Source organism: Solanum verrucosum, unplaced genomic scaffold (genome assembly GCF_900185275.1).
Source record: "Solanum verrucosum unplaced genomic scaffold, falcon-dt-bn FXZP01000008.1, whole genome shotgun sequence".
In the NCBI taxonomy this organism is placed as follows: domain Eukaryota; kingdom Viridiplantae; phylum Streptophyta; class Magnoliopsida; order Solanales; family Solanaceae; genus Solanum; species Solanum verrucosum.
The window spans coordinates 1,774,230-1,913,597 of NW_026020195.1; the positions used below are offsets into that span (position 1 = coordinate 1,774,230).

Consider the following 139,368-nt stretch of genomic DNA (forward strand, 5'->3'; position numbering starts at 1 on the left):
AGTAAAGCAACATTATTAATCTGCCATTTCATTATATTCTATTCGATGCTCGTTTAAGTATAATTAGAGTTTTGCATTTGAAATTTTGAATATATTCCCCCTCCCTTTTTTGAACACTCTTCTCCCTTCCACACGAAAATCAGTGGTGAAACTAGATTTTTAATTTTTATCGAGGGAACTTTAAAGAAATATGAAATATTTTTCATATATATAATATATATTTCTCAATGCAGGGAATTTAATTAAACCCCTTTCAATAAATTTGATTAGTTGATTTTCTAACCATGGATACTGAGGTACATGTACACTTGGCTGTTTTTCTTTTCTTAAAAAAGATAAAAAAAAAAAAAAAAAAAAAGATAAAGGGAATGTGTACGGACAAAAGAATGTACCTAGAGCTCTATATATAATATAATATATAAAATAATAGAGTAAATAAGATCACTTCTAGGGTTATAATTAATTAATTAGATCTTTGTTATAATTAATGACACACCACTTTGTCTAATCAAAGACACAAAGCACTATAAAATCATGCAAATCTATTCCATAATCCAAGTTAAAGGAACTACATATTAATAAAGACAAAGAATCTAGGCCCAACCTTGATTTATTTATGCATAAAATAAAAATGACCAAGAATTAAAGCATGATATACATAATCAAAGAAGAGAGACAATTAAACAAAATATCAAAGGGAAAGGCAATTTATGTTTTTGTGATTATTCTAAAGGTCAAAAGGGGTCCAAAAAACTAATGACTAATTAAAGAAGAATGGACAAATTTAAAGGTAAAGGACTAGGTTTTGATAATTATTAGCAATAATAATCTTGGACAAATTTTATAATATACAACTCACAAATGTGTTATGTGTAGATAGGAGTGCAAAATCAATTCATAAAATCATGATTCGCTCAGTTTGATTAGGTTTGAGCGGGTTAATAACCTGATTTTTAGCCTATTTAAGTCCAACTCGTTAACTTTTGAATATACTAAGATTCACTTATTTATTATCTCAATTTAACAAAAGCTATAATTAGATTGTAACAAAATAAAAAATATAAAGAAAATGAACTATAAAAAGCAAGCAGGATAATTAGAAAGATGAGATCATGGAAAATTTGGACCAATATATATACACGAATCTTATTTATTATCTCAATTTAACAAAAGCTATAATTAGATTGTAATAAAATAAAAATATAAAGAAAATGAACTTAAAGCAAGCAGGATCATTAGAAAGATGAGATCATGGAAAATTTGGACCAATATATATACACCAAAGTAATAATTCAAATAAGCATTTGTTGTCCCAAAAAAATGCCACCAAGTAATAAATGAGTCAAGACTTGTATCAATTTTTTTTATTTACTTTAAAAATTATAATGAAGAATCTGATTGTACATTATTATACTATATTTTATTATATAATTTAACTTTATTTTGAAAGAATAATATAAATTATTTTTTCATTCCATTGACAGAAGATAGCTTATGAGGTAAAGATTACGCAAAAGTATACAAAACAAAAAAAAAAACAAATTTTTACATCTTAATTGGCGTGGGACTCAACGCACCTACATGGTACCCTCATTTATTAATATTGTCCAAAAATATTTTTTTTAAAAAGGGGTCAAATAATTCACATTCTTATCGACGTGAGAGTCAACATGCTTCTCACTCTGTTAAGAATAAGGTTCGATGTTTATGTAAATAAATTTTACACTATTGAGTACGCTAAATTATTCATCATGAACAAGTTCATTGCACATGTAAATTATATTTTATCGCCCCCCTCCCCAATTCGCTCCTCATTCTCTTTGAAATAAATAAAGCTCGCTATGAGCCGTGTCTTTCCACGTTATATTATGTTCCCTCCACGAGAAAGACACACAAAAGAGGTATCCACCATCCCCTACCCCAACCCAAAAAAAACAGAAGATGAAATTGGAAATGGGCCAAAACAAAAATGGACTTATTTACTAAGCCCAGTGGATCAATGCAAGCCCAAATGAAAGAGTTTCCCAAAATGTGTGTCCAATTTCTATCCGGTAAGCCCAACAAGAAGCCCAAAAATGTGTAAGTGTATTAATTTTTTTAAAAAATGACTTATTTACTAAATACAAGAAAAGAATAATATTTGTGATAAATAATTCGTCATAAATTCGAGTTATAAATTGTCCTGAATTTAGCACAAATATCAATAACACTAAATTAATTTGTGATGTATATTACTACAAGAAAGTTCATTCACGATGAAGAATTTGTTGTTAAATCGCCCTGAATTCATAAAAAATGATGAATTCTATCATAATATTGTCACAAACTCGTCATACTTTTATAAATTAATGTGTTTGTCATAAATATTCCATCAAAAGATTATTATTTTCTTGTAAGAAGTCTAACAATAGAACCTACCACCAAAACAACTTCTATTTCCATTTTTTTCTTCCTCCCTCTGGGTTCAAATCTTTCTAGAAATGGAATCGCCTTTATTAGGGAGCATTTTACCTTCAATATAGGAGTTTGTGGCATGAATCTGAATTTAGTCATGTTCTAATATGAGTATCGAACTAACCAAAAAAAAATCAATCATTTTGGTACAGGTGGATGGACAATCATTTTTATACAATATAGGGAAAATGCATAAGTACCCCCCCAGCCTATATCCGAAATCCCAGAGACACACCTAACCTTTATTAAGGTCCTATTACCCCCCCGAACTTATTTTATCTATAATATTCTACCCCTTTTTGGCCTACGTGGCACTATCAGGTGGGCCCAGCGCATGTTGACATTTTTTTCAAGGATAGTGCCACGTAGGCCCAAAAGGGGTAGAATATTATAGATAAATTAAGTTCGGGGGGGGGGGGGGTAATAGGACCTTAGTAAAGATTAGGTGTGTCTCTGGGATTTCGGGCATAGGGTGAGGGGGTACTTATGCATTTTCCCTACAATATATAAAGAATGAATATTCTTCAACAACTTCCTTTTTTATGCTAAAAGAAGAAAAATCATAAATTTTCCTAAACCAAACCCAAGAATATGTGTCCAATTTATTTATTTATTCTCTAGAAATGTCATCAACAGTCTTTCTTCTTCAAGTAATTAACTTGAATTCCTAACAACAGATGAAACTAGAACTACTACCCTATTCATAGAAAGTGAAATATTGTAACATAGAAAAAGAAAATTAGTGCATATACAAGTCCATTTGACCTACCCACTTTGATGTATAATTAGGGTCCTACTAAATACCATTAAGAATTATGATGTGACCCGAGAAAATCGAATTCAGAATTTAAAATTTATAAATTTTTAATATATATGTAGAATTTGGGTATAATCTACTGCTTTCTGTGAGTTGAGAAAATGATTTTTTTTATGTCCACGTAAAAATTGAATAGATGAAAATTACTTTTTTGAATATTTTATTAGTAAAAATGAATCTCGTATGTGTAAAAATAAAAATATTTTGTTAAAGGAACATAAAATAACAAATTTGTAAATGTGGGTTCTCTTCTAGATTCGTCATTAGAAATATATAGAATCTCTCTATCTCTAACCTGAGATTTCTAGTTCTAGGAATGGATCTAAAAGAGAATCTATGGATTCACAAGAACCTAATTGGCATGTATCCAGATTCTATTTGTATAATACGCAGTTCATTAAAAATCTAAAATATTTATTCGTGAATTCAATTATTATTTTGTATATCAACTTGTTGTTGATATAAGAACCTACAAATAATTAAATTTTGAATTCACATCTATTAGATTCGAGCTCTGAATAACATTAGAATAATTTATAAAAATAATCTTGAATTTAGATGATCTTGAAAGACTATGATTTCTCTATGACGAAGCAGGCTGTCAAAAGTTCAAAATTACTATTTTCAAGACTATTGTGTGTAATTTTTCCTAGAATATTTCTTCTTTGATGAACCTTATTTAGTTGGATTTTAACGAAAAAAGTGAGAAATCAAAAGAAAAGGTCTTTATCAAATATAATATTAATAGGACCAAAGTATGAGAGTGCCACATAATTGAGGGGTTGAGTGTCAAAGACAACAGTAGTGATCAGTTATCATAAAATTTCAACACTCTAGTGATTAGACACACCTAACTACCTACATTTAGTAATAAATTATTTTTATCCCCTTTTTTGTTCTTGATAATTAAATCTTCAAAATCACCTAAAATGGAAACAAATGCTTTTGGATTTGATTTTAAAATATTAAAGAAATGTTCTCTCACACATGCTCAGAAGCACCCATAAAAAGTTGTAAAACACCTTGAAGTTTCTTTTTTCTTTCCTTCTCTTTTACAAAAATAAAATAAAATAAAATAAAATAAAATGATACTTAATTTTGACCTCAGTCTGTAAATAAGCACTTTAACTTTGAGAATAAACATATAATTACTTTAATTTGATTTCAACTAATAACCATATATTCTATCTCATTTCCATTATATTGTATAAACATTTGATGCTGATTTAACACATAAATCTCGTAGGTGTCTTAATATCATTTTGTAAGTTGAACGGTTCAAATGACACGATAGAAATGAATTGAGGTATCTAGACGCGTATAATCAAAAGTAGAATTGGAAGGCTCGCTCGCTCGCTCACCGGTTTGAGATCAAATTTGAGTGTTTGTTTATATATTATTAATAATTTTATTTAAAAAATCAATTTGTTGGAAGTGGAAATTGTGTTGACTTAAATGTATTTGGTTTACCAGTGCTTCTCTTCTCTCCAAGAATAAAAGTGGCAAAGCACCATTGCACCTGTTCCAAGTTCTTTCTAACTTTTTAGACTCTTCTTCTTGGTAAGTTTGATATAAAGTTTCAATCTTTTTCATCAAATATGATTAATTTTTCTACTTTTTGTATTTCCCTTGTGATTTTCTCAATTGGGTATTTTCTTGTTTCTTGTTTGATACAGTAAGATTAAAGTTATGATTTTTTTTGTGCTTGTTTCTTGATTTGTAAAGCCTGATAGTTGTCACCTGGGGGATCTTGATTTTGTCTTCAGTATACTTTTTACTAATTTTAGTTTAATGTTTTGGTTCTATATAATAGCACTGTTCCCTTTTCTTTGGGGAAATTTGTTTTGCTTGTGTTGTAGAGTTAATGGTCAAAAATACACCTAAAGTATCGCGATTTTTTGAGTTTTGATACATGAATTAGATAAATAGTTGGTGATAGTTCAAGTATGAAACTCGAAAAATCAGGATACTTGTGTGTTTTTGACCCTTCACTGTGTATGTTAGGTCTGATTTAATCTGAATTCCAAGATTGGAACTTTAATTCATACTGATGTATGTCTGTCAATTTATATTTTGCATATTCAGAATTTCAGTTGGATTTGGCTAGTGGTGAAGAATTCATTATAAATTTGCACTTGTTATAGTTTTGAGAAACTTTTGTTTCTGGATGGAACCTTTGAGCTGTGCTTTGGAAGGGAGAGGCCTTATTTTTCCTGATAATGTTGAATTGTCGGTCGACACGGTTTCGAGAAGTAGAAGTATTGTAAAGGAATGGAATTTGAACCCTTTTTGTGATGTTGATAAAAGCATTTGTGGTTTTAGTCAAGAAGTAACTGAAAGCACAGAGTTCCTGGGATCAGGTATTGCTGATATTTTGAAGAAATCAGCAGCCAGTAACCCGTGTCCCGGGGTTTTAAGTGGTGAAATGAGTGATGGTTGTGGTAAAATGCTATCGTCAACTTCTATGTTTAATACATTTGAACCGATTCCTGGAGAAGTTGGACTTGGTGCCATGTTTAACCAGAGGGCTACTAAATCTAACAATCCGATGTCATCATTGATTGATTTGAAATTGGAGGAGTTGACTGATCATGGAGAATTAAGGACTAGTCAATCTTCGAAAGAAAGTTCGATACTTTCTTCTCCAGAATCTTCATTGGCAGCTGGAAAAGCCCAAACAAAGAGATTGCATTCTCAGTTTTCTATCTCTCAGGTTCGTGGCCAGAAGGAGGTGGAGTCGACGACTGTTTATAGGGAAATTAAGAGTAATCAGTCTTTAAAGAGAAACTCGGCTTTGTCTTCAGTCAATTCGTCACTGCAGGGAAAAAGACTACGTACTACGAATTTTCATTCCGAGATTCCTGTCTGCCAGGTTCATGGTTGTAACAAGGACCTGAGCTCCTCAAAAGACTATCACAAGAGACACAAAGTATGCAATGAACACTCAAAAACTGCTATAGTCATAGTTAATGGGATTGAGCAAAGGTTTTGTCAGCAGTGTAGCAGGTATGGTTCTAGCTCATCGCTGCTCCTTTTGTCATGTAATAAAATTCTTAGATTGCACTGAATATGTGTGTGTGTGTATTAAACAAATGTAGAAATATTGTTGACGTGTTGCATTTGATCTAGGAAAACCAGCTGTTGTATTGAATTCATTTGCTTGACTAGGCTAACAAAACTAAACCAAATGACAAATCATGTGGATGTAATGTCGAAAAGAAGATAAAGTTTTAGCATACACTCTTAAAGAACTTATTTTGACATGAATGTGGAAGCTACTATTAGCTCCTCCTAGTTTCTACTTAATATATTTAACGTATGCCTTACTGTTTCTGTTAACTTCAGTTTGGACGATCTATCAAAACTTTTAGAAAGTTAAGTAGATATAGAACTTACAATCTTTCCTCTGTAGAGTAACTTAATCATGACCTGCTAATTGGCCATCCTCCAGAATTCATTCTTATGTAATCATGTTTAAAGTAGAGAGCTGTTCGCGGTGTTAACAAAAAGAGACCAGCATAGCACTCAGTTATTGTGCAGGTGTGAGGTAGCGGGTAAATAGTGGAATAGTTGAGGTGCATGCAAGTTGGCCTAGACATCACAGATATTGTTAGAAAAAAAAAAAAAAGTGACCAGATGTTTACTGATTTTTATGCATTTGGTCTGAATGTCAGAATTTAGTAGTAACAATTTCGCATGAATTTCTTGGCTGCTAGTCCTGCATAGAATTGCAGTAACCTTTTAAAATGCAGGTTTCACTTGCTAGCAGAATTTGATGAAGGTAAACGCAGCTGTCGCAAACGTCTTGCAGGCCATAATGAGCGGCGGAGAAAGCCTCAATTCGATACTCACTGGGGTAAACCTTTTCTCCCTCCGCTAATTATCCTGCATTTGCTGATAATGTTAAAGAGAGTTCTATGCTTGATTTGTCTTCTAGTTCTCATTAAATCAAGGTATAATCAACTTTGTATGACCTAAGAGTTTCATCCTCCGTACTTCAAGTCTCTTCCTTTTTCCTCTCAATTAGAAAACGTACCGCTGTTATTTTCCCATCTCTATTTTCATGTGAGGGCTTGAAAGAACTTTCTACTGTTAATCCAATTTGCTTATATTGAGCGAGTTTTGAAGTTCGTTAGTGCTAATTATCCTACTCCCTCCATTTTAATTTGTTTGTCTTATTTTCCTTTTTAGTCTGTTTAAAAAAGAATGCTTCTTTACTTTTTTGGTAACTCTTTAATTTTAACTTTTCACATGACATGTTTAAGACCACAAGCTTCAAAAGCTTGTTTATTTTCTTAAACTTCGTGCTAACTGCCAAGTCAAAACCAGGCAAATAAATTGAAACGGAGGGAGTATTTACTTAATCATATCTAGTTAAATATAGTTTCTGTATCAAGTTTTTCAGTTTTTCATTTGGTAAGCATATCTGTAACTGATTATAATCATTCTGTTAGCTAGTGGCACTCTCATGCTTGTTCTGCTTTGTGGATAAATTGTTAGCAGTTTTACCGACTACGAATTTATGCAAAATGCAGGTTCAAGATTTTTGGATATGACTTCCCAAAGGAGAGTACCATTTCTTTTCCCCGAAATCTTTCCCGGTAGCTTCTTTTATCAAGAAAATTATGAAGATAATAACAACAGCAAGCACCTTAAATTAGAACATAAGCCATTCGGCATCTCTCAATTGGCTATGTCAGTAAAAAATGAGCAATTCCCAGCGAAAAGCATCCAGCATCATTACGGAGTGAGAAAACAAGATCCGTCCAAAGTTCTCACTGGTGGGGCAACATTGTCTGTTCAAGAATTTTCCGAAGGGCAAAACTCCTCTTGTGCTCTCTCTCTTCTGTCAGCCCACTCACAAAACCTTCTACACAATTCAACGGATGTTTCACCAACTCTACGTTTGACGGTTGAACCAAACCATCATGTCTACATTAAAGGAGATCATCATAATCTTGAGAAATCTCCCAGAGTTAGTGTTGCAAATAGATTGACACCAGTTGAGTTATATTCATTTGACGTAGCCGAGCAAGATGTGGTCGTTCAAGTTCCTGATAGTGATGCTGTTTCATTTGGAATTCAGAGAGATCACGGCCATGATCAAAGATCAAACTCTATAAATTCCAGGAACTGCCTTTCTCCGGAATTTGGGCCTACCATGGATTTAGTGCAGTTGTCTTCGCACCTACAAAGGGTCGAGCAGCAGAAAAATTCCGTCCAAGTGAAGCAGGAAAATGATATCTTTTGTTCCTTTACTTCCACTTGAGGCTTATAAGAGCTACAAGGTCTGTAAACATGTTCATTTGATATATAATGCTTCTTTTCGTTTCTATCAGGAACTCAAAATGTCAATACATGTAAATCCACTCTTGTAGTTCATGTCGTATGTTAAATCAAGAACTAATTTCTCTGAGTTCAATAGACAAAATACATTCCCTCATGAATATACACTTGATATCTTACTAGACAAAGTTAACACATTTGAATAATGTGCCATTTCACTTATACATGTTTGGGCAACAAATTGAGATAATCTTATTTACTACTACTTGCAGGTTTTCATTTCTAGTAACTAGTGAAGATTAAGGATCATTATGAGCCTTGGTGAGTGTGTCTATTTTGCGCCATGATTTCTTTTTTCGAACCATGTAAATTACAGTGTGCTGAACCTCTATAGTGATGTACAAGCCTACTAATGTGACATTGCAGTATTCATATCTTTCATCCCCTCCCCCTCCCCCCCCCCCCCCCCCCCCTTCTTGAAAAGAGAGAAAGCCCAAAAGCAAAAAAGCAAAAGCTTTTAGGAATAGGAACTCCTTGTCTGCAATATATATATATATATCATATAAGTTGTTGTTGTTATTATTCGTGTGTGACCTTTTCTTGATTTTTTCATCCTCATTGCAGTCTGAAGGGTCAACATCCGAAATGAAGAATCGGAAGATTATATGAGGAGATTAAACTAATTCACAAGTGGCCTTTCCAACAAGTCAAAAGGCAAAGGCAGATTAATAAATGATTGATATCAGTACATCTTTTGTAAGTGTCAGCCATAGCTTTTCTATTGCTTTCTTTACATCAATTGTTTTGTTTCAATATATCCATTTCGTCGAAACAGTGCTCTTATTATTTTAATAGTTAGTGTTGTCTTTTAAGGAATCTTGCATCATATACTGATGTTTAAGAAGAAAATAGTATCAGAAATATAACATTTCTTGTGTGTAATCTTATGTATATCATCTCTTTTGTGTTAGATGGGACTGTAACAACCCCTTAAGTTTATGAAAACAATGGTAATTTCCTTTGTCGTGACTCATGACATCTATAAATCTTCACTTTTCCGTTAGCAATTGTTGTTATACATCTATAACTGGTAAAGTTGTTGTCACGAGCTGTGGAAAAGCCTCTTGCAGAAATGTAGGGTAAGACTGCATATAATAGACAGTCCTTGTGGTCCGGACCTTTGCATATCGGTGATGCAAATTCCATCTCCTCATTGTGAAAAGCATAGAATCTTACTATTTGTAGCAAAAATATCATATATATATTTTTGATGGCTTTAGTCTACTTTCCAATTCAACACTTTTGCTGCCATACATTTGTGACTTCTACTGCAGAAAAGTTATGCTCCATGCATGTGTTTACACGTGTACATACACGCGAAAAAGAAAAAAAAAATGAATCTTTCGATTGAGAAGCTATAGTGGCATGTCTTTTCGAGTTGTAGGCGTGCAGAATTGTATATGGAATCTATCATGAAATACATTTTTTTGTGATTTTTTTAGGTGAATTTGACTTGGTTGGTTAGTTTTTCAATTCATTATAGTGTTATTTTATGCATTAGATTAGTGTTTTTTTGTTGTTGTGGTCCTTGATAGAGAAGGAAGTAAAGAAGAAGAAGAAGAAGTGGTCCCTTATTTATTGGAATTGCAACATTCTATTTGGTTGGAAAAATTAGACATGTTGTTCCCATCATGTAGTATCATTCTAGTAAGTTGTGAAAAAATTGTTCAATATATGCAAGTGGGGTTGGGGGGTGGTGGTGGTGGGGGGGGGGGGGGTGTGATTAATTGAATTCTTTTGAATAAACTATGATGAAAATTGGAGCATTGAGCTTTTGTGTGTGGTAATTCCCTTTTCACGCGCATCATGTCATGTCAGCAAAAAGTGTTAAATTCATATGTTTTTTTGGGGCAGTGTAAGTGTTAGATCGAAACAAGTTCAAGTTACAATATCAAAGTAAAAGAAGCGAAGAAATTTAGAGGGTTGTTGATGTATTTAGCGTTTTAATACTTACTATATGTTGTTTCATTTGCTTTGTATGTCTTGTTATTTTGTTGTCGTTATTTTCCTTCCCACGTTGCTTTGATTATGTTTTTTTTTTTTGAGTTGAGACCTAAAAGAAATAACTTCTCTACCCCACAAAGATACGAGTAAAGGTAAGTGTACATCCGATCTTTTTCAAATTCAAATTCCACTCGTGGAATTATATCGGATATATATGTTGTTTATGATGATGATGATGTATTTAGCTTCTTCTTTTTTGTTTGTTTATTACCCATATATAAGGGTAAAAGAGGGATTGAGCACTGGGCATATAAGTTGTAATATTTTACTTAATAAACTTAAATTTTAAATTTGAGGAAGATGTTAAATTAGCACTAAATATAATAATATAGCATAGGATAAACTTTTTTTTTTAAAACTAAAGTTTAAAAATAGCAAATTAGATAAAGCCCAAACACAAACTATAGGACAAGTCCAACAAACTTAACCATCCTACATGTTTTCTCACAAGTAATTGGATAACATCATTAATATTACACATAATATAGTCCCAATATTTGCTTCAATTCAACATCTAAACCTACAAAATAAAAAAATAAAAAATCATTAGATGTATATATATGTACATTACAAGAAAAATAAAACTTATTAATTTTGTTATGAAAATGAAAAAATAATAATCTTACATTGTTGGTGTTTCCAGACAAGGATCCATTTGGTGGATTAGGAATGTACCTAGCCCACTATAATAACAAAACAAAATTTGTTACAAATAAAAATCAAACTAAAAAAAGACAAGTTTATTATATACATCGATATTAATTAGCTTTTACGCTATCATCAATTTTAACATGTTATAGTAGATTACTTATCTTAGTATCGATCTTTTAGATACTTAATTTCGCATATCATGGACAGTTATATATCATCACCAAATAATTTCATCATTATTTATTCCTCGTGTTATAATTCCAATATATTTTGTTCACAAATCAAACGACCTCTAAAATAAATTACTATTTTTTTTCTTCAAGATTAAGATTAGTGAAATTAATTGAACTCACATTTTTAGCAGCTGCACTGAAAGCTTCTCTATGTGGTATCTCTGGATTTTCAGCTTTGATACGTTGTATCTCCTCCCTTTTTATCAAAATAAAAAACATATAATAAGAAATAAACAAATAATATATAGTACTTCGTTTGTTTAATTTATGTAATATAGTATGAGTGACACATAGTAAAAAAACAAATGAGTTATCTTTAATTTTATAATTTTAAACATGTCACAACATTTTAAAAATTTCTCATATAATGAACTGTTTAATTCAAAATTAAATAATTTTCAAATATAGAAATACATGCATGGCTATTTTTTAAACGAATTAATAAAAGATTAGTATCACATAAATTGAAATGAAGAGAATATTTACTTCATGAATCGATTGTAGGCAGATGGAAGCCTGTGTTTCTTCTCAGGAGCTTCAACAAAGTTATAAAAAAATAATTAAATACTATTAACTTAATTAAAAAAATTAATTTTTTTTTTTATATAAAAAATAAATCATACATACGTTTTACAACAAAAGGTGCCTTTGGAGATAAAGGTTCACTAGAAGTTGATGAGGCAGATGATGATGCTTGCCCCTTATTTATGAATTCACTACAATAACCCTGTTGATTAAAACAAAAAATATATAAATTAAATACCCAAAAAATGTATAAAATTAATGAAACTTCTCAAACTTAAAGAAAAAAAATGAGTCGTGGAAACAATCATTAATATTTGTAGTATAGAGATGTAAGTTATCTACATCACACGCCTCTTAGGGGTGGAACTAGCTAGATCTTCTCCGAACCTTATTGATGTGAACTATATGTTTTGTGTATTGAACTGTCTTTTTTCGTTATAATAAAATTATTACCTGAAGATTGGGTTGATGATCAAAGCATTGGCCTTGAATTGGAGGTCTAGTACTTAAAAATGAAAGATTGCTACAATGGCCACATTTAACTGTTACAGTATCCATTAGCCTCTTGTATGGAATTCCAACCTAAAAAAATAAAAAATAAAAAAAATTGTAAAAAGTTGTAGTGATAAAAGTGATTCATAAATCAGAATTTGTCTCAAAATCATATTAATTATAATCAGGATAAATAATTCCATTTTCTATATATAACAACATATTCAATATAATCTCATAAATAAAGTGTAAAAAAGGTCGTATGCGAATCCTACCCCTATCTTTATAGAGTAGAGAAGATATTTTCAATAAACTTTCATCTCTATAACAAAATCGAAGCATGATTGCAAAAATATATAATATGACAATAAAATAGCAACAAATTAGCAAATATAATGAAGCGCGCATACTAGTGAATAATTCTATAATTTTGGAATAAAACTTATTTTGATTTTAGCTAATATACCAATCAACCTAGCATATGATAAATTTAATTAATCTGAAATTTTATATTGAAATAACTCACTTAATCCTTCCGACATTAAAACGATCCCTCTAATTATTTAAAAAGTGTACGTGTTGTAGCATGTGATTTGACAAAATAAAAGAATTTAATTTCTTTATACTTGCTAAGTAGTCATTTAAATAAAAGGAAACAATCATAGTATATAGCTTTATTTTGACCTTCCTATTTTTAACTCCATCAAGAAATTAAACTATATTATAAAATCACACATCACATAAATGATTGATGTAAACTTGTAAATCAAGAAAGATATAGATTGATAGAGACAGAAAAAAAAACATGTATATAGCAAAATCAATTATATTAATTTAAGCTTTAATTTGCATGAAAAAGTAAGAAATTAAAATAAAGGAAATTCAATTAAATTACCGCTAAAACAGTGTTGCAAAAATTGCAACGAACGTAGCAAAGATGTTCAGAAGTTTGAACATAATCCATGGAGTTTTTTTTTCAGATGGAGAAAAGAAAAAATGTTTTTGTTTTGTTTAAAGGACAAAATATATTTATGGTTGGGGGGGGAGGGGGGGTATTGCTAAGGAAAGGAACAATGAGAAAAAAAGTTGCAAAGAAATTTGATTGTGGTAACTCTTTGTGACCTATATGTGTTTATACAGTATTGTATATGTTATATTTATACTTGAATATTTTGGATGATGAATTATTCATAACATATTTTCAACTTCTACTTGTTAGTATCACCCTCTTCGGAACCACTCGTGGAATTACATTGAATATATTATTATAGGCATATTCAGAATTTTTAAATTATGGATTTTGAGCCATAATATTTTTTTATTACTAGGTGTAAGAGTAAATTAGAGTCTCACATTTGTTGACGAATGGACTGGTGATCTATTTATATGGATTTGAGTCATTATCTCGTCGTGAGCTAACTTTTGAAGTTATAAACTCATATATTATATCTTTACATTGGATTCTGAATAAATAAACCAACGCGTGGGTATTGTATTGATGATTCACACGATTATCTATCATATGTATATTTTTTTTACTTAACTTAAAGAGTTATGAGAAGAAGAAGAATTATTATTTTCATTATAGAATATATTTTTTAAAATCATCCAAATTTTCTTATGTTGTGCATTAGGGTTTTGAGGTTTTTTACCAAAGGTTCTTGGTAATATATGTTGTGTAATGCTACTGTCCAATTTCATTTCAGTGTCCTTCAAATATGAATAAAAATAGTATACATTAATAGTGATGACATAAATCAATGTTTAAATTCTTTTGACTTTTTTGACTGTCAAGTAAAAAACACAATTTTCTTCCTCGAAAGTCTATTGAAGATCGTCTTCTTATTCTATATATAGTGGTAAGGTTTGTGTATACTCACTTGTAGAAATTTAAATATATCGAATATGTTATTGTTGATGACGATGAATCTAATTATAAGGTGATTAATATGATAGGCAAATTACATTTTCTTGATATTATTAATACAATACATAAGAAAAATATAGTAAGGTTGAAATAAAATATAAACATAAGAAGACAATAGTCTAGATATGCAATAATTTCTTGAAGTACAACGTTTGATTCTCTTGAACAGATCCTCGTCCTTTACCTTTACTACTATTATCAAATCAAAGCTTATCTAATCATATTATATTATGTTTTTGTTTCTTTCAATATATTAGGTATATATATAAAATATAATTGAATGTGCAATCACAAGAAATTGGATATATAGGATCATGGTGACGTTAATACAACAATCTTTCATCATGAGTAATTCTAAGATACTAACATAATTTCCTCAAACTAGAGGTTACACAAGTTTTTAATCTTAATGCAAACAAGATAACTCTAATCTATCTAGATCGTCGAATTAGTTTTTTTCCCAGATCGTATGTTATGAGAACCGACTAAAAATTTGAACTGCTTGATTGATTTCTTCATAGTCAATTCACTAAGGTGTGGAATGGCTGGAACCAATCAGAAGTGCATTTTATGGGTGAAATTGAATTTTCTTAGTAAATTTTTTGGCTCTATAATCATCAACTACATGTCTTTCGCTAAATAGAAATTACGCAACAACTCATTATATGCATGAGAAGAAGTGTAATTTTTTCGTATAAGACTCAATTAAACTATTGTAAATATACACTATATCACTAATCTACCAAACAAAACTTGGGCAACGAAGATACATATTTTTTTTTAGATAGATCATCCATACCCTAAAAGGTTAAGGCTTTGAGCAAATTAAAGGCGGAGCTAAGAGGCGTAAGAGGTTTATCTGAATCCTCTTCATCAAAAATCATATATATATATACAAAGTCAAAAAAAAAAACAGCTTACGTATGTTAAATTATCTTAACTTTTTCGTATGTTTACTTCTTTATATTTATATTTTCTTAGTACAAATTAAGGTCTCGTTACACCAATGTATACAAGTTAGTATATCTTTTTTTGGTTTTTCACGTATTGGGGCCAACTAAATTTGAGTTCAGTCTAAAAAGTTTTACATTTGAGGGCGTAAACTATTCCTTAACAAATATGACTTTGTATTCAATATTATGACTCAAATTTGAAACTCTCGATTAAGAATATAAAAGTACTTACTAGTCAATTACCGACGTTGTTGATAGGGTTGAAATGAAAAAAAAAAAAAGTATAGAGGAGACATAAATAAGAGGCGTGCATGAATAATGTTGAATCAAATGAGACAAATTTATTAGCTAGGGTTATGGTGATGGCTTCCCATATAGCTAACTCTTTTTTTTCTTTTTTCTTTTTTGAGTGCAAAGTAATATAATTGAAGAAATTAAAGCTGAAAATGACCAGTGCTACAATCACAAGTCACCATCATAAAATGAGTTTATGTCTTTATGTGTTGATGGGACTATTCTTTCATTTCATTGTTTGCTAAACAAGGAAACTAACTATTTCTAAACTTTGATTTCTACTACTTTCTATGTTAGTATAAATGACTTCTCAAGGTTGGTCATCATATATTATACACACAATGAAACAAAGATCAATGATCTTTTTCTTTTTGGCATTTCATGCATGTAAAGGCATATTCAATGTGCTTATGTTATCGTGAATTGTGATGGAATAGTTGAGATCCCTTCATCTTTAGTTGGAGGTTTCGTATTCAAATTTTGAGTATAATTTTTTTTTTGTTAGAATCATCTTCCTAAAAAATAGGTCCATGCATAAAATTGAAATTAATCAAACTCCATTACGAATATCGATCGGGCTTAAACAAAAAAGATGCTCCAATTTCTTCCTCGAACATTGCCAAATGCCAAGCCAACCAATACCTTAACTTGTCTATGTTGTTATAAGTGTTAAAGAGCTGTTACCAAAATAGTTGACACGTTTCTTGAAAGTCGATTTAACTAATTATTATTGGAGACAAAATATTTTATAATTAGAATTTAGATATTTGAAATTTAAAAAATATTATAAGTTGCAATTTATAATCTTCATATCAATATGGTTAAAAATAAATCCTAAAATATTAGTTAAAGTTCATATAGTTTGACTCTAAAAAAACAAAACATGACAAGTATTTTCATTTTCAGATCGATAAAGGAAGTACTATTAGATCACCTAAAAGATACTTATTACAAGTAATTATTCATAAAAGGGTGGAACTATTTCGCGACTCAAGTTATAACATATTGTTTGTTTTGCGCTAACATACCTCACAAAATTTGTTCTTTGAGCTATAGTATAATCGAGTTCAAAACTACCTACTATGTGAACTCGTAACATGCATGGTCTTATTTCAATGTGGGATTCATGTAAGTTGTCATAACATGCATTAGAACTTGTCAATCCAGAAGTCTTCTAGTTCGTCTTTAACCACAATCCTACATGAGAGTCACAAATTAGTAACAATTCAATCTATCAAAAAGTTAAGAACTTTTTTTTGTTCTTCTCCATTTGTCCCTTTCGTAAATGTTTTACTTTTTTTTTTTATCATACATACATTGTACATAACCATTTGATCTAAGATCACCCTCTTTTCTTCCCATTTCAAGAAGTTTTGATTGGACACATCTCTTAACTTTAACTTTATCGATGGGTTTGATACGTAAATAAAAAATATTATCTTAAATAAAAATTTAAGTTGACGGAAAATTTGGAACTTTTCTTTTCCGAATAATTTGAACATGTGAGCAAAGTCTCTTGGAAGTTTTTCTTTAAAAACTTTTTATTTGGTATTTGATATTCATAAAGTTTGATTAAATTTGTACACAGAAGCCATTTCTGAAAACGATAACTTTTTTCATTCTTGTGAACTCAAATCCGATCTCTCTAATTAAAAATGAGGGGGTCATCGTCATCGATCCTACCACAACTTATATTGCCATGGTTCGTCGTAAAATACTTATAAGAATGGAAAAAATAGGGTGTAATGTCGAAACAAGGGTCAAGTTTAGGGACTAAACTATCACTTAAATACATACAAAGGGACTGAAAGGTAAAATAACAAAAAAAAGAGGAAAATGAAATTTAGGAGGGAGAGAAGAAAATCGTAAATTCAATTCCCGCCATTTCAACTCTCCTATTCCCTCTCGATTTTCTCTATCTAAAAAATTCTAGAGAAAGAATTTCAATGGCGAAATTCATCGACGAGAAATCGGACGGACTGGAAATATTATCAATCGGAAAACTTTACACTGGTTCATGGGATAAGAAGTACTGGAGCTCCTCTAGGGTAACAATTTCATTTCCGTTATTTCTGTAAAATGTTTTCGATCAATTGATGAACTGCTGAGTTTAGTCGTGTAGCTAATATATTAGTTTTTGGAGCTTTCGAAGCGTTATTAATTGTGGATATGAGTATTTTTCCTAATTTTTGTTCGATTAGAGTAGGTTGAATGGAAGTTATGGTTATAGATTAATTGATGAACTACTGAGTTTAGTGATGTAGCTAATAATTAATATATTAGTTTTTTGAGCCTTCAAAGCGTTATTGGTTGTGGATATGAATATTTTGCGCAATTTTGGTTCTACTATGTATCTGTATGATTGCATAAATTTTTAGGTTAGCGTAGTTTGAATGAAAGTTATCGTTATTGATCAACTGATGAACTACTGAGCTTAATCATGTAGCTTATATAGTTTTTTGGAGCTTTCGAAGCGTTATTGGTTGTGGATATGAGTATTTTGCCCAATTTTTGTTCTACTATGTAGGTGTATGATTGCACAAATTTTTAGGTTAGCTTAGTTTGAATAGAAGTTATTGTTATAGATCAATTGATGAACTCTTTATCTGAGCAATGTAGCTTATGTATCTATTCAGATTTTTAGCCTAACTGAAAAATGATGAGCTAATATTTTGCGCTAATACCAATGTGAAACTAGATTTGTTTATTTTCTTCTGAGACTGACAGTTATGTAAGAAGTCCTGTGTTTTGATCAATTATGGATGAGTAGCTGCAGCCAAATGTTCTTCGTGATCTTAAGTTTATATTACCTGAATTGTGACGAATGTTGTACATTGACAAGATACTGAGTATTCTATACTAGCAAAATGTGATGGAGGATTTGCAGTGAATTCTAAATTTCTGGTAGTCGTCAGAACTAGTGTGAGGATTTACGCTTTCCAGTCATGTAATCCTGTGGAATCATTTTTGAAGAAAATCGTGGATCACTTATAGGCAAAAGGAAATCGAGATACATTGCGCTTGTTATTCAAGTCTCAGTATGGGCATCTCTAATGTTGATTTGGGTGCTGTTTGATGTGATGAAAAATGTTCCCTGAGAAAAACATATTACCTTCAAATTTCAAATATAATTGTTAAGTCATTTCTGATGTTTGATTGGGTGTAGCTACAGTTAGGGGAATGTAACAATGGTGGGGGAGTGATTTGTATTGGTATCACTGTGGAAATAATGTTTAAATGTTAGTAGGACCAAGTATAAAATAGGAGTGGAATGGAAAATGACTTGCGTCCATAATAGATGTAAGATGATTACACTCATTTGGTGTACAGGTATACGTTTTCAACAGAATTTTTCTGACCATTCTGCAAACATGTTGGCCTATGTCGGTCCATTTCATTATATATATATATTGCACCACAGGAATATATCTTTGCTTAGGAGCTCAATGGTGGAGTTTGGTTGTCTTATTTTCTTTTTTTTTTTTTTGATTTTGCACCGGGTGTCCGAGTCTCTTTGAGCCCCGACTAATCCCGGGGGTGCACAGGCCCTCGGCAAGGAGTTTCCCGCAAGTGCACCACGGTTAATTCAGGTTTTACCCAGTCCGATGGCCCTCAGAAATTGTTTGCACCTAGTGGGTTTCGAACTTGAGACCTTGAAAGGGAGCAAACCCCAAGGCTCAAGTCAATTGCCAGCAGGCCAACCCCTGAGGGTTGGTTGTCTTATTTTCTTTTGAGTACAACGATTCTTGAAACTTCTGTTCTTAATATCAGCAAAAAGCATGTCTGGCAGACTTACAATGTACTGTGTAAGAGATTCCTGTATCACTTAATTTGTCTTTTTGACTTGCAGGGAAAAGACCGCTATCCTTATCCTATTGGATACAATGCTCTAAGGACTCAAAATGGAGTCTCTTACAAAATGGAAATTCATGAAGGTCTCAATGGGCCATTATTTACGGTGTGTAGCAAAGATTATGCTGCTTTTTACAACATGTTAAATAGATTGTTACTGTATCTCTAGCTTTGGATTTATAATAAATTCCTGTCTCTGCCTCACAACAGATTAGTTCTACAGATGGGCAGTCATGTAGTGGGCAAACTCCAGATATTGCATGGGAGAGTTTCCAGAAAAAAGGATGTCAAATAAAATTGTTGCATGGAAAGAGACACTCCAGTAAGATTGATGGTGTGGAGGTGTGTCTTGTGCCTATTTATGAGCCCAGCTAACATACTGCAATACTAAATGTTCTACGCTTTTGCCATTTGAATTGGTATTTCTGAGTGACATTGATATGTTTGAAAGTATTGGTACTGTTGCAACAAGAATTGGTCTAGTCTGAGGTCAAAATGTGCATGCAGTTTTTGTTCTATTAAGGACTATATTGTTTGACCTGAGGGAATGACAGGGTTCATTTTGGACTGTAATTGAGCCTTATCCCAAAAGATGAGGTGCTCAAAAGATATCCATTTTCTATATTCGTTTTGGAATCTCAAATAAGAAATCCAATTGATACATCTTCCGAGAAGTCTCAACTTTCCTTAGAAGAGAATAAAGACACTAATGGAGCAGGTCACATCAAGAAGTTTGTGTTTTGTAACTGATGGAACGGGTCAAATCAACCAATTATTTTTCTCAAAATCATCTTAAGATTGGTATGTCTAAGTTGGTAATTTCTTGTAATGGAAATTACACAGGAAGCCACATTTCAGAGCTAGAGCAGTAAAAGCAATTCTCTGATGAAGCCCCAATTCCCACATCATGTTATCATGTCATTTTAGTTTATTCACCTAAGCTAGTCAAAAGAATTTTCCAAGGCTTGTTGTGAGAAACTCAGGCATTGTGCTTAGGAACTATTTTCTATATAAGCAGAGATATTGTGAGAGAGTTACATTTGCTTATACAATTTATCATCTGTTTATGGACCTTATACTAGTGAAATTTCCTTTGGATCAATTTTTTGAATGCTAGCTTGCAGAGTGCATAAGTTGCTAAGTTTCTCTTAACTTTGAATGGGAATACTAAAAGGTTGAAGCTAAACTAAATGAGCCTAATGTTCTTATTTCTTTTCTCCTTACAGTTTTTCGGGTTCAAGAACACATTTGTTCAGAGGTTTCTCAGGGAATTGGTGGCAAATACCAGTGGAACGCCAGAGCAGAATTTCTTGTCGTCTATCTCTCTTAGGAATGAGACATCCGAGGCAGTAAACCAAACTGAACTCACGGTATCAAAAACAGATCCTAATCTGCTAACACACACGGAAAAACCACAGAGTGCTGGGAAGAGAAATATGAAAGGTAGAACCAATAATATCAAGTCAGCTGCCAAAACAAGTCTCAAAAAACCGCGACGTCAGAATAAAAGCAGCGATATCAAAGCTTTGAATCCCGGCCAACAAGAATATGGTGAATATCCGCCTCCCTTCTCCTCAAGTAAAAGGTCTTGCAATAGTTCAGAAGCATTGCAAGAGTCAGAGACCTTGCAAACAATAAATGAGAGAGAAAAAGTTCTGGTTCCGGTTGTAGAATCTTTTGACAAAGATGATCATCTGAAAGTAGATAGTCTTAGTTCTCAAGGAGGGAGGAATCATTTGAACCCCAAGACCGAAGTACCTATGGAAGAATTGGTGGCAAATACCAGTGGAACGCCAGAGCAGAATTTCTTGTCATCTATCTCTCTTAGGAATGAGACATCTGAGGCAGTAAATCAAAATGAACACATGGTATCAGAAACAGATCCTAATCTGCTAACACACATGGAAAACCCACAAAGTGCTGGGAAGAGAAATAGGAAAGGTAGAGCCAATAATATCAAGTCAGCTGCCAATACCAGTCTCAAAAAACCTCGCCGTCAGAATAAAAGCAGCGATATCAAAGCTTTGAATCTTGGCCAACAAGAATATGGTGAACATCCGCCTCCCTTCTCCTCAAGTAAAAGGTCTTGCAATAGTTCAGAAGCATTGCAAGAGCCAGAGACCTTGCAAACAATTAATGAGAGAGAACAAGTTCTGGTTCCAGTTGTAGAATCTTCTTATAAAAATGATCATCTGATAGTGGATAGTCTTAGTTCTCAAGGAGGGAGGAAGCATTTGAATCCTGAGACGGAAATACCATTAGAAGAATTGTTGGCAAATATCAGTGGAATGCCAGAGCAGAATCTCTTATCGTCTAACTCTCTTGGAAAGGAGACATCTGAGGCAGTAAACCAAACTGAACACAGGGGATCAAAAACAGATCCTAATCTGCCAACACACATGGAAAAACCACGAAGAGCTGGGAAGAGAAATAGTAAAGGGAGAACCAATAATATCAAGTCAGCTGCCAATATCAGTCTCAAAAAACCTCAACGTCAGAATAAAAGTAGCAATATCAAAGCTTTGCATTCCGGCCAGCAGGAATATGGCGAACATCTGCCTCCCTTTTCCTCAAGTAAAGGGTCTTGCAATAGTTCAGAAGCATTGCAAGAGTCAGAGAACTTGCAAACAATAATTGAGAGAGAAAAAGTTCTGATTCCAGTTGTAGAATCTTTTGACAAAGATGATCATCTGATAGTTGATAGTCTTAGTTCTCAAGGAGGGAGGAAGCATTTAAATCGTGAGACTGAAAAACCAGTAGAAGAATATACTGAATTACAAAAAGATGGAAAGCTGGTTAGTGTCTTTACTGCCTTTTCCCCTTTCAATCACATTAAATGCTCTGATACACTGTTCTCATTTATTTTGCATAACCTTTTTCCTGTTTTTTTTACTAGTCCTTTTGTACTACTTTTTTCAAAATTATTTTACAAGATCCCACGTAAACAACAAAAACAAAGGGGATAGCAATCATATTATCAATTTCCTTTTTTTGTAAGTTGTTTGGTTACTGAAATTGCTAGCTAGGTACATTTTCTTAACTTCTTGCAGTTTGATAGGTCAAAAGTTCTGGATGAGCAGGTAATTGAGAACCAAATGACTGCAGAGAAGGATGGAGAATCACCGGTCGAGAATGGAACACAGAGAATTAATGATGCCAATCTTTGGGCACCTGATACTTTGGATCACCCACCAGGTACTATGAGCTATTACTTACCTGTGCCGTTCCTTAGTGCTGCATCTTGCAATACCTCTTACCTGACTTCCACTTCCCTGATTAATTCATTAAATGGTTGTCTTTTCACTTTTGTAGATGAATCTTATAGTCTCACTGCAGAGATTGTGAAGGATGTTGTAGCTGCTGCTAGTACCATTGTTCCTGACTCTCTAATAATTGATTCACAGCCAGAAAGTGAAATGGGTACATCTAGTTTGGAAGTGAACTCACAGAAAAGTGAGTCAGATTCTGCTGGACATGAAATAGCCAACTCAATGATGACATTTCTGCTTCCTCGAGCACTTCCTCTGATTAGGACATACACTAGAAAGAAAAAGAATGATACAAAATCACCAGAAATATCCATCCACAATTCTCAGGACGAAAATAAGAAGATTGGCCTCTATCTTGACACCACATCTGGTAAACTGTAACTTTCTAATTTCAGCTGATTATTGCTGCTCTCATTTAGTAATATTAGTTGCAATCTCAATCATTGATAAGACTATCATGAAGTCTTTTAATTAAAGCTTATTTCAGTTTCCTCTTTCTTTCAGTTGCAGTCAGTGAGCTTGACCAGAATTCACTGCACAGACAGAAGAAGGTTAATACCAGTTTTCCAGTTCAAGGTTGTGTTCCAGCGTCTACAGCTTGTTCCCTTGCAGAAGCTATTGTCCCTGATAGTTTTGATAATTCTGAAAGTGGATATACTCCAAGTCAGGGGTTAGCTCAGATTCTACAAGTAGCTGAAGTTGCTAAAGAAGATCAAAGTGTTCAAGGCTTACATACCTGCAGACCTGAAATTGTGGGGCCATCAAAGAATGATAGTTTAGAAGCAGCAGCTTGCAATGGTGAAACAGGTGACTTTATCTCCTTGTGATCTTTGGTTTCTTTAATTGAAGGGTCAGAGTATAATGTTCTCTTTCCGTGTGCTTTTTCTAGAACCATTTTTATTAACTAAAGGTGAATAGACTGATTGATATTGCTCTGTAATATTTCATATTTCATCTTTTGTTGAAATTATTCTTTATGTAGCTAGTCTGAACTTCAAAATTTTCTATACAGTGATGAGATATGAGCCCTCAGTCTTTTAAGCTGAACTACAGTCTGTACACCAATTGATTGAAAGTAATAAATTGTTGAACAGGAACAGAAAGAGAAAATGACTTCTTACCAAGCACACATAAATTTGTTCAAGCATCAAGAAAGGAAGTTAGTGGAACCCAAAGCACTGGAGCAATTGTCAGTGGGAGCTTAACTAACATTCCACTTTCTGGTGAATCAATGGTGCGACATGTTTCTTTATCTGAAAGTATTATCTGCAGAGATTTCAGAGATGATTCTGTTCCAGAGTCAAATGCGGACATAAATGCAATGCACACCTCACATTTCTTTCAAGGGAGCTCTTCTAAGCAGTGCCAAATTGAACAATCTATATCTACTGATGAGCCCCATATTGAAGGACGGCCCCTTAACTTCAATACAAAAGAAAGATCCACTAGTACCAATGGTACACCTTTTAACTTGGCCTCCAGATCACAAGATGAAGAAATGGATCAGATGTTAGACCATATTCAAACTTCAAAGTTTCTTGATTCAACTGCAACTAATTCTGAAGGCAACTTGACTGAAATGTTGTCCAGAGACCAACAATGTGTCAGGTTTACTGGTCCTCTGTTAGATAAGCAAAAACAGAAGGTAAATTTTTCTGCTGACACCACCGAGAAAAAGGAGAATAATGAGAATGTAAACATGGAAGCCCAGAAAGATTTAAAGGCTGAGAGTGAAAGAAGTGGTGTTCTCAAGGTTATTGCAGGCTATGCCCATCCCATGCCAATTTCATCAGTGCTATTAAGTACACAAGAAAATGATCTTTATATTTGTGTTTTATGTGGTCAACCATTGCATGAGGATAGAACTATTTTCATGTACAAGGCCCCAATGGAAGGAGAAGAAAGGGGGTGCCCTTCTTTTATTGGTCAGGTTTCTATACGTTTCCAATTTTCAGATGGTGCCTTTCGTGGAGATGTGAGATGTTTTCTCTTCTTCAATGGCATTGCTGTGGGCCTATGGCTTGGTCTATATTATCTCATAATCTATATTTGTTTTATGCAGATTGAACTGGACAGTGCTGCTGTGCAGTTGACACCAATTGGGCAATCACTTGTGTTGTTCAACAGTGTAATAGCCCCAAGCTGCAGGTTGCATTTACACTTGAGACAGAAGTGTTTGGTCTTTAGTTTGTTTTTTAGCTGTAGCATAGATGAATGCTGATGCGCTGATCTTCCATGTTTGTTCTCAGGGAGGGTGATATGAAGTGCCGGTGCTCATTATGTGCTTTGAATAATTTCGAGGAAAATGCAGTAAAGATCGCGCAAATTAGAAATGGTTATCTCTCTCTCATTACTAAACTGAAAACGACGTTAAGGGTCTGTTGTATATTGGTGTGTCCACCTGATCACCTTGTTGCTGTGGAAGAAAGTGGAAAGCTGTACGTATGGGTCATGAATTCAAAATGGAGGTGACTCTTCTTATGCATTGTGGTTTTCAAGTTTATTCATGTTTATCACAATATTGATCTTGCAGTGATAATAACTTTGAAATTGAGTTACTTCTTAATTTATCTTTCTTGTATTTGAATTAAATCCAATCCTTTTATTTGTTCATATGGCCAACATTTGCAATACTAGCCCACTTAATGGTAATTACGTGCTTTATCAGTCAATTATTGTACTCTACCACTTATATAAACATTTCATCACTCTAATGATCTGGTGTCCGACTTCAAATTTGTGATACTTCTTGATGTGATCTATGTTTTGTTTCTTTTGTTAAGTAGTTTGATTTGCTCCAAAATTCTGAATTTGCAGTGCGGAGACAGAAAAACGCTGTTTGCTGCCACCTGATTGCCCACCCTTTTCTACAATGAAATTGAAAAGAATACCAAATTCTGCTAGTTTGGTTCTTGGGTACAACGGTTTCGGGGAATTTAGCCTATGGTAATATATCCCTTGTAATCTTAAATGATGCTGTACTTGTAATGTGCACATTGTGTTTTACTGTTTATCAATTTCCTTATTTTGTTTCTCTTCATAGTTTACTTCTCTCTTCACCAAGTCATGCTCAATCTGTCAAAAAATAACAGATTAATGATTTTACCTCCAGCTTCTACTTAATTGTACGTGCAAATAGTTTCAAGAGTCTATAAATGATATGTATTTTAATGTATGAATGTCATATTGTTAGTCACTTTCATACACACTCAGAAAATCAAGTGCCCACACAGAGTGAATATATGTTGAAGACATCTATCATCATCCTTGGTGGGAGCTGAAAAAGAGAATCAATTAGAAGCAGTATGTCAGAAATCGGAGCTGGCTGCAGTGTTATTGTTTTAGTGAATATGCATACCACCACACATAATTTTGCTTCTTACTAGCACATTGCTTCATAGAAGCTAATTTACTGCAACTTTTACAATACCCTATTAGTTTGGATATATTAGGGTCTAAAAGTTTTCTTACGTTTGTTTTCACTATTTTTCTTTGTCGCAAAGGATGAGATATCCATACGCCTTGATGCTTTTATTCCATTCTAGAAGATGAACAAATATTAAAAGCAAATGCTGAGAGATGAGATTAACTTCTGCTGAGCTTGGTGCATACGTTTGGTGCTTAAGATTCCTAGAGTTTTTTGTTTACTGTCCCTTCTCACAGTATTTTGGTTATATTCAGGGATATAAAGAAGTGCATGCTTGTGTCAAAGTTTTCTGCTGCCAGTACTTCTGTTTTTCAATGTCTTCCGGTCAGTCTTTTTAGATGGCAAAGAAAGTTCACTGTTCCAGCGGGGGTCACTGAAGAGATTATTAACGAAATAACAGATGTCACAAAGATGTCTTTCTTGGAAATAAGTGATAATCGACCCTTCTGCTCATTAGAGGATAAAGATGTGGCAATCTGGGTTCTTATTTCAGCTGCTCCTGATTCAAATTCGTCTGCTTATCAGTCTAGTGAGCAGCATTCTGATCCAGATCATTGGTGGAGGCTCGCTCTATTGGTTAATAACACAATGATCATGGGAAATTCTCTAGATCCAAGGTACTGCCAACATGTTGTACTATAAAATTCTGGAAAACATATCTGAGAATCTTAATTCATGTTTTTATTTATTTTTTGATTTTGTTGATTATCACAAAAGGGAGAAATGACCTTATAGTTCCAAGAGCCATTCCATATTTCATCCTACAGTTTAAAAGACTAAAGGAGAATCATGGTTGTTGAAGATTGGGTAAGGATACATGTCTGATATGAAGTTTTGGGGTTTGGCAAAGAGGCTTGTCCTCTCTTTAAGGTCAATTCCAAAATCATGTAGTTCTTTGTGTGATTCGTGCATCAAATGATAAATGATAACAGGTTGACTGTCATTATAGACTGTATCTGTCTGCAAGGTTGCACCGTTGCGTGCATTATAGACTACTCTTTTGATCTAGATTCCTGAAATTTATGGTATTTACTGGTCTAATCTTTTCTAAAGATTGATAGCAGTTTGACTTCTCGCATCAAGTGGTAAAATGCTAAAAAGGAAATAAGCGCTGAAATGTTATTTTAATGTTCTTACGATAAATGATGACCATTCAGCCTATCTGCCTCTCAGGGCTACTGCGATTGGTTTTTCAGCTGGTCATGGGATTATTGGGAGAAGTGATGGACTGGTCTACATGTGGGAGCTAACTACAGGGAAAAGGCTCCAAACTCTGCATCACTTCAAAGGTACTCTTTTTGTTGCAAGATTCATTGCTCAAATCTTAGTAGTTATTGTGTGATGTTTGGTTTATGGAAATCTCATCAGCTATTGGATGGTGCGTTGTTTAATCAGTTTAAAAACTTAAATATTTTGATTGTCCTTTGGCCGTAAGAGTGCAAAGTACATGATCTCTTCTTGAACACATTTCATCTTCAAAATGTTGATTTACTTCCTCTAGAATAGTGACATGGTGGTCGTCTTTTAAATAAGATGTTCATGTTTTGTCAACCGTTCCCAAGATCTAGTCGTCTTTTATCCCTTCTCCTTACAGTTCAGTTTGGTTGTGTCAAAGCCATCATTAGCTCTGCTAGCACTGAGTCACATGCTCAGAATATGGACTAGATGTTCCCTTTTCTATCAGTTTTCCTCCATCTCTAGGAAGCTATGGATTTACTGAGATTGCTCTTTTTTCCTCAACACAAGTAATCTGTTTATCTTATGGCGAAGTTAGAATTTTACTAATATTCCTGTTTTCCTCTTTCAGATGCAGCTGTGTCATCCATTGTCTCTGATAATTCTAGTCATCGTGCAGTGGCCGTAGCCAGCGATGGAGGTCAGTTGCTGGTATATTTGCCATCTTGACTGGCTTTGTTTATATTGAATGAGTAACTTTTAGATGGATGCCAAAGAAATGCAGTTTTGGTAGGCCAAACCTCTTTGTAGATCTGTAAAGTAGTATATTTTTGTGATTCTTAATAGATCCAATCCAAGTACAATCATAGATTGTAAATAACAGATTAAATTTGGATTTTAGATAATGAAAATTCCATTATATTTCCCTTCAGTGTTATTCTTGAACTCCAATTCATTTTTGATTGGATGAATATTCTGTATTAGTTATACTCAATTTAAGTTCCGGTAATATTTTTAGTCAGCATGATAACACCAAAACATCAGCAGACATCAAAATGTCAATGTTCAACTTACTTCAAACAAAACTAGACAAGAAAAAAATGGGAGATTTAAAAGCATAAAACACTAAGCCATATTTTATTGATATTAGAAGATCTCAAAGTTTGGAACTAAGCCTTATATAAATAAAAATAAAATACTCCTATGATGTCTCAGAGAAGGCAATCAAAAGCTGCTCCACATAACCACAGCAGCAGCAGCAATATGAAACCTAAATCCTCAACCAAAATTAAAACAAGTAAATTGATAAACAAGTAAAATCCAGTTCTAGTTAACTCATAGTCTATTAGCCGTCGAAGAAAATGAGCAAAAGCTATAAATAGCATCTACTTTTTAGTCTTTGCTGGACCATCGGCGATAGACAGCTTAGCCAAGTTGTCCCCAGTAGGGTTGAGCTCATCCCAAGCTTCGATCCATGTGACCATGGCATCTCCTAGCTTGGTGAAATAGGGATCGATCTTGGAAAGTTTTTCCTTGACCTGCTTTGAGAGCTCGAGGTAGCATTGCTGAACGGTTGTGCACTCTTTAGAAAGAGTTGCAGCCTGGAAGAAGGGTATGATCTCCTCTTGCCAGAAGATACCGTTGTACTCCTTTTTGAGGTTAACGAATGGGTTGCTGGCTTTGCTGTGCCATATGTAGGGCAGACCAGTCTTGATTCCTAGTCCCAAATGGTCACAAATGACCTACAAATTTGATGATATTTCACGTCAGATTCTCAATGCTTCATAAAACATCAAAATGTCGATTCAAGGAAATATAGGAAGTATGCATGCATACCTTGGTACACCAGCCGGCCCACATATCGTCGTAACGACCAATTGGCTGACCGTCACCCATGAGACCAAAGTACATTGCAGGTCCAATGAGATCACGGTCAAATGCCAAGTTCATTCCACACATGGGGAACAAAGTGCCTTTTGGAATCGTCATGACAGCATCAACATATCTGGAACAAGATATTAATGGTAATTGGATAAGTATAGTTTCAAAGGTAATAGCAAACTAGATAAGCTCAATCCTACGAGTAATCAGATAAGATCTACAATTTGGCTCATGAAAAGTGTACATACCTAGTGTTCCTCTCATGAGGCTTAACAAGCTGTGTGGGAGCATCGTAGTCAGGGATGTTGAGCCACAGTCCATGAGAAACAGCTGTTGGAGCACCCTCACGCATGCTGAAAGGGTAGCCACGGACGAAATCTGCACCATCTCTGTATGGATCATACAGAGTGTTGAAGAAGTGTGGGGTGGATGGGCACAGGAGGTTCTTGATATGCTGCTCAAGTGCATTGATATCCTTGCCAGACGGGTCTTTGGCCACCTTCACATCAGCAGATAAAATTTCAGCTTGTGGGCAAGACAACCGAAATACTCTTTAGCGCTAGAGCTTTTTAAATCAAGGCATTGAAACAAAATACTCGAATAAAACATTCAAATAATGCCTCAACCAGTAGAGAACAAATATAACATTAATCTCGATCCTTACAACATTTAACTATACAGGAATGCAGAAACAAAACAATGCCAAAGCATAAACTTTCGTTACAAATCTAACAACCTCTTTTATGTGTAAACATACGCCAAAGACCTAGTCTTAATGGTACAAAAGAGTAAGATCTGTCACCACACTTGATTTCACATAAAAACTATACAGATCCATCAAAACTTTCACACAGAGAATATGAATACACAAAAAAAAACTATAAAACCCCTCAAAATTCACCAAGATCCAATTTTTAACCTTCCCCACAACAAACTAAAACAAAATAAAGGCATAACCAAACACAATTCAGCATAAGAGATCCATAACAATAACCAAATCACATTACTAAATTTCCCAAATTTGGTCATCATAAACCCTAGAAAAACCCCAAATCCAATACTTTACAACCCCTCAAAATTCACCAAGATCCAATTTTTAACCTTCCAACACTTTACAACCCCTCAAAATTCACCAAGATCCAATTTTTAACCTTCCAACACTTCAAACCTCCACAAAATCCACCAAGATCCAATTTTTAACATTCCAACACTCAAAAAACACCTCAAAATTTACCAAGATCCAACATTTATCCACCCCCACCACAAATCAAACTTAAACAATCACAAAAAACATAACCATAAACATAAATCAATGCAAAAAAAAATCTTTAAGAAAAAAAAGAAAGAAGAAATACTCACAAAGCAATCATCATCAATGGTGTAGATATACTTCTTCTTAGACACCATATACCCAAAACACCTACAAGCAGAATCCTTAAAAGAGATACAAGAAGCTTTAGGACCCAAAATCCTGTTAATGTCATTTCGATTATAAAGCTCATAATCAAATCCTTCAGGGACCTTAATGATCTTTGAAGGATCACCATCTTGAACAATAATCAGATGGTATGGCTGAAAAAAGGGTCTCCACATCTCCAAAAAATCAAGATTTCTTATTGTGGGAATCACAATATCAAGCTCATCTTTCAACAGGGGTGTTGCTGCTGCCATAGCTAATTTCTCTATGAATTTTGTAGATTTTGATTTTTTTGAGTAAAGAGAAGTGAAGGGTTGTATCCTATTTATACTACTTACTGTAGAAGAAGAAAGAGTAGTTTTTTCCTTTTTTTTTTTAAAAGTTATTTGTGTTGACTAAAATATTACTTGAATCCCACTTGGTATGTACATGTATGTGTTTCAAAACATGGAAAGGTAGTATTAAAATGCATTAAATGTTTTTTATTTTATTTTTTCACGGTATTTAGTATTCGTATTGAAGTTTAACTATTCAAATTCGAGAACTCTTATTAAAAAAAAGAGCAATCGTACCACGTCCATTAATGGTAAAGATATGCATTAAATGCTTTTTTTTTTTCATCTATAGTTCAATATCTGTATTGGAGTTTGACCGCTTGAATGTGAGACATTTGGTTAAAAATGGAATAGTCTCATTCAGTACCAAGTCTGTTATGGTAACTGCATTAAATGTTAATCTTTAATTAATCTAAATAAAGACAAATTTTGTTAGTAACTTAGTATTAGTTATTAGAAAAATAATAAATAAATTTGGTGAGAATAAATTCTATTGACTTTTTGATTCATGCTTTCAGATTAGGTCTGCTGCATCTTTCCTTTTCTTTTTTCGCGATACTTATTTTAAATTTTTAATTAATATATGTAATTAAATTTTATTTTGGAAGTAAGAGCTATTTGTCAAAAATAACTTTATTTTAAATTTTAATACTATATTTTAAATTAAGAATAGAAAGTTACTTACTATCTGTGTACAGTAAAATGCATTAAATGAATCCTATGAATCTAAATAAAGACATAATTTGTTAGTACTAATTAAAAAAATAATTCAAGATATTGTAAAATTACAATCTTGAAACTAAACTAGTTTATAACATAGATAACTTAATTGACCTTCTCTATATTGAATGCGTTATACTATGGTCTATAGCTTTGGTATAAAAATAATACTAATTTTAACTGATATCTCCAATTAAATATGAAATAAACTCAATCCTAACTTTAAACCGAAATAACCTCCTTAATCCCTTCAACCAAACAAGAAAAACTTGTTAATGAGATCTTGACATAGTGAATAAGTTATGTTGGACATTTAGATCTCTTATATTTAAATTATTTATCCACCATAATCTATTGTAATTATATGTAGGGAAGTCAAAATTTATTTTTATTTTTTTGGTTAAGATATATATTTTGAGATAGTATGCAACAGTCTATTTGTACTAATCTTTAATGTTTTACAAAATTGTTAATGTACGTAAAGTAATAAGTTGCATTAGTTAATTAGGATTAAATGTAACTTTTATTGCTTTTAAATAAAGACATAATTAAATATTGTTTGAACATGCTTTACACAAACTTTCACATGTAATTGTCTATACATAAAATCACATGAGAAGTATTGATATGGGATTAGGTAGTAAAACTAAAATCACATGATATGAAATTCTTTAAAAAAAAATCATTAAAAATTCACGAGAATTTACCTAAAATAGTTTAACTTAAAGGATTCCGCATAAAGCAAAAGTTTTTTACAAAAATATAGGATAAAGCTATGTATAATAAACTTTTATAGTCTGATCCTTCTCCAGACTCGGCACATAACGAGAATTTAGTGCACCGTACTGTCACATTTTTAATAAATATGTTATTTAGTTGTAGTCTTCTAGTGAAATTAGATATTTAATTACATTTTTATATAAGGGTAATAACTAAATTAATAAGTGCCAGAAATTTATAGATCCCCTAGTTTTAAGAGAACTGTAATTTACCTTCAAAATTGTATTTAAATGAAACAAATAGTATATATATATTGAAATAGTTATAAAGGATTTATAGATCTAATCCAACTAGATTGGGATCTAAGTTTATTTGATTGATTCAAATCAAATTCTCATATATTAATTTGAACTAGAAAGAGAAAGAATGAGAGAAAAATACATGCATATATATAACGTTGATTTAATAAGTAGGCAATAACTTAGAAGTGCTAATTTCAATAATATTTTTTCTGAGCCAAAAATCTATCGAAAACATATTTTCTATATGTATATATTTTACTCTTCTCAAATCTTACTTTTGAGATATAAATTTTATTCATAATCCGTTCGAAGTTCCAATTAAGTCAAAATTAAAAAGAAAGTAAATGAAGGAGAGTTTGAACGTTAAGAAATACATAATTAAGGACAAATTCACTGTATTTTTCTACATAGATGAACCCCATTTGGACAAAAAAAAAGAAAAGGATTTATGATATTTATTTCAAAAACAAAAATTGATTTAACTTGATCTTTTTAGCACTTTTCTAAAAGGGACTTTTTTTAATAACGGAAATAGAATAAAACTTTTGAAATATATGCGATTGTTCCAATAAAACTTCATTTATACAAACAAATTATTCAAAATATAATCAAATATTTTTTTGGAAAAATGTCCTATACAAAAGGATTCTTAAAAAATAATACTAGAGTGTCACACAACGTGTGATAAATTTAAGTCGAGACTATTTTATACTTGTCATATCATAAAATAATATAACCAAAATTAGTTATCCTCGAATAAAACAATAAAAGTGTCGAAAATATTCCTAAACTCTCTCAATTTTTTTAAATTTTTTTTACAACATAAGATGAAAGATATTTTGGTAAATAAATATGTTTTTCTTAAAATATAGTAAATACATAGCATTTTTTATACAACAAAATAAACAATCAATTAAAAAATAATATTATAAAATAACTAATTGTATCATAGCTAATTTTATCATAACTTATCTTCAAAACAGCCGAACATATTTAATTATTTTTCCATATGTTACGAGAATTCAAATTATTGTTACCCAATCAATATAATATTTTTTTTTAATTAAAAAATCTATTAATTTTTTTCATATATTTGAAGTCAAACTGTTCAGTTTTCACATAAGTTAGAAAGTGAAAAGGTTTGGCATATCTAAATGTCTCTGTTAGGCAAGCATGTATCTATTTAAGTACTTTTCCCTCTAATTTGTTTGATTTTTTTAGTTAATATTTCTGAAAATTTGGTATATTTTTATATTTAAAATTTAAATATTTATTTAATCCTTAGTAAAAAAATAAATTAAGTAAATGTCATGATATATTTAAGATCAAAAGTTTTATAAGTTTTCATTTTTAATTATATTTTGTGTTGAGTCCCCTTTTTTTACCAAATAAATTTGAACGAATAGAGTATCTAAGTCAAGTCAAGAATAAAGATAAATAAGAAAGAAAATAAAAGATATAACGTATATACCAATTTTTATTTATTTATTATTCAACGCGCTCCTTTTCCTGTGCAGACCTAGCTAATTTTTTGATGGTCCAAACAAGTGAAATTTCTTTTGATAATAGGTGATGGTGATCTTCAAATCAAATTCGCATTTGTCTGTTCTGATAATATATTGAAGTATGCGACTATCACATATAAAAGTATAATCTATTAAGAAAATACACTTTTATTTATTTAATTAGTGAGAGATTCCAATCCTAGAATATAGCTTAATTATCATTTTTAGCAGTAATCACAGTACTGCTAATAAACACTAGAAATGACTTTTTAAGTAACTGAGAAGATTCCAACCCTATAATTAATTATTAGCTTAATCTAATTAGCACTAGTATTTTCATGCATTTCTTAGGCAATAACTAATTAATCAGACAGCTAATAAACACTAAAAATGACTTTTTATATAAGAAAAATGATTTAATAGTTCGTGTTGCATAACCTATACAACGAAAATCATCTTAAAAGTGTTTAGATTTAATCAAACTCTAATATAAATATAAGATATCGATTAAAAAACAAACAAAAAAATGAGATAAGATAATTCCATAATTTATTCTAAAATTGTAGTCCCAAAATTTATGTTGGAATCACAATTCAAACATTTTACTATATAAAAATAAATACATTAGCTGTTGTGGTCATGATAATCAAACTTCCACTTGTTTATTATTTTTTTTTGAATCCGTCTCATAATTTTACATAAACTATAATGTAAAATAATGTTTCCTTTTCATTACTCTCTTCGACTCTCTGTCTCAATTTATATAACACATTTTTTTTAATTAGTCAACCTAAAAGACAGTGATATATTTATTTATTTGTCAAATATATAATAATATTATCAACATTATATCAAAATTGAGAAAAAATAATCTTAAACATTAATTGTAATAATCTTTTTATATTTTTTAAAAATTTATAACTATATCACATCAATTAGGCCTTACAGAGTAATAGGAAAGTGTGTGAGAGGTGGGGGTTTCATACATGAACATTTGACAATTCAAAAATAACGTGGCATGACAGCAAATGGCCACTTAGAAAACAACACATTAGTTATTTATTTTTCACCTAAACTTACTATAAAGTATTATTTAATTAATAAATTCACATGTTGACTGTTTCACATCTAATTATTTGCACGTCTTCTACACTTCTTTTAACATGTCTTCACATGTTCATGAAGTGTTTTTGCATGCAACCTTTTTTTGAAAAAGAATAAATAATAATAATTAGGGAAAGCCAGAAAAAGAGGGAAAAAAATAAAGAAAAAGGCAAATAAAAATAAGAAAGGTACGTTATAAAAAGAAAGATTTTTGTTCATGAATTGCTCGTAATTCGTAACTATGCACGATAAAAATGATTAATTCTTTATTTATAATGAGAAATCTGTTAGTTAGATAAATAAAACACGTTTGTTGGAAACATAATAGTAATAAAATAAGATTTAAAAACTCTCTTAATCTTTGTTAAAAAAATTGTTTTGAGATTTATAGAAAATCAATAAATTTTAAATCATATATTCGTCTCTAGGTACAAGTGAATCTTATAGCCCATCATAAAATGGTGTAAGCTTCTTTGAAGTTCAAATAGTGAAAATAGAACTCTAAAAAATCTTTTTTTTTATATTATATATATTTGGAACTCTAACTAAATTTTATAAAGTATATTTTTTAGATGTATTAGCCAAAATTCTTGTTCAAAATTTGTTTTCTCATTAATGGGCTAAATTTTAAATAGTTTTGAAACACTTACTGAAATCTATGGAATTTGCTATGGACTTTCACATTGGGCCAAAGAAGAAATGGACTGTACCTAGCATTGATCCATTAATATGAGGGATCAAAGTGTGTGGATTTTAACATATGGTCAAATTTATTTTTATTAAGATTTAGATGTCTGAATCATTATGACGATTAATAGTTGTGATAGATGATAACTAATGACAATGTTGAATAAGAACGATAATAACAATAAATAGTAATGATTAATTGCGGTGATTGTCTATATTGATCGATTGTTGTTGTTAATGCTAGTTGATAGCATGATTGTAAATGATAGCTAGTGATGGTGATGACTGATTATAGTGATAGACAACAACGACAATTATGGTTGAGACTAGAGGATGATGGTGGTTTATAATGGCGTCAACGATAACATTAATAGTTGATAATGATAGGTGTTGACATAACAATAAATAAATGGTATTGGTGAAATGTCATCATTTTGGATTTTTCAAAGGTATTTTTCACATGCTTATTATAATTTAGCTGACTGAATCATACAATGTAGTTGAGTTGATGTATGTTATATAGCTGGTAGGGTTGTTATCGGGTTATTGAATTAACAATTTGGATATAATTGAAAATTTATTAAATAAACGGGTTATATGTTCAGAAATGTATTGCTTAATTTTTATATATAATAAATGGATAACATGTTTTATTCGTATTTCCCTCAATATAATGATGGTTTCGATTTTATATCAGTTAAATCGGTTAACCAATAATGATTGTTAAATCAAACTAAATCAATCAATATCTTATTAATTCAATAACGATGTAGCATACATAAAAATCGATAAGCCAAACTAGGATTCCGTTAGTTCCACCCCATCCGACCCGACCCAAAGGTAAGGATTTAGTTAGTTCAACCCGACCCGACCCGAAAGTAACCCACGAAATTAAGGATTTGATTAGGGTTTTAAACTCTCCTTTTCAAACTTGAAGATAATTGACTCCTGGCACAGATTTTTGAGAGAAATTTTGCAAGTAAAGATGCCAACTTTAACGAAGTTAGTCACAATGGAAGAAGCCGCTGAGCACAACACTAAGGATGATTGTTGGGTTGTCATTGACGGCAAGGTGCTTTTTGGGTTTTTTTTTCTTTCTTTTTACTGTTTATGGGTTTAATTTGCTTTTTTGGGTGTTTTCTTTTCTGGGTTTAATCTGCTTTTGAGCTTTTTGATGCCCTTTTCTTGCTTTTGTTGATGGTGTTTTGGAATGTATTCTTATTGTAAATGTGATTGATTGAATATTCTCCTAGGTGCTTTCTGATGGATTCAAAGTGGTTATGATTGTCTTTTTATAAAAGCATAATACATAAACGTGATCTTTAACTATGCCCTCTAACTTTGGGTGTGCGCAAATAGGTAGTTATAAATATGTAGAGAATTTATCAGGTAGACGTACTTGTTCAACTTTATACAAGTATAAGTGCGTATTTGTTTACACTCAAGTTGGAGGGCATAAATGCTAGTTGAGGTCAAGTTAAAGGATCTATTTATGTATTCAGTATTATGCCTTATATAAACTAGTTTTAGTTATTCTTCAGAATGACATATTAATTACTAGGATTTATGATTCTTTTTTAGTTGCCAAATGCTACTTTCAAGTTTTTTTTGTTTGTTTTTAATGTTAATTATCTGACTTGTTTGCCATGTTGAAGTTCGTTTAGGCGTCTGAATGTTATGTTATCATATGTATCTGGTTAGTGTTAGGTTAGACTGGCCTTTGTTCATTGAGACTGTAGTGTATAGGATTGAGAATGGGACGGGCTCAAATGTCCTCTAATGACTATGTAATAATGGACTTAGTAGAAAATAATGTAGTCTTGATCATTGTTGACTATCTTTGCTATGGGTATATCTAGTTTTTCGCACTAAGAACCCACGTGCATATTGCACACCTTCAACATGAGTGCATGAAGGCAAAGAAAGGATTTTTATAACATAGCAACCTTGCTACTTTTGTACTAAGCATAATGACGGGAAAGTGTCAGCTGTTTGAGGGTAGTGACGGTATCTCAAATGTCCTCTAATGACTATGTAATAATGGACTTAGTAGAAAATAATGTAGTCTTGATCATTGTTGACTATCTTTGCTATGGGTATATCTAGTTTTTCGCACTAAGAACCCACGTGCATATTGCACACCTTCAACATGAGTGCATGAAGGCAAAGAAAGGATTTTTATAACATAGCCACCTTGCTACTTTTGTACTAAGCATAATGACGGGAAAGTGTCAGCTGTTTGAGGGTAGTGACGGTATTTGGTTTCTTATTGGAATTGGGGCGAGTTAGTTAGAAAAAATAGGGTAGAGATTTTGTCTTGCTAATTTGGAAGATAATCACCGGTCTTTTCTAGTTGTTATCAGGTAGATTAATGATGTAATGAGGATTGAGTACTGACATGACACCAGGGCTAGACAAATGAAGATTATGAAAAACATATAGAATCATACATCAGACTAAGAAGACTGCTGATAATCATCACACATCCTGATTTGAATGCTCCCTAATGTAATGAGTAATGCAACAGGAGCCTATAAGTTTATTCATAGAGCGAGTTAATCACTACGAGCTGTAAATGACATGGTTCAGGGCAAATAAAAGTTCATCCACTACCTTTCTCCTTTGTGATCTGTGGAAAGGTGGTTGCATCGGGGCAGGCTTTAAAGGTTTCCATTGATTAATATCTACAATTTGAGAATTTGCTTCTTCCTTAAAACTAACTCAATGACTTTCTTGGGGGTAAGGTGATGATGGCTCCCTTTAGTTTTCACTTGTGCTCACACATAAATCTCTAATGCTATGAAAAATTTATGCAACGTTACATTGCACGGTATTTAGAGGAGTTGTAATAATGGTTATTCAATCTATGCTTTTCTCATAGTTTTTATCTGCTTGTTTCCATATTTAGCTGACTAATTTCATACATGTTGTGTCTTATGATTTGGACATTTTTCTCTTTAGTATAGTTCAAGGCCTCAGACTAATAGCAATCGTGCTTTTTGAATAAGTACTTTTGAATAATATCAAGTTTTGTCTGACTAATTAATTTGAGTATGCTTGACAAATGTTCCTAAGGGGAAAAATACTTCTTTTGGCTTCTTAAGAAACAACTTCTGCTATTATTCAAAAACACTATTTCCTCCCCCCCAAGTGTTGGCCAAACACCTCGATTTTCTAAATAAGCACTTTTTGAAAAGAAGAAGAAGCACTTTTGGCTTTCCAAATGCTGGCTAAATAGGCTATTATCGTCTTCATATATTTTGACATTAAAACCTGAAACACTGTTACAATTAAATTCCATAGCTGCTCTTAATGAAGCCTGAACTTCCTGATAATTACCTCTTGCAGTTAGTTGAGCTAGTTTAACTTCATCCAAGTTCCAAATTATTGTGCTTGCACATAGGCTATTTATATTCTTTCTTTAGTACTACCACGTTCTTGTGTCAGCCTCAATTTTAATAAGACGTTAATATGGCTTAACATACTCTATGCCCTTGGCCGCGATTTGCCAGAAATAAGATAGTTCTGAAATTGCAACACCACCACCAAGTGAGACTGATGATCTCTCTGGTACTCTTAACAAAAATCTATTTGCAACACGATAACTTTTTGTTTGCTCAAGGGCCATGCTCAGAAATCACATTCTAAGATATCTTTACTACCATGACTGAGAGATGGCATGGAAATTATGTTTATGTTTGCTCTGTTGATAGTCGTGTTGTTGCATCAGAACAATGCCGTGTAGCATTTGAGCTGATATAGATGAAGTTTTATTAGTTTACCTGATTCTCCATTTTGCTGATTCAAATTCTTAATTTGTTTGCATGGTGCATGCAGGTATATGATGTTTCATCTTATTTAGACGAACATCCAGGAGGAGATGATGTTCTACTTGGTGTTACAGGTACCAATTCAATCGCGTTCTTTGCTTTAAAATTACTGCACGCTCAAAATAGTGAAATAAACAGGACTCACTTTTTATGATGCATTTTCTTGTAGGACAAGATGCCACTGATGAATTTGAAGATGCTGGACACAGCAAAAGTGCGAGAGAACTTATGGAGAAATTCTTCATTGGGGAGCTTGATACAACATCCTCTTCCATCCCCGAACTTGAGATTGTCAAGAAGGCGGGCAAAGATATTCCTCAGAAGTTTATGGAAGTTACTAAGCAATATTGGTTTGTTCCAGTAGCAGTTGTTGGCATGTCTGTGGTGGTTGGCTTCTTGTATACACGCAAGAAGTAAAATCAGTTCGATATTCCATCTTAGATGTTAGTAATATTGTGCAACATAGACTGAATTTTTTTTTCGTCGTATCTTTGGAGGTCCAGGAATTTGGGACATGATATTGCTGAATGCCCATTTTTGTTACTGTTTGAGATGACAGGAAATTTTCAACCACAAATTATCACAAATAGGCATTTCAATATACAGTTGCTATCATTTTGTAGTTGATAAAGAGTTTTCATTTATTACCTTTTTGAGGATATATAATAAAGCACTCAGAAAGGACATCTACTTTCTTCCCTTTTAATATCTTTTAGTACTGTCCTGGTCAGCTTGCATTTTCGAGTTTTATGATACCAATTGAAGGCAAAACCTTAGGGGTCGTTTGGTTGGGAACAAGTTATCTTGGGGGTTAGCTATCCTGAGATAACTTATCCCATCACTATAATATAAATGGTGGGATAAGTTATTCCAAACATGATAACCAAACAAGATAAGAAATTTTTTTCCAGCACTATTATTTTTTATCCCTCACACCAAATGATCCCTAAAAGACAGATAACATAGATTGGAAATATCTGTTCAGAGATGAAGATTTCTTAAGCAAATGATTCAAGAAACTGCTCAACTTTTCGAGTAAAATGGTAACTCATAAAACTTTGCTCTTTCTGGTTGTATCATTTCAGCTTTGAGTTCTTCTGCAAAGACACAAATCTTTGCACGAAATATGTTTTACAATGAGAAAGGAATGAGCCCAGAAAACAAAACGTAGCTTGCATTAACTGTTTTATCTCAGTTTTCTTTCCAATAATGCATCACACAGACGAAGGGCGTCTGCATTGTATTGAACATTATGTACTCTTACAACATTGGCACCATTCAGAACCCCTGTGGTCACAGCAGCAACAGTTGCTGGATCTCGTTTATCTGCAGCAGGACGAGCACAGACATCCCCTAGGAACCTCTTTCTTGATGGTCCAATCAATAAAGGGGCATGAGAAAAAGCCAAGCTCCTCCTAGCAATCTCAGCTCGAATGGTTGTCAAACCAGTTAGAATATCCAAATTATGTTCAGTGTTCTTGGAGAATCCGATTCCAGGGTCAATTATCAACCTCCAAGCAGGAATACCGGCTAACTCTGCTTCCTTGAGCCTCTCGTAAAGTTCAAATGCTACATCCTTACAAACATCGTTGTATTGCAAGTTCTCGGGGTTTTGCATTGAAGATGGATCACCTCTCATATGCATTGCTATGTAGGGAACTCGAAGTGCTGCAACAGCACTATACATGCTGGAATCCAAACGTCCACCAGATACATCATTTACAAGATGAACACCCTTTTTCACTGCTTCTGAAGCAACTTCTGAATAGAAGGTATCCACAGATAAAAGCTTCCCTTCAGCCTCGGGTATCTTTGTGACAGCCTCAATGACAGGAATTAGCCTATCTAGTTCTTCTTCAACGGATATCTTTGAAGCATTAGGGCGTGTGGATTGTGCACCAAAATCAATCATATCTGCACCTTCTGAAAGCATCAAACGAACCTGAGAAACTGCTGCTTCTACGGATATATACTTCCCTCCATCGCTAAAGCTATCGGGGGTCAAGTTAAGAATACCCATAAGGGAGGTTTTCAATGACCAGTCCTGTAGGTGGTTTCCTACTGGCAATACTCTTTTCATCCCATTTCTCCCCACGAGAGATTCACCTCCTAGTTTTTCCCACAACTCGAAAAAATCACTTGAATGTTTCGAAAATGAATGCCAACTTGCAACTGTATCGTTATCTATGTCTGAACCGAGTAGATCAATCAAAGGTGCTACCACAAATGGTCTCTCCCAGATTCTTTCATGTGGAACATCAAGTATCTCAGAATGAATCTTGAACTTCCCATAAAACAGAATATCCAAGTCAATAGGTCTAGGACCATATCTAATCCCATTTGTACGACCCATGTCCTTCTCAATCTTCTTGAGTGCTCTCAACAGCTCGTGAGGCCCTAGTTTCGTGACACCTCTAACAGCAGAATTTAGAAACTGAGGTTGATCAGTTACATAAGCAGGTGCTGTCTCATATAAGCAAGCATGCCTGGTAATCTGTATACCTGATTGCTTCATTAGGTGCAATGCTTCATCAAAATTATTAAGTCTGTTTCCAACATTACTTCCCAAAGCAATTATCACTTCCTGCTCTGGGGAATGAACTTCCACCACACAATCCGGGGATGAATGGATAGAGCAAATGCCCGGTGCTGCAAAACAAGATTGAAAAAGAATATCAATCAATCAATCACTACGTGTCTACGCCTTAATCCTAAAACTAGTTGAGTGTCAGCTCTATGAATCCTCTGTGTCACAGTCAAACCTCTCTATAACATCACCATTTGTCTAAATATTGTTTGGCTGCTATGTGAAATGCTACATAATGTTATTACAGAGGATGAATGACTGTATTAAGGTCCATTTTATCTCAATTTTTAATATTCAAAATGAATATTTTAGAGAAACGGCTTCTACATCCATCAAGATTCAACAAAACTCCTCAATCAAATGTTGAAATGGAAGCTTAAACCCATTAGAACAGCTCAACATCTCAAAGATAAACTTCAGACATTATCCAAAGTAAAATCAGAAACACGACTTCGTAATTTCTTTAGAAAAAGCAATAATTTTGTACAAAATGTAGCCACCTTACCCTTTCCCCCCGCAGAGGTAGAGAGACTGTTTCCGAAGGACAGCTCAACTCAAGTAACTCATAACAAAGCAACTTTAAAAAATAGCACAGATACACAAAGCAGACATGGTAAATAATAACAATATCATTACATAGCATTCAGAAAAAGAAACAGTAACAACAAATATTCCATTAATACCACTAATTGCAAATACCAATTACATCAGAACCTTATAAAGATTGAAACTTTATCACTGATAGAGCACAAAAAAGATTGGGAAAACGCAAAAAGAGGGGTAAAAGGGGCTTGAAGTTACCATAACACGATTTTTTGGATGTTTTGAACCCAAATTTTGTGGGCAGTAAACGCCTGAAGACATTCATTTTTTGGATGTTAATGGCTCTGTAGTATTCCAAGATTCACAAAAATGGAAGAAATCTTCAGAATTATCATATTATGAACATCAAAAAATACAGTAAAATGGGATCTTGGAAACAGATTAAGATACCCTTTTTGTTGAACAGAATATAATACAAATGCAAAGCCTAAAACATACCTAGTGGCAATTTGTTAAATTCTAATACACACTAGGGACATTCTAGTCATAAAAAAATGTCTTTAGGTATATAAATAATAATTATTCAGAAATAGTGAAATAATTATTCTATTAAATTTAAAAAGAAAAAAAAATAATTTTTTTGTTCCCTCAAAAACCCAAATCCCAAAACCCCTCTCCTCATCCAGTTTTTCTTTACTACTTCACAGTGACCTTGAAGGTGTAAAACCCCACTACCCATTTTTGGGTCTTCAGGGTTGTAAAGATTGAATCTTTAAGTTCTTTTTACTATGGCCGCTCTCTCTTTCAGCTTTTTTTCTACACTCTCCAGGTTCTTTTTACTCAATTCTTTAAGTTTTTTTGTCTTTCTCATATGTTCTTGCATTTATTGTTTAGTGTCATCTGGTTTACCTGTGAAAAGAATGATACAATAAACAGATAATTAGTATAAAACTTCTAAAGGTGTCACCTTTGTAACTATCCTGTGTGTGGATAACATTCTTTTGTGGTGAAATTTGGAAGTGAAGTTGAATTTTTGTGTCCATGCTTTCATATACTGTTAGTTTTGACAGCAAGTTGAATTTCATCCTTTTTTTAATTTGATTTTAGTTAATGCATAGAGTTGCTCTTTTGGTGAATATTTGCTGAAATGCAAAGGGATAGAGGACAGTAAATAAAGGATTCAAAAAATATAATAATAATCTTATGGCAAGAAAATTCAACAATTTTTATATATGTTTAAGTCTAAAAGAAATTCATTTTTCTCTAATTACATAGTATGATTTTCAATGAATTTATCTTTGTCTCGGTTATCGTATTTTTTTAATTTTTTGATGACAAGGGAAACCCGCTGCCGCTACCCTTTGGGTGCGCACAGGGTAAAACCCCCGCTCCTATGCAATAACTCGCAAACCACATAGGAGAGGTAACGGTTATCGTATTATCTTCTTTGTTGCTACTGCTCTCTTCTACATTATTTTCATCATGTCTTGCTTCACTACTGTATTTCCTTTCCGTACTTGTTTTGATATGCTTTTACTTGAACTGAGGGTGTATCGGAAACAACCTCTCTATCTTCACAAGGCAGGGGTAAGGCTGCGTACACACCGCCCTCCCTAGACCTCACTTGTGGGATACACAGGTTATCTTGTTGATGTAATATTTAACCCCCTTGCACTCCTCTGCCTCTAACCCCTGCCTGCACTCAGGGGCGGAGCCAGCATGTCTTTAGGGGGGTCATCCGACCCCCCTTCGGCAGAAAATATTACTATATATACATGGTTAAAATTATTTTTTAGATATATATAATAGATATCGAACCCCCTTAGACTAGTTCGTATGTTTACTCCTTCAAATTTTGAACCCCCTTATTGAAAATCCTGGCTCCGCCACTGCCTGCACTAGCCGAGTGCATGGGGTAATCCCTTTTCATTAGTGGATAGTTGGATTTGGAGCAAAGCCATTTCGTTCACCGGAAACCAGAACAAACTCATTGACTTTAAAGTTGCTAACTTTTAAATGAGAAGTCAATATGTATGCAAAGAGGATGTTTGTCTTGATTGTAATATGAGTGTCAAATGGAGGTTCAATTTCTTTGCTTTTCTGTATGCATCTTAGATTTTCTGACCTCAAACGTGGAGGAAATTTGAAGGATAATTACTGCTGAAACTAAAATATGTTTCAAACAGGAAGAGGATAATACTAAGATTCTATCTTTCTCTAATATGCAGGCAGCATCTGCATTGGAACTTTTACCCAACTATGAAAGTAATGCAACTTCAAGATCTTAAACTTAAAAATAAATGGGTTCTTATGGCAGTCTCGAAAGAAGGAACTCCAGAGGGTATAACTGAGGAATTATCGGAGACAGAGGTGGTTGGTGCTGGGAAAAAGACTGGCAGGACATCAAAACGAGCTCCAGTTTCATCTAGGCGAAAGAAAGTAGTTGAGCCTTCGGATGATGATCCTGTTAATGATGAGGAAGCGGAAAATACTTCAGGGTCAGTTGAAGAACCCAAAAAAATCCGGAGACGAACCCGAAAGAAAAAAGAAACAGTGGAGAGTTCATATGGTGATTCCATATCCGATGTGGAGGGTAATGTCACTGATGAAGAAGCTGTAACAGAACCAGAATCAAGTGGGAAACCAAAGAAAACCCGACGAACCCGGAAGAAAAAAGAGACAGTGGAGAGCTCATTTGAGGATTTCATGTTAGGTGTGGAAGGCAATGTGACAGATGAGGAAGGCTTACCAACTTCAGGGTCAAGTGAAGAGCCCATAGAAAAACGAAAACGAACTTCAAAGAAAGGTAAAACCTATTTGTCTTCCTCATCATTGAGCACTTGTGCTCTCTTTATATTTGGCAAGTTTCAGAAGTTTGAATCGCAAATCTCTCTCTGCATAATTTTGCAGCTGCTTCTAGCTCTAGAAGCCTGGAGAAAGAACCAATGCAGAAGGCCACAAGGGGGAGGAGGAAGAAGGTTAATAATTTAGAGGATGAAGGTAGCCAGACAGAACTTAGTGATATTGAAGAAGAGCTACATGTTGCAAATGTTGATGCCGATAATGAGGAAGAACTGGACTTCGATATAGATGTTGGAGAGGATATTAGCTTCACATATGGATGGCCACCCCTTGTATGTTGCTTTGGTGCAGCACAGCATGCATTTGTTCCTTCAGGGAGGCCATCCAATAGACTTGTAGACCATGAATGGCATGAAAGAATGAAAGATGTAATGTGGGATCCTGAAAAGTTTATCAGGGCTCCAGGGGGATGTTCAAGTAATGTTGCTGTGGCTCTTGCGAGCTTGGGAGGTAAAGTTGCCTTCATGGGGAAACTTGGTGATGACGATTTTGGTCAGTCCTTGGTATATTTTATGAACATCAACAAAGTTCAAACACGATCAGTTCGCCTTGACAGTAAAAGAGCAACTGCCATTACACATATGAAGATAGGTAAGAGAGGGGGCTTGAGGATGACTACCACCAAACCATGTGCTGAGGATTCTTTATTGAAGTCTGAGATCAATATAGATGTCCTTAAGGAGGTGAGAATCTGAAAGAACCTAGTTTTATTTGGAAATGTGAAAAGATTAATATTATAGTTTTCCTTTTGGGTGTGAAAGTTCCCCGACAGGTTTTTTTGTGGAGTTTACAAGTATGGAAGTCATTATTGACATAATTTTTAATATTGCATAATCTTAGTGGGATCATAAAATAAGTTACATGTTACTTTTTCTTTTTATTTTTGAATTCATTTTGTATGTTCTGTTAGTACTAAGTTGTTTCCATTTGTTCTAATATGTCACACAGGCAAAAATGTTTTACTTCAATACATTCTCATTGCTTGACCCAAATATGAGATTAACCACATTACGGGCAACAAAGATTTCGAAGAAGCTCGGAGGGGTTGTCTTTTATGATCTCAACCTTCCATCTCCACTATGGGAATCAGGTGAAAAAGCCAAAACATTCATACAAAAAGCATGGAATCTTGCAGATATCATAGAGGTGACGAAACAAGAATTGGAGTTTCTATGTGGAATAGAACCCTCCGAGAAGTTTGACACCAAGGATAATGACAGGTCTAAGTTCACTCACTATCCACCAGAAGTAATTGCTCCACTTTGGCATGAAAATTTAAAGATTTTGTTCGTGACTAATGGGACTTCTAAGATTCATTACTACACCAAGGAGCATAATGGTTCTGTTCTAGGGTTGGAAGATGTGCCTCTGAGCCCTTATACTTCTGATATGTCTGCATCTGGAGATGGCATTATTGCAGGTAAAAGAATGACCACCTTCTGTATATTCATAATTTGTTCCTTTAAAAGCTTCCTCATTAGAGACGATGGAGTCTGCTATGTGATGCATTTATGGCTTTTGACTAATACCTGCAATATTTATACCAATTGGTAACTAGGCATCTTTGCCATTTGTTTTGAGATATATTACGTAACTTTGGATCAATAGATAGCGGTAAGGTAATGACTTAACATTGAATGAAGTCATGTCACATCTGAACAGGTGATGTTTTCCTTCCAAGTTTTGGCAGGCCAACGGATATCTTTAGTAGTTCATTTAGATTCTCATTATTACTACTCAAATGTTGCTTACTTATCATGCTAGACATTTGCTGTATCTCTACCTATTAGATTGGATTGTTTCCTCAGAAGAATAAATAATTTTCGTTGGTGTTATAGGGTCTTCTCGACTTAAATTCTGTTAAAACTTTTGTTCAGGTATCATTAGAATGCTGACAGTTCAGCCTCATCTTATGACTGATAAAGGTTACTTGGAACGAACTTTGAAGTATGCTATTAGCTGTGGTGTAGTAGATCAATGGCTACAGGCGAGGAGATTAGGGTATCCTCCTAAAGAAGGTATGGAAGATGACGTGGTCCCAGACGACCATGGCATAAGGTCAGTAACAGAGAGGGAATACAGAACACTGGTGCCTGTAAGTTGATGGTTTATATGCTAGTAGCCCATTATGCTTGTGTTGCCATGAAATGCTAGATGCTGTCTCCCTTTGAAAGTTGAAAGTCTTGGTTGTTGGAAATGATTCTTTCTGGCATCACTGTGATTGTAGCTGTAACTGCTTGTACACGATTTTTTTCCGAGTTTTGGTACATCGTGGTATCGGAGAAATCATACAGAGGGAAATAACGTCAGTAATTCCATTTTCCCTAGGCTTTCTTGATGTAACATTTGTACTATTTTTTTGACATATTGGAGAAATTTAGATCATTTACCAGCATAAAAATGCATTGCATTTGTTGTGTATCACAGACCAATATCATATCATCTCCTTTTTGTTATTCCTGAATGCACTTGTTAGAGCTTGAGCCCTTTTTTTGACCCTCTGGTCTCTGGAGCCCGTTGGACCGACTACTCTGAATTCACGCCCGAGGAGGTCCACTATGGGGAGTGGGGTGGGGTGGGGCGGAGGGTTCTAGCGCTCCCTGTCAAGGATGACTCCATTTTCAAAGTTCTAATCTGAGTTCTCTGATTAGAAGTGAATGAGCTTCTATCATCCCACCACAATCAAAGTTTGAAGAATTCTCTTAATATCAGTTTCTCTGAAGGCACAGTACATAAATAAACACTCCAACTTTGAGAGTGTACACTATAACACCTTCGATGCTGGCGTGACACATAAATCTTGCAGCAATAAACATGTTAAATTCAACATTCCTCTTGTTGTACACAATGTAAATTGCTAGAGTTGACAAAGAAACTAGCAAGTTTAAAAATGAGATTCTAGTAAAGGATCCAATTTTATTGCCATCTTCCCCAATGAACACACTTCTCAAACCCCACCTCAGAAGAGAGGACTGCAGGTGGAAGATAACCTATCCAACAGAACAAAAAGTTCCATATTTTCTTCTCAAACAAGAAAAGGGTGTCAAAAATTTGAAAAAAAAGAGGGGAAGATCAAAAGAAAAAGACTTGATGAAAGATGAGAATGAACTAAGTTGCATATGCCTTTGCTACATACACCATCATACATTTTTGAAAGCCTGGCCCTACTCGGAAAATTTTGCGCTGTCAAGTTTTGAGGTAGCTGCCTTGTCCAGAAACCAAACCAAATTCCCTTTAGTTGGCTGGACCATTTTTGCAGGCAACGTCGGGCAGTCAGGTCCAACATCATCAATTGCCGAATGAACGGCCTCTGCTTTGCTGGTTCCAGTCACAACTATAGCCACATTGGACGCGGAGTTGATAACTGGCAAAGTGAAAGTAATCCTCTCTGGAGGGGGCTTTGGTGAGTCGGTGAGAAACGTTACCCACTCTTCTTTCTCATCAAGTATGGAGTGATTAGGGAAAAGAGATGCAACATGTCCATCTGGTCCCATTCCCAGAAGGATGAGGTCAAACTTGGGGCAGTCACTGATGTCTGAAACGCTGATTACACGAGTCCTCACAAGCTGTCGAATAACAAACTCATAGTCTTCAGCAGCTTTCTCTGCTGAGACCGTGTCGTTAATGGAATGTACATGGCTTGGAACGATAGGCACCTGAAACGTAAAAACACAATAGATATGAGAAATGCAAGAGAAGACAACTTTGGAAATTAAGATCAGAACCAAAAGATCACATTAGAATATCAAGATTTCGTTTTGTTTAATAAGTTGGTTATTAAGCTTTATAATTGCACTTATATTATGAAGCATCTGTATTACAGGTAATATGATCTCGAAAAACTTAAACAATTATCGTGTAAGGTTTTGATAAATATAGAAAAAACACGATAAAACAATAATAAGGTTTCAAGTAAAATAATTTTCCAGTCAGCAAACCTATAGGCCATGACAGCATGACAGATCTACAAAACATCAGTAAGCTTGAAGCAAATGAAACTGAAGAGAAGTGTTGCTTGTACTGCCGAGAAGTTGTAAATCAATCACTTCAGGTCAGCAGCCAGGTAGATGGTCTTAGTATGACCTCGAGTTAGTATTTCAACTACTTCGGGATCCTGAGAACCCATAGTGCGCGACTACAACTGAACATTGTAAGGAACTGAAGCCAGCATAAAATTATCTTGCATGACTGACAGTTTACTATGTTCACTGTGAATTCAGCTTTATATGCATCCTCAGTTAGTCGATGAGCTTAGTTAAAAGGAAATAGCTACAGATCCCCAAACATAAGCATTTACACCGTACATCCATTGATGTCAAAGCATCAACATATTACACATACCATAATATTTTGAACCTCCATATTATCTTGCCTCCGAAGAACCAAAAACGAAAAGAAGTCCATAGACTCTTGAGAATTTAACTGAACACAGCTATCTACCACATCTTAGAGAGTCCTGCTTTGTTTTCTTTTTGCCCGATCCCTGTCCATACGAACTCTGACCCCCCACCCCCACCTATTCCTCCAGTCACCCCTTCAAAGAAAATTACCACTGCTAAGTCACAAATTACATGTGGATGGATGAACACAAGCAACAATGCAACATACATAAAAGATAATATCAACAAGTACATTTGACTGGTCTTTAGCATAAGGATTAAGCCAAAATTAGTTTTACAACAGCCTGGATGCCTCCCTTCATATTTGAGATGTCACCATATACAGAGAGGAAACTATCTAATTCTTCCACCTCGACGTTGTACAATTCTGTATTATACAGCTGAAAGATAGTATCTTTATGATAAACTGAATCAACCGAAAAGAGGAAAACCTCATTAGAGGTTTATTTTAGAGAACACTTGACAAAAGTGCATGTTGTCATCAAGGATCATAACGCGAAATAGGGAGAGTCATCGTTACAACTAAGATTTGTATCAATAATCCCATTAATAGTGCATTAACATAAATATGACATGTAAATTAACAGTATGCAAGAAAATCATGTAAAAATTATCTACCTTGGACAAAAGTCCATCCTTAGCAAGCTTGTAATTACTGTCAGCATGATTTTTCGCCACCACACGTTCGTCCACCCAAAATATATACCACTTAGCCCAATCAACAGTTTTGCTATAAGGAGCTTCACATAGTTTTCTGCTTTCCATGGATTTTCAAACCAATTGACTACCTCATAGAGAAGGGAAACAAAAACATTTGAACAGGAAAATACAACACACTTACATACCCCATCAAACTGATGAGGGAGCCACCAGATAAAGCAATAGCAAATACCCCCCTCTCCTTCACAGAAGCCTCCGATAATTCTGCGATATAATCTGCCAAATCGGTGTTGAGTTCGTCCAAATACTCGTAAATCCTCACCTCTCTTCCATCTTTATTAGCCCCAGAAAGAGCCATCCTTATTTAGAGGATGTTAGATAACACTTCTCTACTGCACAAATCATAACATAGCAAAGTAACAAGTCAACTACAACTGAGAAAAGAAAGAAGTCTTAACAATTCCACAATGCTCATTTAGCATGAAATAAAACACAAATTCTACAATTGCACAATCTGAAGAAAAGTTAAGGGGAAAAATTATGGCTTCCTTTTGGTTAAACAACAACAACAAAACAGTGAAATCTCACAGGTAAGGCCTGGGAAAGGTAGAATGTACGCAGTAGGTAGAGAGGTTGTTTAGACCCTCGACTCAAGGAAAAGCATATCAAAGCAGATCGAAAATCATGACAAAATACTATAGAAAGCATTATGAGAAAAAAATAAAATAAAGGAACAGTAACTACATCAAAAATGAGAATTCAACAGCAACTGCACTACATGTACTCCTTGAACATCACATAGTAAAAAAAAAAACTGATCTTTGACATTTGCAAAAACCCCTTCCCCCCAGCCCCCCACACCAAAAAGAAAGAACAAGCAAAACCAGTAGTCAAATTCTGAAATTAGAAACTCAATAATCAAGAACAAATGAGACTAACCAATTCAAACTCATAATTCAAGGTTCAGAAATCAAACAGACTAGTGCATGATCACTTCTTCTTTATAATTGGGGTAAGGGAAGAGGATTACAGAGTAGAGAATCGAATCCTCGCCAACAAGGTAAAAGTTCAGACAGTCAACCAACTATCCTACTAAGAAGATCACTTACACAAACATCAAAAGGGGGAAAAGGGGACAAAAAAAAAAGAACTAAACTTGATCAACAACAAGATCAAAACTCCATATCATTAAATCAAGAACATGCACATGAATAAAATACTCAAACAAACAACACTAAACACAAAACCCCAAATCACAAAAATCATCATCCTCTTCCATTAACAATCTAGAATTTCAAAAAATCCACCAAGTAATCACCAAGAATGTCAAAACTAGAACCCAAAAGGAAAAAAACACAATCTTGGATTATTAATAACATACAATATAATATAGAGAAACATAAAAAAGAGGGGCTCTTACAAAGAAGAAAGAAAATAATGTGTTAGGCCAATAAAAGGGGAAAAATTGAAGAGGTGAGAAGAAGAGAAGATGGGTATCAGCAATTTCTAAAACATATATAAAGACAACACATACACACACATACAATAAAAATAAAAAACTAATCTTGAAACATTTTTTTTTTTACTGAATACAACATGAATTTTGCTACCATGAATCCATCAGAAGTCTCGATTTTGAGCTCGTTATACGAATTTAAATTAATCAAACTTTAATATATATATAAAAAAAAAAGGAAACTTTACCTGGTGGGATACCACTGATGGTGACAAAAATGTACACAAATTCTAATTTGTTTTGTTTCAATGGATAAAAATGAGAGAGAAAAAGATGAATCATGTTCCTTACCTACTTTTAAAAAAAAAACAGAGATACAAGAAAAAATAAACCATCTAATGTAAAACTTGTGTCAGGAAAAAAAATAAAATTCTAAGTAAAACAAAAACTTTTCCTAGATCTTCTGCTGTGTTTTTTTCTTGCAGTTAAATAAATTCTTAGGTAATTAATTAAGTAATTAATCTTAAGCTAATCGAAACATTATTAACATCCTTGCTCTCTTGACATTTTTCACTCGAGGTTTGATAATTACCTTTTTGTTGCTTAATTAATTCGAATTCAAATGCTCCATGTTAAAGGTGATTTCGTATCAATGCTCGAGTAGAAAACTTCTACTCATTCCATCGTAACTTTTGATGATATGTATATAAATCTATGAACACACATATTTAGCTGAATATACTAATTCGTAACTAATATGGTGGAATAATTTAAAATTTCTCCATTTTTAATTAAAAAAGTTAACATTTAAATTTTAACTTTCTAAGAAACAAGAAATTTCTTATAAAGAATACTTTTTTTAATGAATCTTATACCAGATATCGTGAATATCAAATATAAGATGATTATAGCAAAATAAAAAAATATTGCTTAACTATTTACTTTTTAAGGAAAACAGAAATTTTTTGTGATTATCCTTTTGTGGGAGAGAAAAAATAATTCTTGATAGGAAACACTTGTTCAATTTGTAATTTGGCAAGTGTATGATTTAAATTTTAGCTTTTTTTTAATCTTAGTTGGTGGGATTCTTTATATATTATTTTAATTTTATTTCTCATCTTAATTAACCTTATCTTTCCTTTTTAATTATCTCTAATCTCTCCATCTTTAACTTTATCTTTTTCTTAAATAAAAATAAAAATAAAATTAAAAAAAAATAAATTCAATCCAATTGGCTGTCTCCCTAAAACCAGCTATTTGTCTCTTTTTACTATATTAAGCCATCTGTATATATTGTACTTTCTCTCCATTAAATATTTGTGGTCCCAATCAGTTCATAAAATTAAATAAATCTCACATGTAATGCTTGATTACTTAAGAAGTTAGATGATAATACAGATTATCATATTGTTAATCCAAATAAATAATAGGCTAATTGAGTAACACCGCGTACCATTGAAGTATATTGTGAGATGAATCAGATCTTTCTTTATTTAGAACGATGAGTTTAAATGTTGATTAGATAATTGACTTTTAAATTTAATCATATATATATTTGATGGGGCTTTCAAACACAAATAATCGGTTTGAGCATAAAATATTAATTGCAAGTAGAATCGTTGTTGAATTTCTACATTCGTAACTACCTTCGTGGAGCATGAGAATATAGATTAATCAAATTAGTTAACTTTGAATATATATATATATATATATATAAAAGCATATTGGTTATCAAAAAGATTAGCTCATGGTGGGTAATACATATTCTCTAGTTTAGTCAAAGATAAATGTAAATACAACTAAATGAATCATTAAATAATGTATATTAAACCAATCATGCACCTTTTTAGATAGTTAGCATGCTTTTCTATAATGGGGTTTTGAATTTATCTCTTAGTCTCAATTTATCTGGCATTGTTTTGATTTAACACAAATTTTAAAAATAAAAGAAGACTTTTAAAACTTAGAGTCTAAATAAATTTTTAATATTTATATGAACAAATCATAAATCATTCCACTAAGAATAAAAAGAAAAAATTAAGATTAAATTCTGACATTTTTTTGAGACGTATTAACAAGAAAAGTGTGTCACAAAAGTTATGACAGAGAAAATAATATAAAAATGTATATATGTCTACATCAAATTAATACACTTTATCTTGATTAAGCTATAAAATAAGATGAGAATGCACATTTATTAACTATAGTTAGCCTATACTCCTTCAACGTCAAAATAATGAAAAGAGGAAAAAATAAAATGAAACATATACATAATGCCATTATTAATTTGATGTAACCATTTTACGATACAAGTAAATATTTATTATGTAAGAATCCACTTTGTTTTTTTTCTCTTGAATTATTCAATTTTCCTTAGAACCAAACTTCATGTCAACTTTTTTTTTTATGCTCTAATATTAAAGAAATTATTTCAGCCATCATTTTCTTCTCTAACCTCCACCATCATTAAAAAGAAAAAAAATAAGAGTGAGAAATAATGAACACATTATCAAAAAAGTTTTTGGAATCTACAAGCAATCATATTTTTTCAAACAACAATGGAAAGATAGTATAAAGTTTTTTCTCAACTAATTAGAAACCCCACAATATTACAAATCAACACTTCCTACTCCATTTCAAGAATCCTTTTTTTTTCTTTTTACTTTGATCATCGAAAAATAATCTATGGTCTATTAAAAACAATTTTTTAATTTCATAAATATAGAAGTATGATCTGCAATTCTGAGTACATCTAATCCTCTTCAAATTTTAATTGTGAGATTATACTATGTTATTATTATTGTTGATCATTCATATATAATTTTTTTCTAAATTTAATGTGATCCACGAATATCTAAGGTAGAAAATGAAAAAGAAAGGATGAAATTAAAATTTTACACCTAAGTAATATAAAATGATGTTGAAACGACAGTTTAAAGTAAATCTTGATATAGGATGACCTCAACTCCACTTTGGGGCGGAGCTAGAAGTTAATATATGAGTTCGATCGAACTTAGTACGCAATAGTTTAATTTTTGTATATATTTATATTAAGAACTCTGTGCATTGTCGGGTCTATTTCTGGAAGTGGCTCTTCAACGTGATTTTATTTTATTCCTAAAACTCAAATTCAAGCTTTTTAATTAAGAATAGGAGAATCTCAACCATCACACCACAATTCATATCGGTTAAATTCTCAATTTTAAGAATCTAACATTATCAATCCTATAGATTTTTTATTTTTATTTTTGGTTGGATGGGGCCTTTGGATTGTTTACTTCATTTGGAAAACAAAACATGAGACATGACCAAAATCTTTAGGCTTGTGATATGTTTCCTATTTGATTCTAAACATTGACAAGAAAATAATTGAACTTATACCATACACCTCATTATCATTATCTATTAATTTCATATCTCTATTGCATAATTCCATCAACAAATAATTATGAAACCCTTAAATTATAGGAATATTTTTTAAATATTTTTTCCCTTTAGTTGCCCCATTTACAAGTTTTCTACTATGACATCATTGTGAAGAAATTTTGTGTTCTTTAATGTCAACCTTTTGCTCAATTGATTTTGAACCATCAATTACTAGCAGTGAGAATAACCTAATTAATATTATTTTGGAAATTTTCTAGTGGTCCATATTTAAATTACTAGAACTTTAGGTATCACTTTCCATTTATTTATTAGTTAATGAAAAGGAAAAAAAAATACATTAGTTGATGGTTGACATATATTTGGCATTAAAAATGATTGAAATATATTTATTTGAAAATTTTAAATATGATAAATCAGTTAGAAATATATATTTTCTTTGTCTTTTTTTTTTTTAAAAAAACAAATTCTTTTTGAACCAATAATATTTCAAGAAGATGATATGTTGAATCCAAAATATAATTTGACTACTGATAAGGATGATGAAATCTCAAGTAAGACAATAAGAATAGTTTGAAAAAATAGAACCATTGATAGTGGTAGTTTGAACCAAGTTGCAAAAAATAAATATAATCAAGATAAGGCAAATTTTCTGATGAAAAAATCATTAACTTTTTGATATATATATATATATATATATAATTAATTTGGCATTTAAAATTTGTACTCAACAAATTTTAAGCATATGAAAAATAAATTAATCACACAAATAAATTATGAAAAAACATAAATATTTTATTGATAATAGTGCGGGTACAATTCTGTTCTCCCCTTTGATTCTTCTCTCATATGATGTATCCATGATTCAAGGGTCATTAGTCGCGTATTTCTCGAACTAGAATGATTTAGATTTGACCTCTATATAAATATTATATGATTTTGCGAAATATTTGAGATGTCTTTTCAAGGGAATATAATACCCTTTATATAGGCATAAGCTAGAGATTAGGGTTATAGTAACCTCCAAGAATTCTAACGGGAATCAATACATCTTGTAGAATCCCAACTAGAATTGAATACGTCTTTAAGAGTCCCACAAATTTTCAATGTCTACAAATATCCCCTGCTTCAAGGTTTGTCAGAGTGTAGACTTGATATCGAAACTCAAAGACGAGGCTTGAAGTACTAATTATTCTTCCACATTTGCAGCTTCAGATTTGTAAATTTGATTTATGAGAGAAGACATGAAGGGCAAATTTGGTTTCACTGGCGTGCCAATTTGTTTGCAACAAATTTTAAACATACGGAAAATAAATCAACCACACAAATAAAATCTGAAGAAACATGAATATTTTATTGATATTAGTGCGGGTACGATTCTGTTCCTCCCTTGATTCTTCCCTCATATGATTTATCCATGATTCAAGGGCCGTTAGTGGCGTATTTCTCGAACTAGGATGATTTTGATTTGACTTCTATATAAATATTACATGAATTTGCTAAATATTTGAGATGCCTTTTCAAGGAAATATAGTATCCTTTATATAGACATAGGCTAGGGTTTAGGGTTAGAGTAACCTCCAAGAATTCTAACGAGAATCAAATACATCTTGTAGAATCTCAACTAGAATTGAACACGTCTTTAAGAGTCCCACAAATCTTCAATGTCTACACTTATAGAAATTAAAATCCTTACCGATATTAACATTACTTATCCTTTGTTGCAACAAAGAATAAGTCATTACTACTATTTAGAGACGAATACATGATTTAAAATTTATAGATTATAGATCTATAATCATTTCTGCTTATAAAATTAGATAAAATGTTATTGGATAATTTTATAATGGATCACCCCTACATATAGTGATTTTTGAACTCGAATTTGGGAACTCAATCAATTGTAGGGGTCCATAAAAGGCCCCTTTTAATAGTTTTTTTTTCCTTATAAATTAGGCAAATATGCTTGTCTTCTTTTCGATCTTATCCAATCTAATCCATAATTGTCCTTTTCATTTCATTTATGAAACTATTGAGAATCCAAAGCTTATTAGTCGGACTAATTCAGATTTGTTTTCATAAATTCTTTATTTTTATAAATTGAGTTTGATATTGAGGTCACTTATTAAATTTCAAGAGATCCTAACTATTGTATTGTTTAGTCTCTAGTCAAAAACCTCCTAATCTTGTATCAAAGAGTGACATTTTTTTTATTTTTTGTTGGCATTAATATTCAGAAATATAAATCGGATCAGTATTTTAAAAAACTATATTGGGACTCGCCTCGGGGCTCGCCCTAGGGCAGGGCTCTAGCAAAACGCTCTGAGACTCAAGTGTGGGGCTTAGTTCTGTAAGACTTACGCCCTAAGCGCCCGACTGTACTCCTTAAGTACGCCCAACGCCCAACGCTCGAGGCTCGCCTAACAGATCTTACACAATTTATGTGTTAAAATCTTTAGTTAACATTGTTAACCCTCATAATTCTTGAATAATTGAATGATACTTAATAATTTTTAATCTATAGAGCTAAGAAGATTGCAAATAACTCAAATAACAAGTTTTAGTATCGCATCTTTCCTATATGGTAACACTGTGAAAGTAATTATATATTACGTAACATTTCTTTTAAAAATATGTCGTGAAATTTTACTTTTTTCACTTATCATTGGTCTTCATGGTTTTGTCATGTCTCAAAATTATTATATTTTATTTAGCTATTTGAAAGTAATTTTATTTTTATTCATGATGGAGTGATGTTTTTATTATAATACTAGTAAGGTTATTAATTAGTTTCTTTTAGGGGGTAAATCGTATAGTATGATAAAAAAAATATTTTTGAAAAATAATGATTCTTTTATTATTAGAAAGTTAAGATATTAGATTATTTATACTTATATAATCATGTTAGAACTTTTATTTTCTATTAGTTTATTTAATCATATTTGTAATTATTTCAAATTATTGATTTATTTTTATAATTTTGTGTTATTATATTATTATACTATATTATAAATTAAAAATTTAAATATCCATAGGGCTTACACCCTACATCTCGAGGCTTACGCCTCTCCCTATACTAAGTAAAACGCCTCGCCTCACGCCCCCGCCTTTTAAAACACTGAATCGAACTAATTCAGATTTATTACCTATGAAGTTTATAGCTAGAAAATGCTCCTTATCAAGAATTTTTTCATTTCAAAAACTCGAACTTGAAACTTCTTAATTTAAATTAAAAGTAAGAGTAGTGGAAACATAATCATTCCATGACACCCTTAATTCAATATATGTTTGATTTATTTTTCTATTTTATCATCAACATGCTGCTAGCATAGTCGATGAAATTTCATGTTTTAATGTATTTATCTCAGTTAGGATAACCACAACCTTTTTATCCATTTTGTTTTTCTTTTTACACAATATTCACGTTTAATTATTGTGATTTTTTAAATTTTTTTATTTGATGTTCGATATTTGTACTGGAAGCTTAACTGAATTTTCTTGATGCATTATAAGGTTCATTTCTAAGAGCAATACTCATAGTATAATTATTTTTCGATGTTTAATATGAGATATTTAATTAATCATTTCATAACAACTTATATTGGTAAAAATAATAAATGAAGAAATAATTGAATTAGAATGGTGGACAAGTCCAAGAAATAGGTACTGGTGGTTGAGCATTTTTGAGTTATTTTGGATCAAATACGGCTCAACAATCAAAATTATGTGGTCCATCTAATAAGTTTTATTTGTCTACCTTGTATATAATAATAATAATAATAATAATAATATTGTGAGGTTATACGTACCGCACTCCCAACTAATTAAGGAAGGTTTTCGTAATTTTATTTTATTTTAAAAAAAAAATCGATCGAAAGCCATATTATTAAAATATTCATGGGATATCACAAACGAAAAACTAAGAAAACCGCTTAAGTCTTGTAAAATGGTGGAGCTTCACATATTGCTCTCCTAACTCCCTACAGAGGGTTCCGTAAAAGTTTTGTAAAAAATCGTCTAAAAGCCATATCAACAAAATATTCACGGGCAAACACATTGGTTTCACGCCAAAATATTCATGGGTTAACACACACGAAAAATTAAGAAAATCGCCTAATTCCTGTAAATTGAACCCTAAATGCCCAAGATTGACTCTAAAAATGGTGAGACTGTACAAATTGTTCCCCCAACTTCCTACGGAGGGTTCCGTAATGGTTTTGCAAAGAATTTGTCCGAAAGTCATATCACCAAAATATTCATGGGTTCACACATGAAGAACTTAGAAAATCACCTAATTCCTGTAAATTGACCTCTAAATGCCCAAAATGGATTCTAAAAATGGTGAGACTGTATGTACTTTCTCCCCAACTTCCTACAAACGGTCCCGTAATGATTTCTCAATAAAATCGTTCGAAAGTCATATCACCAAATTAATCATGGGTTAACACACAAAAAATTGAGAAAATCACCTAATTCCTGTAAATTGGTCCCTAAATGCCCAAAATGAACTCTAAAAATGGGGAGACTGTACGTAATGTTCCTCCAACTCCCTACGGAGGGTTACATAATGGTTTCGCAAATAAATCATCCGAAAGTCATTTTACAAAAATATTCATAGACTAACACACATGAAAAATTGAGCAAATATTGCATAACTCCTGTAAATTAGCCCTAAATACCCAAAATAAACTCTAAAAATAGTGGGATAGTACGTACTGCTTCCCTAACTCCCTACGGAGGTTTCATAATGATTTCTCAAAGAATTCGACCGAAAGTCATCTCACCAAAATATTCATGGCTAACACACACGAAAAGAGTGAGAAGATTGCCTAATTCCTGTAAATAGGCCCCTAAATGTCCAAAATGAACTCTGAAAATGGTGGGACTATGCTTACTGCTCCCCTAACTACCTACAGAGGTTCCATAATGGTTTCACAAAGAATTTGTTCGGAAGCCACCAAAATATTCATTGACTAACATACACGAAAAATTGCGAAAATCGTCTAATTCCTGTAAATTGGCCTTTAAATGCCCAAAATGGATTCTAAAAATGGTGTTAGCCCATGAATATTTTGGTGGTATGACTTCTAATTGATATTTTTGCAAACTTTTACGGAACCCTCCATAGGTAGTTGAGGAGCAGTGCGTACAATCTCTCTATATTTTACGACATATTTTGGCATTTAGGGGCTGATTTACAAGAATATGTAATTTTCTCAGTTTTTCGTATTTGTTAGCACAAAAATATTTTGGTGATATAACTTCATCCTTAATCATCGGATTCGAGTACTGAATATTGAAAAATTGAATAATTACGACTAAAACACTTTAGTCAGCCAGATTATAAAACATATATACAACATAAGATACATAGACTATACATACTTATACATAACATATACACTTATTCAGTCATATTAGTAAACTAGTTGATCAAACACTATGTATCTGTAACTTTTCCTCGAAAATAATGATAGTAGAATGAATTCAGATTAGTCGATACCCCCAACTAAAAAATAAAAAAGAATGTCCTAAGAAGAATTGAGATAACTTTATTTTTTTGTTTTTTCTCTTTAAATTTGAGTGATAGGGTTGGGTAGCTAATAAATGACTAAAGGAGTGGTCAATTAATGAAGGAAAAGGAGGTCTATTTTTATTTGAAAATATTGAGAATAAATAACTTGTTGTACGCAGACCTTACCTCGATTCTTATGTAGGTAGAGTGATTGTTTCTAATAGAAACTGAGAGATGTTTGGTCTCAACATATCATCCATGGGCACAAATTTATCATTGGACCCAATACAACATTCTAATTGGGCAAATATTGTAGATGGTGCATTATGGAAGATTTTGCACTTAAGGATAATTCAATCAATGCCATTGTTTATATTTTGACCTCATCAAAAAAAAGTTTTGTAAAAATAGCCTCCTCACAAGAAAATTGTAAGCACTCATGGTGGTTTCCAAGACGACTGACGGTGATTCGTCATAATTTTTAAGCAAAAATTCCGATGATCGACATGATTTCTTACTTGATATTGACCAAGACTTACCTTAAAATCAAGTTATAAAGCAATGGAACAAGAAAAGATGAAAAGAAGATGGAGGAGAAATTCTAGTGGAAGACCTTTTCCAAAGAAGAGATACAAATATATAATAAGATTCATATAGCTAAGTGGTCAAAGTAAGGCCGTGTACAATAGACTTTTGTGGTAACCCTTTACCACATCCCACATATAACGAGAGTTTAGTGCAACAGAGTGCCATTCTTATATAGCTAACCTCAAAAACTTATTTGAGATTTGACGCATAGTTAAAAAATTATGACAAATAATTCTTTAGAAGCTTCAATATCATCAAAATTTTATGTCAAAATCTTTAAGTGTGTATAAAGTAACAACAGAGGTCTATACATCAGTACCTTGAGTCCTACAACAATGAGACGGAATTCAGTAATTGAGGTACAAGGTTACCTTCTTAACCATTGCATAAGGCAGTTTTAACCTCCAATCTTTCTGTTTACGGCTTAGCGGCCTTCCTTTGGATGTTGGATCTCTATTCTCCTTCACATCCGCCAACTTCCAGATACAGCTTCCTGATTCTGCATCGATTGATTCCATGAAGAATATTCCATTCTTTTCAACCTTTCTAGAGTTCATTTCTTCTATATAGCTAACTCTCATAGGCCTATCCTTGAAGCGGGATAAGTCGTCCGGTACTTTTATTAGCCGCTCAGCACCAGGAGACGATACCTTAACATCACATGAAATAGAGAGCGTTTGCTTCAAAAAGTTAGAAATCATTTCTGTTTATAACAACAGAGAGAATACAACATTGTTTCTACAGTTACCTCAAGGGCCAGATCCTCAGGAATTTTCCCTAGTGCACCAGCTTCGTCTAACCTTTTCTTGTATTGGCGGCTAAATTCTTCCATCTCATCCATACTTGGACAGCCAAAACTAATGTAACGAATATGTCACACTACCTCACAGTAAACAGGATATCAAAAGAATGCGCTTACTAGAACCAAGTGAAAATTGCTACAAGATATGAACTCCAATTTCAGTTCATTAGAGATTGTTTAACTTGACCAGAAATCATGGTTAAAAGAGGAAAGAAGGACAGAGGAAAAGTCTTGGTAGGCAAATGTTTACATATATATAGCTGTCTATATACATGACCTATAAATACCCCTAGTTAAGAGGTCTAGTCCAGTTATTCATCCATCACAAGTTATATAATACACATTCAATTTTGGAACATCCAAAATGTTGACTAGCCTTCACAAATAATGCTACTATTTTACACTACTCTCACTTATCGGCATCTTTGTTCTTCCATTGGAATTAGAATTTTAAAGACCGGTTACAACAAGAGATTTCAGGTACAACATACTCTAGATCATTTATGAAAGAGAGAGATGTAGAAGTTGTTTTTCATGTAGACAGGAAGCCAGTGTTGCAATCAACAACTTACTTATTTGGAAGTTTGTCTAATCTGACATAGATGTACCCATGAGGACTAGTTTTAAATGAATAGAGCTCCATGTCATCACCAAATGGTAGCAGCACATCACGAGCAATTGATAATGCCTGCTCACCCCAAGAGCAACTTTGGAAAACTATTCCTCCTCCATCACCTCCATCGCCAATCTGAATGTTTGAACTGCTAAAATCAAATGGAACATATATATATCCAAATAAAAAATAAAAATAAAATGTTACTAACACTCCAAAAGTTCATGTACCTCAGGCTCAACTTCCTCTTCTTCTTCCCATAAATCTATTGGTTCTACGTCCTCAATCGTTTCATCTTCAAACATAAACACATAGTGTGACTCTTTGACAGAATATAAATTGATGAATTTGATTAAAAAAATCACTAAATTTAATTCAATGAGAATGTGAAACATGTAAAGAGAGAACGCTCTTATAATTCTCAGAATAAATGAACATTTCCAATTCTTTTTCTTCCATCAGGGAGGATCAATAATGTTCCCAATCAACTTCACCACAAGTCAAACTCAATGGGCAATTTACCAGTTGGTGGTGGAGGTACTTTACCAATACTGCTAGCCTCAATGCTAGAGCTAGGTGGAGGGAACAGGGTTCGATTTAATCTCCTTTGTCGAAAAATTATACCCGCATAAATAGGGCGAATATTTCAACGTAAAGAAAAATTCTACTGCAATAATGGGGTTCAAAAGTAGCTTTAAGTCACAAGTTCAAATCCTAGCTGTCACATTCTAGTGTTTTTCTTGCATCTCCTAATATAAATATCTGGCTCAACCATTGGCCCAACCTCACTCTTCAACATTTTTATTTGTTGCTTCACCAAATAACAATACAAGACTAAGGGTGTGGCCTAGTGGAAGTGTGAGAGAACCATGAGGTCTCAAGTTCAAATCCTAGCCAAAGGCAAAACTATACAAGCACAACTAGCCTTGTTGGTTAGAGTTAACGACCTGTGTGTGTTGTAGGTAGCAGGTACCGGGTGGAATAGTCAAGCTACACAAGTTGGCCCGAACACCACCCGTATTAAAAACATAACAATATAAGCCTAACAAAATTAATGCATTTTTCAAAACCCCTATCATGGAAAGATATTAACTTTCATATGGGTAAGTCAAAACTTAGTTTTCTTGAAAACAAAATTCAAGCACAAGTAAGGCTGACTTGGCATATATATACGAATATACGACATCTTCATCATTGTTTCTATAATAAAACAATACACAAGGATCATCTAAGCATAAAAAAATGAGCGAACAGAATTTAAAGCACGACAGAAACAAAACATCAAACACCTAGTAAGCAAATCAACAGAAACACAAAAAAATAGCATAGTCGAGATGCCTGCAAGCAGGCTCGGGCACCATTGGTACTAAAGAAAACATAACAACATAAGCCTTACAAAATAGATGCATTTTTTTTTCAAAATCCCTACCAAGGAAAGATGTTAGCTTTCATAGGGGTAAGTCATAACTTAGTTTTCTTGAAAACAAAATTCAAGCACAACTAAGGCTGGCTTGGTCTATATATATATTTGTATACAATAACTTCATCATTGTTTCTACATAACACGGAAGGATCACCCCAGCATAAAAAATGAGCTACCACAATTTAAAGCACTACACAAACAAAACATCAAACACCTAATAAGAGAAATGTGATTCTTGAAAGCAAGGCCATTTTGTAAACCATTTACATTGAAATAACACGTAAGGCTCGACTAAGCATAAAAAATGAGCTACTACAATTTAAAAGCACCACACAAACAAAACATCAAACACCTACTATGCAATTCAACAGAAACACAAAAACAAAATGAAACAAACAGAGCATACAGTGAAGTGGGTCGTTTTCATTTCTCTCTGGGGTGATTTCTTCAGAAGAATTGCTGCTCAAACACCGAAGAGGTAAAACTGAAATGTGATTCTTGGAAAAAGGACCATTTTTAAACCATTAGGAAGATTGTGTAGAGCTTGTTTTTGTTGTATAATTGTAAGGAAACGATGGTTATGGTGATAGAGAGGTGTAGGGAAAAATGGGTTTCGCAAAAAAAAGTTGAATTTGCTACTAAGCCTACTTATCATCATCTTCTTCGTCTGAGCTGTGGGCTTTGTTATGGCTACCAATTATCTTTCAGTTGCCCTTTTGTCTCCTATTTATGACTTGCCAAATTTTCAAAATATCTATTGTGCATTTTTTTTTTATTTACATGTCTTTTTTAAGAAAAATTTCTAAAAAGGATTTTGACTATTAGAAACAAAATTGGATGATATGAGCATGTGAAGAGAAGTATTGGAGAGAGGTGAATTAGACAAGATATGACACAACGTTGTATTACCGAAGACATCACTCTAGATAAGGAGTGAAGGTCGCCTATTAGGAATAGAGCATTGTCTTGCCTTACGATGGTTTAGACTTGTTAAGCACCAACTAGTCATTTGCATCTTGTAGTTTTTGCCATATGTTAGAGTACTCCCATATGTTGTGCATTGTGTTTTAAGTATCACAATATTTTGTTGTTATTGTTTCTCTCTTGCAGACTCCACTACTTTTCTTGTTAATTAATATGATTTATTCATTGTTTTTTTCTTGAGTCAAGGGTCTTTCGTTCATCTTGGAATAGTTGGTTTGGAGGTGAGCTATGTTGCATCAAAGAAGGTTTAAATAGCCTAGTTCGAATTTGCAGAATATATTATAAGAGCTCAAAGAATACACAATATGGATCCAAAACTGGTGGTAAAAAATGTAAGAAAATATGCTAAATTATCCATCATATTATCAGGTAAGTGCAAAACATCCTTGAATTCATTTTCTGCTTGCTACAGAATAATTTGAAGACGAAAAATCGCCACAAAAAATAAAACGAAACAGAAATGTAAAGGAAGCAACATTTATGCATGCTTGTTCTGGAGCTGAAGACAGAATATTACCCTAAAGGTACAGAAGAAAAAGAAATGATCATATAACTAGATTTACATGGCGAAGAAAAACATTACAGATTCAACTATGAAGAATAATTTACAGTCGTAAAATAGTTCTGAGAGTATCACAGAGGTTTTGAATCGTTTGTTGTTCCTGAGATGCTTGCATTTCCTGAAGAGGCATCTCTTCGTAGCACCTACATTCAAAAGTTCGCATCATCAATTCATTTGGACATTACCAAGTCTCCCGAATGATGAAACACAACCATGTTTTGATAGAGCTAAGGGCATGGGACATAGTAGTGAGTCGAATGGAAGGAAAATATTTGAATTAATTCATATTCAAGTATAATGTTATCAACGTACATCTTATGATATGCTAAGGCTTGAGCAAGATTCATTAGTGTAGGACTCGAGTTTAGTCTTTGGTATACACTTGAAGGAAGGGGAACCTGCAATCAATCAATTAAAGGTTATAAAAGGAGAGAAGATTGAAAGAAATAAAGGAAAGTTAAAGTTTTCGTAAGGAGGTGGTAGAGAGGACCTCATTTTGTCTGCTGCGGCCTTTCTTTGATTGAGAATCACCGGAGAAGAGTTCCTGCATTGCTTCTACAGCAGTCTTTCCACTATTATCCCTTTGCCAGTCCCCGAGTACATCCTCAGACAAGAGTGCAATCGGTGATATGTCAGTTGCTCTTAGAAATGGAATTGGCACTGTGTTACCAGCCGAGTATATGGACCAAAGCTGATACGCGCACAAATTAGTAGAAGTCAGAATCATACTTGCACCCAGAACAAGCACGAACAAGGAAAAATGAAATATAGTGACATCCAGAAGCAAGATCTTATAACAAGGTAAAATAGAAATTAACCTCAACAGAAAGGCAGTTTCAGCCCCGTAGTGAAACCGCAATGCAAGACATGGATGCATATAAATAAATTTCAACCACAGAGCTAGAAATATAGCTAGTGTCTAAAGAAAATCTAGAATAATCTTGAGTGATTTACAGTATTGACAAACCTAACCCAGAAGTATGCCCAGCATAACAGAAGCTTGCTTTCTTTATAAATATTATATAGTGACAACCAAAACCGATTGATTGAGAAATTAAGGAGAAATAAGAATAAAGGGCTATGATTAATGTACTCCATGGATAGAGCTCGATAAAGTAAAGAGTGTGTTTTAGATGCAATGTGTTACTTTTTTCAGGAGATATGGCTCAATGAATAATGGAAATGACTAATACTATTGCAAACTACAACTTAAAGAGTGAAACTTCAAAGTTGCAGCTATAAGTTTATCATGTGTCTTCTTCCTTCTCTGCTTAAGTAATAAAGAATTTACAGATGTCATATCAGTTGTGATGAAACTTGTGAACACTAATGTAGGATCAGGATTTTATGTTAGATGCTTTGGGAGAATTACTACGATTACTGATGGTTTAGATAGTTTTTCCATGAAATTAAACTACTACAGTAAGTTGACAATTCGGGTAACATAAGAGTAAAGCACAGAACACATATTCCTTATATTATGGAATAGGGTAGAAAAAGAAAGAGCTCATAAAAGAGGTGAGATGCAGAGCTCATGCTTGAGCACTTATGAGTACCTTGTCCAATGCTCTCCGACTGACAGTTTCACTTGGCAAGGTTCCAGTATTATAGCCACCGCCACCACTACTAACAGTTGCTTGAGATGTAGTACTCCCCTTAAGGCCCAGATCAGGAGAAGGTAAGGTTCCAGGAGAAGATACTTGCATGCTCTGTCTCTGGGAAATACCAACGGGTGAACTGACATCAATATCATTAAGCAACCTGACAAGAAATGTTCAATTTATTTAGGCAACGGACTAACTGCATGGATTACTGCTAAAAAGATACTCTCTCTCCGCACATATTTTACATTTCTACTTTACTACTGATCGTACTTTGAAGTTAGTGGGGTAAGATCATGGGGGCAATCTGATTTATAAACAGTTGGAATGGCATAATCACTTAGAGACCAAGCTAGTTACTCAAGAAATGGGGCTTTATCTAGTAGTATAGGTTAAGAAAGAAGACGGTCATAGACAAGAGAGTCGAGATTCACGGCTCAAAGTAATGCCAAAGATCAAACTGTACATAAAATTCACACTTAATAGAGCACATCACTCTGCTATTTAGTACAAAGATCTTCTCCGGGAGAAGACATGCCAAGCAACAAAGTTTTTAATGCTGATATTATTTGGTAAGGATGAATTACTTTCCTGATTTAATAGGTTTCACCTCCGCACTAAATGATAATCAGATTAAGGAAACAAAATACCAGGGATCATTTGATTTGCCAGCAACGGTGGGGATGGAAGGAATTCCAGTATGCCGGAGAGTAGATGACGCTTCCGCAGTTGCTGTTTTATCAATATCAGGTCCATCTCGGACTATCATAGTCCCAAAATCACCTGGTATAACAGATCCAGCAGAATTTATTTTCAGACTAATTACTGTCTCAAATCAACATTCATCGTTCAGGACAAACTAGCATATTATAGTCTTATTTTCAGTAATAGAGTTCAATATTTTCACCAATATTACAGAGTAAGCTCTACAAAAAAAATACAGGGTTTGCCTGTCACCATGTTCCACTGAGATCATTGATCTGCAAATGATGTATGAATCTTTCCAAGTAACTCCCGATTGCCTGAATTAAGATGACTCCCTCGACTAGCATAGAGATGAGATACTCTAACAGTTTGCTACACTAGAGTTACGCAGGGGCAAAGCCAGGATTTTTACTAAAGGGAGTCCAAATATAAAGAAGTAAACACACAAAGAAGCCACGGGGATTCAACATATCATGCATATATATTTTTTTTAAAACAATACCTATCTACACAGTGTAATTTTCCAACAAAGGAGTGTCAAGTGCCCTAGGATTAGGGTGGCTCTACCACCGGAATTGAGTAGAGAGATATGTAAGAATTAAAGATTGAAAATACAAAAGATGTAGTTTAAAGATATCATGCCAAGACAATGTAGCAACATACTCCCTCCATCTTGGAACATATACTTTGACCATTGCAGATATTAAGAGTACAACATTCAAACTACTTTGGTAGAGATACTTTTAAAAGAAGTTTGAAATGGGAGAAAGCAGAGAAGCTGAAAAAATGTCACCTTAATTTATTTATTTTTGAAATTGGTAACTGTAATTGTCACCTCAAATTTGAAATGATGTAAACCAACATTTAATAATATTAGTGTATATAGTTGAAGGAAAGAAAATTCCATTTAAGGAACTAAGTCAAGTCTTTCGGGACGAGCCAAAGATATCGTGTAGATGGCATCAGTAGTCATATTATTGGTTGAATATTCGGCCTTAAAACTTCTCCAATTGGAAGGAAGTTAAGTAATTGAGGAGGGTCTCAAAACAGAGTGTGAGGGTAATTTGGAGGTGAGCCACAAGGTGAAGGTAACATGGCACTGAGAAAAATGTAACAGCTTTCATATCGATTATACAAGACAGCAATCTAAAAGTCAAACTTAGCTATAACATATGGTTAAAAAATGAGATGTCTGATAAAATATAAAATTGGTCTTGCATTTTATGTTTGGGCAAACAACAACATCAGAACTAGAAATAAATCAATTTTAACTTGACGATGAGAAACAATAATGAGATATGTACTATTGTTGATATATACTTCTCCAAATTGTCCATAAAATGAGATAATTGAACATCCATAATATATTCAGATACAACTCGTTATCAATTGTACCATTGCTTCCTCTCTCACAACGAACTGAAGCTCCTACAGAATCTCAGTCAAATATATAATGCAAGATGAAACTGAAGATTACCTTCTCCCACAGGCTCCAACCTTGTAGAAGGGGCATCATCATTTTTCAGCTTAGAGGGAACAGTATCGCCAAATTCATCATTCACTTTTGGACCTCCAATTATCTGATGTTGCAGCACAAGGCTTTGAGAAACAGAATCTCACTTTCTCGGGGGTGGGGGTTCAGAGAGGAAATGCCAAACAAAGTTCATTATGAGGGATGTAAATTAATCAGGCATACCTCGGGAGTCTCGGAAACAATATTTTGCGCTTCCAAGGCCATTGATGCCCTAATTTGTTTGGCCTTCTCAATCTTCGGCATCATTACAGAAGCTCCTGCTTTGAATTTTTCGATGAATTTGTGCTTTGCAAGGTAAATGGAAGAAAACTTAGTATATGCCAAACACCACACAGCTCTGGAGGTAAACAAATAAAACAATTCGCCAAGTGACAGCAGACTTATACAATACCTTTAGCATCTCGGAGGCAGTTGGACGAAGTCGGGTGTCTTTTGTAAGGCACTTGGCAACAAAATCATGGAATACAAGAGACCTGAAATAATACCCATTTCCGAATTCCTCAACAGATTACCAAATGATTCTCTCCAAAGAGAGGACCAGGAGGACCAGACATGATTTTACTATACTGACAAAGGATTCATAAATTTGGACAAAACAGTGATGTATGTTGATTGATTGATATATGAAACAAATTACTCTTAAGACTATTACAACTGATAGTAATTAAGGAGTTTTAAGAGGAATTCTTGCTCAAAAGGAGAGTCGATACAACAACAACATGCCCAGTGAAATCCCACTAGGTGGGGTCTGGGGAGGGTAAAGTGTACGCAGACCTTGCCACTACCTCGTGGAGGTAGAGAGGCTGTTTCCGGGAGACCCTCAGCTCAAGAACAACAAATCTAAGTGACAGGAGAGATATATATAAAACATAACAGCCAATACAAAAGATAGCGTATAATCAACAAATGAGACAATAACAACAAGAAAGTAATGTGATGCATGAAACGCAGTAAACAACATAAGGCTAGGTCTACTCCAAACGCTAACAACCCATACCCTTGCAAGGGAAGACAACACGCTAACCCTACTAACCTTCAACCTTAATACGCGACCTCCACTCCTTCCTATCTAGAGTCATGTCCTCGGTAATGTGAAGCATAGCCAAGTCTTGTCTAATCACCTCTTCCCAATACTTCTTGGGCCTGCCTCTACCCCTCCGCGTACCCTCTACCACCATTACCTCACACCTCCTCACTGGGGCGTCTGCGCTCCGTCTCTTCACATGTCCAAACCATCTCAGTCTCGCTTCCCTCAACTTGTCCACCACAGAGGCCACTCCCACCTTCTCCCGGATAACCTCATTCCTAATCTTGTCGCTTCTAGTGTGCCCACACATCCATCTCAGCATCCTCATCTCCGCAACATGCATTTTATGAACGTGTGCGTTCTTGACTGGCCAACACTCCGCTCCATACAACAAGGCCGGTCTAACTACCACTCTGTAAAACTTACCTTTAAGTTTCGGTGGAATTTTCTTATCACACAATACTCCAGAGGCAAGCCTCCATTTCATCCAAGCAGCCCCAATGCGATGTGTGACATCATTGTTGATGTCACCACTCCCTTGGATTACAGCCCCAAGATACTTAAAACTTTCCTTCTTAGGAATGATTTGTGCGGCAAGTCTCACTTCCACATCTGTCTCATCCACCACATCACTGAATTTGCACCCCAAATATTCTGTTTTGGTCCTACTCAACCTGAACCCTTTGGACTCCAGCGTTTGTCTCCACTTCTCCTGAATAGACCGCGTCAACTCGTCCATCACCAAAGCAAATAGGAAAGGGCTTAGGACTGATCCCTGATGCAGCCCCATCTCAACTGGGAAATGGACCTTCTCCTGAATAGACCGCGTCAACTCGTCCATCACCAAAGCAAATAGGAAAGGGCTTAGGACTGATCCCTGATGCAGCCCCATCTCAACTGGGAAATGTTCTGAGTCTCCTCCAACTGTTCTAACCCGAGTCTTGGCTCCACCGTACATGTCCTTTATCGCCCTAATATAAATCATCGGGACTCCTTTAGACTCCAAGCACCTCCAGAGGACATTCCTCGGTACTTTGTCATAGGCCTTTTCAAGGTCAATGAACACCATATGTAGGTCTCTCTTCCTTTCTCTATATTTTTCTACCAGTCTACACATAAGATGAATGGCTTCGGTAGTCGAACGTCCCGGCATGAATCCAAACTGATTCTCAGAGATGGACACCCCTCTTCTCAAAAAGGAGAGTCGATACAAACCAAAAAACAGTTGATTAAAGACAACCATAAAGTATAGAGAGCAAACCATTTCTCTTTATCCTCAAGCATTGGAGCTGGTTCAATGGATATCATAAATAGCACCTATCAAAAGTTACAGATATAGGTCAACTTTGATCGTCATGTCAATTTGTTGTGGAAGTGAAATCTATCAAAATGAGATAAACATGCAATGCATGTCCCTGTTAATTAGTTAAGTAAGGGCTAACCCTCATTGGATGCACTGTTGCCCTAGGAGGAAGACCCTGAAAAAAGGAAATAAGAAGGAAAGTTCAGTTCCAGCAGTATCGGTGTATCGCAACAATGGCAGAAAAGTGAAGTGGGTTGAGAACCATGAGATCTCAGGTTCAATTCCCAGTGAACCTAGGCAAAAATACATCTAGTCTCGATTTGAACTAGAGCTGCACCAGTAGAGGTACATCTAGTTCAGCTCCAGCAGTATGGCAACAATACATCTAGTCTTGGATGCAATTACAAACACAAAAAGAGTATCAAAGAGAAACACAGTTCATAGATTCAACTAGACATACCTCCGCCATTTCAATAGCAGACACTCCGAGAGCCCAAACATCTACCTGGAAAATATCAGAAAAATGAAAAGAATGAGTTCCGCACAACGCCAGCATACTTTACACAAGTTATTGGGATTAGATTAACTACATTAAGCACCAGCTTGAAAAGATGGAAATCAAAGCAGATGCAATACCTTCCCATCATAACGACTTTCTTGAATAACTTCTGGTGCCATCCAATGGGGAGTGCCGATAAACTGAAAATATATGTACCAACATCAGGAATTTGAACAGATAAACCAAGTCAGAAACTACTTGGCATGTTGAATATAACCAAACTGAGAAATGTGATCCCAACGCAGCCAGAAAAATAGAGAGCAAGCTGGCTGGATTGAAAACAGAGGGAAAACACTCAAATATCTGATAAATCTTAGAGTCTACACTCATGGAATAGAAATAGAAGTCTACTGACCCATTTTTCAGTAATAACTTTGAATTGGGCAACTATGAGAATATCAAAGAAATAGATAGACACTTAAATTTTTGAGCTCCTAGGAAGTACAACAAGATGTACACTTACACAGCAGTTCCTTAGGCCGCCTTCGTGAATAAAATACCTTCCTTATCGAGAAAGATAAGGCATTACCATATCTCTGTGTACTTAACAACCTGGTCTAGTTGAATATAGTTTATCGTTGTACTTTTGACCCTTTGGAAATCTCATCAATGTTTAAACCAGAGAAAAGTGCCATACAGAAGGTATTAGTGAGTGATGGCAAGCCAAATCATAAAAGCAGAAAAGGAATAATACACAATGGATTCTTTAAAATTAATGGAGGACGCGGAACATCAATTAGCCATCTGTAAAGCAACAGTTTCTTGTTTCTATTTTTGTTTTTCTGACTTTAAATAATTGCAAGAAGCACCTAAACACTGCCAATAGATTGAGGCTAATGGCATAATACATACCGTGTTACGTTTGGACATGGTTCTAGTCAGCTGCGCAGCAACACCAAAATCACCTGCTCATTTAATGAGAAATTATTCCAGCTTTCCAGATTATGTAAAATCCAAAGACCTTTTTTCTTTTTTGAGAAGTAAAAAAAAAATTTAAAAAAATTAGAAGATTGCTGTCCGTCTTGATTCGTACTCAAAAAAAGGGTTTATGGATTTTTTTGGATTTTACACAACCCAAAAACCTTTTCCTTCAAAACTAGCAAACAAGATTCTGACAGAGGTGTTCTAATATGTGGCTATATGCAAAGAGCATAATTTGGATGGAAACATGATGCCTAGTCTAAAGTTGTAACATCTAATTAGTTGAAGTTCTTTAGGTATACAAACATTTTTTCCATTCAATTTTCTGAAACACCAAACAAGAAACTAACCACACTTTCAAGATCTGGTATAATTAATAACTAATATAAAACAATTCAAAATTGATACTAAAGACAAAGAATTAAAGAGATAAAGAACACTCACCTAACTTAACCTCTCCTTGATCAGTCAGTAAGATATTGCCACCTTTGATATCTCTGTGTACTTTAAAAATAGAGTGCAGATAGGAGAGGCCCTACATCACATCTAACATTACTTCAGATGCAAATACAAAGAGCTGAAAAGCTTTTTCAAAGAGAGCCATTTAGTAAGTAGACAATTCCACAGAAATAGAAAAGACGTGTTCAAAATGATTCAATATGGGAAGCAGCATCTTGTCTCTGCGCCATATTTTTGAGATAGTAACAGTTGTGTGTATTTAAGCAAAACACCACATAGGTTGTGCTGAAACCTTGTTTCAGGCCCCATGGACATCGTCTCTTTGGTGCTTTCGCTTTGAGAAACACCAAAACAGAGGCGACCTTAGAACTAGAATATTGCTTCCATGGCAGCACCAAACTCTAAACGTGCAATGCAACAATATAGGGTCACCCAAAATTGTTTCGCTTCCAAGAAATTGATTACCATGGGGTGGCATATGCAAACAAAAGGAAGAAATCATTTTCTGACTATGTTTTATCAATATTTTAAGGCAATGTTTTGCCCACGCAATTAGGCATTTAGGCTAAACTTGGAAAGGTAATATCTCAAGTAGAGTCATGGGTTACGAGTTACAAATGTAGGAGGAACATAGAACAAGCCTAAGGACCATATGGTTAAACATAGTGTTATTATGCTTTTAAACTTGAGCGTTTTCAAAGCTTTAACTATGTTTTAGTTGGGAGCTAAATTGAAAGAACCCAGCAGAAGCAAAATATAATGAAAAGGAGCATTAATATTGGTAGCAAAGGTAAGAGAAATTGAGTGGAGGATTCTATAAACCATCTAAGGTAGCTTTTGTGAACCCTCTAAATTTGAATAGAATGAAGGAGAACAGAATTCCTAGACAAAAGGTCAAGACGTCAAGTGCATGACCTTGTATCAAAAGTATCATACAAGCACACTCCAAAACAATGTTTGATATCAAGCATACCTTCAATGCCTCTCGACAAATAAATGCTATTTGATACTCCTCTAAAGCCTCATCTGTGACATTCATTAAGTCAGCAACACTTCCACCCCCACAATACTCCATTACTATCTGCCAAAAAATTATTTTTCCTCATAAATAAAATAAACTGAAAAATTCTAGAATAGGTTGCAGACATTATGAAAGGGAAGAAACGGAAACGGAAACATAAACACTTGAACAAATCAGTCAGAGCATGATTTAATTTTTGAAGTCCAAAGAAATGATGACCCTTCATACCCAAAGGTACTCTTCTCCTTGGTAGCTCCCAAGATAGCGAACAACATTTGGATGACTGCACTGCTGCAACATCTCAATTTCACCTCGAATTTCTTCATAGCCTTCCTCCTAGAAGGAAGCAATATATCTATAAATATACAAAGAGACAAACTGAACCATTTCTGAAGTCGAGAGCACAGAGAAAGCATACCCCTTCAGATAATGATATGACTTTGATGGCAACCATTTCTGAAGTCCTCAAGTCTCGAGCTTTATAAACAGCCCCATATGAACCCTTCCCTGTGTTTATCAAAGTTTTCCACTTTCAGCCACTTCGGTCAATAACACTATGGTTGGATAACACAAAAAAAGGACAAATGCACCACCAATGTTTTCTCAGTCACACAGATTAGCACCAACATCCAATTCTTCTAATATTACAGTCAATATTGCACTTTGTATAACAGAACCAATGTCATACTCATTCATAAGATAAGACAAAATTGCTTCACATGAGATTCACCATTCACAATTGTAGGAATTTTTGAAGGATTCTGATCAAAATCAAAAGTATCTCAAAACAAGTCGACACTGTGCAATACTTTAACCTCTCTTAATAAAGAAAATGTTTCATCAAGCACAAAACCACAAAGCTCTGCTCAATAATGTGATTTGACAAAAAAAGTTAGGTACATAAATACTCATTATTCTCCATGAGTCAAATAATAGTAACTACTACATCTACGCCTCAGTACCAAACAATGGTCACAGGCTCACAGCTATATGAATTAATAGTATCCTTTCTGCTCTACTCGAACCTGTTTCATTCAATGCTCAATAATATCTCTTTTAAGACAATGGTCTATGCCAAATCCAACAGCAGACCAACTCCTATGCTGGAAGATAAAGGGATTCCCCAAGCACCTGAACCGGAGGAAAGCTTGGAACTCCATACTTGCTGCAAAATGGTGGATTATTTGAAAGAGAGAAACAGAAGATGTTTTGATGGATAAAGGAATTTGATAAAGATTATATCTTTGGTACTTTTGGTTTCTTTCTGGTGTAAGCTGAATATAGTTGAAGATGCAGACACTATGTTACAGTCCATAGAATCTTTTGTGTAGATAGCCTGGATTTACTTTTTTCCTTTTTTGCTCCTTTTGGATTTACCTACAGCACTTTCTTAGTGCTTGTTTTGACAACAATAAAACTTACCCCTTCCAAAAAGAAATTCTTTTAGGACTAATTGAGGTTCACAGATAACAAGTTGCATTAACTATATCTAGTGATTGGTTAAAGCATAACAAGAACAGATAATTTTCACTATTGAAATCATCTCAAAGCACATAAAGATGGAAACCAAACTTTACCTAGCTCGTGGAGCAATTCATACTTAGTACAAGGATCTTCCCTAGTCACACTGTCCGGTATTGAACTCGACGACACCTTACTGCCCTGTGGCCTCAATGTACCACCACCACCTTCCTCATCAGAGGGCGCTCTACTGCTACGATTCCTCTGCCTCCCAATTCCAATCTCCCCTGCTGCCTGCATACTAGCCACTGCTCTGCTCATAGTTGATCCAACACCTTCATTACTTCCACTTCTAACAGTTCTCGTCACCATCGTCCCCGAATCAAACTCATTATCCTTCACTACAAACGTCGAAAACCTACCTTCCTCATCGTCATCCTCATCCTCATCCTCATCTTCCTCATATCTCCTTCTCACAGGGCTTTTCTCATCCCGATCCCAATACGACATATAACGAGCAGTCTGCTGCTGTGGTTGTTTAGGAGTGGTGAATTTCGAACTTCGATCGGTTTTCACAATCATCGTGCCGGAGATTGATGCCATATCATCGTCAGAAACTGAATCTATAGCTCCACCTCCTCCGCCGAAGTCCTTAGGTAGACGTTTGAGTAAAGGAGGAAGTGATTCGTCGTCGTTTAAGTCATCTACAACGTCGTCATCGTCATCGTCTTTGCAAACCATAGTAGCATAGAGGTCTGAATTGTCTTTCTCATCGGTTTTCCGGTCGTTGTCGTGGATGACGAAGGTGGAGTAAATATCGGATTGCTTCGCCGGCGGCGGCGGCTTCCGGGATCGCCACGACGACGGACGAAATTCCATTTCTGACCTCAGACTGTGAAGTGGCTGACGAGCTGTGTAAGATGGAAGTTGTACTATTAATTATTTTCTTTTAAATTTTATTATCCTTAGATAAGTGAGCTATAAATATAATTTTATAAAAATTGACTAGTCAATAATAATAATAATTAGTTATTATTCAATATAATCTTTTCACGAAACAACAATCTCTTTACTCGAAATGTAATTGTTATAATTGAAATTAGAAATTATAATCTCAAATCACATATTCAAACCTTGATTTGAAATTATGATTTCATTTGCTGATTTGTTTCTTTAATCCCTTTTTTTATTTGGTGTTCGGCATTTATATTATTTCCGTGCAAGTTAGTATTGGGTAATATCAACATCCTACCTATGGTAAGGTCCACAAGGGGCTGTATAGCTCGGATTTGAATCATGATCGAACATGATGCTTGACTTAGTTAAGAAATAAAACTACGTCTTTGCTATCAGCTATAGTTTTTGACATGATGGTAAACGTTTGATCAAATTATATAGTTTGGCAATGAGAAGCAATAATGAGATATGTACTATTGTTTGATATATTCTTCTCCAAATTGTCCATAAAGATGAGATAATTGAACATGTTGAGATACAACTCATTATCAATTGTATCTTTGCTTCCTACAGAATCTCAATCAAATATATAATGCAAGATGAAACTGAAGGTCATCTTCTCCCACAGGCTCCACCAAGCATCATCATTTTTGGGCTTAGAGGGAACAGAATCATCAAATTCATCGTTTTCGTTCACCTTTGGACCTCCCATTACCTGAAGTTGCAGCACAAGGCTTCAAGAAACAGAATCCCACTTTCTCGGGAGTCTATGAAGCAATATTTTGCGCTTCCCTAATTTACTTGGCCTTCTCAATCTTTGGCATCATTACAGAAGCTCCATCTTTGAATTTTTTGATGAATTCGTGCTTTCCAAGGTAAATGGAAGAAAAATTAGTATACTCCACATAGCTTTGCCAAGTGATAGTAAACTTATACAATACCTTTAGCATCTCTGAGGTATTTTGATTGATTGATATACAAAACAAGTTGCTCTAAGACTATTTAAAACTGATAGGAATTGAGGAGTTTTAATAGGAATTCTTGCTCAAAAGGAGAGTGGATACAAACCAAAAAACAGTTGACTGAGAGCAAACCATTTCTCTTTATCCTCAAGCATTGGAGCTGGTTCATTGGATGTCATAAATAGCACCTATACAAAGTTAAGATATACATCAATTTTCTGAAGTTGTTACAGATATATTGATATTGATTACCAATAGATAAAATGTCATCCTTGGAAAGCACTCATCAGAAGATCATATACTCGAAGTACGGGCAATCACTTAAATGTTTACACTCTCAGATATGTGATAACCTTTTTTTCTCTTGACAAGTGAATGTGGATAATTATAAGTGAACAAAGAGCTATACTCTAGGTAAGACAGAGGATGAGAGCTCACTGAAAAAAGGTGGGTAGACAAGGTCTCAACCTAACGACTTGCTTGAATAACTTCTGGTGCCATCCAATGGGGAGTGCCAATAAACTAAATATAAATGAACCAACATCAGGAACTTTAACAGATAAAACAAATCAGAATCTACTTGGCATGTTGAATATAACCAATCTGAGTAAAATGCGAACCCAACGCAGCCAGACAAATAGAGAGCAAGCTGGCTGGATTGAAACAGCGGAAAACCTTCAAATACCTGATAAAATCTTAGAGTCTACACTCATTGATTGAGTTGACCATCCATAAGCATATAAAAAGGGCATCAGTTATAAGATAGGGGCTGGGGTTGAATCTCCAATATAATTTACTTTCCAAATGGTTATGTAGATTTAACAAAAGAGAAAAGGGACGTTGGAGAGATGTAATCATGGCTATCTATATATGGGACCATGAAGGATTCGTGGTGACAATCACATCATCTTCAGGATCGATTCCTATATCAACCCCCTTTTTCGGATAATGATTGTCAGCACCAACTTGTGCACACCTCAACTGTTTCACCAGTTATCTACTACCTACCACCAACACAAGTATGCAACTTATACACCAAGGTTAGGTAAATGCATAGAAATCACATAATGGATTCAAACCTTGGTCTCTAAGGCTTGCATCCACTTCATTAACTACTAGGCCACACCCTTGGGTCCACCATCATTACTAGCCACTAACGTCAATCATTACTACCATCATTATGACAAATCATTTCTATCATCACTAACCAATGTAAATATTATTTTAATAAAATAATAGTGTAAATTTGTTGAATTTTTATTTTTTTAATAGTTAACTACTTTTTTTATTTGAGTTATATATTTGTTACATTTATAAATAAATAAATAAATTATGCATACTTATATCTTAGAAAAAATAATTCAATGCTCAAATCTAAAACAACATCTTAATCATTCAAATATATATTCAAATTCACACGTCTTCATTTTTAATAAAAACAAGGAAAGTAACTCAAATTTATCTCAACCCTTTTATTGGCCACCTTAATTTACATTCTTTATAATAATTGATCTTTTTTAATTGGTTATGATGATAGAACATATTTATATTCAACTACGTACTACCATAATTATTTTAATCAACAAAGTTATAACACACTACTCATGTCAAATGTACCCGTTATATTTAATTTAAAAAATCATCCAATATATTCTATATGAATATAAAAGTTGGATATGAATTAAAACGACACATCAACGCGATGAGACGTAATTAGACTTATAAAGTTTTTAATTAGCAACATTCCTAAAATATAATCATCGGCCACAATATAAGTACATCCTTAAAATAAGTATGTAATATGAATAAAAAGTCAATAGAATTTATTTATTGTACTTAATTGCTAGTTGATGACACATTAGAGCAAGTCAATCCTTTTGACTATACAATAAGTTTGTGGTGGTATGATCGAGACCTCTTCATCCTTAATTAGAGATATTGAATGCACTAGAATAATCTTGTTGGGAGCGTCTTCCTCAGAAATCCTTAATAAAGTTTTAATATCATTAATATATGTAATTTTCACCCTTTCTATCCGCAATTATCAACGATATATAATCACTTATCATCTCTGTCATCACAATCACCATCACTATTATCAACTATCACTATAATCGTCAACCACCAATCACCTCTATCATCACAACTAGTACTGCTACTAATAATGATCACTACTATACTTACCACCTCCATCATTATAATTATGTCCAATGCCGCCGCCGCCGCCTAAGTCATCACTACCACGTCCACCATCAGGCACTACGACTTCTACCAACCACCTCCACCATTACAATTAGCACTGCCGCCAATTACCACAGACACATTTTCAACCACCACAAATTCTTCAATCATCACAATAAACACCACCAACTACTAACAACAATCAACTTAATCATCACAATCATCTCTGTCAACCGCCATCATTACACCAACTATCTCCACCATTACAACTATCCCCACTAGTCATCACTATTACTAATCTACAACACCAACTATTACTATCACCATTACTACAAATCATCTCCGCCATCACTGGTGAATATAAATATTTTAAAAATCAAATAACCAACTTTGGTATTTCAATTTGCAATTGTTAATTTACGCTTGCTAAAGTAATAGTATTGTAAGTAAAAAATAGTTAATGATCAAATACATCATCTCGCTTTTTCACATTTTAACTATCAATTGTTCTCTTTTTCTTTTTGAACTATCATTATTTATGTATTAAAACACACTTCAACTATCTTGTGACTAGTAGGGATTCTTTTAAAGCTCATTTTGTAACATCAACACACATAAAATTTGAATTATTTGGTTGCTTGTAATTATTTTTTTTCATTTTTTTTCCAAAATCTAATTTCCACAAAGGAGCTATGAAGTTGGTAGTTGATATTCCAAAACAAGTTGAAATTTCATTTTCAAAGGAATGTATTTGTGATAAAAAATAACAGTCAATTGGACTTATTTATTGTTCTTGTATGTAATTGATGACATGCTAGAACAAAGTCAATCCTTTTTTAGAGGAAATTTACAAGAAGTGCATAGAAGTAAAAGTTGGAATACATCTAAGACTTTATAATTCATCCCTTTGCAATATTTTATCTTCCCTTTCCTTTTCTTTGCTGTTACGTATTAATTATTATTCTTCCACTTGTGTCATAGTTTATAAATAATAATGAAGGGTTGAATTTGAATGTTCAAATCTTAGGTATTTTTATATTTTTGTGTGAATAATTTTCATCCATCACTTTATATACAATCATTAGCTATCATTATTAACCACCTCAGTCATTATAGTCACTATCATTATTACCATCGTCAACCATCATCAACCATCTCTATCATCACAACTATCATTGACAACTAGTATTGCTGCCAACTCTAATATCAATCGCTACCACACCTACTATCTTCATCATTATATAATTATTTGTCCCATCACTACCGTACAATGTCGTCATTGTCACATCCGCCACCACTATCATCCACTACCACAACCATAACCAATATCTACTACCAATCATTTCCACCACCAACTACTAATATCAATCAACTTTACCATCACAACCACCACTATATCAGTCATCATTACTCTAATCACCATAACATCAACTCCATCTTAAAACAACATCCAATCATTCAAATGCACATTCAAATTCAGACCTCTTTATTTTAATAAAAACAAACAATGCCACACAAATTTATTTTAACCCTTTTGTTGACCATCTACATTGTTTATAGTAATTGATCTTATGTCATTGATTGTGATTAAACAAATCTATATTCAACTACGTACTACTAAAAAAATTTTAATCAACAAAGTTATAACACGCTATTTATGTCAAAATAAAAAATTAATTTACATGTACCTACTATAACTTTTTAATAAAAAGCATTCCTAAAATATAATCACCGGCCACAATATAAGTACATCCTTAAAATAAGTATGTAATACGAATATTTTTGTGAACAGAAAGCAACCTCAATATTTTTTTCAAAAAAAGAAGAAGCAAGTTTCATCTTTTAGCTAACCACACCTTTTCTAAATATTTGTTACATATCAATATTAAAATCTGTTATATTATTTTAATAAATATAATATTTAAATAGACAGCAACTTTTTTGGTTGTTACGTCGTTAATAATCTAAAGAATAAATCTTATATATTCTATAAACTATAAAGCAAAGTAGAGTACACGGATAAACTTAATATAAGAAATAAAATATAATTAAGTAATAAATAAATTCAAAATAAGAAAAAAAGAAAAGAGGAGAGTAATAATATGATCATACCAAATCAATAGTTATATAAAAGTATAAGATATTTTAGGTGAATATTTGACCATGTTTTATTGGGAAATTGTAAAAGTACTTTTTATTTTCAAAGTGAAATACTATGTGAAAATAGAAGTTGTGTTCAGTCAAAATACTAATGAGAGAAATATTAAAAAATACCCCTAAACTCGATATAAATAGGAGTGTTTTTAACATATCTTTCGCCTTTTAATTAAGAGTCATGTACCCCTACAAGAATTTGAGACCACTAGCTATGTCATATGACAACTCAAAGGTGTATCTAAATGTAGTCAAGTAGATGAGTGTTTTTAAGACCGTCAATAGTTCACGAACACAAACTATTCACGCCAAGTTTATGGTGTTTTCAATACTTCTCTCAACACAAATTAAAGTTATTTTAGACTTTTTATGAGTGATTTAGAGTGAAAACAATGAAAACACATTTTTATTTGTTTTTCAAATTGTTGAAAATTGCATTTACCTTTCTGACTTTTGTTTCTTGATGACTCGAACTCATGAACTTAAGCCTTTTTATCTCCCTTCAAGCTTTTACCTTTTTGACTTTTATTTCTTAATGACTCAAACTCATAATCGTAAATTTTATTATTTTAACAAAAATACTTATCATCCGAGCAATTTCCTGTCTTAACAAAATAACTCCATACTACACTATCAAAATAAATACTCGTTTTTGTACTACTATATATATAATATGAATAATTATAAGGTAACAATCATTCAAACAAAGCCATTAGAAATCTAATGGCACTTGCTTAAAACATCATCTTCTTTGTTAGCCTCACTTTCCTTTTTCATTCACCGGCAACACCGCCGTCCACCGCCGTGTTTCATCCTTCCTCACTTTCCATTTTAAACATCCTTCAGGGTTCAGCTCACTAAAAGCTCTTTTTTTTTTTGCTATAATTTTCACATCTGAATTCTGTTTCAACCGATTATCATCTGTTTGAGCAAAGTTAGCTTTTCCTTGAAAAGACTGAGATATATGGCTACTGTTAACGAAATTGCATCTCTTACCTATCTGGGGTTAAGTAAAGTTGTTTTTCCTAAACGGTGTCGTTTGGGTAACCCTCAAACTTGGCTGAAATGGAGGAGTAGCTGGGTTTTGGGTGGGGTGGGTTGTAGTAGTCGAAACCCTAGTTTTGTTAATCCAAGGAGGAATGGGTTTAAGTTGTTTAATTCGGTTGAATTGGGTAGTTTTGTGACGAGTGATGATGAGGAGAAGAATGAGATGAGTGATTGTTTTTTCGAGGCGATTGAGGAACTAGAAAGAATGACGAGAGAGCCATCGGATGTACTTGAGGAAATGAATGAGAGGTTATCTGATAGAGAATTGCAGTTGGTGTTAGTGTATTTTGCGCAGGAAGGGAGGGATTCGTGGTGTGCGTTGGAGGTGTTTGAGTGGTTAAGGAAAGAGAATAGAGTCGATAAGGAGACGATGGAGCTTATGGTTTCGATAATGTGTGGATGGGTGCAGAAGTTGATTGGGTCTAAGAGTGAAGCAGGAGATGTAGTGGACTTGTTGGTTGATATGGACTGTGTAGGATTGAACCCGAGTTTTAGTATGGTTGAAAAGGTTATATCTTTGTATTGGGACGCGGGTGAGAGGGAGGGAGCTGTGTCGTTCGTGAAGGAGGTGTTGAGGAGGCAGATTGCTTACTCAGATGGTAATGTAGATGGGCAGAAGGCTGGTCCTGCTGGTTATCTTGCTTGGAAGATGATGGTAATCTTTATATACTCATTGAATTTTATGCTATGTACTCCTTCCGTTTCAATTTGTTTGTCGTTTTGACTTAACACATAGTTTAAGAAAGTAAATATTGAATCTTGTGGTCTTAAACTAAAGATAGGTAGAATTTGGTTACCTTGCCTGGAAAATGATGGTAATCCTTGTATACTTGTCAAGTTTAATGCTTAGTACTCCACTTGTTAGCTGTAAATATTTGGTGTATTTCTCCCATTAAAAAGGTGATGTCACCGAGTATTGTTTTCTCTCCCCAGCTTTGAGTAATATGGTATTGGATTGAAGCAAATACACCCCCCCCCCAGTGATATTAGGACAGTTGTGTATATATTCTATTTTCCCATCCTTATTGTGAGAAACATGTGTGCCTCGTTGTGCCACTTGAATACGATTACTTGTAGAATGTTTATAGATGGTTGTTGGCGAAATATTTTTAGTCGGTCAGGTTGGATAGGTTGTGGCAACCAAATTCACAAACTATGATTCCCAAATAAAGTAGTGTTAGACAATTAACCTTGATAAGGAAACTCTTTTGCTATGACATCTAGGATCACTTCACCATGAATTTATCGCTGCAAACTCTCTGTCCTCCGGTTAAACTGCTCTGTACTTTGGTTTTGAGAAAGTGATATGGTCCAATGTTTTGTTATGTAGTAGAAAGAAAGGGGGTTAATACCAAGTAGAGAGGAAAAAGGTCTGGTAGTAACTTCTTCATGTTTTATATAGCCTTATCAAAAATAGTTGTATGTATGTATTGTATGTACGATTTTCCTGCTTCTAGGATTTGGTTTGCAAAATTATATCCATGTCTTAAAGCTTTATTCTTTCCGTCAGGAGGAGGGTAATTACAAGGATGCAGTCAAACTAGTTATTGACATTCGAGAGTGTGGGTTGAAGCCAGAGTTATACAGCTATTTAATTGCAATGACAGCTGTGGTAAAAGAGCTGAATGAATTTGGGAAAGCTCTACGCAAATTAAAAGGTTTTGCCAGAACTGGTCTTGTTGCTGAGCTTGATTTAGAAAATCTTAGGCTCATTGAAGAATATCAAGCAGATCTATTGGCTGAGGGTGTACAGTTGTCCGATTGGTTGATTCAAGAGGGTGGCCCTTCTCTTTTTGGGGTGGTTCATGAGAGGCTTCTTGCAATGTATGTCTGTGCTGGCCGCGGAATAGAAGCTGAGAGACATTTGTGGCAAATGAAGTTGTCTGGCAAGGAAGTCACCGGAGATCTTCAAGACATTGTCTTAGCAATATGTGCTTCCCAAAAGGAGCTAGGCCCCATCTCAAGGCTGCTTACCGGGATGGAGGCTTCAAGCTCGTTACAGAAAAAGAAAACATTGTCATGGCTGTTAAGAGGTTACATTAAAGGCGGACACTTAGAGAATGCTGCAGAAACAGTAATTAAGATGCTTGACTTGGGTTTGTATCCAGATTTTCTGGACAGAGCAGCTGTGCTGCAGAGACTAAGACGACGAATTCAACAATCTGGAAGCTTGGAAACATACCTTAACCTTTGCAAACACCTTTCAGATGCGAGTTTGATTGGTCCATGTCTTGTATATCTGTATATAAAGAGATATAGACTGTGGATAATAAGGACTCTTTGAGCAACCTTGAAGAAGCTGTTGCCTGTTCTGAAGATATAAGAAGACGGTGCTCGTCTGTTGCAGGCTTTGATATGTATAGTTTTAGATGATTCGAGAAAACGTACAGTGAGCGAGAGAGAGAGCAAGATGTTGGCTGCTGGTCTAATTTAGATGTCCAGAATTGCAACATTCAGCATCTTGTTCTCAAGTTCAGTTCGTATATATTAATGTACATGTAAAACAGCGTGAGGTAGGAGATAAGGTCTGCGTACATCCAGACTTCACTTGTGAGATTACACTTGTTATACTGTTGTTGTAAAAGTATGCCATTACCTCCCACATCGCGAGAATGAATAATAAACTATGCCCTGTATTTCAGGTATATTGTCCTGGCATTACTATCGAGCTAGCCATTAGTAATAAACTATGCTCTTGTATCTATTATTGGAGACCATTAGTGCTATTATTCTGAGTATATGTATGTAACTGTTGTTTGTATGAGAGATTAGAAAAAGACGGTTATTTTGCTGACATATTTGAAGTGGTTAATTTTTTCCTTCGAGGAATTATCAATATATTAAGCCTTATAGTTTGGAATTGAAATTTCAATGAGAAACTTTGGAATCTATTTTCGAAGAGCTAACAAAATCGAAATCTCAATAGATTCAGAAATCACACGTTTCTCTTAATCATCTAACCTACTTTTACGTATCTACTCAAAGACTAATCTACTCTTACGTATCTACTCAAAACTAACCTACTTTTACGTATCTACTCAAAGAAAGGTACTTCCATAATCATCTCTTAATCATCCCGCCTACTTTTACATATCTACTCAAAGAAAGGTACTTTCGTAATGAATGATGCTAAAAATCATGATTTGTTAATATTCAACATTGATCTGAATAATTAACGGAAGAAACACCAAACGTATCCCGAACTTCTAACAAATATTTCTTATTTTTAAAAGATAAAGGTCCTTCGTGGACATTAATTAAAAAAGAGGCAAAAGAAAAAACAAAACAAAACAAGAACGCCATTTCAGCTTTGCTCTTTTTTCTCTGTATCTCTCCCTTAAACTAATCGGTATAAACTCTTAATTATGGTGTTTTTGCATACTTTTTAAAAAACCCTTAATGTATAGCAACCAATCAATGGATTATATAACCTTTAATTAATCTCGATTCCTTTTAAGATTTGCAATTTCATTTTGCCCACTAATTGCTTGTGAAAATGCCTCAACCAATTTATTCTATCATTTGGCGAATCATGTTGATATATGTTGGTGGGTTTTGAAGTTTATGTAATTGGTTTGAGGAAAGTATGGATTTTGATTTCAAATTTTTGTTTTCCTGATTCAGTTTTTTTGTTTTTCAGAATTGGGTTGTCATGATACGAGGTAGTCGTTTTCGGTTGAAAGGGTGGCAACAGGCTGCTGTTGCAGTTGGTTCTGCAGTTGGTGCATTGTTAGATCCTCGAAGAGCAGATCTTATTGCTGCTTTGGGCGAGACGACGGGGAAACCAGCTTTTGATAGGGTTCTTGAAAGGATGAAGAAGAGTCCTGAAGGCAGAGTAAGGCCTTTTACTTGATTTTCTCTTCATTTATATATTTGATTTGCTAGTCCATCACATTGGCTGATTATCTTGAAGAAATACTCCTGTAATATTTTGTGAAAAAGGTTCTTTGCAGTGCAATTAGAAGGGGTTTGTTCGTTTGGTTCAAACGTCCATGGGCTACTGCATCGAATCTAAATATGCAAACTGTTTAACTACAAAGTGGATGTCACTTGCAGTTATTTCTATTCTTGTATTAGAACGAAAAACACTTCCTTTGATACTTGTTAGAATGTTCTAATGTAACCTACATAGGATGGATCCTCCATTTGTGTTTATGTACCTTGAACATATGAAGAGGGTATAGGCACTGAATGTTGATCCTTCGAATATTTTATAGCAACTTAAAATTGAAATGCACCTTTACTATGTGGGCTGTGGCTATGGTCACTTGTGAACCTTTCTGACGACTGAAGTTATTGTGAACTCACAAAAGCTCCAGTTTTGAGGATCATTCACTTCCTCCTAACTCTATACTTGTAGCAACATATGAATTGCCAGTATTCGATGAAATAGAACAAACTAGTTTTTGATACAAGAAGACAGTTTCTTCGTACTCCTACCCTTAGCAAGCAGCCCATTGAATCCAAATTCCTAGCATTATGAGAAGAATGATCATCCAGTTCTTCAAATGCCAATTTAGGAATGTCTACTTGCCTCAACTGACTGAGAAGTTGCTGCAGTTTGTAGTCCGTACTTTTTGGTGCAATTTCCTGAGCTATTTGTAGCAGGTTTAGGTTGTCTCATGCATTACTTGTTCTCAATGACATCCAATTTGATTGTGCATTTGGTAACCATACTCATCATGACTAGTACTGTCTTGAAAGAACATCAAAATTTAAAATGCAATTAGATTAATAATGATAGTTAAATCAATAATGTTAGTCAATGTTGTGGACTCATGACAAGGTACTGTCTTGAAAGACCCTCAATTTCTTTTTCAATTTTCCTCAGATGGATTCCAATATCTTTACTTCCTTTCAGCTTCAATGTTTCATCACTTGACACAAAGCAGCAGCAATTATATCCTGTTCAACATCATTGTTATGCGGCAATAACACCGGCCATCTTTCCTCTTTTTGCTCTGATGGAATTGAGTTCGTACACATCATGTTTTCTGGCTCTCTTAGCGTTCCGTCAGAGTCTCCCATAATTCATCTCATTGGTCAGCGGCATTTTCGAATCTTGTTCCAAGAAGCCTTCAAACGGCTTGCTTTATTGAAACCTATCACCACCTTTATTCATCATTTCAGACTCGAAGTCCCAGATCATCTGCTGTGTTCTCTCGTATGCCTTGAGGTGGGAATCTCCCACTGCTGGTTTAACTCAGGGTTTCTTTTGCCTCACCAACTCTGCCTTGTTTCATCAAGCAAAATACCCAAATTGCACATCTTGTTGTTTTCTGGTGCAATCACTAGTGCCCTCCTGTTAGCATCCCTTGCTTCAATGTAGTTATTTTGCTGTCACCCTAAGATTTCAGCATCTTTTAGGATCTTTGTATTGCTTACACCATGTACCTAACTGGAAGCATTGTGAACTTGTCCATAGCTGTTACCTGGCATGTGCTGGTGGTGTTGACTGTTGAAGTACAGCTAAGTGTTACTTTAGTGCCTTGATAGCTTGATGTAAGGTGCAGTTAGGGGCTCACTTATGCAGTGAACAAAGTGGCTCAAGCAAATGCTTGGAAACTCTTAGCTGTGTCGTTCTTCTCTTTTGCTTTCCTAATGAGTTCTCTGTTTGTTCTAGCTGGAACAGATAAGCCAGTATCGATTATGCTTCTGACCTTCTTTCTTGTCTTATAAAGTTTGGGGTGCTTTGTATGCTGGCAACCTGTACTAAACTTTGAAAGATGAAAGATCTAGCAGTTATAAGGCAGATAGTACTAACATAAAGCTTGTGATATATGTTCATTTGCCGTTTTATTAGAGTACTCATCATCTCATTTTACTCCTCATTCTATCCGTTTTTAAGTTTCCTACAACTAGTTTGAAGTAATTTTCGTCTATTGATTGTAGTTTTGGATGTATTTATACTTATACCTCAGGAAATACTGTTGGAGCGACCTCGTGTGATCTCTACAAATGTGGGGCATGCATGGGACCTGCCTGACAACACTTTTGGTGCTGCATACGCAAGGTTCATGGGATCTAGGAACTTTTCACCAGATGATCGCCCACCAGTGCGATTCATGGAAACTGAAGAGTTAGCATATGTAGCTATGCGTGCTCGCGAGGTGCATGACTTCTGGCACACCCTTTTTGACCTTCCAACAAACCTGATCGGAGAAACAGCACTAAAAGTGATCGAGTTTGAACAGATGCTACTCCCCATGTGTTTGATGTCTGTGCTAGGGGGTACAGCAAGGTTCAGTGACAAGCAAAGGAGCTTGTTTTACCAGCATTACTTCCCATGGGCGCTTAAGGCTGGAGCTCGTAGCACAGATCTTATGTGTGTTTACTATGAAAAACATTTTCATGAGGATTTGGAAGATGTTCGTCGTAAATGGGGAATAATTCCAGCTCCACTTCCTCCAAGACCAAATGCAACAATAGCTGTACCTCTTTGAAGAGGAATTGAAACTATTAGACTTTCCTGCAATTTGCTCTATACGAACAAATGTAGATATCTACTATATATGAGTGCAGTAACACAAACCTTTTAAGGTTTTTGTGTGTTATTTTCTTTTGTTCTCATTTTCATTTGCTCAAGTCATTTGTACTTGTTATTTTGTGGGATGGAATGCTCTTTTTATCGCACCATTGTTATAGAACCAACCAAATACTTGCTATGAAACCATCAATTTTAAACCATTTGTAGTTTTTGTAGTGATGAAAAGACAATAATCTGCAATGATATAATTCGTGCATGTGAAGAAGTGATGCACGAATAGGGAGATGTATGGTTTATCCAGGCAAAGGTGGAGGTAGGTCGAAGAAGTATTGGAGAGAGGTAATTAGGCATGACATGACACACCTGCTACTTACCATGGACAAGGTATGAAAGTCGAGAACTATGGCAGAAAATTAGTAAGTAGTCAACAATATCTTGTTTCCCTTAACAATCACAGATATGAAGTTTAGGCAAGAAAAGCTGTTCAATCAAATGATCAATTAACAAAGGTGGCATATTACATTGAAAGTAACTTTAGTTTCATGGGTGTCAACTGGGACTTTGGATCAAAGCCTTATGCAACTAACCCTTCACAACAACCTGAAGTACTCACAATTACAATTACAACATAGTGTCGAAACACAAAAGGTAAAGAAGTGATAAAACAATTATCCAACTGTAGATTGGAGAATTGCTTAGTTGCTACCACCACCGAAGAGATAACCCAAAGAAGATCCACCTCCAGGAGCAGCATGGACTTTGGTAGATGGCCGGTCCTACATCAAGGTAAATCAACGATACATTATACAGGACAAGAATTAATAAGATCGACTCTATTGTAAGAGGCCAAAATTATTTCATCATAATTCAATGACAAACTGACAATTATAGATTCCGAGTAGGAACTAAAGCATATTTATCTGAATGGGATTCTAACTGGCAAGCAAATGCCACAGGATCAATCTCAAAATCCACAACAATATGTTAGAAGTCGGTCAGGAAGTCAGCAGTCCCCCAAAAACGCAGGATTACAAATTATTCTCACTCCACAATAGGAGAGTTTACATCAATAGAATGTGCTAGCACTTATCCTAATCTGAAACACACAGCCAGTGAGACCACCTATGGTTGCAGCAACAAAGATGCACGCACACTCATAGACTGGTGCAAATGTACCATTTGAGCAAAAATGCTATCAAGAAATTCATGACAGGAAAGCTAATAAAACAAGTTCAATACCTGATAGATGTAAATCCAACAATCGGTCCCTATTCAATAATATGGATGGCAGAATTGTGGTTAAGATAAGAGAGATTAAGCCTGGAGATTAGTGTTATTAAAAGCCATCGCTTTTGTCGCTTAAAGCGATGAAGAAATATGAAACAAGGGATCATTGCTTCATGGGTGAAACCATTAAGCTTTTGAGAAGTGCGCAATTCAACTAATGAGTGCAAAGAAATCCCAATAAGAAGCAATCAGTTCTTTAAATCTCAACTTTGAGAAATTAGTTATCTAATTGCAATTTGATTATTATACTATTAATCCACATGAGTTGGTGGTTTTTAATTTTCCGCAACATGTATGCCTAGAAGTGTGTGCAACTTCTCGTGTTTTGCTTCAAGCCTCATTGACCTTGTTGCTTTTTTATTTCAACTTATAAAACACTGCTGGAGATGAGGTTCCAGCCTGCAAGCTATCTATTACTCTACCTCGGAAGTCGGAACAATCAAAATATTTTTCCAGCAAAGCATGAAAATGAACTAAACAAGCATTTCAAAAGACATCATACTAATTGACACAAGGGCAATACCGTGATAAAGTTGCCTGTGTTTTGACCATCTCCCCCAAAATGGTTTCTCGAAGCAGTGCTCTGAATACCAGCAGGAATCTGCTTAGTAGCATCAACTGTAGCAGAAACGGTAGGCTTTGAAGCTGGCTCCTTATTTATTGCCTGCCCTTCACTTTGAACAGCTGGGGCATTTCCCGTGGTTGGTTTTGGCGCCTCACCGTTTCCAAATAAGTATCCCAGTGAACTTTGCCCTCCTCCATAGCTGACTCCACGACCCATTTCTGTAATTCTCTCTTGTTAAAGAATCCCAGGAACAACCTGATTCAAGAAACCAGCAAGATGTAGAGGCAGGCCATATACATTAAAGATAAGAGAAACTTTCAAATATGTTAGCGAAGATTTCATGCACCAAGCAACAACATAAAAGAAGAAGCACAGCTGATAATCAAGCGACAGAAATGAGGAAATCCATTATACTTTGAGCATTAGTGGAGACTGTGACGCTCCTACTAGTCTAATTATAATTCAGAAAAGAAACATCAGTACAACACTGAAGTTGATTAGAATCTTCTTATAACCATATGAATCCACTATAACAGTGCTGGTAGAAACCATGAAGAACCACGAAAATATTAATGTAGCTTTAAAAGTTTCAAAGTCTGCATTCTCTTTGCAGTTCAACGAGGGAAACTTGGTGAGTGACATTTATGATTCAACCACATATCAGAAGAAGAATACAACTCTTTTGCCAAGACTAGGCATCCTTAAGCATGCAGGGAGAATGAAAAGAAACACAAGAAACAGAGATATCATCTTCGTCACAACAGGAAGAGAAATACTCACAAGTCACATACCAATAATCTTTCCCTCCTTTGAATTAAAACCAAAATCACCATTATTTTTTATGATCTAAAACAAATAAAGAGCTCTCATCTCTGAGACAATTTCAGACTTGCATATTCTAAACCTATGGATAAAAGGGACCTTTCCACTCTCCCTTCTTTAGTGAGTTCCTTTTTAGTTAATTGAGCTTTTCCTAGGCTCCACATTTTCTATTTTTCCTTTATGAACTTGGCGCCTAATTGTTCCGACCTCGGGGATGTAGTTGGTGATTGGTAAAAGTGGCGAGAAAGTCTCTTTCTTCTCCTCTTACCTCTAACGGCTAGAGGTGAGTGGAGAAACATGTCGATTCTCCTATGCTCCACATTTTCTCCTAAACTATCACTAAATTTCTTACCACCTTTCCCATTAAAAATGAATGAGGAGTCCCCTAGTGCTGACCAAAGTACTCATCACTCCTCCAATCCTTGCCTCACTAATTCATCAACGCCTTTCCTAAACATACACCATGTCTAAGTTCTCTTCCACCAGCCCCAAACAACTGTAGGAAGTTCATCTCCCACTCAAACAGAGACTCCCTGAAGTCCTAATACCCCAGATCCCTTGTAAAAAACAATAGCATCCCATCACCCACACTCTCCCTTCCTGAATCAATAACATCTTACTTTCGAAACCTCGAATCAAGCCTTAATAACTAAGAATTAACACCTAATATTACTATTTTCATCAACCAATGCTTCTGAATTGTTAAACACAACTAAATTGCTTCTTAAAGCAAACCTCATAACAATGACAGAACAACCAAACAACAACAAATTAACAAGCACACAAACCCAAACTCAACTTCATCAAAAAAATCAAACTTTCAACAAAAAAGAATCAACCCCAGATCTCTCATCAAAACAAATAGCATCCCCATCACTCACACTCTCACACTTTGAATCAGTAATCTCTTTACTTTCAAAACTCAGAATCAAGCCTTAATCACCAAGAATCAACACCCACTATCACTATTTTCATCAACCACTAGTTCTCAATTGAAAAAGACAACAAATTTGCTTCTTCAAGCAAAACCCAACAATGAATTTAACAACCCAACAAACCCAAACTCAACTTTATCACATAAAAATCCAAACTTTCAACAAAAAATCACCAAAAAAAGCTCAGATTCCCATAACTTTGAATCAAAATCATACATACACACAAATTGAAACAACCCCATATACATAAATCTGATTTTTTTCTAGGAGATCTGAGAGTTAAAACTTTTCTGATTACCTTTGATTATTTTGGATCAGATCAGTATTTGGATGTGAAGAAGAAATGGAAGTACAGTATATTGCCTCTCTTGTTCACCTATAATTATTAGTATTACTTTTGTTTCAAAAATAAAAATAAAAATAATGATGGAGCTTTGCTAGAGAAAATATACAATATGGTCCCCCATTGTTTTTATTTTTCACGTTCGATATTCGATATTCGATATTCGATATTCATATTGAAAATTATGTTATTTTGGTATGTAATATTTGAATTAAAGTCCTAATTGAATTTGAATAGTGTAGTACCGAGTCCATTTTAAAGGAGAAGCTCTCAACATGATTTTCTCGATACTCACCGCTCGAATTCGAGACTTTTGATTAAGGGTGAACTCTAGTACGCGTACCAAACACCAAATAGAAAAGAAAAAAAAAACTCATATTTAGAATCATGTACATCTTTTTTGGTAATTTTTGTTATCTTTTTATTTTATTTCTATTATATTTGATGTAGTTTTGCATTTTGGAATTTTTAGAATATTTTTTATGTTTTTGATTAAATCTTTTTTTTATATATAATTCTCGTTATATCTAACCTTAAAATTTTGTTAAATATCTTATGAAATTCAAAATTACTCATTTTTGACAAATTCAAAAGATCAAAACTACTAGAGTATATTTAATGGATTATTTAAATCAACTTCAAATCTGAATTGAAAGGTAATTTGATACGAAATAATTTTATTGTTTAAATAAAAATAAATTAAAAGATAATTTGATACGACATGATTGATTTTTCATGTGGGGGAGGTTTAGAAAATGGAGATGCTTTTCTTTGAAAAAGAAACAAAAGTAAGGGAAATTTTTTTTGCAAGAAAATAAAGAAAAAGGAATAAGCATATTTTCTTTACTATAAATTATTGTTGTTAATCAAGAAAAAAAGTGTCAAATTCAAGTTTGATGGTAGTTGGTGGAAATAATTTATTCTAATATAAATATCAGTAATTATTTTTGCAATTTAAACTCATAGCTTATAAATCAAACAAAATCACGAAGGGCTTAATTTAATAAATTGAAGATTTATTGTGTACATTAACTTGTATAGATAAGTTTATGAGATAATTTCAACAATACATGTAGTTTGATATTGGATATTATTGAAGACCAAAATAAATCTTATCAATAATTGAAGGTTAAAGAAGGTAAATATCCCTATCAATACATAGGGCATATGGTGTAAAATGTTTTCTTGAAAAATATTTTTTAGAAAATAAGTTGATTTTTGTAAATAAACAAAAATTATTACTCTAAAATTATTTGTGATAAATACAAAGGTAAGGGCGTAAGCTTTTTTTTTTCTTCTAGAGAATATATTTTCAAAATATTTGATCAAGAAAAAATATTCTCAAAATATTTGTTTGACCAATTGAATATGAAAAAATTTAAAAAATATTTGACCAATCATAATGTCTATTAATTATTGTAACAGAAAAGAAAAAATATTCTCAAAATATTTGTTTGACCAATCGAATATGAAAAAATTTAAAAAATATTTGACCAATCATAATGTCTATTAATTATTGTAACAGAAAAGTTAATATCTTAATAAAACATATTAGATAAAAGAATAAAAAAAATCAAGTCTCATATTATTCATTTTAACAAGAACATTAATATTTTTTCACAATAAGATATGCCAAGTCAAAGAAGGTACAAATCTAGCAAATCACTTAATATGTCTTTTCAATTAATTAGATTTTAGACTTTCTACACATTTTCTACCTTTAAATATTCATATTCCAAAATAATTTTTGCATATATTTTTTTCATCACAAGCAAATGGCTAAACTCTCATCAACTTTGTACTTTTTCCTCCTCCTTGTTTGTGTACTAGGTACATTTTTTCAATTCTCACTATTTCTTTTTGTTCTTGTATTCATTGTAAATCTATTGCTAAATAGTTCGTTGACATACTTTTTTTGCTATAAAATATCTCATTTATCTATGAAATTTCATTGGATATGTTATTATTGATAACGCGGGTTATGTTATGTTCTTGAACAGGTACTAATGGAATTCGTGATACGGCTAGCAATGTGATAGTACCAAATGATCAATGCTTAACAGCTTTGGGTGTATGCAGTTCTAAACTTTGTGACGAACAGTGTTGTGAGAAAAACTGTTTTGATAATTTCAAATCACAAAATCCAAGTGGTGGTTGTGAGACGATTCCTGGCTCTGCATTGAGAATTTGCAATTGTCACCATGATTGTGATAATTAGAAAACACACACACAAAAAAAAGAATCAAAACTTTTAATTCAATATTATATGTGATACATTTATGTATACTTATTTAGAATTCGATTTTATGGGAAGAACTATAGCCTAATTTATCTTGCCTTTACAATATTATGGTCTCCTATTATTATTTTTCCACTGAATGTTTGATATCCATATGAAATATATGTTATTTCAATATTTGATGTCCGTATTAAAGTCCTGATTAAATTCGAATCATGCACCACATGACTTATTTTGAGAGTGATGTTATCGACAAGATTTTCTCCATATCGTTCGAATTTGAGACCTTTAGTTAAGGATGAACTTGAAGCAATGTGTATTGTCCTCTAAAAATAAGTATCAATCGAATTTTCTCCAAATCTAAAGCTTGAATTTGAGACCTTTGATTAAGGGTGAACGTGGAACAATATGTGTTGTCCTCTAAAAATAAGTATGGCTTATTTTTTGTAAATGCTTATTAATAAATTCTAATTGTTTTGTTTAAGGAGAATCCTATGAAAGATGAAGATTTAACATAAATTCATATTACCATCAACAACAAATTTGGTACAGTGGATGAGATTGCTCATTTCTTAATTGAAGGTTTTAAACTCGAATCGTGGGTATATAAATTTTTTTGATAGGGAGCACTTCTCTCCGAATAGACCTTATGCGATGTAAATTCGAAATAATCGGACTCTAATACGAGCGTCAAGCATCAGATAGAAAATAAAAATAAAAAAGGAGAGAGAGAAACTCTAATTTAGAATCATGTACATTTTTTGGTAATTTTCGTTATCTTTTTATTGTGCAGCTTCTTTTTTTTTTTTTTTATAATGTGCAACTAATTATGTTGTGTTTGGTTATTTCTATTATATTTGATGCACTTTTGGATCTTGCAATTTTTAGAACATTTTTTGTGTTTTTGATTAAACATTCTTTTTTAATAATTCTTGTTATATCTAACCTTAAAAGTTTGTTAAATATCTGATGAATAACAATATTGCTCATTTTTTTACAAATTCAAAAGATCAAAACTATTCAAGAATATATTTAAATGATTATTTTAAATCTACTTCAAACATAATAATTTTATTGTATAAATAAAAAATAAATTAAATGATAATTTGATACGACATGATTTATTTTTCATGTGGGGGAGGTTTAGAAAATGGAAGTGCTTTTCTTTGAAAAAGAAACAAAAGTAAGGAAAAAAATTGCAAGAAAATAAAGAAAAAGGAATAAGCATATTTTCTTTACTATAAATTATTGTTGTTAATCAAGAAAAAAGTGTCAAATTCAAGTTTGATGGTAGTTGGTGGAAATAATTTATTCTAATATAAATATCAGTAATTTTTTTTGCAATTTAAACTCATAGCTCATAAATCAAACAAAATCACGAAGGACTTAATTTAATAAATTGAAGATTTATTGTGTACATTAACTTGTATACACAAGTTTATGAAAGAATTTCAACAATACATGTAGTTTGATAATGGATATTATGAAGACCAAAATAAATCTTATCAATAATTGAAGGATAATGAAGGTAATATCTCTATCAATACATATAGACCATATGGTGGAAAATGTTTTTTTGAAAAATATTTTCTAGAAAATAAGTTGAGTTTTGTAAGTAAACAAAAATTATTATTCTAAAATTATTTGTATATAATTTAGATAAATACAAAGGTAAGGGCGTAAGCTTTTTTTTTTTCTTCTAGAGAATATATTTTCAAAATATTTGATCAAGAAAAAATATTCTCAAAATATTTGTTTGACCAATCGAATATGAAAAAATTTAAAAAATATTTGACCAATCATAATGTCTATTAATTATTGTAACAGAAAAGTTAATATCTTAATAAAACATATTAGATAAAAGAATAAAAAAAATCAAGTCTCATATAATTCATTTTAACAAGAACATTAATATTTTTTCACAATAAGATATGCCAAGTCAAAGAATGTACAAATCTAGCAAATCAATAATTAATCCATTTATAGTTTTACTTAATATGTCTTTTCAATTAATTAGATTTTAGACTTTCTACACATTTTCTACCTTTAAATATTCATATTCCAAAATAATTTTTGCATATATTTTTTTTCATCACAAGCAAATGGCTAAACTCTCATCAACTTTGTGTTTTTTCCTCCTTGTTTGTGTACTAGGTACATTTTTTCAATTCTCACTATTTCTTTTTATTCTTGTATTCATTGTAAATCTATTGCTAAATAATTCGTTGACATAATCTTTTGCTAATTAATCATTAAATTTGATTTATGATGAATTTTTTCTTATGTTTAGCTATAAAATATCTCATCTATTTGTGAAATTTCACTGAATATGTTGTTATTGATAACGTTGATTATGTTATGGTCTTGAACAGGTACTAATGGAATTCGTGATATAGCTAGCAATGTGATAGTACCAAATGATAAATGCTTAACGGCTCTGGGTGTATGCAGTTTTAAACTTTGTGACGAACACTGTTGTGAGGAGAAATGTCTTAATAATTTCAAGTCACAAAATCCAAGTGGTGATTGTGAGATGATCCATGGCTCAGGATTGATAGTTTGCAATTGTTACCATGATTGTGATAATTAGAACACACACACAAAAAAAAAGAATAAAAAAATTTAATTCAATATTATATGTGATACATTTATGTATACTTATTTAGAATTCGATTTTATGGAAAGAACTATAGCTTAATTTATCTTGCCTTATCTTTTTCTTGTATTGTATGTTATTTTTGGTATTTAATTCGGATATCAAGCCTTATGAATGGAGAAACTTCTGACATGAAATGTTTTTCTTTATGTATAAAGTACATAAACTTCAATAGTTTGGGCGTTAATTATATCTTATTGTGAAAGTTTTCCGTGGCGGAGCGAAAAAAATTGCTACTAGTGAGATTTGAACTCACAAACACTTTAAGTTTGTACCTTTACTCTTTCAAGGCGTTTGAAACCACTAGACTACATCATATTGTTGTGTCAAGGGTGTCCAAAATATTTTATTTAACAACTTTGATTATCATTTTACTTATATATACGGTATAATTTTTCGACAAAGGGTATCCAATTGGACACCTTGACATAAGGGTAGCTACGCCACTACACCCAATATATAGCAAACGATACATAAGTTATGTATCATATACAAATAACTATAAACCAGATTCATATTGATTTAAGTTTGATATAATTGAGGTTCTGTATTAACAATAACATTTGTACCAAATACATTATACACAAACAAAGTTGTAATATATCTGATAGAAGTGGAGTCATGTATCGAAATATTAAGAGAGAAGGAAAAATGAGATTTTGTAATTAATTCAAAAGGTACAAGTCATGTAATTACGTAATTTTTTCTTTCGCGATATGGATCTAGATTAATCGGGCCATTAGATTTCAAATACTAGATATTTAATTAAACAAGAAAAAGTATGATCTTCTAAAAGAAATAGAGTTTATAAACTCTTAATGAAAATGAATAAAATATTGGAATTACATGAATAATATTGACATATTTATTTATATATATGTGTGGAAGTAAGTTGTTTCCTTATGAGTTACGACAATTAAGCTTACTTTTATGATCTTATATAATCAATTCTAACTTATTTAAATTTGACGCATAATTGTTCTTATTATTATTGGATAGTTACTTTGTCCTTTAAAAAAAACTATGTAGCAAAATGGGAGAACAAAAATATAATACAAACTACATTTTCTATTATCTTGTTATAACTCATTTTGTTCGCTTGAATTTTATATTATTATATTCACATTTTTACTAACACTTAGACAATATTATCAATATGTAATACTCAAATATTCATTACAAGCCGATTTATTAACATTATTTTCAATTTTTAACGATCATCTTCTTTAACAAAATATTTTTCACTCGCCACAAAACATTGGAAAAAAATGACTTGTATCTCTAAAATACTTTTAAGAAAAATCATTCTCGTCATACTAAATAGACATACATATGCTAACAAATAAATAATAATAGATATATTTTAGACTAAATTATATACGATAACAACATCATATATCAGTGTCTTCTCGCAGTATTAGAGTGATGTTGAAAGAAATAAAAACAAAATCTCCCTTTTATCTCTAAGTTTTTTTCTTTTAGTAAAAATTATTCTGAATTGTTTGTAATTGAATAATATTATACTTTTATTTATTTATTATATTGAGAAGCATAACTATCGAAGTTGCAACTCTATTTTTGAAAAATTGCAAATTAAACCACTACACTTATTATCATTTAAAAGGCGAAGAGTCAAGTTTATAAAGGAAGAGATTAGAGTTTCATTATTTCTTTTCACTTCAATTTTGAAAACTTTTAAATTATCAGTGTATATAATTTAAATCTATTAGTAATTTTTTATTCAAGAAAAGACATTGTGAAGTCAATTATCCTTTGTCCTATCAACATGGCTTGTAGTGCAGTAGTAAGACTACTTCACCCTTAATCAGAGGTCTCAGGTTCAAGTCCTCGGTATAGAGAAAATCTTGTTGGGATGCCACCCTCGAATGGGCCCTGCAGAGCACGATCTGAATTTAGTCGGAGCTTCAATATGGGCTCCAGACACCGAATGGAAAACCAAAAAAAAAAAAATTTTTATCCTTTGTCCTACCACAAAATATATCCAATCATTCACCAAAATATATTAAGGAAAAAGAACATCACATATTCTTTCCATTTTACTAAAGATGAAAAAATAATTCAAACCTCATAGATTGTGCACTCTATTTATAGCCCTAGATAAACAATTTGTGAAACACACCTTGATAATCCAATATTTTAGCACATCTCCACTTAAGCAAAATGGCTAATTGCTCATCCACTTTATTCATGTTGCTCCTCCTTGTTCTTGCATCAGGTACTTTAGACCTATAATTTTTCTCAAGTCGTTTAATTCTAACAAACACTCGATATAATAACAGTAATAAGACAACTATAAAATTCTCGCGTCATAATTATTTTAATATTTAAGATTATTTTTTCCTATGTATATGTATAGGTTCTATGGTGCTAGCAAGCAAATATCCAATACTAGATGATCCCCTATGCTTGACTTATTTGGGTCCATGTGGAAGCAAAGATTGTGATGATCTATGTTGTAGAAAGAAATGTATAGACATGTTCTATGTAAGAAGACCAAATCCAGTTTGTGAGATAGTTCCTGGTTTTGCAGGTCGATTATGCAATTGTTACCATGATTGTCCTTAATTAATTAAAGTTTATTAAGATTAATGTTGTTCATATTTTAAAAATATGAACACTTTTAATTGTTATTATAAGTTTTGATGTCATTGTACTTTGAACCAAATGTTATCTTAATAAAATATAATATAGTAGTGCACATCTTTCATTTGCTTTTATTTTCTTCATTATATATAGAGATTTGTGAGAAAAAAATATATTAAGGGAGTTGTCTGTTACTGATGAATGTCGTTCTCTGTAATGTATGAATCAGAATTAAGTCGAATTTTAATACAGACATCAAAAATCAGATGAATTTTTGTTCTTAAGAAAAAAACTCTGTTTTGCATAAGATGGCTATAAGTTTTGTTTTTTTCCATTCTAACTCCTTTGGTTAAACTCTGAGTAGTTTATGGATCGGAATGTCAAATCGGAACAAGTATAAGAGTAGCTAGTACTATTGTATCAAACAAAATTTAATCTTTGACTAAAATAAATTAGTAAGAAAATCATATTCTTGTCTAATTAATTCAAACTTTACAAATTATGTGCTCTATATAATATTTATACATACTCCTAGATGAACAAATTGCAACGTACTTTGATTATTCGATTTATTAGAAGAATGACCAATTCCTCAATTACTTTGTGCATTTTGCTCTATTAGTAGAGACTATTATAGGTATTAGCAGCGATTAGGTTTGCAACTAAAACAAATTATTAGTGGCGGCTTTAATAGATATTAGCAATGATTAAATTTGCCAATAACATATATTATTAGTGGCAACTATTATAGGTATTAGCGGTGATTAGTTTTGCCACTAAAGCATGCTATTAGTGGTGACAAATTTGTAACCAAAATAGACTATTAGTCGCGACTTTTTTAGGTATTAGCGGCGATAAGTGTTGCCCTAAAACATACTATTAGTGGCGACTTTTTTAGGTATTGCGGCGCCTAGTGTTGTCACTAGAACATACTATTAGTGGCGACTTTTAATGGTATTAGCGGCGACCGTGTTGCCACTAAAACCTACTAATAGTGGCGACTTTTATTAGTATTAGCGGCGATCAGTGTTGCCACTAAAAACATACTATTAGTGGCGACTTTTATTAGTATTTGCGGCGACTAGTGTTGCCACTAATAAAATACCATAGTGGCGACTTTTATTAGTATTTGCGGCGACTAGAGTTGCCACTTAAACATACTATTAGTGGCGACTAGTGTTGCCACTAATCTATTAGTGGCAACTTTTATTAGTATTAGCGGCGACTTGTTTTGCCACTAAAACATACTATTAGTGGCGACTTTTATTAGTATTTGCGGCGACTAGTGTTGCCACTAAAACATTCTATTAGTGACGACTTTTATAGGTATTTGCGGCGACTAGTGTTGCCACTAAAACATACTATTAGTTGTGACTTTTATTGGTATTTGTGGCGACTAATGGGGATTCTTGTGACCTTAATTCATCTCCAAATATACTCTCACACTAAAGAATTGATCTTAACACCTAAGAATAATTTAATAATTATTGGTGTAATATACTACAAATATAATACAGTACAGTTGAAAATAAAATAACAAAAAGTCAATAAATAATTATTTAGGCCGAGTCGCGAATATCTTTCTTTTTTTAAGTAGATTCAAACTCGCTGCAATATAATCTACACCGATCCAACAATATCACTCTTGACTTATCCCCTCCAGGATACAACAGTCCAACAATGTCGTACAACTCAAACAACTCCGATCCGGATTAGTTGAAGATTTCAAAGCTCCACATAAAAACACCTCCTTCAACATATAAATATTCTCTTTTGTATATTGAATATAGTTGAAAGACTTGAAATATTTTCTTTGTCTCAACTCTCTCTTTCACTAAACTTACCTCACTACACACTACAATATTTTTCCACATTTCTCATCTTAGTTTGACATACACTACACAAAGGAAGAAACGCCACTATTTATAAGTGAGGAATTCTTCTTTGTATTGAATAAGAATAATGTGGATAATATTGTAGATAAATGAATGACTCAAAGATTACATAAGTTATAGTGTATAATAAGGTAGAATAATGGATGGAATTAGTGGTAGATCTTGGCAATAGTGATTATTCGAGTTACACCAAAATAATGACTACATATTTGTCAACTTATACCACTAACATATGCACTTAATATTCTAATTTTGAAATTAAAATGCATAAATACCAACAAGAATCATCTAATACAACCTTATATGCAAATAAAGAATGATTCAACCTTATATGCAAATAAAAAATGATTCGCATCTTAACTTAGAAATTTTAGGGATGTTACTCTATATGTATCCTTCAATATTATTTTTCTTGAGTCGGTATAATATTATACTTTTATATTGAGAAACGTAACTATTGAAGTTGCAACTCTATTTTTGAAAAATGCAAAGTAGGCAACTACATTCGTTATCATTTAAGAGGCCAAAAATCAAGTTAATAAAGAAAGAGATTAAAGTGTCATTACTTCTTTTTACTTCAATTTTGAAAACTTTTAAATTATGCGATAAGGACAAGTAAACTTAGATTATAACCGATATTTCAAAGATATGTTTTAACTAAATTAAGGTCTTATCCTCTCTGAACTCATTTTTTTGTAATTTTATACACATTTTTTACTTACGTGACATCCAAACATCTCCCACGCACCTCAACTACGTGAAGTCATGGAGTGTGCCACGTAAGCCAAAAGATGTACAAAATTACAAAAAAAAATGAGTCCAGGAGGGTAATAGTACCTTGGTGTCTCTGGATTTCGGTCATAGCGTAGGGGATACTTGTGTCTTATCCCTTAAATTATCAGTATATATAACTTAAATCTATTAGTATTTTTATATTCAAAGGAAAGACATAGTGAAGTCAATTATCCTTTATCCTAGCACAAAGTTTATCTAACAAAATCCAATCATTCACCAAAATATATTAAGGAAAAAGATCATTACATATTCTCTCCATTTTATTGAATTTACATAACCTAAAGATGAAAAAATAATAGATTGTGCACTCTATTTATAGTCCTAGATGAATAATATAATCCAACATTTTAACATATCTCCTCTTAGGCAAAATGGCTAATTGCTCATCCACTTTATTCATGTTGCTCCTCCTTGTTGTTGCATCAGGTACTTTAGACCTATAATTTCTCTCGAATCGATTAATTTTTTAAACATAAGATCTCATAAATAATCGTTCAATTCTAACAAATGCTCATATAATTCTCACGTCATGATTTTTTTTTATGTATATGTATAGGTACAATGGTCCTAGCAAGCAAACCAAAAGAACCAGACACATGCATGACTTATTTAGGTCCATGTGGAAGCAAAGATTGTGATGCTAATTGTTGTAGAGATAATTGTTTGGAACAGTTCAAACACAGAAAGCCAGAACCAGTTTGTGAGCTCATACCTGGAGATGCAACTCGTTTATGCAATTGTTACCATTGGTGTCCTTAATTAATTAAAATTTACTAAGATTAATGTTGTTCATGTTTTAGAAATATGAACACTTTAATTCTTATTATTGGTTTGGATGTCATTGTACTTTGAACCAAATGTTATCTTAATAATATATTACTAACGAATGTTGTTCTAAAAAATGAATCCTGCAATGTATGAGTCAGAACTAAATCAGATTTTAATGCAGACATCAAATATTTGGTGAAATTAAGATGGTCATAAGCTGCATTTTTTGCATTATAACCCCTTCGGTTAAACTCTGAGAAGTATAGGGATCAGAATGTCAAATTGGAACAAGTACAATTGTATCAAACAAAATTTAATCTTTGACTAAAATAAATTGAGATAGGTGTCAAAAGCACACTTAAATTTTTTATTTTTTTTGAGTTTCATACCTAAACTATTGAGAGTGTGAATTTCATACCTAAACTATCACTTATTAGTTTGAGAAACACACCTAAGTGGTGTATGTAATGCACTCTCTTTTATTTGAAAAAACCTTGGCACGTGACATTTCACGTGGATAAAATATTCCACCTTAACAAAAAATAAATAATAAATTATTAATATTAATCAAAAATTAAAGATTAATCAAAGTATTACTATATCCAAAAAAATGCTTTTTTAAAAAATAAAATTTAAATTATTTTTCTTACCCCACTCCACCACCTCCCCCCCCCCCTCCCAAAAAAACCAACCATTCATTCCCAAAAAAATTGATATTATTTTATTTTAAAAAAATAAAAATTCTACCCCACCCTATTTAAATCTCCACTCCTAATATTTTATTTTATTTTTACATTTTTCTCGTTTTGTGTTAGATATGTACATATCTTTTTTTCTACTTGTGTACCGAATATAACATAAAAAAAAATTATTTTAGAAAAAGTCTTACAGCGACAAGTAAAAAGTATTTTTGATATGTATATATCTAACACAAAACGAGTAAAAAATGGAAGCGGAGGGTTAGACATACATTCGTTCTCATCATACTAAATAGACATACATGTGCTAACAAATATATAATAATAGATATATTTGAGACTCAATTATATACAATAACAACATCATATTCAGTGTCTTCTTGCAGTATCGAGTGATGTTAAAAGAAATAAAAATAAAATCCCCATTTTATCTCTGATATTTATTGAGTAACATTATTCTGAATTGTTTGTAATTAAATACTATTATACTTTTATTTATATTGAGAAATATAACTATTGAAGTTGCAACTCTATTTTTGAAAAATGCAAATTAAATCACTTCATTTATTGTCATTTAAGAGGAAAAAAGTCAAGTTTATAAAGGAAGAGATTAGATTGTCATTATTTCTTTTTACTTCAATTTTGAAAACTTTTAAATTATCAGTATATATAACTTAAGTCCTAGATGAACAATTTGTGAAACACACCTAGATAATTCAATATTTCAACATATCTCCTCTTGGGCAAAAATGTCTAATTGCTCATCCACTTTATTCATGTTGCTCCTCCTTGTTGTTGCATCAGGTACTTTAGACCTATAATTTCTCTCGAGTGGATCTATAAACAATTGTTTAATTCTAACAAACGTTCGATATAATTCATGATTATTTTTTATGTATAGGTTCAATGGTGATAGGAAGCAATCCAAAAGACACATGCATGACTTATTTAGGTCCATCTACAAGCACAAATCCATGTGGTGCTGATTGTTGTAGAGATAAATGTTTGGAACAATTCAAAGACAAAAAGCCAAATCCATTTTATGAGGAAGTACCTGGTGGAGATCCAACTCATAACTGCAGATGTTACCATGCTTGTCCTTGATTAATTAAAATTTACTAAGATTAATGTTGTTTATGTTTTAGAAATATGAACACTTTAATTAATTGTTATTATTGGTTTGAACCAAATGTTATCTTAATGATATATTATAATACTATATAGTAGTGTGCCCATCTTTCATTTGCTTTTATTTTCTCCTTATTATATAAAGATTGCGTGGAAAAAAAATAATCAAGGTAGTTGTTTGTTGCTGGTGAATGTTGTTCTCAAAAATGAATTTTGTAATGTATGAGTCAGAACTAAATCGAAGTTTAATGCATACATCAAACATTAGGTGAAATATTCTATTTTGCATAAGATGTCCATAAGTTTTGCTTTTTGCATTTTAACCCCTTCGGTAAAATTCTGAGAAGTATAGGGATCAGAATGTCAAATTAGAACAAGTATAAGAGTAGCTAGTATAATTGTATCAAACAAAATTTAATCTTTGACTAAAATAAATTAGTAAGAAAATCATATTCTTGTCTAATTAAATCAAACTTCAGAGATTATGTACTCTGATCTATATAATATTTAGGGAAAAATACTCTAACTTTGGCCGAAATTGTTGTTACAATATCAAACTTTATGTAGGACATTTTACCCCCCCTCCCCCCTCCCGCACTATTTAATAGTGTATTTTAAAGGTATATATGTGCCCACGTGGACATGTTACTATTTATAATGATGCAATATTTATGATGTCCACGTGGACACATATATACCTTTAAAATACACTATCAAATAGTTCGGGAGGGGGGGGGGGGAGCGAAAGGTCCTTTCAGAAGTTCGGTATTGTTACAAAATTTCGGTCAAAGTTCGAATATATTTCAGACATTTTTCCCGAATATTTATATCACTAGATGAACAAATTACAACATACTTTGATTATTCAATTTATTAGAAGAATGACCAATTCCTCAACCACTTTGTGCATTTTGCTCCTCCTTATTATATATTGCATCAGGTATGCTATATGTATCCTTTAATATTATTTTTCTTTGAATCGGTTTAAAATTTTAACATGACATTTCGTAGAACAATAATTCAATTCAGATAAGCGCTTGATATATTAATCGTAAGATGACTATAATATTAATTGGAGATTTGTGTAATCTTGTACCTATACATATATCGTAAAAATAGGTGAGATAATTACTTTTCAGATCTACAATGAGTTTTAGCTACCATTTGAAAAGTAATAGAAAATAGCCACACTTTATGCAACAAATAAAATTCGGATTAAAATAACTCTTTTCAAAACAACGAAAGAACTCATAAAGATTTGCAATTTATGATACGTTTTTCGATTGTACTTATAATGATTTCAACCGCATGAATTATTTCTTGATTTTAAACCCCATTAATAATCTATTTTATAAAATATGTACACAAAAACATATCTATACATAATATATATACAATCGAAATATATCAATAGTGTATGCTTCAGTCATGTTGATAAACCAGATGATCGAAGAATACATTTACGTAAGTATCTCATTTTAATGTATATTTTATTTTCTTAATAGGTTTAGTGGTGCTAGCAAGAAAAAATGGTATACCAAATGAAAAGTGTATGACTAATTTGGGCCTCTGTGCTGGGGAGTGATGTAGCTCACAATTATCTATGAAATTGTTATCATAATTGTGCTAAATTAAACTTTAAGATTAATGTTCATGTTTTTAACAAAATATTTTTTACTCGCCAACAAAACATTGAAAAAACTTGACTTGTATCTCCAAAATACTTTTTTTTAAAATCGTTCTCATCATACTAAATAGACATACATGTGCTAACAAATATATAATAATAGATATATTTGAGATTCGATTTTATACAATAACAACAACATCATATTCAGTGTCTTCTCACATTATCAAGTGATGTTGAAAGAAATAAAAACACCATTTTATCTCTTATATTATATTCTTAATTGTTTGTAATTGAATACTATTATACTTTTCTTTATATTGAGAAATATAACTATTGAAGTTGCAACTCTATTTTTGAAAAATGCAAATTAAATTAAATCACTACACTTATTATCATTTAAGAGGCAAAAAGTCAAGTTTATAAAGGAAGAGATTAGAGTGTCATTATTTCTTTTTACTTCAATTTTGAAAACTCTTAAATTATCAGTATATATAACTTAAGTCCAAAACGAACAATTTGTGAAACACACCTTGATAATCCAATATTACAACATATCTCCTCTTAGGCAAAAATGTCTCATTGCTCATCCACTTTATTCATGTTGCTCCTCCTTGTTGTTGCATCAGGTACTTTAGACCTATAATTTTTCTCAAGTCGATCTATAAACAATCGTTTAATTCTAACAAACGTTTTGATATAATTTATAATTATTTTTTATGTATATATATAGGTTCAATGGTGGTAGGAAGCAATCCAAAAGACACATGTATGACTTATTTAGGTCCATGTGCAGACACAGATCCATGTGATGCTAATTGTTGTAGAGATAAATGTTTGGAACAATTCAAAGACAAAAAGCCAAATCCATTTTGTGAGGAAGCAACTGGTGGAGATCCTCGTTACTGCAATTGTTACCATTCTTGTCCTTAATTAATTAAAATTTACTAAGATTAATTAATGTTGTTTATGTTTTAGAAATATGAACACTTTAATTGTTATTATTGGTTTGGATGTCATTGTACTTTGAAGAGTAACAAGTGTTATCTTAATAATAATATCTTAGTGTCCATCTTTCATTTGCTTTTATTTTTTCCTTTTTATATAAAGATTGTGCGCAAAAAAAAATATATCAAGGGAGTTGTCTGTTAGACTGTTACTGATGAATGTCGTTCTAAAATATATATGAATCTTGAAATTCAGTGGTGGACCTAGGATTTTAAGGTTATGGGTGATGTGAAAGTGGCGGAATAAAAAACTTTAAAAAGACATGTTAATAGTGAGATTCAAACCTGAGCTCAACAACACTAAAGAGCCTTAAGCACCCACCCAAGAGCCAAAGGACCAATCAAATCATTTGTTTATAGGGTGCTCTATGTTAATTTTATACAAATACCTCCTAATTTCTACATATATATATATATATATATATATCCATATTTCGAGATGAGGCTAATGGGTGCTCGAGCACTCGGCCGACTCTATGTGGATTCGTCCCTGCCTGCAATGTATGAGTCAGAACTAAATTGGATTTTAATGTAAACGTGAAATACTCTATTTTGCATACAATGGCCATAAGTTTCATTTTTTGCATTCTAACCCCTTCGGTTAAACTCTGAGAAGTATAGGGATCAGAATGTCAAATCAAAACAAGTATAAGAGTAGTTAGTACAATTGTATCAAACAAAATATATTCTTTGACTAAAATACATTAAATTAGTGAGAAAATCATATTCTTAACTAATTAATTCAAACTTCACATATTATGTACTATATATAATATTTATATCACTAGATGAACAAATTATAACATACTTTGATTATTCAATTTATTAGAAGAATGACCAATTCCTCAACCATTTTGTGCATTTTGCACCTTATTATTGCATCAGGTATGCTATATGTATCCCTTAATAATGTTTTTCTTGAGTCGATTTAATTTTTAACATGATATCTCGTAGAACAGTAATTCAATTCATACAACCGCTTGATATATTAATAGTAAGATGATTGTGATTAATTAATGTTCATGTTTTAGAAATATGAAATGTGATAACTCACATAATTATTATATCGTTTATATTTTGTTGTAACTCATATTGTTCGCCTGAATTTTATATCACTATTCACTATTTCTAGTTTTTTTTACTAATATTTGGACAATATTATCAATATGTAATACGTAAATATTCATTAAAATTCATTTTTTTAACATTATTATCAATCTTTAACAAACATTTTTTTTTTAACAAAATGCTTCTCACTCACCAATAAAATACTGAAAAATGTTTCCAAAAAAGTTGTTTTAAACTTTTTTGTTACTTGTATACATTATTATATAGAATATTTTTTTGAAATATCATTCTCGCCACGCTAAATAGATATCCGTGTGTGCTAACAAATATATTTGAGATTGAATTATATATACACAACAACATATCGCGTGTTGATGTTGAAATTATAAATAGAAACAAAATTCCTCTTTTATCTTTGATTTTCCGTTTCTTTTAGTAAATTATTCTAGATCGTTTGTAATTGAAAAATACTAGACTTTTATATATTAGGATTGTTTGTAATTGAATAATACTATACTTTTATATATTAGGATTGTTTGTAATTGAATAATACTATATTTTTATATATTAGGATTGTTTGTCATTGAATAATACTATACTTTTATATATATTAGGATTGTTTGTAATTGTAACGACATGTTCCCATCGTTATAGAAAAACCAACGGGGAAAAAATTTGGACCAGAAAACTTTTTCGTAGTAGCTTGAAATTTTTCAACTCAGTCCAGATTTGGACGAAATCAGAGTCAATAAGGTCTAGGGAAATCTAGTAACGATTAGGTGATCTAATTATGATTTTGATCACATGAGTAGATATCTAAGACGTTAAGGAACCCATACGACTTTACGAAATTGAATTCAAGCGAGTAGAACTTTCGAAACTGATCTTAGCGTGAACGGGTAGTTCTGCGTGTCATGGGTTGAAGGTGTGTTGTGAAATGGAGGTTTGGAATTCTTAAGTCGACTCACTGTTTCCGTGCAAGCTGTTGTGGCAGGGTTATTTCCGCTAGAGCGAGGCTCCTGTAGCGGGATAAGGTCCGTTGTGGCGGAACAGTCACTATTTAAGTCAGAAATAAACCCCAAAAATCATTTTATTCTGTAAGTTTCGACTTTGAGAGCTAGGAGACGACCTCAGGCATGTTCTTGATCGTGTTTCATCATTCTTGAGGCTAAAGGCAAGGTTTTTACTCCCCGAATCCATGTTTCGATCCATAGAATGTAAATTCATGGGTGATTATCGATGGGGGGTGGTTTTGATCTGAAAATTATGGTAGAAAAACCCTAATTTGGGTATGGGGATCAAGGGTTTTATCTAGGATTGATATTATTGATTAGAATCCGGGTAATTAAGTCTTGATTATCGATCCTAGCATTATATTGATTGTTTGTAGACCAAAAACAAGCGGAAAGAATCCAGAAGGGGAAGAATCAAGTTTATTAGGGGATTCAATTAGATGATGGTTGTGATTTCATGTTGTGTGATATATGTTTATTATTGCTTCATTATAATGCATGCGTGCATGCGAATGTTGCATGGTTGATTTCACTAATCGTAAATGATGATAATTGAATAATTGTCTACCATGAATCATGACTCGATTGTATGATTATGAGAATATACATTGTGATTGTGATTGTGGCTTGTTGAATGGATCGGGTGTTGCGTTCTAGCACACTAACTGTGATCGGTTGCCACATATCGGTATAAACATTGGAACGGGTGTCACGATTCGACACACTAACTTGGAGCGGGTACCACATACCGGTACACTAACAGTTTGGGTGTGGGTTCCGTGAGACGACCAATGACTTGACATAACTGTATATCTTGAGAATTGTGAATTGTACATTGTTTGTAAGTGATAATTGATATTGTATATGTTCGGTGTAAGCATGTTTATTATGTTGTAATGGCTTCTGTAAGTTGCACTTAATGGGATAGTCGTGTGATCCTACCAGTACATTGTGGTTGTGTACTAATACTACACTTGCTCTTTCCTTTTGAGTACAGGGCAACTTCCGGCGGCTATTGACAAACCTCGCTTAGAAGATCAGTGATCGTCATCGAATTCAAGGGTGAGCCAGTTCTTTCAGGCTGCCATGAGTTCTCTTTCGTTTGTGTCCTCATTTCGGACTTAGACTAGTGCATTAGGATTTCTTATGTTTAATTGGGTTGTACCCATATTCTTAGACTTGTTGAACTTTAGATGTTTTGATACATTGACTTTCAGGTTCTAGTTATTACTTCCGCATTTGTTTTGATTAGACTTTTGTTTGGAGTTTATAGGAACTCCCTATTTCTTTCCTTAACATTTAAACCTGCTTCCGTATCTTTAAATGCCTTAGTTTTTGGTTGAGTTTATTAGTTTGAGTTGTAGTAATGGTTCTCCCACCGGAGGGTTAGTGTGGGTGTCAATCACGATGGTCTGGGTCGTGACAGTAATTGAATAATAATATACTTTTATATATTATAATTAGAAACATAACATTGAAGTTGTAACTCTATTTTTGAAAAAAAATGTAAATTAAACCATTACACTCATTATTATCTAAGAAGTAAAAAAGTCACGTTTTTAGAGAAAGAGATTAGAGTGCCATAAAAAAAATTGACTTTTGAAACCTTAAATAAGAATTTATTTTTTAAAATTTATATATGTAGAAGAACTCTCCTATAGTTTTGCCATTGCTTCAGTTTAATAGTTCAAAATATTTTGGTACTCAAAAGGAAAATGTCTCTCATCTCACAAACTCTTTTGATTTTTCTATTTCTCATTTTTGGATCAGGTAATTTACATTTTTAAATTATTTTATTTATTTTAATTTGTTTGGCCTATTTTGATCTATACGGAATTTTAAAAGTGAAAAGAATTTTTGAATCTTATGGTCTAAAATTAAAAATATATCAAAATTCAAATGTACCGAAGTATTATTTTATCTTGTGGTTTTAAATTTCATCTGTAAAATTAAAATTAAAAAAAGTTGCTTAAAAAAAGAAAAGAATCATTTTTTTTAAAACAGACTAATATAAATACTGAACAATTAAATGTAACTTTTCCTTGAAAACAGAAGCATAACCAATTTTTTTATTTTTTTTTACAAATTTGAAATAATAAATCTTTCAACATAGAGTATAAAAACTCTTCTAGGCAAACTGATGTGACTTATTTATGTGTTTGATAAATACTCGTAAAATCAACCAAAAGTCATAAATTGGTTATTCTCAAGTATATCGATGTAAAAAAAAATCGCGTTACGTTATAATTATATTAACACTTATCATTTATTTTTCTTGTGTATATATATAGGTTCAATGGTGGTAGCAAGCAAAAATGCAACACCTTGCTTGACATATTTGGGCATATGTGGTGGAAGTTGTGACAAAAAATGTTGTGATGACAAATGTATTAATAGTTTCCAGGGTAAAAATCCATATTCAATTTGTCAGTTAATACCTGGAAATCCAGGTCGTTTATGTAATTGTTACCATGATTGTTAATTAATTAGAGTTTAAGATTAATGAAATGAAATGAAATGGGATTAATCATATATGATTATGTCATTTATGTTTAATTGTTGTTGGTGGTTTTTGATGTTATGGCTTAAATATGTTGTCGAGTTTTGAGAAAATGTTCATTTATGTTATTCGTTAAAAGTTTGGCTCGTTTATGTTATTTCTATTTGAGAAAAGATTCATCTATACCATTGTTTGTTGACTGAAACGGCATAGATCAGCCAAATGTTTAATGGATGATATAAATGAGTCTTTTCTCAAACGGAAATGGCATATTTGAGCCTTTTTCTTTTATTAAAAAAATAATTTAATTAATGACGTGGCCGAATCATAATTGACCAAGTGTAGAAAACGGTTTTGTGAAATCAGAATTGTTTTCAATTAACAAATAATGGCATGGATGAATCTTTTCTCAAACGAAAAATGCATAGATGAGTCAAACTTTTAAAGGATGGTATAGATGAGCATTTTCTCAAAGCTAGTCCGATCGCATATTTGAGCATTTTCTCTTGTTTCAAATTAATACGACAATAAATAAGATTAGAAGGAAATATAAACAATTGATGCTGGTGTTTTCAACGTGATTTTTTTCGTTGCTTGAATCTGAAATCTTTAATTAAGAATAAAGAAATTTCAATCATCACACTACAATTCATATTGATTTCTCCGCTTTTAATTAATAAAGGTCAATTTTGTTTAAATATTTTGGACATGTAGTACTTTGAGTCTTTTTAAGCTCCCGTCTATTTCTAAAGTGTACACGGACCCTATTTCTATCTCATAGAAATAAAAATATTATTTCGAATAAACCTTCGACTCGTATAAACCATCTCAACTAAATATAAAGCACGACAAAAGGAAAAAAGATCCATGCCTAATTAAGTACTAAAAATTTTGCTTAAATTCAAGGTTTATATCAAATTATATCAATTTACCACGTTAATTACAAATGTAAAATGAAAAGTAATCTTTATTATTCTTTTTTTTTTTTTTTAATTTTTATTATTCGAATTGAGTAATTATTGTTTTTTCTACCACCTTTATTAAGGATATTTTATTTTTCAATTTTGGACTACGATTGATATTTTCCTTAATGAATAAAATAACAATTAAAACAAATCATTAATGGAGTCCAACAATTTGTGAATTATATAAAGCAAAGTGAAATTGTATTTTCTCAAACATCAAAAGCATTTTTACATATTTATACTCAAAAGTTAAAAAGAAGATGGCAATGATCACATCAACTTTTTTCATTTTCCTATTTCTCATTTTACCAACAGGTGATTATTTACTTTTTAAAATTGTATTTCTAGCTTTTATTCTTTGTTTTTGTGATTTATATATTCCAATTGACAATTGTAGCAACGATTAATTCATATAATATATACAAATGGTTCTTTGTTTCTTTTAATCATTTATATACATAACTCATATTCACCCTTAGAATCTAGTGTAACATCAAAACTCAGAGGTTCGTGAATCTCATCGTACAAAGACATTTTTAATAGAGTCTTGCGAAATGGTACGGAGACATTTGTACTACTCTTCGAGAGAGACTATAAGACAATAGGAAAACTCAATTCTTTCTTTCCTTTGAAAAGCTTTTTTTGCTTCTAGAAATTCGGTCCATTAGCACTTAACTCATTGTACTTATACAATTATGGGTTTAGATGTACTATTTGGTGAAAGTTTTTATGAGTTTTCACATAATAATCAATAGTAATTATTCATCTTTTGAGTGGCTAATGATTTATATATATATATATATAAAAACTTTATATAGCCAAAGTGGCAACTAGCAACATGGCATTGGCACCCAAGAAAGTGGATAATATATTGGTAGAAGTTGAAAGAAGGCAACAATATCAATGTTTGGCTCAATAGGGGCCATGTAACACTAGATATTGTGATGAAGCATGTTGTACTAGAGCATGCTTTAATGATTATAATGGACTTAATTCTTTGCCTAATTGTGATCAAATTCCTGGTCTTGTTGTTAGACTTTGTTCTTGTTACCATGATTGTCATCAACATTAGAACATTGCTCATACTAATAATGTAAATAAGATGGTATCCTTTAATTTCTTCCAAAAATTATCTTCCTCCTTTTCTTTTTCTTTTTTAAATTAACCGTCTTGTATTCAAAATTTACTAATCTAACTAATTCAAAAATCACATCGCATATAGCTAATAAAATGTTTTTCATAGTTACATAAGAACAACTTTCACTTTTCCATTCTTGATAAGTAGTGACAGAGTCAGAATTTTTACTAAGAGAGTTCAAAATATAAAGTAGTAAACACACGAAGAACTCAGAAGGATTCAACATCTATTAATCATGTATAAACAGTATAATTTTCTGTCGAAAGAATTCAGATGAACCCCTTGACCCTATCTGGCTAAAGTCAAATTACAAAAAAAATACAAACAAAGTGAATTATGAAGTTTTCAAAAATATTTCATGTTATATAAGTGTGTGATGATCATGTATTTGGTATGTACATATATAGGAACATGTCTTGGGGGAAAAAAATTGTGATCTTTGCTAATATTCATCTATTTTTTTAGATGGTTTTGAGATTCATTTTTGGAGAAATATTTGAAATTTCTACCAAAATCTTGTGTAGAGCTTGAGGTTTCGATAAAAAAGGCGAATGATCGGAGCCTTTAATCTGGAAAACTTGTTCTGGTTGATTTGAATCTATCATAACTTCTTGAAGAGATGCAGGAATTGCAAAATCATCTTGTGTTTTGACATAAAATCTTGGAATTGAACCATAATTTGTTGAAGAAAGTGAAAGTTTCTCTGTTAATGGTCCAAATGGAACTTGTCTCATTGATACTGATGCTAATTCAACATCCTGAAAATGTCAAAAAAATGTTGTTACACTCGTGTCAGATCCTCCACGACACATATCTATTTACATTTTTAAAGAGTCTAAATAACATAGATAAACACGATCAATACCTTAGTAGGAGTTTGATTGAATAATACTTCCTTGATCAATGACTTGTCATAATCTATTGATGTTGGAGGTTGATCCTTCCCATTTGCATAACGAAATATTTGAGCGCGTTGACATAAATTGTTCAATCCAAGCTACAAATTTAACAAATTCAATCTCCGTATAAGATTCTGTATCACTCATATAGTCAGTAGCAGAGCTATAAATTCAAACCAGGAGAGTCAAAAAGTAACTTTTTTTTATTCAAAAGCATGTATCTTTACTCCATTGACTATTTCCATAGTATACTTTTTCGACAAAGGGTTCAGTTAGACCCCCTTGCACCTCCTCTGCCTCCGCCCCTGCATACAACGAATTAAATGATGCATAACTAAGTATAATCTCCGTACCTGTACAGAGAACATATCGAGAGTACTCTGTCCACTCTTCAACATTGCTGCAGCAACGAAAATTGCTGCAGACACTTTTGAAGGATACAATTCCATTACATAAGAAATGCAAGCTCCCCCTATATCATGTCCGACTAATATAACCTGCATCGAAAAAATGTCAAATTCTTTTACATCGAATTTGCAAGTATTTGCTAGTGAATTCATGATATTAGTACCTTTTTATCATCGTCGAATTTCTCAAGGAAATCAGTGAGGGGTTTTACATATTGTGAGAGAGTAGAAATGTTATTGGAATCAAAAAAATGTGCACCAGAACCAGTTAAGTCTATTGCATCAACATGATATCCAGATTCTTTGAGAAGTGTTGTAGTTTTGTACCAACACCAAGCACCAAATCCACCTCCATGTACTAGAACAAAATGTTTATGATTCAAATCTTCAACATTTGTAGTACCCTACAAAAAAAAAAGGTTTAAAACATGTTATTATACTGTTCGTAACAGAGTTACCTGAGATTTATTGCTGATCAGATAGAGGAATTACTTAGGTATTAAAATTTGCATAACTTTATACATTGTTTGGTTTCAAAAATGGGGGAAAACAATCTTTGCGTACAATCCAACATAAGTTATACCATGTTTGGTTGGTTTTTTCTCCTTTCCGCATAAGGCATAACATTGGTTATATAATATTTGGTTTAAGTTTTTCTTTTCTACGTATTAAATACATGTATAAGTTATATGGAAATCTATGTATTATTTCAAGTAAAGTACAATATAACATGAATAACTAACTCGTGCATAACTAAATTATGTATTACTAGTACCGGCATATTAACTCTACTCAGCAACCAAACGACACCTAAATGATAATTAATTGCTGAAAGAATACAAATTTTCGAAAATGACAAATTTTTGGCTCAAAACAATACAAAGGACAAAAGATTTTTATATTTATCAATTATTGTAAAAGTTTTGAGTTTTGACTACGTACCCTATTTTATAACAAAACGACAATTAAGAAAATTAATTGAAACAAAACAAAAATTGATTACTTCGAAACCAGAAAATTGATTAATAATGTTCTCAATTACCCTTCAAAAGTTACTCGAACTCTAAATCTGCGATGAAGATGCTTAACCACTTAAATAAACTTTATTGTCGATTACTTTAATGTGACCAAAAAAAACAGTTACCAATAATTTGAAGCAAGTAGTATAGAAAGAGAAACCTGATGAAGAAGTGAATCAGACATTGATCTAGCACGTCGAGAACTTGAACTTCTTGGCATAATATTATTATTATAATTTCTCTTTTGCTTCCTTGAAGAACAATTTAAAGGATCTCTAAGAGAAACGGAACGTTCAAATTGATTGAACGTTCCGTTTTGATGATGATGTTGCAGCAACAAAGTTGCTGCAACTCGAGCTTGTTCTCGAATATAATCATGATCAATATCATGATCAATTATTCTAGAAGAATTCGGATAGATTATTCTATCCGATTTTCGACTAGTTGATCTGGAGATACATGGAGGAGGAGGAATATGACGACCATTAGATGATGATCTTCTAGTATTAGGAATATTATTTTTGTTGATTTTTTTTCTAATTTTTGTAGTTTGATTTTTCTTAGAAAAACATGCTAATGAATTTCCCATTTTTTGTTAGCATGTGAATGAGAAAGAAAAAATTGTGAACATGAATGTTCATAATATGTGTTTTGTTAGAAGAAATGGAAAGTTGTTAAAGAAAGTGAAATTTCCAAGAATTTGTGGAGTCAATGAGAAAATTGATTTAAAATGGTCAATTATGTTTGGGGGTAGGTACAAATAGTCCCTTAAGTATGTACTCTGAACAATTTTGATCCTTTAAGTTTGTCAGATGTGAACACCTTTAATCTCCGTCAAATATTTAAAGAACTTTGTTAGATTTGATGAGAAGTTCAATTAAAAAAAGGATGTAGCGTGCATGAACTCAAATTTGGCGATATACATTTTGAAGTTAATTGATATTTTTAGTCTATTTTCTAGAGTCTGGTATAGTTTTTTAGGTGCAATTTTAGTCGATCTTTTATGTCGTAGTTTTTAGAGTTTGATGCGACCTTCCTAGTGCTTTTGGTTACAAAGAAATTTACATAATTCCTTATGAATTCATTAAATATTACGATATAGAAATCAAAAGTGTTCGCTTTTAGTAAATTTAAAGAACCACAACTATTCAAACAATACTTGAGGGACTACTATAAACATGTCCCAAATATAAGGGACCATTTTTGTCATTTCTGAAATAAATAGAAACTTTGGTTTTTGGAAAGTAGTGTAGAAGAGAAAAAAATATATATATTTATATCATGCAGTAGTACAATTTTGACCTTTGAATTTGAAAAGAATATAATGTTTTGCATTAGGTTCAACACCTACACATCTTTACTTTGGAATCTAGTGGAATATTTCTTACATCTTTTTTTTTAAAAGCACCTACTTGGACCAATAGAATGATTATATTATCGGAATATAATATATTCAATATTTTGAGAAATATATTAAAAATAAAATCTACATTTATATGTAGCATAGTAATAAATATCACTTTTTATGAACAACTATTTGTAATTATTACTTAGGTGATTAATAGTGTAAATTTTTTAGTGTTGTTAAGTATACATAAGTTAAACTCGTTAGTGAAATGTTGTTTTAAAAATGCACAAAATATTATAGAAAATGAATAATAGGTAATAATAATGTATTATAATTATTGGCTAAGACAAAAAACTCCTTTGACAATTGTTTTCCTCCATCTTATTATAAAAATAAAAAGTTGTTAAAAGTTGTGCTTTTGTATATTTTGGTGATTGACTTCCACTAAAGGCAACTTTTTGGTCCATCTTTGATGTTCCCATTTCCAATTTAGAAAAAAGAAAAACTCCAAAGGAAAAAGGTTGAGTTAAAAAAAAATACAATCTTTACATTTTGCATATAACTATTTTTCTAATGAATGACCTTGGTGTTTGAGCACAGCTCGACTAATTTCATGCTAACTTCCACCGACACAAATGCCGAGTGATTCTGTCCACCCAAGACTTGACATATGAGAAGAAATCACTGAATGTTTGTTTACCCTTGCTAGGATTGAGTCACTCTAATGAATTAGAATCAGTGTATACGAAACCTACTAGCCCGTCTAATCCAATCCGAATCACGAGGGGAGAAGCACTCTCTATCTGAAAAAGATCAATGATAAATGATCCCTCTACATCAATAGAAGTGGAAAATCTGCTAAAGATTATGCAAGAGGACTGTACCGATTATAGAGTAGCATTCTTCTCCTTCATATCGTCGTTCAACTCTGCAGACAGTGGATAGAGCTCGTAAACAGTTTCAACACCATACCTGTCAAGATAAAAAGTGTGCTTACATCTATGCATTCAACAATTTCAATCCTGTTTTGGGCACGTTTGGACAACGTCAACCCAGAGAGAAGCAAAAATCATATAGTGACTAATGATTTCACAATGTATAAACGAGGAACACTCGTATGGAATGCCACAGATGGATCTCATCAGGTTGTTGGAACTGAGAAATTGGTAAAACCAAAGTAGGCACACATTTAGTCTTGCACGGCATACAAGTGAGGAGCCAGCTCAACTAGGCACAAGTAATCGATTCTAGAAACATTATGGACATAACGATGGACTAGTTCATTAAAACTATACACACTGGCTTGGTGCGGAACAAGACAGAAGAAGTGTATATTTGGACTATCAAACTACTTAATGTAACCCTGCCAGTACAGATTAACTTTGTTATTGCAAAGTTGAGTCGAAATAAAAATCCTATCAAATCTTTACCTGTATTCACCGTCAGGCTGCTTCATAGCTAGTTTAAGGAAAAACGAGGAGAAGTGTGTCATCTTCACAGGAAGTGACACGAAGACCCATTTTTTCAACATTCCTCAGAATTTGACAAGCACGGACATAAGAATATAACATACTTGGACAATCAGTGCAAATGAGAAGAAGCAAATTCGTCGTATAACAGTGAAATATGACAAGCACGGACATAAGAATATAACATTTTATCAAAAGAACTGTGGAAGTGGAGAAAATCATATAGCAGAATAGATTTTCAATAATTTTTCCTTGAAGTTGAAGTACATATGCCCACCTGTGGATATTACAAGCATGTTTTAGAGAGTGACTGCCTTCTCTTCACTATTTATCATCTTGTTCTTCGGAAACCAAGTATTAGATACAGATCCAAGAAATATAAATCTTCAAATCATAAGTACATCCCCGTAAATATTCTTAGCTTATACTACATATGCACTGTGCTTATGTAAAAGTGGATTACCAATTAAAGCATATTAAAGTCACATGAAGTGGAGTGCATAAACCTTGTTATCCAGCATTTGTTTCAATTGAGTTATGTATGTAATTCGGCAAGTGGATTATCCCTTTAGAACTGCGACTCGATATTGAGTTTTCAGACAGATAGATGTAAGATGATATCAAGTTCAAATTATTTAATTTTTTCCAAATGAGGATATCAACCTCAATTCTTAAATTATCTACTGAACAATTCAATAAAAGTTCATTTAAGTAATATTTTCACACAGCTACCTAGTTGCACCCCTGGATATAGACAAAGCAGTGAATTCATCCATCTCAAACTTCAAAAGATAAACCATTCAAAGAAACAAATCAACCTTACGATATCCTGCGGGTGAAGGGATGAAAACCTCCATTTGCTTCTGAGAGGGAAGTGATTCGAATATGGGAAATCAATAGCTTGTACGAAATACATGCACGTATATTTATGCAAACTTGGTCAACCATGGGTACAAACCCTCCTTCAATTCATCCACATAGCTGCATAGCCTTTTACAAGCTATACCTTCTCCTCTAGCACACTTGTTTCTATACAATCCTTAGACCCCCGAGTGTTATAGTCTCCATTCTCGAGAATGGAGACTATAACACGGGGATTTAAGGATTGGTATAAAAACAAGTATCCTCCAGTAGAAGGCAATAGCTTGTAAACTGCTATACGAATATGTTGATGAGTTGAAGGAGAATTTATACCCCGGATGGACCAGGTTTGCACAAATATATAAGCATGTAATTCACGCTTTCACCAGTCCAGGATCAATAACATACTTAATTCCAGGTGTCACCGATATCTCGAAAATATGTGTGTCCAGTATCACCTAAACACCACATGAATGAATTAAAATCTGGTTTCAAATGGACATAGCTTGCAGACTCAGAAAAAATACCAAAAATTTTCAGCCTTGAAATTTTTGTCAAAACATACAAGAGAAAGTGGATAAAGAACTTGTCAGTATTATTATTACACACAGCAAAACAATAAACAGATGCACATTCTTAAAATAGAACAGCCAATACTAAAAAGGGGTTCAAATTCATCACTAAAATTATACCTGCAGCAATTGGTCAAATATTTTCTCTGTTACTCAATCTTTTGCTTCCTGCAAAATTTTACAAACACAAAACAAAAAAAGATCAGATTTTTTGAACAAAAACCCTTCATTCATAGTTACACCCCCCCCCCCACCCCCACCCATCACCAAAGGAAGCATTTTTAGCTTTTTACACACCTAAAACAAAAAAAGATCAAATCTTTGAACAAAAATCCTTCATTCATAGTTACTCCCCCCCCCCCCCCCCACACCACACCCCATACCCACCCATCACCAAAGGAAACATTTTTAGCTTTTTACACACAAAACAAAAAAAAGATCAAATCTTTGAACAAAAATCCTTCATTCATAGTTACACCCCCCACCCCCATCCATCACCAAAGGAAGCATTTTTAGCTTCTGGGACTGAACTAACAAGAGATTAAAGTAAATCAAACATGTGGGGTATGCTTTAAACTAAGAACCTGACAAAAAATCCCCTTTTCTTGAAAAATTATTAGCAGCCATAGAAGGACATGTTTGAAGATTTGTTCCAACACCTTTAGCAAGCAAAAGGTGGAAACAAAACTGTTTACACTATTTTGAACAATTCTGTAGATGAAGATCTCTTGAAATCATGAAAAGCCTTGTGTAAATGTGATCTAGAAAGTCCCAAATCTTTATTATTAGAGTATTATTTTACTATTTTTCTAAAAAAGAAAATTTTAAATGTGACCTAAAAAGTCCATAAATTACTTGACAAATAGAAACATGTCATTAGTAAAAAGTTGTGCTAAAAAGAGAGAATTGACTTACGATATATATATCCTATGAATGAAGGCATGAAAACCTTCATTTGCTTATGGGAGAGCAGAGTCAAGATTAAGAGTTTGGGGGTTCACATGTTAATATATATATACAAATATAGGGCTACGAAAAAGCTAGTGGGTTCGTCTGAACCCATGAACCCCCACCTAGCTCCGCCTCTGGAGGGAAGTGATTTGAAAATGAGAAATCACCAGCTTGTACAATATATATGGACGTATATTTACGTAAACTTGATCAATCCACGGGAAAAAACCCTCATTCAATTCATCCACATACGTAAGTAGCATTTTACAATCTATAGCCTCTTCTTTAGCACATTTATTTTTATATTAATCAAAAAAGCCCCAAATGTTACAATCTCCACTCTGGAGACGAAAATTTTATCTAATCTTTCGTCTTTCAGAATAGAGACAACAACGCTTGGGGATTTCAGGTTTTATATAAAGCAAGTGTTCTGGGAGAAAAGGTTATAAACTCGCAAAATACTATACGACTATGTTGATAAGTTGAAGGAGGGTTTCGGACCAGGTTTGCACAAATATAGAGTTGAATCCATAAAAGTCCCTATATATATAACTATAGGCCTCATGGCTTTTTTGCACAAAAAAGGGAAAAAAAAATAGTCGATTTCTGAAAGAAAAAAATATATTAGCATTTTTCCAAAAAGGTTGAATTTTCTTATAAAAAGTGATTAAATTTAATTTAGAAACTACATAAATTACTTGACAAATAAAAGTATATCATTACTAAAGTTTTTTCTTAAAATGAGACAATTTTGACCAGATTTCACCAAGTATGATTACTAAATTATAAAAAGAGACAATTGACTAGATTTCACCAAGTATGACAACTAAATTATAACATGTGTATGAGCTTAATTAGATACACAAAAAATGTAAGTGTATATAACTATAGGCCCCAAGGCTTTTTTGCACAAAAAAGGGAAAAAAATAATGGTGATTTCTGAAAGAAAAAAATCTATTAGTATTTTTCCAAAAAGGTTTGATTTTCTTATAAAAAGTTATTAAATTTAATTTAGAAATATCATAAATTACTTGACAAATAAAAATATATCATTACTAAAGTTTTTTTTCTAAAACGAGACAACTTTGACCAGATTTCACCAAGTATGACTACGAAATTATATAAAGAGACAATTGACTAGATTTCACCAAGTATGGCAACTAAATTTTAACATCCGTATGAGCTTAATTAGATACATAAAAAATGCAAGTATAACTAAAACGAGCTATGAATTTAATAATAATTTATTAACTTTAAATTTTTACTTTGTCTTTGTTGGAGTATTTGTGCGTGTTTGCTTTGGTGAATATCGCTACTATAATTATAATTGGAGTTGAAAATACTAATTTTGTTAGATTAAGACCTTTGTTGAACAACTTAGCATTCAAATGCTTTAATTTAGTGATAGCAACATGATTATTTTGAAGTTCGTTATCTTTAATATTTAAAAAAAAAAAAAACATCATTTCCCCCCCTTTCCCATGCATACGAGCTTAATTAGATATACACATCAGAGCAAAAAATGCAAGCATAATTAAGATGAATTATAAGTATAGTAACAATTTAAAAATTATCTTAAATCCCTATTCCACCTTTATGGAGTATTTATGTGAATTCGATATATATGAGGTTATTGTTACTTCATATGACTTCCACACAAACGATGTAATAAAAACTCTTAATGCAAAATTTGATGATGAAAATAATTTTACTAATACAATTAGAGTTGACATTATTAATTTTATTAAAATAAGAATTTTGTTATGTACAACTAAAAGCATTCAAACGCTTTAATTTAGTGGTAATAGCACAATTATTTTGAAGTTTGTGGAAAGATTAAATAGCTACTATTTTTTTTTCTTCTATTGGTGAATTAGGAGCTAGCTTATATATTTCCTTTGAATTAATATATGAGATTCCTCATTACCTTTTCGATAACATCATATTAGCTCGATATAGGTTTCGAACTTCCACCCTTTTACCAGTCTTGAACGATGTGCCACTACTAAATTGCAATCGAACCTAATTTCTAACTTTAAAGAATGAAATAATTACACCTTAAAATGATGATGCAAATATACTACTGTACAAAATTATTTCCTAGTGATATATACATATAACAATCAGTCATAAGATTGACTGAAATCCCTCCGATTTCAATTGAAGAGTTCGGTTTCGAGTCCCCGAGAACAGAAAAAAAAAACAACACTAGAAGGAGGGGTCGAACCTCCGACCTTGTGGTTAACAGCCACACGCTCTAACCAACTGAGCTATCCCAGCTTTTGTTTATTATTGATGCATTTTAAATATACAAATTAATTTTACTATCTCAACTTACAAACAATTCTCAAATACTTATCTTAATATTATAAATATTGTGGTCTCAAGCTTTTTAATGTATATATGTTTTTGAAATAAATTTTAAAGGAAGTGTAGTTCGACTATATCACATTCAAAAAAATAAGTCCGAACACCTGAAACTATTTTTAGGAGAAATCACTTTGTAACGTCATCACAATCATGTCAGATAATAGTTGTCATCGTAACATCATCACTTTAAAAAAAATGTCACCGCAATCGTGCAGTAGTTGCAATCACTACGTTATATGGGAATATCAAATATGTATACAAAACCAATAATTTCAACACCAAATGTGTAAAATACTGTTAATATGAGTTGGAAGCATTCATTTGTTGTAACTAAGGAACATATATCCAAAGTACTACTCAAAAAATGTTATACACAACCAAATTTGTCTTCAATTTTTTTTTTTGATAACCAAGAAATCCACCTGTGACCCGCCCTTTGGACCAATCTCAGTCTAGTCTTCTAAATTCGGTGGATAATGGGCCCGCCCCTCTACCCTTCTCCACTTAAATACCGGGCTTCGCTTTGCATGGTGTGGGGCTTGAACCTGCGACCTAAGCCACAAATCCTCCACCTTTTGCCACTCGAGCTAGGCCTTGGCAATAACAGTAACGTAGTTGGATGCTACGTACTTGTTAGTTCCCTCGTCGATGTTTCAGTTGGTATCAGAAAGTATCTCACACCAATGTACATTGCAATACTAATGACAGTGATAGTAACAGGACCAGCGAAAACTAACAAGTTTTTGGTTTGCTTGTTGTCGCGTTTACTGGAGATGGATTCAAATGAGTGAGCAGACCTCTCGGATCGATTGTTCATGAAGGAAGAATAGGAAGCAACTTCTTCTTTGGTAAGTGCTGGCTTGAGTGACTTTTTGACTGTTTGGAAGTGTCGATCAGATACAACTGTTGCAGATATGTTCTCTCTCAAAGCAACTATTCCAGCTTCTCTGCATAGCCCTTCAAGCTCAGCTCCAGTAAAGAGTTCTGTGTCTTCTGCAATTTGTCTCAGATTAACATCGTTATTCAATTTCATATCTCGTGTATGAACACTGAGAACCTCGAATCGAGCATCTAAGTCAGGAGGGGGGACATAAAGAACCTGCAAGCAAAGCAAATTGAATAAGATGTGACCATTAACGAGTACAATGATTGTTTCTTAAGAGTAACATTCGTGTTGAGATGCTAAGTTACACTAAGAGTTTCTTACGAGATCAAATCTTCCTGGTCGCATCAGTGCAGCATCAATTGCGTGGGGGCGATTTGTGGCAGCCAAAACAAGAATTCCCTGACAAAGCAACGATTAGAAAACACAGGAACCACAATCTATATCTGATCAAAATGATCCATTATTTGCATTCAGTACTTAAAAAACTGCAATAAACTTTCTGCTCACTTTAGCCTGCTCTAAGCCATCCATTTCGGTTAGGAGGGTGGATAACAGTCTCTCTCCAACTGTACTGCTTCCACTTGAACTTCCTCCTCTGTCATTTTAGGAAAAATCGTATCGGGGTTTTGCATAAACAACAAGAATTGCGGAAGATAAACTTAAAACTCACAAGAAATTGCTAAGCTAAATAAACTTACCGTTTGGTTGCAACTACATCAGCCTCATCAAAGAATATTATACTTGGTGCTGCAAGGCGAGCTCTTCGGAAAGCATTGCGCAATAAAGCTTCACCCTCACCAACATACATAGAGTACAGCTCTGCACCACTGTTCCATGATTATGAATTTCAGGAAACTGAATAATTAGTATTTGCAATTTTTAGTCAAATCGAATGCATGAGGTAATAATTAGTCAATACATTACATACTCAGTTATTGAAAACAAGCTAATAAAGATGGTTAGCATCATAGTAAATACCAATCTGATGCCTTAGGCTCCAAAGGGACATAAACCCCAGCATACATTAGAGATTTAGGTAGAACGTACTAAATGACAGTCATTTCAAACTAACTTAACATGTTTTTGGTTTCCCGAAACTGTGATATAACTTAGAATTTAACATGTTTTAGATTTTCCAGGAACTGTCATATAAGTTGGCAAAGGCTGATGGAGACAAGAATCACTCACTTGTTGCTAAGCAATGCATCAAACAATTACTTATTAAACAATAATGATAAACTTACTATATGTGTTAAAAAGAAATGCTTAATGAGAATAATAGTTGACAATGAAGAAGATAGAAAAGGTAAAAAAGCTATGGATAAGTGCAACTGTGCAAGCACCACAAGTGTATAACCAGCTATTGGATTATTTTAACTTTCTTTTTGGTGACGGTGGTTTCTGGGCCAGCTTGTGTGCACCTTGACTATTTCATAAGATACCTACTATTTCTCATCAAGACAGGTACCGGTAATTCTGTCCACCAAGGTAGATAGATGGGAAAATCACTTAATTTGTTTGCCTCGCGGAGATTTGAACCTAAGACCTCATCGTTCTCCTCCCACTTCATTGACCACTAGGCCGACATCCTTTGGTGCTCATTTTGATTAATCAGTGCATGCATATGTTTCCTTCTTCTAATAGAAGCATTTATATCTGAAAACCATCATTACTAATGAAAGTTATCATTTATCAGTCCTTTGTAGTTCTTTTGCATCAAGAGATAGCAGGAAACAAAGCATCAAACAGCAGATAAAAGTTTTTATCATGCCAAGGGTAGAAGAGACCAGAATGGTCATCAGACCTCAAGGAGAAGAATGAAGCTTGGGCAGCATGAGCAGCAGCTTTAGCAAGGGTTGTTTTGGAGCACCCTGGTGGACCATGAAGAAGGATTCCACGGGAAGGTGATACTCCCAGCCGTTCAAATGCTTCTGAGTGTTTTAAAGGCCATTCAACAGCTTGCTGAAGCTTTTTCTGTTTCAAGAATTTAACACCATATTAGATTTTCTAAATATTCAACCTGACCTAATTGGTCATGTGAGGTTATACCTTAATGTCTTTCAACCCTCCAATATCTTCCCAAGAAACCTTTGGGATTTCAACAGTAACACCCCTCGTTATACTAGGGCCAACCACTGATCTGGCATGCTTCCAATCTTCCATATTAATGCTGTAAGAATCATCCTCTATATTTGAATCAGAGCACTTTCTTACTGCAGACATTGCAGCTTCACGACACAGCGCCTCTAAATCTGCCCCAACATAACCATTACAAGATACTGCAACTGCTCGAAGATCAACACTCACATCCAATTGAAGCTTCTTTGTATAAAGCTGAAACGAAAACCAGCATCTTAAGATTAACTTCATATAGATCATACCACAGAAGGGATTGAGCAACCGTAGATGTCCACAAAGAGTACCATTCAGGTATTTCCTTAAACTGGTGCATGCTCAATACTCTATCTTATGCAGCTCACCTTGAGAATATGCAACCGCTCTTCCTCAGTAGGTGTTGTGACTTCAATTTCAGCATCAAAACGTCCAGCCCTTCTTAAAGCTGGATCAATAGCATCCGGCCTGCACATAAAATGTATAGGCGTCAAAGTTAATTGGGGAGGGAAGCGTACGACACCATGACACAGAAGTAAGCATAGAATTTCATGACCATCAGAAGGATATATTAGGGGCTTGGTGGCTTGCTTACATACAGTAAGCAGGCACTGTCACTTGCGTACATTCTTGAAGGACATAACAGTAAAATATAAAATTAGTTTTGATCATTATATTGTGGGTTTCATTTTCTTTTGGCAACTGTTTAGGGAAGGCCTCGTTAGGAAATTGGCATAGGTCTCGGCATCATGACCCCAAGCCTGGGTTTTTTTTTACTCTGAATAACTTCATCTTCTGTTTCTCCATCTCCAGTGTTCACTTCCCTTACAGCAGATCCTTTTATTTGTTTATTGCCATTCACTTCATTCATGCGCTCATTCTCAAAGCTGATGCATCAACAATGCTCTCATCAAGGAGCCCAAAGTCCATCATTTTATCATGCAGACCTCCAGATGCCTCTTCACCAGAATATACATTTGTTTCCCATTCTCTAGTCCATTACTTTCTCATATATGCACTTCTTCAAGCCCATTGTTAATGCTATAAGATTGTTCTACCTCCAACCCCTTTCCTGCATAAATGTCCTTGCTGCAAATATCACGGCCTACAGCTTCCCATGTGAGGGCTGCTAGGGAAGCTTTAATAGATGTTTTTACATAATAACGGACAAAAAATAATCTGTTGAGAGCAGGCTTACATGAGAGACACAGAAAAAGGTAATCCACCACAAAAATATAAAATATTAAACCAAACAAAGAAAATGCTGCAGAACCCTTACCTATTGGTTGATGCTACCACCACAACATGTGATACTGATGTCGATGAGGATTTAATGGAATCCATCAACATAAAGAGCTGAGAGGCTACACGAATTTCTTGCTCCCTTCTGCAATTCAAGCACTCAAATAACATATTAGTAAAGAACATTGGAATATATCATCAACTCTACCCTACCAACATCTTCTTCTTTTTTTTCGGTTTTGTAAACCATAGTTTAAGCAAGGTCATTTTCATATGGATGTGGATAAAGTGATGCAACATATACCTAGAATCTCTACGAGGACAAAGAGCATCTATTTCATCTAAAAAGATGACTGATGGCTTGCCTAATTTTGCATGAGATGATGCTTCTGAAAATGCCTCCCGCAAAATTTTCTCACTTTCACCAGCATGAGCCCTGTGAACAGAATGGGGACTGCAAATACATCCAAAACCAGAGAGAACAGTAAGGCAAAGAAAAATACAAAACAATGCAAGATTCTCCTTGAAGTTCAATGACTTCATTCTTCTCTTAATGTATGTGTGGAGTCACCATACAATATAACTAGCATCAAAAGCTAAACTCTTCCAAAGCACATACGTTTTTCAGTTATATAGATATCATCAAGGACCATAACGATCACAGACTGCTCAGTGATTCAATTGACAGATCTGAACCAATTAGATAAATTTCTTCCAAGCATACTCATAAAGAACTTCTAGTATTTTTTGTTGTTGTATAATACAGGTCCTAAGATGAACTAAACTGGAGAAGCATGGTTGGTAAGACTTCAGATCGACTACCCCAGCTTGCTTGGGTTGGAGGTGTCTTTGTTGTTATCTGCCAGACATACATAATAAGGAAACGATAACATCGAACTAATAAAAAATGGACCATTACTTTTCTTGTACATAAACAACAAAAACAAAAACACATTTAGAAGTTCAGAGAAAATAAAGTTGAGTGAGAATCACACACCTTATTACAATCAAATGGGCACCACATTCTTGAACAACTGCTCGAACTAAGCTTGTCTACAATTGAAAAAAATACAAAAAGTTTAACCAAACAACTATCTCAAACCCAAAAGACAATTTCTAAATCCAGAGACATGATTTTGACTCAAATCCAAATGTCAATTGTATACAAATTGACAAGACAGGATTTGGCAACAAACCAAAATGCCAATTGTGAGATTCAAAGACATGATTTTTGGCTCAAAGCCAAATGTCAATTTCCAATTTAAACAATCATGATTTTGGTTCAAAACCGACAAGTCAATTTTAAACTAAAAAAAAAACATGATTTTGGCTCAAAGTCAGATCAAGAATAGACATGTATAGTACCTTGCCAGTTCCAGGAGGTCCATATAGCAACAACCCACGTGGCCACTACAGAAAAAATACGCAAAGCAATTAGAGTTGTCAATGAAGGATGATAAGCTATATATCAAAGCTATACTATCTGGAAAACATTTAGTACCTTTAGGCCAAGTTTTCGAGATTCAGCAGAGTAAAGAAGAGGATATGTGATGAGTTCTCTGAGAACACGAAGAGCTTCAGCATTGCCGGCTATAGCTTCATCTGCTCTCCACTCACCAGCACAGCTGGTGCTCCCACTGCTACTTTCCATCTCTCACAGAGTGTGCCGGAGAGGGGGTGGGGACCGATACTTTTCAGCAGTGCCCCTTTCTGGACTCGAAGAAGAACCCCAAAACCCTCAATTTTGGAGCTTCATTCAAAATAGCTCCTAATATATAAAGTGAACACTGTCAATGCTGTAAGTTCTCAAAAGTTTATGTACATTTATTAGCAGTACATCAAAATCTGCCTATAGCTTGATAAATAAATTGACCCCAAACAGAAGCTATGGAAAACATTCTTCCTTCCCCACACCATTATTCAACAAGCACAAAGATTCAAGAAAGTACCCAACATATAATTAGTGGTAACAAATTCAGAGAAGCAAAAAAATATTTTTTTTTTACAAGTATCACTAAAAGATAATATCTTTGAACATTCCAGAAAATACCCAACATATAATTAGTGGTAACAAGAATAGGGTTCTGATAAAAGTTCTTACCTTGTGAAGTAAATCACTCTGTCAGAATGGCCGCTTGAATCGTTCAGTGTTTTATTTTAGTTTTCTGAAAAGGGTTTTAGCCTAAGTAGAAAAAAATTAAACTTTAAGGGCAATTTTGTCCTTTTAAAAACATTTTGATATTTCATAAACCTTTCTTCCTACTTGGCCTTAAAAGTTCTGTTTGTAGGGTTTAAGGAAGCTGCAGGACAAAGAAAGATGTGTGGCATAGCAGTGATTGTGTCTGGAATTAAGATAGTTTTATCATCTTTAGACCCAAATTTTATCTCTCCAATACCTCTATTGGAACAGCAGGTAATAATATACTGCTCTCTTTACTGAACTTACCATTGATTCAAGAACAGCAAAACTGCAGTTATTAGGCCTTTTTTTACTTCTGATTTCATATTTATTACTCTTTTTTGTATCTTTAGATGAACCCCTTTTGCTGCTACATCTGAATTAAGTAAAAAAAATGCATAAAACTGCCTGCAACTGAAAAGGAGAATTGGAGAAAGATAGCTTTTGATTAAAGAATTAGATGAAAGGAGCTATCTTTGCATCTTAATGAGGAAAGATTGATGTGAAGCTTCTAAAGTTGTTAACTTTTTTCATGTATTGTTAGACGAATCCCATATGCTACAACATCTAAATTATGTAGAAGAACAGCAACTAAAAGGAGCCATTTTTGTAGCTTTATGATGAATGATGAATGAGGTTTCTGTCATTATGTTTCTTTAAAATTGATCGATCTGCCCAATTTTTATACAACCCGCAAATGAAGTAAAAACAGCATAAGAACTGCCTGCAATTGAAAGGGAAATTAGAGGAGGCTAGCTTTGATTAAAAAAATTAAAAGAAAACAAATACATTTGCACCTTAATATGGAAAGATTTATGTGTTGTTTCTAAAGTAGAAGAACAACAATTTAAAGGACCCATCTCTTAGCTTTATTGTTTTCCTTTAGAATATCTGGATTGATCTGCCCATTTTTATACAAGTCTCAGATGAAGCAAAAACAGCATAAAAACCTCCTGCAACTGAAAAGGGTAACTTTAAAATCTAACTTTGATAATAAGTTAAAAGAAAGAGCTATCTTTGCACCTTAATGAGGAAAGATTGATGTGAAGGTTCTAAAGTTGTTATCTTTTTTTCATTTTTATGAGTTATCTTTAGAGGTTGACAATGCGTTATATTGTCATCAGACTTTGTTTTCAGTGGATGACATAAAAGAGGTGTTAAGAAGAAGGGGTCCAGATAGTTTGGGATGCAAGAAAGTTTTACTTCGTTCTGGGGTTTCATCTTTACCAGGTGGGGAGCAAGATGTTGTTGCCTTTGTGGAGGATGAAACTCCAAGGGAGGGAAAGGATTCTCATATGGATGGTGGTGCTGCTAAAGAATTCATTAGAGAGTTGCAATTTATTGGTGCTACATTGCAGCTTAGAGGCATAAATCCTATCATTCAACCATTGGTGGACATATCAGGGAACATCCTTGTTTATAATGGTAATACATGGCGTTTGAGCCATTACCAACATGATAAACTGAAGTGTCTCTTGGATTTCTTGCTTCTCGACCTTCTTTTGTTTGATATATTTCGTTTTCAACTTAATTGATGTTTAACTTTGGAGAGTCAAACAATGTACACAATTCTGGTGTATTTGTTTCTCTTCACTTTCAAGTGATTGGCCAAATGCAGATTCCACAATTTTAGTTTTCTTGTTTGCGAAAACAATTCAAATTTTTTTCTTCTCAACCAAGTTGATTGCTTCAGCATTTTTTCTGTCTTATATATTCGTTATTTCTGTCATAGTTAATCAAATCTTTTTTGTAAGTAATCAAAATTATGAAATTTCTAGGTTTTCTATCGAAATTAATTATTACTGTCCTATTTTCACCCCATTTTCTAAGAGTCTTTTATTGATTGTTGTTTGTTTTCCTGTAATTATTGTTTAGGTGAAATATTTGGAGGCATCCAAATGAGTAGCGATAACAATGACACTGAAGTTCTTATGCAACATCTAGGACTATGTTGTCCTCATGTTTCCTCTCCACATAATAAAGCTCATACTTCTGGAGACAGGCAATGTACTGTTCCAGAACTTCTTTCCAGAATCAAGGGGCCTTGGGCTTTGATTTATTGGCAGGTAACTTTTGGTGGTAAGTTTCTATTGGCTTACTTCAGCAGGAAACGCTGTATCATTTTGAAACAAATGCTTCTCTAATGCTCCACTACTCTTTGCTATAGAGTAGTTCAAGAATATTATGGTTTGGTCGAGATGCATTTGGAAGGCGAAGTCTTCTTGTTCACTGGCCAACAAAGGAGGACCCTCGGTTTCTGCTGTCTTCTGTATCACCACATGCCTCTGTAAATGAAAGTTCTGGTAACAATTATTCAACATCTTACTCACTAACTGATTTCTTTTAACACAGTGAAGATTTCTTGGAGAAGCTTCAACTTATTTTAAAGTAAAACATAAGCAAATCAGTTGCCATTATCTTTAATGGGAACAACTATATTAAATTATCAATAGTGATGATTGAGCATGTACAGTCAAGAACATATAACAATCCAACATATTATTTTAAACTAAGCATTTTGGTGATTTAGCCATCCTCTCTTTGTGAAGTTTGCTGCTTCATAAAATCATTATTGAAAATCATCTCTCAATCCAAGATTGTTCCTTTTGAGTTTTCAAGCTGTCTATTAGTTGGATAAAATATTTGATGTTGGAAGGAAGTTGATATTGCTTGTTTGTTCATTGTTCGATATTTTAATTAGAAACATCAAAGTTAAAATTATTTGACATTCTAACCTACCAACATGAAAGAGGAAAAAAAAAAAAGCAAACTCTGGCAACAGTTGGTAGTATAGTCTGTCTATAGCTACTTATTCTTCCCCTGCAAATCAGTGCAATCTTTTAACGAATGGGACACTATGATCTTGCAGAATCTGCAAATGGAGATGGAATAGCCAAAATAGACTTCTGGGAAGAACTTCCATGCGGTGTGTACAGTTTGTCTATTGGTGCTTTAGGAACAGATGACTATTTAATTGGTGAAGTTTTGAAGCATGACTGGACAGATCCAAAGCTTAAGGAGTTGATCACTTGGGAAAGAACTTCTGTCCAACCAAAATCAGAGGACTTGTGTGCTTCTCACCAAAAGGTTTATAGCAGGAAAGAGGACTCGCCTTTAACTCCTTCCATTCTGATGGAATCTAAGTTAGGTCAATATCACTTAGTTCTGCTGTTAATACCATTCATTACATGTTTGGTGGATTAGTAATTCATCATGCTGTCAGAGTCTAACTTGAGTGCAATCTTCTTCCAATTGGTACAGCTTCTACAGACTGCCTACTTACATCGCTACCACACAGGGTAATGATTGCTTTACAAGAGTCGATAATGCGACGCACTGCATTAAATACAATCTACCAGGTCAGAAACTGATTTACTTTTGTTTTCTGTTTCCACCCAATGTTTAGAACTAACGTTTGACTACCCCCTGTGGATACATGTATTGATTTAAGAAGCCCTTCAATGGAACAGGAAAAGCATAAGCTGTTGTATTAGATTTCTGAATTGACATAATTCTTGGGTATTGTGTAGGCCACTTCAGTTGACTATACAAACAAATGCAATACTCCAGTTGCCGTGCTCTTTTCTGGTGGATTAGACTCTATGATACTTGCAGCATTACTAGATAAATGCATGAATGCCAAATGTGAGTGTCTCTGATGTCCCTCTTTTGAGTTAAGAATAGAACATTCTTTCAAGTTCCTTTCCTGTTTGCTTTACCTATAGAAATTTTAATCTAGTCATGGTCTATTCTGGTGTTATACTTGTAGATGAAATTGATCTGCTAAATGTAAGCTTTGACGGCCCATTTGCTCCTGATAGAATATCTGCTAGGGCAGGCCTAAAGGAACTTCAAAAAATTGCCCCATCAAGAAGGTATACATTCCCTTTCTTGCTTTCACTTGTACCATTAGCAACTAGATTTCTTAGTGAGAAATCAGCAAGATGACACTCTTATGTCTGAAAATGCGTGTGATACTGCCGGAATGATGAATCAAGCAAACTATGAGCCCGAATTTAAATGAAATCATAGCTCTTGCAAAGAAAAATGGACATTGAAAAATTTTGGCAATTTAAAAAATGGTCCTACTCAATAGACCTTCTTTAGATACAAAGATATTACGTTGCTCATGTGAAAGCAAATGCAACTTGGTTTTGAACCTCTACCTTTTTGTTTCTCTCCAGTTTCTGCTCCTTCTTTTTGAGTTTTGTTCATCATAAAACTGAGTTGCAGATGGAAACTTGTAGAGATTGATGCTGATCTGCTGAAGCTGACCTCTGAAACGAAGCATGTCATGTCACTAATAAATCCTGCAAGGACCTACATGGTATTTTTCAAATCAATACCTACATGAATATGTCTCTGTTACTTAAGTCATTTTGAACCACGGTCAAATTGCTCAATTATTTCTTCCTTGCTTCAGGATCTGAATATTGGTATTGCTCTGTGGTTGGCTGCTAGCGGTGACGGTTGCTTACAAGATGAAACAGGCAACGATGATACCTGTGGCAGTGTCAAGTACAAATCTGCGGCTCGGATTCTCCTAGTTGGTGCTGGTGCAGATGAACAATGTGCTGGATATGGTCGGCATAGGACAAAATATAGAAATGGAAGGTGAAGTCCTCCTGTGCGAACATCTTTTCTTTGCTTAATCCATTCCTGTTGACTCATTTTGTGATATCCATTACGTCCCAGTTATGTGTAGGTTTGCCATCCTCAAAAGTACTTGGGGCAACTAGCACTAGGGTGCATTCACCTCTTGTTTATATAATATTGCTACGTACTCCTTCAAAGAAGTTGCTTTAGTAGCTCCAAAAGCTTAAAGTAGTAATTGCTTATGTTCTAATTTGTGCTCTTTTGGTGCTGTATCAGCTGGTTAGGTCTGAATGATGAAATGAAACTAGACATGCAGCGGATTTGGAAGAGAAACCTAGGGAGAGATGATAGGTGTATTGCCGACAATGGCAAGGAGGTACTTGAATTGCCTTAAACGGTGTGCTTTCTTATATTATAGTTACCGTCTAAACGTATTTTCTATTTTCCCCAGGCCAGGTTCCCTTTCTTGGATGAGGATGTCATCAGGATTTTGCTAGATATTCCGTTGTGGGAGATCGCTGACCTTAATCAACCAATTGGTATTGGTGACAAGAAAATCTTGCGAGAGGTTAATTTCACCTCTTAACTTAATCTTAGACTGGATTTCGAAGTTACAATAATGATGATGTCATGATCCTTTGTTTGTATCTGTGCACTCTGCAGAAGTATATTTCATCAGGGGGATTCGCTCTTCTCCCTTTCTACAATCTTTCACTTAAATCTTTTTCTCTAGCAGGTTGCACATTTACTTGGTTTGTCAGAAGCAGCTTCACTTCCGAAAAGAGCAATTCAGGTATATATTATATGCTCTTGATCTGTCGTTGAGGTCAATATTCTCTGATTCATATATGGTTCACAAAACACCATCTTAATTGAGAAGCTCGGCTAGAACTGTAGTTACCAGCTGTTGCTTGTTAGAGTACCATTGCTCAAATTTTTAACATTGACAAGTTCACTCAACAACGTTTAAACTTTATCTTTCAGTTTGGTTCAAGAATTGCAAGAGAATCAAATCGGAAGAATTTTGGAAGCAACCGCGCAGCCAATCAAGCATCTGCTGGAAGTGTAACAATACACAGAAATAACTCATAATCCCCATATATATACCATAAAACACGCGCAGTCCTTTTGCTGGAGCCTTTATCAACTCCATTCATGAATCAGGATCACAAGTCAACTGGCTTTCAGCTCCAACATTTAGCTGGTTCCATAATATTATTAGAATGATGATTTATCCTGCGTATTATTTTGATGAACGATTTTTGTGAGTCCAGGATCTAGATACTATCGCCTGTCTTGATGTTCGATACAATGAATACTTGTAGTTGACCTCTTGGTTGAACTATGAGTTTTCTGGAAAAGAATGAATTATAAGTCAATGTTGCTTCTACTAGGTTGTGTTCTCTGTTTTTTAACTTGTCTATAGGCTCCCTTTATCTGCACCTGGTTGAAAAATCAAGCACACAACATTGTTTTTTACAAGATTGATGCATTTCCACACCTTTGTTTCTTGTTTTCTTAATATACCGGTAACCCATCCATCATGACTGACTCTGGATATTACAACGTGTCGTAATCCCACAAGCAGGGTCTGGGGAGGGTGGAGTGTGTTGACTTTAGGGACCTTGTGTGATGTAGAGAGATTGTTTCTGATACAACCTCGGCAACTGACTCAAGAAATGCAAGAAGAAGGGTGAGGTGTATGAAGACCTTAGTCCTACCTTG

At 33.3% G+C, this 139,368-nt stretch overlaps 16 protein-coding genes and 1 non-coding gene across 18 annotated transcripts; 7 read left to right on the plus strand and 10 right to left on the minus strand.

Annotated features, from left to right (window-relative positions):
* The first annotated feature begins 4,703 nt into the window (after window positions 1–4,703).
* On the plus strand, window positions 4,704–9,580 carry LOC125829900 (squamosa promoter-binding-like protein 6). The gene is made up of 5 exons (XM_049509122.1): window positions 4,704–4,831; window positions 5,357–6,277; window positions 7,024–7,127; window positions 7,807–8,559; window positions 9,182–9,580. Exons 2-4 carry the CDS (start codon window positions 5,439–5,441, stop codon window positions 8,538–8,540), a joined length of 1,677 nt encoding a protein of 558 aa, XP_049365079.1. The 5' UTR covers window positions 4,704–4,831; window positions 5,357–5,438; the 3' UTR covers window positions 8,541–8,559; window positions 9,182–9,580.
* A 1,491-nt stretch (window positions 9,581–11,071) lies between these two features.
* LOC125829904 (protein CRABS CLAW) lies at window positions 11,072–13,563 on the minus strand. Its single transcript, XM_049509125.1, has 7 exons — window positions 13,418–13,563; window positions 12,484–12,612; window positions 12,133–12,232; window positions 11,992–12,040; window positions 11,626–11,701; window positions 11,248–11,304; window positions 11,072–11,141 (listed from the first exon to the last, which is right to left on the minus strand). Exons 1-7 carry the CDS (start codon window positions 13,484–13,486, stop codon window positions 11,136–11,138), a joined length of 486 nt encoding a protein of 161 aa, XP_049365082.1. The 5' UTR covers window positions 13,487–13,563; the 3' UTR covers window positions 11,072–11,135.
* Window positions 13,564–17,633: 4,070 nt separating this feature from the next.
* Window positions 17,634–28,351, plus strand: LOC125829906 (uncharacterized). Its single transcript, XM_049509127.1, has 14 exons — window positions 17,634–17,744; window positions 19,547–19,654; window positions 19,759–19,890; window positions 20,775–22,343; window positions 22,599–22,743; window positions 22,861–23,187; window positions 23,328–23,624; window positions 23,912–24,792; window positions 24,880–24,965; window positions 25,067–25,285; window positions 25,635–25,763; window positions 26,499–26,861; window positions 27,418–27,533; window positions 28,052–28,351. The coding sequence occupies exons 1-14, from the start codon at window positions 17,643–17,645 to the stop codon at window positions 28,147–28,149; spliced, it is 4,572 nt and encodes a 1,523-aa protein (XP_049365084.1). The 5' UTR covers window positions 17,634–17,642; the 3' UTR covers window positions 28,150–28,351.
* Window positions 28,352–28,528: 177 nt separating this feature from the next.
* LOC125829901 (probable UDP-arabinopyranose mutase 1) lies at window positions 28,529–31,010 on the minus strand. Its single transcript, XM_049509123.1, has 4 exons — window positions 30,661–31,010; window positions 29,550–29,800; window positions 29,257–29,425; window positions 28,529–29,162 (listed from the first exon to the last, which is right to left on the minus strand). Exons 1-4 carry the CDS (start codon window positions 30,970–30,972, stop codon window positions 28,806–28,808), a joined length of 1,089 nt encoding a protein of 362 aa, XP_049365080.1. The 5' UTR covers window positions 30,973–31,010; the 3' UTR covers window positions 28,529–28,805.
* Window positions 31,011–37,011: 6,001 nt separating this feature from the next.
* LOC125829717 (cytochrome b5) lies at window positions 37,012–40,627 on the plus strand. The gene is made up of 3 exons (XM_049508909.1): window positions 37,012–37,163; window positions 39,929–39,995; window positions 40,091–40,627. Exons 1-3 carry the CDS (start codon window positions 37,077–37,079, stop codon window positions 40,336–40,338), a joined length of 402 nt encoding a protein of 133 aa, XP_049364866.1. The 5' UTR covers window positions 37,012–37,076; the 3' UTR covers window positions 40,339–40,627.
* Window positions 40,628–41,009: 382 nt separating this feature from the next.
* On the minus strand, window positions 41,010–43,489 carry LOC125829813 (folate synthesis bifunctional protein, mitochondrial). The gene is made up of 2 exons (XM_049509008.1): window positions 43,310–43,489; window positions 41,010–42,570 (listed from the first exon to the last, which is right to left on the minus strand). The coding sequence occupies exons 1-2, from the start codon at window positions 43,374–43,376 to the stop codon at window positions 41,108–41,110; spliced, it is 1,530 nt and encodes a 509-aa protein (XP_049364965.1). The 5' UTR covers window positions 43,377–43,489; the 3' UTR covers window positions 41,010–41,107.
* A 208-nt stretch (window positions 43,490–43,697) lies between these two features.
* LOC125829748 (fructokinase-like 2, chloroplastic) lies at window positions 43,698–48,145 on the plus strand. The gene is made up of 5 exons (XM_049508940.1): window positions 43,698–43,880; window positions 45,280–45,857; window positions 45,962–46,596; window positions 46,862–47,333; window positions 47,791–48,145. The coding sequence occupies exons 1-5, from the start codon at window positions 43,840–43,842 to the stop codon at window positions 48,015–48,017; spliced, it is 1,953 nt and encodes a 650-aa protein (XP_049364897.1). The 5' UTR covers window positions 43,698–43,839; the 3' UTR covers window positions 48,018–48,145.
* Window positions 48,146–48,809: 664 nt separating this feature from the next.
* On the minus strand, window positions 48,810–52,457 carry LOC125829691 (probable 6-phosphogluconolactonase 1). 2 transcript variants are annotated; one of them, XM_049508877.1, is made up of 4 exons: window positions 52,394–52,457; window positions 51,159–51,365; window positions 50,932–51,067; window positions 48,810–49,569 (listed from the first exon to the last, which is right to left on the minus strand). In XM_049508877.1, exons 2-4 carry the CDS (start codon window positions 51,329–51,331, stop codon window positions 49,078–49,080), a joined length of 801 nt encoding a protein of 266 aa, XP_049364834.1. In that variant the 5' UTR covers window positions 51,332–51,365; window positions 52,394–52,457; the 3' UTR covers window positions 48,810–49,077. The 2 variants fall into 2 exon arrangements, with proteins under 2 accessions (XP_049364834.1, XP_049364835.1); XM_049508878.1 differs by lacking the exon at window positions 52,394–52,457 and adding an exon at window positions 52,281–52,299.
* Window positions 52,458–62,191: 9,734 nt separating this feature from the next.
* On the minus strand, window positions 62,192–65,440 carry LOC125829696 (uncharacterized). The gene is given in 6 exon segments (XM_049508885.1): window positions 62,192–62,566; window positions 62,665–62,773; window positions 63,291–63,466; window positions 63,562–63,626; window positions 65,161–65,271; window positions 65,274–65,440. Coding segments are annotated over 6 exon segments (903 nt in total). The 5' UTR covers window positions 65,413–65,440; the 3' UTR covers window positions 62,192–62,263.
* A 744-nt stretch (window positions 65,441–66,184) lies between these two features.
* Window positions 66,185–77,824, minus strand: LOC125829690 (uncharacterized). Its single transcript, XM_049508876.1, has 18 exons — window positions 77,008–77,824; window positions 75,849–75,937; window positions 75,659–75,766; window positions 75,383–75,490; window positions 74,395–74,485; window positions 73,882–73,934; window positions 73,107–73,169; window positions 72,931–72,975; window positions 72,610–72,645; window positions 72,429–72,484; window positions 70,532–70,613; window positions 70,303–70,425; window positions 70,084–70,186; window positions 68,552–68,684; window positions 67,857–68,061; window positions 66,791–66,991; window positions 66,613–66,698; window positions 66,185–66,443 (listed from the first exon to the last, which is right to left on the minus strand). Exons 1-18 carry the CDS (start codon window positions 77,768–77,770, stop codon window positions 66,344–66,346), a joined length of 2,445 nt encoding a protein of 814 aa, XP_049364833.1. The 5' UTR covers window positions 77,771–77,824; the 3' UTR covers window positions 66,185–66,343.
* A 6,015-nt stretch (window positions 77,825–83,839) lies between these two features.
* Window positions 83,840–86,818, plus strand: LOC125829726 (pentatricopeptide repeat-containing protein At2g30100, chloroplastic). The gene is made up of 2 exons (XM_049508916.1): window positions 83,840–84,847; window positions 85,703–86,818. The coding sequence occupies exons 1-2, from the start codon at window positions 84,110–84,112 to the stop codon at window positions 86,474–86,476; spliced, it is 1,512 nt and encodes a 503-aa protein (XP_049364873.1). The 5' UTR covers window positions 83,840–84,109; the 3' UTR covers window positions 86,477–86,818.
* A 1,004-nt stretch (window positions 86,819–87,822) lies between these two features.
* LOC125829699 (ubiquinone biosynthesis protein COQ4 homolog, mitochondrial) lies at window positions 87,823–90,808 on the plus strand. Its single transcript, XM_049508889.1, has 2 exons — window positions 87,823–88,027; window positions 90,114–90,808. The coding sequence occupies exons 1-2, from the start codon at window positions 87,845–87,847 to the stop codon at window positions 90,633–90,635; spliced, it is 705 nt and encodes a 234-aa protein (XP_049364846.1). The 5' UTR covers window positions 87,823–87,844; the 3' UTR covers window positions 90,636–90,808.
* Window positions 90,809–91,169: 361 nt separating this feature from the next.
* Window positions 91,170–94,774, minus strand: LOC125829698 (protein SPIRAL1-like 1). The gene is made up of 3 exons (XM_049508888.1): window positions 94,587–94,774; window positions 92,490–92,786; window positions 91,170–91,455 (listed from the first exon to the last, which is right to left on the minus strand). The coding sequence occupies exons 2-3, from the start codon at window positions 92,745–92,747 to the stop codon at window positions 91,375–91,377; spliced, it is 339 nt and encodes a 112-aa protein (XP_049364845.1). The 5' UTR covers window positions 92,748–92,786; window positions 94,587–94,774; the 3' UTR covers window positions 91,170–91,374.
* Window positions 94,775–116,948: 22,174 nt separating this feature from the next.
* LOC125829714 (putative methylesterase 11, chloroplastic) lies at window positions 116,949–119,671 on the minus strand. The gene is made up of 5 exons (XM_049508905.1): window positions 119,218–119,671; window positions 118,203–118,442; window positions 117,985–118,128; window positions 117,598–117,729; window positions 116,949–117,490 (listed from the first exon to the last, which is right to left on the minus strand). The coding sequence occupies exons 1-5, from the start codon at window positions 119,644–119,646 to the stop codon at window positions 117,194–117,196; spliced, it is 1,242 nt and encodes a 413-aa protein (XP_049364862.1). The 5' UTR covers window positions 119,647–119,671; the 3' UTR covers window positions 116,949–117,193.
* A 6,793-nt stretch (window positions 119,672–126,464) lies between these two features.
* Window positions 126,465–126,538, minus strand: TRNAN-GUU (transfer RNA asparagine (anticodon GUU)). Its single transcript has one exon. It is a non-coding gene; the product is annotated as a tRNA-Asn (tRNA).
* Window positions 126,539–127,204: 666 nt separating this feature from the next.
* On the minus strand, window positions 127,205–132,636 carry LOC125829715 (cell division control protein 48 homolog B). The gene is made up of 12 exons (XM_049508906.1): window positions 132,370–132,636; window positions 132,234–132,278; window positions 131,866–131,921; window positions 131,173–131,322; window positions 130,906–131,013; window positions 129,995–130,094; window positions 129,564–129,848; window positions 129,319–129,488; window positions 128,213–128,341; window positions 128,022–128,109; window positions 127,836–127,913; window positions 127,205–127,727 (listed from the first exon to the last, which is right to left on the minus strand). Exons 1-12 carry the CDS (start codon window positions 132,517–132,519, stop codon window positions 127,251–127,253), a joined length of 1,836 nt encoding a protein of 611 aa, XP_049364863.1. The 5' UTR covers window positions 132,520–132,636; the 3' UTR covers window positions 127,205–127,250.
* A 154-nt stretch (window positions 132,637–132,790) lies between these two features.
* LOC125829716 (uncharacterized) lies at window positions 132,791–138,824 on the plus strand. Its single transcript, XM_049508907.1, has 14 exons — window positions 132,791–133,281; window positions 134,172–134,472; window positions 134,923–135,113; window positions 135,215–135,350; window positions 135,917–136,195; window positions 136,309–136,406; window positions 136,578–136,692; window positions 136,817–136,922; window positions 137,281–137,374; window positions 137,471–137,661; window positions 137,920–138,019; window positions 138,095–138,211; window positions 138,380–138,436; window positions 138,628–138,824. The coding sequence occupies exons 1-14, from the start codon at window positions 133,186–133,188 to the stop codon at window positions 138,733–138,735; spliced, it is 1,989 nt and encodes a 662-aa protein (XP_049364864.1). The 5' UTR covers window positions 132,791–133,185; the 3' UTR covers window positions 138,736–138,824.
* The last annotated feature ends 544 nt before the right edge of the window (window positions 138,825–139,368 follow it).

Excerpts from the sequence above, each read along its gene's own strand:
- LOC125829900 (XM_049509122.1), top strand. The coding sequence starts at position 5,439 with ATGGAACCTTTGAGCTGTGCTTTGGAAGGGAGAGGCCTTATTTTTCCT. Across the intron at positions 6,278-7,023 it reads TTTTGTCAGCAGTGTAGCAG|GTTTCACTTGCTAGCAGAAT; the intron begins GTATGGTTCTAG and ends TTTAAAATGCAG. Across the intron at positions 7,128-7,806 it reads TCAATTCGATACTCACTGGG|GTTCAAGATTTTTGGATATG; the intron begins GTAAACCTTTTC and ends TGCAAAATGCAG.
- LOC125829904 (XM_049509125.1), bottom strand. The coding sequence starts at position 13,486 with ATGGATTATGTTCAAACTTCTGAACATCTTTGCTACGTTCGTTGCAAT. Across the intron at positions 12,613-13,417 it reads TTTGCAACACTGTTTTAGCG|GTTGGAATTCCATACAAGAG; the intron begins GTAATTTAATTG and ends TTATTTTTTTAG. Across the intron at positions 11,305-11,625 it reads TCAGTGCAGCTGCTAAAAAT|TGGGCTAGGTACATTCCTAA; the intron begins GTGAGTTCAATT and ends TTGTTATTATAG.
- LOC125829906 (XM_049509127.1), top strand. The coding sequence starts at position 17,643 with ATGGCGAAATTCATCGACGAGAAATCGGACGGACTGGAAATATTATCA. Across the intron at positions 19,891-20,774 it reads GTAAGATTGATGGTGTGGAG|TTTTTCGGGTTCAAGAACAC; the intron begins GTGTGTCTTGTG and ends TTCTCCTTACAG. Across the intron at positions 22,344-22,598 it reads TACAAAAAGATGGAAAGCTG|TTTGATAGGTCAAAAGTTCT; the intron begins GTTAGTGTCTTT and ends AACTTCTTGCAG.
- LOC125829901 (XM_049509123.1), bottom strand. The coding sequence starts at position 30,972 with ATGGCAGCAGCAACACCCCTGTTGAAAGATGAGCTTGATATTGTGATT. Across the intron at positions 29,801-30,660 it reads CCATTGATGATGATTGCTTT|GTGGCCAAAGACCCGTCTGG; the intron begins GTGAGTATTTCT and ends GCTGATGTGAAG. Across the intron at positions 29,163-29,256 it reads GGGCCGGCTGGTGTACCAAG|GTCATTTGTGACCATTTGGG; the intron begins GTATGCATGCAT and ends TCAAATTTGTAG.
- LOC125829717 (XM_049508909.1), top strand. The coding sequence starts at position 37,077 with ATGCCAACTTTAACGAAGTTAGTCACAATGGAAGAAGCCGCTGAGCAC. Across the intron at positions 37,164-39,928 it reads GGGTTGTCATTGACGGCAAG|GTATATGATGTTTCATCTTA; the intron begins GTGCTTTTTGGG and ends TGGTGCATGCAG. Across the intron at positions 39,996-40,090 it reads TGTTCTACTTGGTGTTACAG|GACAAGATGCCACTGATGAA; the intron begins GTACCAATTCAA and ends ATTTTCTTGTAG.
- LOC125829813 (XM_049509008.1), bottom strand. The coding sequence starts at position 43,376 with ATGAATGTCTTCAGGCGTTTACTGCCCACAAAATTTGGGTTCAAAACA. Across the intron at positions 42,571-43,309 it reads ATCCAAAAAATCGTGTTATG|CACCGGGCATTTGCTCTATC; the intron begins GTAACTTCAAGC and ends CTTGTTTTGCAG.
- LOC125829748 (XM_049508940.1), top strand. The coding sequence starts at position 43,840 with ATGGCCGCTCTCTCTTTCAGCTTTTTTTCTACACTCTCCAG. Across the intron at positions 46,597-46,861 it reads ATATAGATGTCCTTAAGGAG|GCAAAAATGTTTTACTTCAA; the intron begins GTGAGAATCTGA and ends TATGTCACACAG. Across the intron at positions 47,334-47,790 it reads TGGAGATGGCATTATTGCAG|GTATCATTAGAATGCTGACA; the intron begins GTAAAAGAATGA and ends ACTTTTGTTCAG.
- LOC125829691 (XM_049508877.1), bottom strand. The coding sequence starts at position 51,331 with ATGGCTCTTTCTGGGGCTAATAAAGATGGAAGAGAGGTGAGGATTTAC. Across the intron at positions 51,068-51,158 it reads TCCCTCATCAGTTTGATGGG|AAAACTATGTGAAGCTCCTT; the intron begins GTATGTAAGTGT and ends CATGGAAAGCAG. Across the intron at positions 49,570-50,931 it reads AGGATGGACTTTTGTCCAAG|GTGCCTATCGTTCCAAGCCA; the intron begins GTAGATAATTTT and ends TTTACGTTTCAG.
- LOC125829690 (XM_049508876.1), bottom strand. The coding sequence starts at position 77,770 with ATGGAATTTCGTCCGTCGTCGTGGCGATCCCGGAAGCCGCCGCCGCCG. Across the intron at positions 68,685-70,083 it reads GTTGGAGCCTGTGGGAGAAG|GTGATTTTGGGACTATGATA; the intron begins GTAATCTTCAGT and ends CTGTTATACCAG. Across the intron at positions 66,992-67,856 it reads GTCGGAGAGCATTGGACAAG|CTTTGGTCCATATACTCGGC; the intron begins GTACTCATAAGT and ends TGCGCGTATCAG.
- LOC125829726 (XM_049508916.1), top strand. The coding sequence starts at position 84,110 with ATGGCTACTGTTAACGAAATTGCATCTCTTACCTATCTGGGGTTAAGT. Across the intron at positions 84,848-85,702 it reads ATCTTGCTTGGAAGATGATG|GAGGAGGGTAATTACAAGGA; the intron begins GTAATCTTTATA and ends TCTTTCCGTCAG.
- LOC125829699 (XM_049508889.1), top strand. The coding sequence starts at position 87,845 with ATGATACGAGGTAGTCGTTTTCGGTTGAAAGGGTGGCAACAGGCTGCT. Across the intron at positions 88,028-90,113 it reads AGAAGAGTCCTGAAGGCAGA|GAAATACTGTTGGAGCGACC; the intron begins GTAAGGCCTTTT and ends CTTATACCTCAG.
- LOC125829698 (XM_049508888.1), bottom strand. The coding sequence starts at position 92,747 with ATGGGTCGTGGAGTCAGCTATGGAGGAGGGCAAAGTTCACTGGGATAC. Across the intron at positions 91,456-92,489 it reads ACACAGGCAACTTTATCACG|GACCGGCCATCTACCAAAGT; the intron begins GTATTGCCCTTG and ends ACCTTGATGTAG.
- LOC125829714 (XM_049508905.1), bottom strand. The coding sequence starts at position 119,646 with ATGGGAAATTCATTAGCATGTTTTTCTAAGAAAAATCAAACTACAAAA. Across the intron at positions 118,129-118,202 it reads AATTCGACGATGATAAAAAG|GTTATATTAGTCGGACATGA; the intron begins GTACTAATATCA and ends TTTTCGATGCAG. Across the intron at positions 117,491-117,597 it reads TCAATCAAACTCCTACTAAG|GATGTTGAATTAGCATCAGT; the intron begins GTATTGATCGTG and ends TGACATTTTCAG.
- LOC125829715 (XM_049508906.1), bottom strand. The coding sequence starts at position 132,519 with ATGGAAAGTAGCAGTGGGAGCACCAGCTGTGCTGGTGAGTGGAGAGCA. Across the intron at positions 130,095-130,905 it reads GTGGTAGCATCAACCAATAG|GCCGGATGCTATTGATCCAG; the intron begins GTAAGGGTTCTG and ends TTTTATGTGCAG. Across the intron at positions 128,342-129,318 it reads GCTTCATTCTTCTCCTTGAG|TGGTGCAGAGCTGTACTCTA; the intron begins GTCTGATGACCA and ends ATCATGGAACAG.
- LOC125829716 (XM_049508907.1), top strand. The coding sequence starts at position 133,186 with ATGTGTGGCATAGCAGTGATTGTGTCTGGAATTAAGATAGTTTTATCA. Across the intron at positions 133,282-134,171 it reads TACCTCTATTGGAACAGCAG|ACTTTGTTTTCAGTGGATGA; the intron begins GTAATAATATAC and ends TATTGTCATCAG. Across the intron at positions 136,923-137,280 it reads AAAATTGCCCCATCAAGAAG|ATGGAAACTTGTAGAGATTG; the intron begins GTATACATTCCC and ends ACTGAGTTGCAG.